General features: G+C 50.1%; 4 protein-coding genes and 1 pseudogene across 6 annotated transcripts; 1 reads left to right on the top strand and 4 right to left on the bottom strand.

Moving 5' to 3' along the window:
- Window positions 1-13,932: 13,932 nt before the first annotated feature.
- C12H1orf127 (chromosome 12 C1orf127 homolog) lies at window positions 13,933-38,408 on the bottom strand. Its single transcript, XM_030912825.1, has 11 exons — window positions 38,295-38,408; window positions 34,390-34,514; window positions 32,172-32,315; window positions 25,908-25,946; window positions 24,810-24,947; window positions 24,219-24,303; window positions 22,513-22,709; window positions 21,548-21,671; window positions 17,143-17,333; window positions 15,176-16,376; window positions 13,933-14,205 (listed from the first exon to the last, which is right to left on the bottom strand). The coding sequence occupies exons 1-10, from the start codon at window positions 38,365-38,367 to the stop codon at window positions 15,183-15,185; spliced, it is 2,310 nt and encodes a 769-aa protein (XP_030768685.1). The 5' UTR covers window positions 38,368-38,408; the 3' UTR covers window positions 13,933-14,205; window positions 15,176-15,182.
- Window positions 38,409-65,654: 27,246 nt separating this feature from the next.
- On the bottom strand, window positions 65,655-66,480 carry LOC104654367 (annotated as a pseudogene).
- A 22,731-nt stretch (window positions 66,481-89,211) lies between these two features.
- TARDBP (TAR DNA binding protein) lies at window positions 89,212-101,283 on the top strand. The gene is made up of 6 exons (XM_010353527.2): window positions 89,212-89,310; window positions 90,269-90,517; window positions 94,017-94,180; window positions 95,539-95,679; window positions 97,544-97,714; window positions 99,221-101,283. Exons 2-6 carry the CDS (start codon window positions 90,280-90,282, stop codon window positions 99,749-99,751), a joined length of 1,245 nt encoding a protein of 414 aa, XP_010351829.1. The 5' UTR covers window positions 89,212-89,310; window positions 90,269-90,279; the 3' UTR covers window positions 99,752-101,283.
- Window positions 101,284-103,092: 1,809 nt separating this feature from the next.
- MASP2 (mannan binding lectin serine peptidase 2) lies at window positions 103,093-124,545 on the bottom strand. 3 transcript variants are annotated; one of them, XM_010353525.2, is made up of 11 exons: window positions 124,500-124,545; window positions 124,188-124,416; window positions 123,853-124,030; window positions 122,700-122,831; window positions 120,608-120,804; window positions 120,144-120,291; window positions 115,159-115,277; window positions 111,961-112,039; window positions 108,408-108,542; window positions 107,836-107,910; window positions 103,093-104,762 (listed from the first exon to the last, which is right to left on the bottom strand). In XM_010353525.2, the coding sequence occupies exons 1-11, from the start codon at window positions 124,502-124,504 to the stop codon at window positions 103,999-104,001; spliced, it is 2,061 nt and encodes a 686-aa protein (XP_010351827.1). In that variant the 5' UTR covers window positions 124,505-124,545; the 3' UTR covers window positions 103,093-103,998. The 3 variants fall into 3 exon arrangements, with proteins under 3 accessions (XP_010351827.1, XP_030798526.1, XP_010351828.1); XM_030942666.1 differs by lacking the exons at window positions 103,093-104,762; window positions 107,836-107,910; window positions 108,408-108,542; window positions 111,961-112,039 and having other exon boundaries at window positions 115,231-115,272; XM_010353526.1 differs by lacking the exons at window positions 103,093-104,762; window positions 107,836-107,910; window positions 108,408-108,542; ... (2 more) ...; window positions 120,144-120,291; window positions 120,608-120,804 and adding an exon at window positions 122,061-122,216.
- Window positions 124,546-133,779: 9,234 nt separating this feature from the next.
- Window positions 133,780-139,374, bottom strand: SRM (spermidine synthase). The gene is made up of 8 exons (XM_030913736.1): window positions 139,100-139,374; window positions 138,549-138,669; window positions 138,125-138,217; window positions 136,079-136,232; window positions 135,459-135,542; window positions 135,225-135,370; window positions 134,153-134,275; window positions 133,780-134,076 (listed from the first exon to the last, which is right to left on the bottom strand). The coding sequence occupies exons 1-8, from the start codon at window positions 139,264-139,266 to the stop codon at window positions 134,056-134,058; spliced, it is 909 nt and encodes a 302-aa protein (XP_030769596.1). The 5' UTR covers window positions 139,267-139,374; the 3' UTR covers window positions 133,780-134,055.
- Between the last annotated feature and the right edge of the window lie 835 nt (window positions 139,375-140,209).

Raw genomic sequence — 140,209 nt, 5'->3', positions numbered from 1 at the left:
GCTACCGTCTCTGGGGGCCCCCAACCCCTGCCCAGTTGTGGAAACAGCCCCAACCCCTTCACTCAGCCTTCAGCAAATCCTGCTCAGTGGGATCCCCGACAGCCCCATTCAGACATGGGAGACTGGTGCTCAGGAGCCGCAGGTGGCTGTCTAGATTGAAAGGCTCTGTCAGGGGTGGGTCCCAAGTGTCCCCCTGCAGTCTTGAAGATGCTTGGGGTCTATCGAGGCTCTGGAGGGTCCTGGCCTCACCGTGAATGTGATGGATCATCTCGCTGCCCCAAGATGTGCCCCCAGACCTTTCCTCTGGCTGTTCCCGTGGCTTGGGGGCCTGTGCTTTCATAGCGCCACCCACAGCCTGCCAACTCCCGCCCAGACCTCCAGGAACCCTGCTGTCCCCTAGGCCTGGTTCCCCTCACCTTCTGGAGTGGGTTCTCCTGTGCATCAGGCACTGTGTTGGGCTCCCTGCTCCCCACCCCCACCTCCCACCAACCCTCCCTGGGAGGTCCTTGGTAACCAGGAGTGAACCAGAGGCTCTGTCTGTGCTGAGAGCACAGAAGCAAGATGGAAGTTCTGTTTATCTGGAGGGCGCTTCTCTTCAAAGCCACTTTCAAAGGCCCCAGGGCCTCAGGGACAGAGCTGGGATAGGGTAGGGTAAGGGTGGGTGTGTCAGGGAGCAAAGAGATGATGGGTGGCAGGCGAGGCCGGGAGACTAAGCCCAGAGAGGAGGGACACCAGGCGCGGCCCAGGCGGACCCAGAGAAACCATTTGGAGGGAAAGTCACAGAGTCCCTCCGCTCTCTCCAGGCGGTGGCAGCTTGGGACCTGCTGCTGGGAATGCGGCTCTCTCTCTGGGGCAGGACACTGCCTTCAGCCCTCCCAAGTGCAGCTGTCAGGACAAGGTGCCATGTGATGGACAGCATTTGTCCCGAATTATTACTAATCATTAACAGGTTGCACACACTGTGCGCAAAGCTCTGCTCCGCCTGAGTCGAGTGTGTTAACTCCCTTCGTCCCCACAGAAGCCCAAGAGGGAGCTGCTTCCATAATATTGATAATTATTATCATCCCCATTTCACAGATGAGAAAACTGAGGCATAAATAGGTTAAGTAACTCTCCTAAGGTCAAACAACCAGGAAGCAGTGAAGCCAGGATGTGGACCCAGGAGCCACTTACCACTCCCCGCCCTACTGTACAGAGGCCTTGGGGTCCCCCAGAATGCAGGGGTCTCTGATTCCACCACTACCTCTCCTTCCTAGACTGGACCAGACTCTGGACTGGGAGCTCCTCGAGGGCAGCAATGGGGACAGGTTTCACCTGTGTCTCCTCAGTAGCCAGGACTAGGCCTTCATTCATGCATGCATGCATGCATTCATATATGCATTCATTCATTCATTCATTCATTCATTCATTCATTCATGATTTTTATGAGCAGCAAAAAGCACCTGGGAGCCATGTGCCAAAACCCCTCTGAGCCTCAAGACCCCTCATCCGCAAAATGGGAATATTGCTAGGCGCGGTAGCTCAAGCCTGTAATCCCAGCACTTTGGGAGGCTAAGGTGGGTGGATCCTCTGAGGTCAGGAGTTCGAGTCCAGCCTGGCCAACATGGTGAAACCCCATCTCTACTAAAAATACAAATATTAGCTGGGCGTGGGATGTGCGCCTATAATCCCAGCTTCCAGGGAGGCTGGAACAGGAGAATTGTTTGAACTCGGGAGGCGGAGGTTGCAGTGAGCTGAGATGGCGCCACTGCACTCCAGCCTGGGCGACAGAGCAAGACTCCGTCTTGAAAAAATCAAAAAGAACAAAACGGGAATATTGTCTAGAACAAAGCAGTCCAACAGAAATAAAACAAACAGCCAGGCACAGTGGCTCATGCCTGTAATCCCAGCAGTTTGGGAGGCTGAGGCGGGCGGATCATCTGAGGTCAGGAGTTCGAGACCAGCCTGACCAAGATGGAGAAACCCCAACTCTACTAAAAATACAAAATTAGCTAGGCATGGTGGTGCATGCCTGTAATCCCAGCTACTCAGGAGGCTGAGGCAGGAGAATTGCTTGAACCCAGGAGGCAGAGGTTACAGTGAGCCGAGATTGTGCCATTGCATTCCAGCCTGGGAGACAGAGCAAAACTCCACCTCAAAAAAAAAAAAAAAAAAAAGTAAGAAGTACCAAGTGAAATTAATTTTAACAACGTGGTTTTTTTTTCTTAAGCCAGTAGCTCCAGAATATTATCCTGTCAGCCCGTAGTCAGGGGTAAAATGATGCGTGAGATATTTCACATTCCTTTGCTTGCACCAAAGCTGAGCAATCTTGTGCATCTTTTACTTGTAGGGTATTCAGACATGGGAGACCGGTGCTCAGGAGCCACAGGTGGCCATTGTCCTGGACAGTACAGTTCTAGATTGGAAGGTTCTGTCAGGGTTGAATAGACCCCCAGCTTCCAGAGCGTGCACAGGTGAGGGGTCCCAGCCCCCTTTCTCTCAGCCTGGCAGAGCCTCCCCTTTCCTTCCTTGCCAGCCCTGCCCAGCCTCTCGCACACAGCCAGAAGTCGGGCCCCTCTGGAGTGCTCCTGGAACCAGGACTGAGGCCTGCTGGTTTCCGGGGAAGGAGGAGGAGAAGAGAAAGAGCAGGCTGGGCGGTGAGGAGGGAGCTGCTGCCTGGCACGGGGACAGGGTTTGTTTGCACCTCTTTGAAGCCGGGAGATGAAAGCGGGACCCACATGGGCTGCATGGACTGCCTTTGATTCTCTCCTCCCTGGGCCCCACGCAGCTGCAGCCGGGCCAAGCCCAGCCCTACACTGCCCCAGGGGGAGCAGAAGAGGCCCTACGCTGAGGGTGTTGCTCCCCTGGGTGGCTTGGGGTAAGTGGACAAGGCATCCTCAGCCCTGGGGGATGGCCCTCCCACAGACCCTACCCTAACGGGACAGCCACAGCCTCCCTCAGGAGGAGCCAGCAGGTGCGCTGTGCAGAACCTGCGGCCCCAAACCTCTCCTCTGCCAACACTCGGATGCCCGCCCTAGTGGCCAGCCCTGAAGGACAAACACAATAAGAGCATGGAGGCTGAGAATCGGGTGGATCTCTCACCCTCTCCAAGCTCTTTCTTCAGTATTCGTTGAGGGCCTACTGTGAGCCGGCACTATTCTAGATGCCCTCCCACTGTGTGTCACAGAGCAGATGGAATGAAATGACTGTGTAAAATGCTCAACACTGCAGCCAGGTGCGGTGGCTCATGCCTGTAATCCCAGCAGTTTGGGAGGCCGAGATGGGTAGATCACTTGAAGCCAGGAGTTCGAGATCAGCCTGGCCAGCATGGTGAAAACCCGTCTCTACTAAAGATACAAAAATTGGACGGGCGTGGTAGCGCACGCCTGTAGTCCCAGCTACTTGGAAGGCTGAGCAAGAGAATCACCTGAACCAGGGAGGTGGAGGTTGCAGTGAGCCGAGATCGCACCACTGCACTCCAGCCTGGGTGACCGAGTGAGACTCTGCCTCAAAAAAATAAAATAAAAATAGGCCAGGCACTGTGGCTCATGCCTGTAATCCCAGCACTTTGGGAGATTGGGGCGGGCGGATCACGAGGTCAGGAGATCGAGACCATCCTGGCTAACACGGTGAAACCCCGTCTCTACTAAAAAATAGAAAAAATTAGCCGGGCGTGGTGGCGGGCGCCTGTAGTCCCAGCTACTCAGAAGGCTGAGGCAGAAGAACAGTGTGAACCCAGGAGGCGGAGCTTGCAGTGAGCCGAGATGGCGCCACTGCACTCCAGCCTGGGCAACAGAAAAGGACTCTGTCTCAAAAAAAATAATTTTAAAAAGTTAATAAAATAAAATAAAATAAAAATACTTAGCACTGGGTCCGGCACATAGCAAGCGCGCAGTGCGTTTAACCAGCCTCCCCGTCATCATCGTCATCACTACTGCATTCTCCAAGGTCTCTTAACTGCCCCCAGGCTCTGAAGGGAGAGAACCAGCGGCTAGAACAGTGCCCATCCCTAGGTCCTGTCCCTCCGTGTTCTGGCCTGACATCAGCGCAGCTTTCGCACTGGTGGAAGCCAGACCACTTCACTCTGTGGCCAGAGAACAGCAGCTCAGATCCGAGGCGTCATGCTCCAGAGACCCTCTGGCCATTATAGAGGTAAAGCCCCTCAAGCAGCTGGGGTCTCCAGGTAGCAGCAAAGCTCTGGGGCCAGCAGGGGTCAAGGCCTCTGCTTTACCAGGGGGGTGGCCTCTGCGATACTGGACCCCCCATCATTTCAGGCAGCATGGATCCAGTGTCCTAGGCCCTCCCCACTATCCAAACAGCCTCTGGAGCCCCCCAGTCACTCCACCTCTGTGGGCAGGGACAGCCACCTTTGTCTTCTTCCTTCTTCCAGCAGGGCGTGGACTGTGCTGCTGGTCACAGCATCCTCCCACACAAGGCTTGCTCTGTTCCCAGGCAGCGCAGGGACAGAGGGCAGCGGGGCCCGTGAGCCCCTCTGGGCATGCACCTTTACTCCTGATTCTCCCTCCCTGGACCTCCTGCTGCCTCCCGTGGGTAGGGGAGGAGAAATGGTGAAACCAGGCTGGTGACAAGGAGCACAGTGGACAAGAACCAAGCCCTGAGGGCTTGCAAATGACCGCTGGGTTTGCAGGCCTGGCTGAGGCGGGCTCTTTCCAGGTGTGTCTCTGACCCTTGCATTGCTCTTTCCAGGCTGGCATGGTCATCCCCATTTCACAGATGAGGAGACCGAGGCTCAAAGCCATGGAGACGTTTGTCCATGATCACACTCTTAGGAGTTAGTGCAGCCAGGATCTGATCCCAGGTCTGACTGATTCCAAGTTTGTGTTCTTTCCACCCAACCGCACTGCCAGGGAATTCAGCCCCTCTCCTTGGTGTGCTCACACAGCCCCAGGCAGCTCCTCTAAGGTCTGAAACTTGCGGCCAAGAGGCCAGCCCTGAAAATGACTCGTGAGAGATCCAATCCTGGCCTTGGAGGCAGAACAGCCAGGCAGGACTCTCACCAACTCCATGGCCTTGGACGGGCCACCTCACCTCCTGACCTTCGTCTTCTCTGCCAGGGAAGGGGCATGGAGGCAGGATTTCCAGAAGCATGCGAGGCTGGCACAATGATCTTCACTTTTTCAAATGCTGTAATAGTTTTAAATTTGTTTTATTGTGTATTAGAGCAGATAGATGTAACTAGTGTGTCAAATTCACAATTTCAGGGACATTTTTGCTTAGGTACTATCTATGTAAGTAAAAGAAGTGCATCAATTTAAGGGAAAATACTAAGTAAATGAAAAGCTGGGTGGTTGGAGGATATGGCTCACAGTGTGGAGGAAGATCAACACGCTGGTGTCTCAGCAGCAGAAACCAGAAGACCTGCATTGACCAGATCAGAGCTCAGGTGGGAAGGGGCTGGAAAGGAGTGCCCTGGCCCCCCTGGCCCCATGGACAGGAGAGAGGGACTCAGGGAGGCAGGAAGGCAAAGCCCAGGAGAGGAGAGGGAGAGAGCCGAGTAGACGCATCTAACCAGGGGCCCCGCACAGAGCCTGGAAGCCACATTGCTGCCTCCCGCCCTGGGCCGCCCTGTCCGCAGCTGGCTGATGTAAAACACACATGTTTTGACTGAAGCCGCTCTCCCCCCACCTCCTGAAAAACGCCAACATTAAAGGGAGCGTAGCTTTGTAAAACTGAAACTGTAAAACGCTTCTGAAACCCAGCCTGGGGGATTAAAGAAACCACATGAAAAGGGACTTGGGACGACCTGGACGTTGACTTCCTGTTCAGAAGTTCGTTCAACATGTGCCTCCCACCCGGGCCCATGGCGTGTATGAAGGAGGGTGGGGGAGGAGGAGAGAAGAGGAAGACCAGGACCAGTGGGGGCTGGTGGGTGCCTCAGGGGGCTCCGGAAACCCAGAGCATGGCTAAAGTCTGAGGCCTGCAACCCCATGCCACCGCCTTCCTAGGCCTCTGACCTCCAGGGGCTCTGGGGGAAAGGGTTGATGCTGATCTTGGCCTTGGGACCCTGCCCTGTAGTAACAGAGGGGTCAAGAGCAAAAGACCGTAGGCACCCAACGCCCCACCTCCCTGCCTCTGCCAGTCTCCTGTGCTGTTCCCAGCACGGTCCTCCCTGGACCTGGGCACTCAGAGATGTGGAATTCGCTTGGACCCCAGCTCAGCCTCCCACCCAATGGTGGTTAAGAACCTTCCCCAGCCAGGCACAGGAGCAACTGTGGGTTCAAATCCCAGCTCTGCCATTTCTTAGCTGTGGGTCCACCCAGAAATCCTAAAACACTCACCCCATACGGCTATTCAGGGGAATGTGCTCAGCAGGGTGCCTGGCACATAGTAAGGGCTCCAGGAACAGCAGCCACCTTCAACCAGCAACCACCCACCTTCTCCCCACGGGGAGGTCAGAGCATGTAGTGTGTGTGGGCAAGGATGCTAGGGCCGGATGGTGCAGCCAGCACCCTGTGCTGTGATGAGGGGGACGAGGCAGTTCCTCCTCTGCCCTCTGACGACTGGGTCTGAGTTTCCCCCCTGGTCCCCTCCTTGCTATGTGGCCTTGGCCAAGTCACCTCTCCTCTCTGGGCTCAGGGCCTGCATCCTGGGAAAAAGAGGACTGGGTCGAAGTTTCCCTCCAGTTCAGATGTTCTAGTTTGGGGCCAAAGGACAAAAAGAAAGGAGGAAGCCTGTCTGTCCCCTATGGCTGCAGGACCCCAGCAGGTGTAATAAGTGATTTCTGGCACTGCGGCTGAAGACGGGGCCCGCTGTCCAGGGCTGTGGCCAGGGGAAGCCCTGTCTATGGACACTCACACTCCCTGGATCTTGCACAGGTCACACAAACACAGACACCCACCCATCACCCACACACACCACAGGCCACTGGGTGGCCACCACCCCCCGGCTTCATCACAGCCCTCCCTCTGCTACATAAACTCCCCATGCCCTCCAGTGTCCCCCGCAATCACTTGCCTAATATTAGGATATTAAAAAATATGGCAAGATTTTAAGAGACTTATTAAAATGCAATTAGCAGCGTGTACGACTTAAGCAGAGAGATTATTTTTAAAAATGACTTGATTGTGCGGAATACCACGCACCTTCCCGAGGCCGTAAACCTGCCAATCACACACCTTCTCAAACGAGGAGGTTTCCTTGCTTTCTCTTTGTCCTTCAGGCTTTTCTCCTGTCCCCCTCCCCCCAGTGACCACTAAGGCTATGGTCCCCAGCCCACAAAAGCCACCCACCCACCCACGAACACAGAGACCCCTCCAGAGGCCCCTCAGAAGGAAGCCAAGGGTTAATGAAATCCAAAGCAAAGCCTGGAGAAGCTTTGAGAAAGCAGCCACGGGGTGGGCAAGGGGATGGAGAAGCCCCCTCCTACTTACTGCCACCCCCATGATCATTTGGATCCAGGCAGAGGCTGCCACCAAGGTAAGAATGACAAACTGTCCATGCCATGAAGCGACAAGGGGTTGGAAGGGCTGAAGGGAGGAGGAAGAGGTCCCAGGGAGGGGGGTCCTTCTGACCTCCTCCGAGGGCTGAGCCTCAGGGACCCCGGTTTCGCAGCCCCCGGCAGCGCCCGCCAGACAGGCTGGAACGGTGGGTTATGCTGCCCCCTGCTGCTCACTCACTGAACTGCAGCTCTGCTCCCAGGACCTGGTGTAGGAGCGAAGGCATTGGCATGGTCCCAGGGCCAGCCCTTCTCCAGCTAGGTGGCCCACGAGGCCCCCTGGGGTCTTCCACAGTGCTAACCTGAAGAGAACCATGTATCTGGAAGTGGGGGGAACTTCTCTCTGGCCGCCACCTCCCACGCAGCCCCACCCCTGGCTGGAGGAGTTTATCAAATAACTTGCTACTTCCTGGCATGAGGCTCCCCCTGGCACTTTTATTCCAACCATAAAAAGGCTATTTCATTGAGAAATAAAGTCCCATCTCCCTGACGTGTAACTCCTTTCAGAGCTCTTACTCAACTGCCAGGCGAAATTTATGTTTCCTGGATGTTCGTGCCTAAGATTGCAACTGGGAACCAGGGAGAGGGGCTGGAAGCGGGGATGCCTCTCTGGCGGGGGAACATGCGGTCTAAGAAGCCGCGGAAACCCAGTGTCCGAGAGAACCCTCCCCTTGGAATGAGGAGGCCGGGGTTTTGGCCCTCGTGCCACCATCCGATAGTTATGACCTTGGGCGGGCCCTGAGCCTCAGTTTCTTCCTCTGTAAAATGGGAAAAACAATTATTTTCTCCCTGGAAGGGATGCTGCTGGGCACAATGAACAGATGGAGGTGGCAAGTACTTGGGCGGTGTATGAGAGTCAAGTGTTGGATTGTTATGGAGGCTGTGACATTCTCTAATTTAGGGAGTATGCCTTGCAGATTCTCTCATGCAGCACTTCTCAGCTTACACAGTGGGGCATCAGAACCCCCTGGATGACTTCAGTCCTGCAGACTGCAGAGCCCCACCCCTGAATTCCGGCTCTGTAGGTCTGGAGTGGGGCCTGATAATTTGCATTTCTCTAACAAGCGTGAGATCGGGGTGTGGGGGTGGGAAGGGCTGCTGTTCCGGGGACGCTACTTTGAGAACCACTGTTCTGAGGGCTTTTCGATCTGGGATGTGGAACAGCTCAGCCTGACTGTTGGGAAAGGAACCGGGGGCAGGTAGAAGGTCATCTGTGGAGCAGGTGACAGGTGGGCTCTGGCTGCCTGCATGGGAATGAACTTCTGTCCATATCGTCCCATCTTGTCCTCCCATCTGGCTTGGCTTAATGTCTCTGGCAGCCCCCAGCCCCAGACACCAGACCTGTGAGCAGCAGAGGTGTCGAGCCGTGGGCCGGGGCTGGGCTGGGCTGGAGATAATGGACCCTCAGAAGAAAGAGGTTCTCCCCTGGCTGCATGAGAGACTCTGAACGTCCTATCTGCATGGGATGGCCCGGGTGTCCTCCTGGATCAGAGGTTGCTGGGCCATTCACTCCGGTTTCCAAACAGCCCAACAACAAAACTGAGGCTCAGAAGGTGAACTGACTAGCTCAAGGCCACATGGCTTGGGGGAACAGATCTGGTTTCCAGACCTCCGGAAGACACTTCCCAACCACACTGCCTCTCTGGTTACACAGTAATTGGGAGGATTACTAAATAGAAACTACAGTTCCAGCTTAAGTAACATTCAAACACCCAACCGAAGGGCTGGACACAGTAGTTCACGCCTTCTAGCACATTAGGAGGCTGAGGTGGGAGGAGCCCAGGAGCTGGAGACCAGCTTGGGCAGCAGAGCAAGACCTTGTGTCTACAAAAAAACACTTTTTAAAGCTAGCCAGGTGTGGTGGAGCATGTCTGTGCTCCCAGCTACTAGGGAGGCTGAGGTGGGAAAATCACATGACTCCAGAAGGTGGAGGCTACAGTGAGCTATGATTGCACCACTGCACTCCAGCCTGGGCAACAGAGCAGGATCTTACCTCAAAAACAAAAACAAATACTCAACAGAGACTTGCAGCGAGGACTGAAAGAGTATGTTGTGATGTAAAGTCTGCTGAGGGAAGCATTGAACATTTGGCGGCCGGGCGAGATGGCTCGTGCCTAGAATCCCAACATCTTAGGAGGCTGAGGTGGGAGGATCACCTGAGGTCAGGAGTTCAAGACCAGCCTGGCCAACATGGTGAAAACCCATCTGTATTAACAATACAAAAATTAGCCAGGTGTGGTGATGTGCGCCTGTAGTCCCACCTACTCAGGACGCTGCAGCAGGAGAATCGCTTGAACCCAAGAAGGGGATTGCAGTGAGCCGAGATTGTGCCATGGCACTCCAGCCTGGGCAGCAGAGTGAGACTCCTTCTAAAAAACAAACAAAAAAACTAGGAATTCAGGACCTTCAACCAGGGAAAAACAATGAGCCTGGATGCTGAAGGGCGTGAAAGGCTTTGTGCTCAAGAAGGAAAGCCCAAAAGAGAAATTGGACCAGCTCCAGCTGCTCCGTGTAGCAGGAGAAAAGTACAATAAATGCAGCATAGACTTTGGACTTCATGCGGAGTCGTGGGGGGGGATAAAAGATGAGAATCCAAGCTGCTGAGGGCGGGGAACCACCGAGTGATGTCTAAGCACCTGGAGCAGCCCAGGCTGTCCAAGATCTCCCAGCAGCTGCTGACCCCGGGGGAAAGAGCTGCTCCCTGCCAGAATTTCACTGATCACAGACGTGTCAGCCATAAACAAATGACTGCAAGACCTGGGAGGTCTCAACGGGAAAACTGGCAGAGGCAACACCCGTGCATGTCCCAGGATCAGGCATGGGTGCCTGCCAGGTCTGCCTTGGTCACAGAAATGGGGTTGTCCCATCTGGAGGGAGAATGGGAACCTTCCGGAGAACCCCAAGCACTTTCTAATTAAGCACGACTGCTCCGCTTTTGAGCGGGTGCAGAGCGAAGCTGGGGGAAGGAAGAGAAGTAAAGTGGTTTGTTCCAGCTGCACGGAGCGCTGAGCTGGGAAGAGTGCCCAGAACAGTTAATGCCCAGACCCTCTCAGCCTTGCAAATCGCCGCCCGCCTGGGGGGTGAAGAGCCATTTATGCCAGGTAAAGGCTGGTGATTTCATTAACTCCCTTCCCTCTGTCTTGTCTCCAAGGGCACAGGGTGGTTGTTAAACACAGGAGGACTTGGTAAAGGGTTAGCTCTGGTTTACAGGACTTTCTCGCACATGGGTGCCCCTGCTCTACCCTGTCCCAAAGCTGGGGGGCTCTACAGGGATAGAGAAGGGGCCGGGGTGGATGGAGGTGGATGGAGGTGGATGGAGGTGGAGGGGAGGAGGCAAAGAGAGACAGAGACTGTTTCCTGGGAGACACACCACGGCCAGTGTTGAGATAAAAGATGCGACGTGGGCGGATCACAAGGTCAGGAGTTTGAGACCAGCCTGGCCAACAGTACAGAAGCCCCGTCTGTACTGAAAATACAAAAATTAGCCAGGCATGGTGGTGTGAGCCTGTAATCCCAGCTATGCGGGAGGCAGGAGAATCAATTGAACCTGGGAGGCGGAGGTTGCAGTGGGCTGAGATCAAGCTACTGCACTCCAGCCTGGGCGACAGGGAGAGACTCTGTCTCGAAAATAAGTAAATTAATAATAATAATAATAATAATAACAAGATGCGTCATGTCTCCAGTGTCACCAGGCAGCCACCTCCCCTGCGTCATCTGGATGCAGGTGTGGGAGTGGCACAAGCCCTCAAAGAGGAGACCCTTTGTGTCACCTTTCCTTTCAGTGGGGCTGCTGCTCTGCCCATGATGCCCACTCTCCAGCCAGCCTTCTCAAGCATCTACTCAAGGCTACTGCTTTGCTCAAAGGCCCCTGTTGGACCAAAGGCCCCTGTTGGACAGCCCATCAAGGCCAAAATAAAATCTGGGCTCCTGATGGGGTCTGCAAACCCTGGAGGCCCATCCCCCCTGCACTCTCCTGCTCACACCACCAGCTTCCATGGCCTTCTCTCCGTCCTCTGCCTGGACGCCACTCCCAGCTCTTTCTGCGGTTGCCTCCTTACCTCCTTGGGGAGGTCGCCCGACATTCCCACCCAAAGCAGCTGGAAACCCGAGTTGCCTGTTTGCTCCTCTTCGGAGCAGGAAGCATTGTCCGAAATTGTTTTGTGTCTGCTCCTCTTCGGAGCGGGAAGCATTGTCCGGAATTGTTTTGTGTCTGCTCCTCTTCGGAGCGGGAAGCATTGTCCGGAATTGTTTTGTGTCTGCTCCTCTTCGGAGCGGGAAGCATTGTCCGGAATTGTTTGTGTCTGCTCCTCTTCGGAGCGGGAAGCATTGTCCGAATTTGTTTTGTGTCTGCTCCTCTTCGGAGCGGGAAGCATTGTCCGGAATTGTTTGTGTCTGCTCCTCTTCGGAGCGGGAAGCATTGTCCGGAATTGTTTTGTGTCTGCTCCTCTTCGGAGCGGGAAGCATTGTCCGGAATTGTTTTGTGTCTGCTCCTCTTCGGAGCGGGAAGCATTGTCCGGAATTGTTTTGTGTCTGCTCCTCTTCGGAGCGGGAAGCATTGGTCCCGGAATTGTTTGTGTCTGCTCCTCTTCGGAGCGGGAAGCATTGTCCGGAATTGTTTTGTGTCTGCTCCTCTTCGGAGCGGGAAGCATTGTCCGGAATTGTTTTGTGTCTGCTCCTCTTCGGAGCGGGAAGCATTGTCCGGAATTGTTTGTGTCTGCTCCTCTTCGGAGCGGGAAGCATTGTCCGGAATTGTTTTGTGTCTGCTCCTCTTCGGAGCGGGAAGCATTGTCCGGAATTGTTTTGTGTCTGCTCCTCTTCGGAGCGGGAAGCATTGTCCGGAATTGTTTTGTGTCTGCTCCTCTTCGGAGCGGGAAGCATTGTCCGGAATTGTTTTGTGTCTGCTCCTCTTCGGAGCGGGAAGCATTGTCCGGAATTGTTTTGTGTCTGCTCCTCTTCGGAGCGGGAAGCATTGTCCGGAATTGTTTTGTGTCTGCTCCTCTTCGGAGCGGGAAGCATTGTCCGGAATTGTTTTGTGTCTGCTCCTCTTCGGAGCGGGAAGCATTGTCCGGAATTGTTTTGTGTCTGCTCCTCTTCGGAGCGGGAAGCATTGTCCGGAATTGTTTTGTGTCTGCTCCTCTTCGGAGCGGGAAGCATTGTCCGGAATTGTTTTGTGTCTGCTCCTCTTCGGAGCGGGAAGCATTGTCCGGAATTGTTTTGTGTCTGCTCCTCTTCGGAGCGGGAAGCATTGTCCGGAATTGTTTTGTGTCTGCTCCTCTTCGGAGCGGGAAGCATTGTCCGGAATTGTTTTGTGTCTGCTCCTCTTCGGAGCGGGAAGCATTGTCCGGAATTGTTTTGTGTCTGCTCCTCTTCGGAGCGGGAAGCATTGTCCGGAATTGTTTTGTGTCTGCTCCTCTTCGGAGCGGGAAGCATTGTCCGGAATTGTTTTGTGTCTGCTCCTCTTCGGAGCGGGAAGCATTGTCCGGAATTGTTTTGTGTCTGCTCCTCTTCGGAGCGGGAAGCATTGTCCGGAATTGTTTTGTGTCTGCTCCTCTTCGGAGCGGGAAGCATTGTCCGGAATTGTTTTGTGTCTGCTCCTCTTCGGAGCGGGAAGCATTGTCCGGAATTGTTTTGTGTCTGCTCCTCTTCGGAGCGGGAAGCATTGTCCGGAATTGTTTTGTGTCTGCTCCTCTTCGGAGCGGGAAGCATTGTCCGGAATTGTTTTGTGTCTGCTCCTCTTCGGAGCGGGAAGCATTGTCCGGAATTGTTTTGTGTCTGTTATTGTTGTCCAATTCCCTTCTCACGCACACTCTAGAACTTTCCTTCGCACACCGGGGATTTCATTCAATTCACCGAAGCCTCCCCGGGGCTGGAACAGTGCCTGGCACCACCGAGGAGGTGCTCCATAAACCTTTGTTGAGTGGTGGAGTCCCAGACACACACTGTGAGAAGGCGACTGGGAGGCTAGGGCGCTCCCGCATGAGCCTATGGCATCAGTGCTGGGCTCTAACCACTGACCCCACCAGCCTTTGGAGATCATCGGCCTCCAGCCATGGGCTCCTGTGGGCCTCCTCCGGCTCAGGCCACCCAGCCCAGTGTCCAGGGTGGTGGCCAGAGACTCAGGCCTCCTCCCACTGGCTTTCCCTCTAGGTGTCAGGCTTCCCCAGGCATGGGGGCCGCCATCCCAGGGCAGCAGCTGCCCGCAGGGGAACCGCCTGGTAGGGCTAGTGGGGGCTGGCCTTGAAGTCACGGCTCCGATTCGAGAAGGGAAATCATCTGAGCTTTTAAAAAATTAAATGGAGTCAGTAATTTGATTTCAGAGAGAAGCTGAAAACCTCGTAATGGCAGGAGCAGCTCAATCTCGTGGTGAAAAGGAAAAGCCTTAAATGGGGCTATTAAGCTTTTGCCTGGGACGGATCTGCCCAGAGAGGGAGGAGGAGGGTGCGCAGAGGGGGGAGAAGTCTTCTTCGAGGTGGGGACCGTTTATCAGCCAAGACAACCCTGATTACTTATTTATTTATTTCTTGTTCCGGGCGGGCGTTGCCAACGGTCTCCTCTTCTTGGCTGCATTTCAAATCCCACTTCCAGTGATGGGTCGGCCTGGAGGTGGGCGTCTGGGGGGCCACCCTCCCAGGGAAGCACCGAGTGAGTGCTCTTCCAGCCAGAACACTGTCCCCAGCCACAGATGGGCATCGAAGCCAGGGAGCCTGGGGGCAACTGGGTCACTGAGGGTCACCGGGGCCGTCCTAGCCAGCAGGGTACCAGCTGCTGCCCTGGAATCCAGAGGAAAGAAGTGATGAGTAATGAAAACAAAGCAGTGACATCCCATTATCCTCCCCTGGAGTCCTTTAGAGACCTGGGGTCATGGCACCCCAAGGCCTGGGGAGGGGGTAAACACCAAGAGTTTGTATCACCATCACCAGCAACCCCCAGAGATGTCTGAACCATGGCTCAGGCCCGCCATGCTTTCCTGGGCCTGCAAGCATCCCCTCTGCCTGGGCTGGGAGGTAGATGGTGAAATGATCACCATAAGAATGGCTCTCGAGTTCTGGGCGTGCTGGGTGTCATGCTCCGTGAGGAGGATGGTGATGGTGTAAGATTGCCGCAAGAACGGCTCGAGTTCTGAGCGCATTGGGTGTCGTCCGGCTCCACGCCAAATGCTCTATGTTCGTTTCCCACCCAACCCTCAATGGCCCCATCGGAAGGAACTATTACCATCCCCATTTGACCCATCAGGAAACTGAGGCTCAGAGAGGTGAGTGCCTTGCCAAGGTGACACAGCCAAAGAACAGAGGAACTGGGACTTGAACCCTAGCTCCTAGCAGGCCTGGCTACAGAGCCTGCGCCTTACCCTGATGCTTCCCCACCTCTGACAGCAGAGCAAGCCCAGAAATGCAGCTGGCAGGGCCAGGGAGAGATGGGGGGACACTGTCCTGCACTCAGCTCCTCTTCCCTCAGGGAGGTCCACGCAGGCAGATGGCCTGCCACTTCACCACTCCCTCTGGGTTCCATGGCAGCAGCTGGTACCTTGCTGGCTTGGATGGCCCTGGTGACTCTCAGTGACCCAGTGCCCCTGGACTCCCTGGCCTAGATGCCCAGCTGTGGCTGAGCACAGCGATGATCTGGGCCGAAAGAGCACTGGGCTTCCCTGGAAAGACGGCCCCCAGCCCCCACCTCCAGGCTGACCCATCGCTACCTCCCACCCTTTGCACTCCACCTCCCCAGGGTGCACCCAGGACTCACCCTGGAGTCACCATGGAGACTCAGCGTGGGGCCTCTCAGGAAGCCCCTCCACACTGTCCTGAAGCTCAGGAGGCCTGTGGCTTTCAGCACTGGGGGCCAAGGTGGGCCCTGTCAGCTCCTGCTGGGGTGAGGCCCCCCGGCCAGCCGGGAAGGGGTGTTCAAGCTCCACCAGGCTGGGTAGCAACTGTCCTGTGGGAGCCCACGGGCTCAGGGTTTGCATGGACAGAGGGTTGGATGCATGTGCAGCCCCCAATTCCTCCTGGCCCACAGAGCCAGGGGTACTCTCCAGGTATAGGGCCTGGTCTGACCCTCCTACAGATGAGGTTTTGGGTGTCAGAAGAGCTGCCGGGCGAATGAGTTCTGCTGGCAGAGGTTCCATAGGAAGAACTGCCAAGGGCACTGCCGGCCTCACCCTGGGCATCCCAGTGAGTTCGGGTTCTGAGACCCCGGCACAGGCACTGGGGTTTGGCTGCCTCACGCTTGGGGTGGAGAATGTGGCATCCCTCCCCAGCAGGGTGGAGAGTCCCGGCCCCTCCATGTCCTCGCTTGGCTCTGAGGATGAAAGGTCCACGCATCCCCTGGCCCCCTCCCTGGGGAAACCAGGCCCAGTCTGGCTCGGCCTCTCCACCTCTATTCCAGAGGATGTTTCCTGGGACTCTCGGGGAGAATGGTGAGAAACCAGTGCCTCTGCCGCCAGCTTGGCCCACCAGGGCCTCGTCAGTGGCTGGAGCTCCTCGCTGGCTTGGCCAGGCTCCCCCAAGACGGGCTCAGGTGCAGCCATATCCCCCCTTGACAGCCCTCTCAGCAGGAGGGGACTTCCTGGAGACTGGGCGGGGTCCTGCTCAGGCCTCACAGTTCCTAGACCTTCAGTCAGGGTGACAGATGGTCCCGAGACCAGGAGCGATTCAGACTGTTCAGGCCTCAGGGCTGGCGGTGGAGAAGAGGAGGCGTCTGAGGACACAGGCAGGGTCAGAGTCGGGTGCACTGGCAAGACTGGAGGTGGCTGCCAGGGACTAGCCTGGACACCCTCTACAGGCTCCGAGGGGAGCGTGACAGGAGGCGTGGGGTGTCCAGGGAACCCCACTTCCCCTGGGGGAGCCTGGAGACCTCGCTGAGCTTGCATCACTCTGGGGAAAATGGAGGCAGATGTCTGGCCTCTCCTCGCTGGTTTGGCTGTTTGCAGCAACGGTCCACGTCCCTTCTTCATCAAGAGAGAAGTGGAGACAGAAAAAGCATCAGAAACAAGAACACATGGGCTCCGGCTGCCCTGAGAATCTCAGCCCAAAGATGGGTTCGAGGAACCGGGTGCGGTGGCTCACGTCTATAATCCCAACACAATAGGAGGCCAACGCAGGTGGATCACTTGAGGCCAGGAGTTCCAGACCGGCCTGGCCAATATGGTAAAACCCCATCTCTACTAAAAATACAAAATTAGCCAGGCGTGGTGGCACGCACCTGTAATCCCAGCTACTCAGGAAGCTGAGGCAGGAGGATCGCCTGAATCTGGGAGGTGAAGGCTGCAGTAAGCCAAGATCATGCCACTGCACTCCAGCCTGGATGACAGAGCGAGACTCCATCTCAAAAAAAAAGAAGAGCTGGAGGAAGCTGTGACCTCTGGGTCTCCAGTCCTCTGGTGTGCCTCAGTTTCCCTCCCTCCGTTTGTGTGCATAGCTGCTGACACCCCCACTGCCTCCTTTGGCTGTGTCTCAGGACACTGGGAGGTTGCTGTGATCCAGGCTGACAGATGAAGGGGGCTGCCCTTAGGTGGGAGCTCTTGGGGGCCCAGCTTTCTCTGGGAAATATTCTGAATTGGAGGAGGTGACATGGTTGGGGATCACAGTGGGGCTCTCTTTGGAAGAACGGTGGTGAAAGAGAAGGGCCTCAGGCCCAGCTGGGTCTACCGATACCTCATGGGGACCCGACTTTTTGGAGGAAACTGTGGGCAGGGGATGTAGCCATAGACTTGCCTTGGCCAGCGCATCAGAAGGCTGGTGCGGGAGGTCCCAAGAAAGCCATTCCTGGGCAGCTGGTCCTGCAGCCCACACCTGGGAGGAAGCAGCAGATGGCGCTCTTGCTGGAAGGGTCTCCAGTCCTGGGGATGGCGGGGAGGGAGTGACCCTCCGTGTAGCAGCTGAGGCAGGTGACTCTGTTTCTGAACCTTCCAGAGGGAAGACAGAGGTCAGCCTTCCTCCTAAGGAAGCAAAATCCTCCCAACGGCCTGCTGAAGGGACCGTGAGCGACCCGTCTTCCACAGGTGGGGAATGGAAGCTTGGGGAGGTCAGATGCAGGCCCTGGGCTGGGAAATGTCCATTTGCTGAATTTCACAGTCCTCCCACCTGGAGTCCTTTTTGAGACTATGTGGACATCAAGATACCTTTTTTTTTTTTTTTTTTTGAGATGGAGTCTCACTCTGTGGCCCAGGCTGGAGTGCAGTGGTGCAGTCTCGGCTCACTGCAACCTCCACCTCCTGGGTTCAAGTGATTCTCGCTTCAGCCTCCCGAGTAGCTGGGATTACAGGTGTGCACCACCACGTCCAACTAATTTTTTTGTATTTTGAGTAGAGTTGGGGTTTCACCATGTTAGCCAGGCTGGTCTCAAACTCCTGACCTCAAATGATTGGCCCACCTTGGCCTGTTAAAGTGCTAGGATTACAGGAGTAAGCCACCATGCCCGGCCCATTTTTTTTAAATTAAATCACAGAAATTCAGATTTCTGCAAGGGGCACCTGGTCCTGACTCCCTATCTTAGCTTCAGTGCCACCAGCTGGTTTCATCTTTGAGCCATTTCCTATTTTGAGGTCAAATACATTGGCCCAGCCTCAGAAACCACAGAGAACCGGAGAGTGCTCCCTGCCCGACCACCTTTCAGGTTAGACTCAGCCCAGGCAGCGTAGGCATTCCAGGCCGATCACGCTTTGTCAAATGCGGGAGAGGAGGTACAGTGCAGGGTGTTCAGCAGGCCCCCTGGCCTCCACCCACCAGATGCCGGTAGGATCCCCCGAGTCACGACAACCAAAAATGTCTCCAGATGTTGCTAAGTGTCTCCTGAGAGGCAAAAATCGCCCGCAGTTGAGAACTGCTGGGTTCGCGCTCGCAAATTCTGGCCCGGGGGTCAAATACAGCCCTTGGACATGTTTGACTCGGCCTGCAGGGTGTTTGAACTGTTTTTTAAATTAACCAACAACATTTTAAAAGCAGGAGTTCTTATATAACCAGGTTCTCGTGGAAAACCAGATTTGGCTACATGGACCTGCCTCCCTGCAAGGTAGGATCAGCTCCAGCCAAGCAAGGCTGCTCTACTTAGAGGGACCTGGTGGCTGCAGGTTCCCAGGAGTCTCCACCACTCCCAGCCACCTCCCACACTGAGTTTTGCTGCCTTATCCTCCCACGCCCAGGCCCTGGGTGTTCTTATCCTCCCCACTCTCCCACCGCTGACATTCCCTTCCCCACCCCTAGAGGCATTTCCATCCGTGAACCCAACTTTAAAATGTAAAAATAGGCTGGGCACAGTGGTTCACACCTATAATCCCAGCACTTTGGGAGGCCAAGGCAGGAGGATCACTTGAGTCCAGGAGTTTAAGAACTGCCTGGGCAACACGCATGATCCCATCTCTATAAAAATATTTAAGGCCAGGCACAGTGCCCCACGCCTGTAACCCCAGCAGTTTGGCAGGCCAAGGCGGCCGAATCACCTGAGGTCAGGAGTTCAAGACCAGCCTGACCAACATGGTGAAATCTCGTCTCTACTAAAAATACAAAGATTAGCCAGGCGTGGTGGCAGGCACTTGTAATCCCAGCTACTCGGGAAGCTGAAGCAGGAGAATCGCTTGAACCTGGGAGGCGGAGGTTGCAGTGAGCCAAGATTGTGTCATTGCACTCCAGCCTGGGCAACAAGAGACTCTGTCTCGGAAAAAAAAAAAAAAAAAAAAATTTAAAAACTAGCTTGGTATGGTATCTTGTACCTATAATCCCAGCTACTTGGGAGGCTGAAAAAGGAGGATCCCTTAAACCCAGGAGCTCAATGTTATGATGAGCTTTGATTGCACTATTGTACTCCACTTGGCAATAGAACAACACCGTCTCTTATAAAAAAAAAAAATATATATATATATATATATATATATGCGCACACACACATACACACACATATGAAAACAGCTATATCTAAACCATATCTAAACCATCTCCTAGATTTCTCCAGACCACTTAAATAATCAGGATTTGTCCTATAGGTTCTAATCACTTTTGGGGTCAGGGACGAGGAAGATTTTTTAAAAATCTCTACCCACGGGGAGTTTAGGCAATTCCAGCATATATTAATAGTCCAACACATTAGTCCACATATTTACAAAAGAAAAATGTTATCTGTGTAAAATATTTTTTTTAATTCCTGGTGAAAATTCAAGCCAACAAGCATTTATGAAGTGCTTACCGAGGGCAAGGCGGCAAGATAAGGCCCGTCAAGAATAAGAAGCCGAACAGGGCACAGCCCCTGATCTCAGGAATTCATACTAGAGGGAGAGACAGGAGCGTGCACCAATAACTATAATAAGAATAGAAAGACCTCGAAGCTGCAGGGAAGCTGCAGGGGAGGTGCAGGGGAGGTGTGCTGGGAACCGGGGAGGGGAGAGATTCATTCTGGTTGCTGATGTTAAATTAACAAAATGAGGAAGAGAACATTCTTCCCCGTGTAAATCTTTCCAGAGAGGCCAAAAAAACTCTTCCTAAAATGTTTCTATTGCTGTTGCTGATCTATTTTTGTGCTGTATTCCGTATCTTCCTATCAAGGACCTGCCCTCTCATCAAAACCCAGGATAAAGATCATTTACTCTCTGACATCTCTCCTGAGTCCACCTGCCCTCATAAGTCTCTGGGAATTTCTTTTTTGTTTTTTTTTTTGTTTTGTTTTGTTTTTGTTTCTGTTTTTGAGACGAGTCTCACTCTGTTGCCCAGGCTGGAATGCAGTGGCACAATCTCAGCTCACTGCAACCTCCACCTCCCAGGTGCAAGCGATTCTCCTGCCTCAGCCTCCCAAGTAGCTGAGATTACAGATGTGCACCACCATGTCCAGCTAATTTTTGTATTTTTAGGAGAGACAGAGTTTTGCCATGTTGGCCAGGCTGGTCTCAAACTCCTGGCCTCAAGTGATCCTCCCACCTTTGCCTCCCAAAGTGCTGGGATTACAGGCGTGAGCCACTGCGTCCGGCCTTTCTCTGGGCATTTCTTATCTCCCCTTCCAGACTGAACGCTGCTTGAGAGCAAGAACCGAATCCAGCAGCCTCTGCTCCCACCTAAGCCTTGCATGGGGCCGCATACACCGCGACTGCTTAGTGAATATCTGTTGGATAAAGTTCTAGCCCTCCCTTTCCAAGATTAATGTCATCACTGCAGCGAACTGTAAAATAAAAACAGCCAAAATGTGTAAAAATTTTCAAGAAACATTTCCATTTTTAGCAGACTGTCAGAACTCACCCCCCATCCCGCCTTTTTCTTTGTTTCTAATTCTGAATTTGGGGCTAGCTGTGGTAGGCAGTCCCCCTTTTAATCTTTAAATATAGTTCTGAACATAATTACATTTTTGTGCAGCACTGAAACATCAGATCCTCGTGACAGGCAAACTTGCACTATTAACATCTGAGTTAAATCTCCTTCGCGTCTGTCTTTGATTGAGGACAGTTAGGAAGTAAAAGATGAAAGTGATCGACATCGTTTGTGAATTATGTGCATTTCCTTGTGCTGTATTTCAATGGGTTTTGCTCCTGGTGGTTTTGCATGTGTGAATACCAGGTTGTCCGTTAGCAGAGCTTTCTCCAAAAACCCCATCCCAGCATCCTGGCATGAAGACATACACCAAGTTTAAAAGAAGGTTCCTCTTGAGCTGAGAAACAAGTTGCATCGTGTCGTGCTCTTTGCCAAGGACGCTGATCTGTCTACCAAGTGACCTGAGGAACTGGAGCCCACACAGAGAGAGTGGATAAATGGAAATAGCTCCTCTTGCTGTTTCAATCCTCAAAACAGGTACTGGTATGCCTATTTTCCAGATGGGAAAACTGAGGCTCAACATGGTTAGGTAACTCATTGAGGTTGTGCAGTTCGTTAGGAAAGGGATGCACCCCCATCTGCCTCCCCTGTCCCCTCCCTGGCAGACTTCAGGGCCAGGAACCACATCACCACTCAGTTCTCATGACACTGTTATTCTCCTGCCAGTTCCAGCCAGTATGTCTGACACCTCACTTACCTTGTAGGTGTGGGACCTGTGCGGTCCAGGGAGTGAAACATTGTCACAGAAGAAAGAACCCCAGGGCCAAGGAAAGAGGGTTTGTGCAGTGTATACCTGTTACCAGCAGTCACACCTTCATGGTGCCTCACTCACCCACACACTGGAAGAAGCTCTCCACCGTCCAGAGGACTGGGGCAGCCATCTCAGCAAATTGCAGGCTCAGGTCTACCCTATAGAAAGCTTGTGTTCCCGGGGTTCCTCCGACTTCTTGGCATCGCTGTGAGGCCACAAGAAATTCGTTTTACGTTGGCTGGGCACAGTGGCTCATGCCTGTAATCCCAGCACTTTGGGAGGCTGAGGCAGGCAGATCACGAGGTCAGGAGATCAAGACCATCTGGCTAACACAGTGAAACCCCGTCTCTACTAAAAATACAAAAAATTAGCTGGGCGTGGTGGCAGGTGCCTGTAGCCCCAGTTACTCGGGAGGCTGAAGCAGGAGAATCACTTGAATCCAGGAGGAGGAGGTTACAGTGAGCCGAGATCATGCCGCTGCACTCCAGCCTGGGTGACAGAGCGAGACTCCATCAAGAGAGAGAGACAGAGAGAGGGAAAGAAAGAAATTAGTTGCACGTGGCAGGGGGCATCCCATGCCCTGTGGCTGTCCCCTGATGGGGCTACCTTGGTAAGAGTATGGGCCTGAGGGGCATACATGGTGAAGTCCACTTTCAGCCAGTGCCACAGATCTACCCTCCATGTTTCTTTCTTTCTTTTTTACTTTTATTTTTTGAGACAGGGTCTCACTCCCATTGCCTAGGCAGGAGTGCAATGGCACAATCACAGCTCATTGCAGCCTCAACCCACTAAGCTCAAGCAATGCTCCCACCTCATTTTTTAATTTTTTTGTAGCAATGGGGTATCACTATGTTTCCCAGGCCAGTTTTGAACTCCTGGACTCAAGTGACCCTCCTGCCTCGGCTTCCTAAAGTGCTGGGATTACAGGCATGAGCCACTGTGACCAGCCTACCCTTCACGTTTCTGACCACACATGGCATTGGTGAACAAAGAAGAAGGGCCTCGGGAAGAGAAGGGGCAAGACAGAGATGCCACCGGATATTCACCTGGACCTGGAGCACCCCGGCCACCGGGATGCTGACCACAACAAAGTCCTTGTTCTCAGTCACCATAAAGATGTTGGACTGTTGGACTCGGAGGAATCTGAGGCTCAGGGTTTCCTCAATGTAGGAACCTCTTTTGACTAGACCCAGTCTCTGCTTGGGGATGTGAACTAAGACCTCCGACTCTGGCTGGAATGACACTGGAATGGGAAGGACACAGGACACAGAAAAAGACACACTTTGCAGGCTCGTGGACAAATGAAGTGGTGGTGGGCCTTCGCCTGGGGCCACACCTGTGGCCAGCACAGCACACTTCCCCAGTCAGTGACAGCAAGTTACTTGGTGTCCCGGTATCACTGCCTGGGCTGAAACTTAGCTGCACAGATGAAGAAGAGAAGAAAAAAAGACCATCCCCAAATACCTGACAGACCTTGCCACTCTGGAAAGGCCCGTCTGCATCCTGATGGAAGCAGATGCCATCAGGGAAGCTACAGAAATGGCTCTACTGAGACCATCTTCAGCTTCGGTGACCTAGTCCAGTGCCCCTTCCATTTCCAAAGCAGCTCTTAAGTAATACAGCTCCTAGGCCGGGCACGGTGGTTCACACCTGTAATCTCAGCACTTTGGGAGGCCAAGGTGGGTGGATTACCTGAGGTCAGGATTTCAAGAACAGCCTGGCCTACGTGGTGAAACCCCATCTCTACTAAAAACACAAAAAATTAGCTGGGCGTGCTGGTAGAAGCCTGTAATCGCAGCTACTTGGGAGGCTGAGGCAGGAGAATCGCTTGAACCCTGGAGGTAGAGGTTGCAATGAGCCGAGATCGTGCCACTGCACTCCCGCCTGGGCAACAAGAGTGAAACTCCATCTCAAAAAAAAAGAAAGAAATACAGCTCCTATCAGTTGTTTACACTTTAGCAAGAATTTCACTGTGTCAGGCTCTCGGGGGTACATTTTAAGCCAGTTCTGCAGCTGCTAATGGAAGCGTCTGCCTTTACATAAAGGGATTTGAAACATTGTGAACAGGGAAAGAGATGTTTTGGGGCTCATCACGGTCACTGCCAATACCTGAAAATCCCCAGAGCCCTGGTCCCGAAGCTCAGTCCATGATAAAATTCTATACAAATGGAAAGTCTAAACCACCTCTAATCTACCCACACAGGATGAAGCCTTTGATCCACCTAACGTTGCACACCAAGTTCTTTGAATTTAAATTCCCTGGAGGTAGGAAGTGGTCTTCCAGATTCCAGACCTCTTTATATGACATAAGACCCAGGGCAGTGGTGTCACTCCAGGCTGAACAAAACAGTTATCACATACGTGGCCTAGATCAGCAGTCCCCACTACCCTCAGATCACGGAGCCCTGGAGGGTCTGACCAGGCTGCACGCTCTCTCCCGTCTCTGTTCTCAGAGCCCCTGGGGCCAGCTTGGGTGCTCCCAAGAGTCTGCAGACCCCAAGTTTGCAGGTCTGTAGTAGATGATTTTACTTTTCATTCACCCCACATCCCACCTCTACTCCACACATCTTCCAGCAAAAGCAAACTTCTTTTTGTCCCAAGCATTTCAGAAATGCATAGCCAAGGTTGAGACTGAGGAGAGGAGAAGTGGGATGAGACAGAGGGGATTAAGGTGCCCAGAGGAGGGAAAAAACAGAGACGAGAATGTGATGAAGTCGGAAAGGTGGACATTAGGGGCACTCCTGGGTCTTACCCGGTGGGCAAGCAGCTTCTAAAGAATAGGCATGGTGACCGCTCACCAACCATAGTGGCAGGAGCTCAGCAGAGGTGTTCAGCACCTGGGGAGGGAGGAAGGTCCCCACTGAGGTCTCCAAAACTGCTCCTTCCAGACGCAAACTCCCACTACAGGGGCCCCCCTCCCACCTTCGAACTAGTCTCTGAACTAAAGCCCCAAGTGTTGAAAGCCTAGGTCAGGGACTATTGCGCCGATGCAACCAGGAACTATTATTTAGCTGAGATATTTTTAGCAGGAAGCGAGCTCAGAGCAAATGTCATGTGAGCCGTCTTCTCTTACACGGCAACTTTGGGCTATTTAAAGAGATGGTAATTACGCTCCTGCCACCATGATCAGGACGAGCTGAGTGCATGATTGCAGGAGCCCCTCATCTGCAGAGCGGAGCACTTCACGCTAATGGGGACCAATTTTCGAAGGCGCCTGCCTAAATCTGTCCAGTCTCACAGGTGGACATCTGACTTGTCACTGGAGGGGTGGCAACCTGTTCTTCTGGGTGCTATGCCCCAGAGGCCCCCCACCGCCTGGCAGGGCCTGCTGCCCACCACTGACCTCCCACCTCTGAAGAAGTCCTTGTCTCGGGCTTTGGACGGTGACAGTGGTGGCATTGATGTCCACATACAGTCCCATCAGGCTGGCGTCTTCAAGAGAAGCCACCAGCTCCCCTCGAAGGGACAGCAGCCATGGAGTCTGGAGAAACAGGACACGTTCACAAACCATGTGGCCAGGGAGGCATGGTCACTAGGAGTCATGGAGAAGGGACACTTGAGGGGTTACCTAGGAAGGTAACAGGGTCACGGGGAGGATGGGCTAGGCCAGGAGGCAGGACGGCAGGCCGCTCGGGGAGGAGTGTCAACCAGATGCTAGCACGCTCATACTTTAGGGGAGGAGGTCCCTTGCAGGGGTGCTTGGCACACAGTAGGTGTACAACGCAGCTGAAAGAACGAACACACAGTTACCCCTAACAGCAATGCCAACCAGTCAGCCCCTGTGCCACCCTGGCTGGGCACAACTGGAGTCCTGTCCTTGGCTCTGTTCGCCACCCTTTAGTGGGACATGGGAATGAAGGCCTTGAATATAGGTGAGGGCCAGATGCGGGGAGAGGGGTAGGGAAGGGTCCCTAGCTCCCATCTCAGGAAGACTGGCAGGAGGACATCAGGAAGACTTGGGGAGGTCAAGCTCACTGACCCCAAATACTCAAAGGGATGTGAAATGGAGAAGAGGGACTGGCTCCTTCCGGAAGGCTTCGGGAAACACTGCAGGGACCAGCAGAAGGAAAATTTGGGAAGCACTTGTGCAACGTGGAAAAAGCTCCTTACAAAGGAACAAGCTCCCTGTCACTGGAGACTTGGCAGAGAGAATCTTAGCACGGGAAGGACCTTAGAGTCTTCCAACCCAGCCTCCCACCCAAAGCTGAGGTCCCCTCTTCCAGGTTCTTCTCAGATGGCCTCAGGCCTCTGCCTGGAGGGCACCAGCGGGAGCTTCAAACTTCGGCTGGCAAGACCTGGTCCCTGAAGAGTCCATACCATCCACTACACTCTCCGGAGGACAAGCAAACTCAAAAGCTGCGTCCGAGCATTCTGAGCACCCACCAGGCCTGGCAGAAACTTCCAGAGAGTTGTTCCTGCTACTCCAATGGGGCCCACTTACCTGTCTATTGTCGCTCCGCAGGGGCAGGGGCCGGGAGACCTGCAGAGACAAAGAGGAAGCAATGTCTCCTGCAAGCAGTGAGCAAAGGTGAGCAAACACCCCTGCCTGTGCCCATCAGCGCCGGCAATTACCCCAGCAGGAGGCGGGTGAGAGAGCTGTGCCGCCGGCTTGTTTGCTCATTAAGACAAGAAAATCATTTATGTTCTGGGACTCAAGTGTCAACAGATGCAGGGAAATGTCGCTGCCTCAGCTGCCACCCTGGGCCTGGCCAAGGGGGCAGCTGGGGTCCTGGGCGCAGCTGGTGAGGCCAAGAGCGGGTGTGCATGGGGCCAACGCTGCTCAGAGCCCGCTTCCATGGGGGCTGTTTCCTAGGCCTCTTGTCTTGTTTTTTCCCCTAGATCCCAATTTCTTCCTCGCCCTTTTTCTTTCCACTTTGGATCCAACTAGCAGAAGTAGAGAATGAGGGCTTCTACAGGCCCAGAGAGTACACCTGTGCCCCCCAGTGGCACCATTCTTAGAGGGTCCAACCATCCCGGTTCCCCAGGACTGGGGAGGTTCCCCTGATGTGGGGTTTTCAGTGCTAAAACTGAGACAGGCAAACCAAGACAGTGGTTTCTCGTACCACGCCTGAGTCTCACGGCCATTGCGTAGGGTGGCACCATTCTCCCGTTTCACAGACCAGAGCCCAAGGTGATGGCGTGGGCAAGGGACCTTCCCCAAAACCCCTCTGCAGCCAGTGCCACCCCACCCAGGTGCTCTCTCAAGTCTCTCTACTTTCTCCGACTGCCCCTTTGCCTTTGCGTCAGACTTGGCCAGGGAGGTTGTGGCACTGGACAGAGTCACAGACCAGCAGAGGGTCCCTCAGAGATCATCAGACCCCCTCTCCTACCCAATACAGAATGGGGAGACTGGGGCCAGAGCAGACTGATTCATCTCGACAGCTCCCCAACTCAAGGCTACCCACCTCTTCTCCCCAGGGACAGACAGGGGCTTCCAGAAGCAGAAAGGAGTGGGTGGGGCCAGGAAGAGGCCCCCCACCACCATGCAGCCTCCCCAGTTGCCTAGGTCAGCTGTTCCTTGGCCCCAGAGAGCCCATGTCGGCAGCAGGCTCAGGCGGCCCACAGGGAGCCCCTTGGGTGAGCCCTGTGATGGCCTTGCTTTTAGGGGATGCTGTCTTCCCTTGGGGAGCAAAGCAGAAGAAATGGAGAAGATGTCCACAAGGTCTGGCAGGAGAATGAAGAGGATGCAGCAATTCCCCGACACCACCCAAAGTTGCACCACGGTGCCCCAGCCCATCACCCCTGCTGAACCGGAGGAAGGCGGAGGCCCCCAGAGGCCAGACTGTAAGAAGGAGGGAAGCAATTCTGCTAAACGAAGGAAGGGAAGGCCAAGCACAGTGGTTCATGCCTGGAATCCCAGCACTTTGGGAGGCTGAGGTGGGTGGATCACCTGAGCTCAGGAGTTCGAGACCAGCCTGAGCAACATGGTGAAACCCCATCTTGACTAAAAATACAAAAAGAAAGAAGAAAGAAAGAAAGAAAGAAGAAAGAAAGAAAGAAAGAAGAAGAAAGAAAGAAAGAAGAAAGAAATAGAGAGAGGAGAGAGAAAGAAAGAAAGAAGAAGATAAGAAGAGAAAGAAAGAAGAAAGAAGAAAGAGAAAGAAAGAAAGAAAGAAAGAAAGAAAGAAAGAAAGAAAAAAGGAACGACAACGTTTAAGAACGAAGAAGAAAAGAAGAAAGAAAGAAAGAAAGAGAAAGAGAGAAAGAAAGATAAATTAGCCAGGAGTGGTGGCGGACACCTGTAGTCCCAGCTACTCAGGACGCTGAGGCACGAGGTTCACTTGAACCCAGGAGGCAGAAGTTGCAGTAAGCTGAGATTGTCCCATTCACTCCAACCTGGGCGACTCTGGCCAGAATGAGACACTGTCTCCAAAAAAAAATTACAAAAAGGAAGAAGGGTAAATGTGACAAGTGCACAGCCAAAATGCACCGTGTCCTTTAAGTCGCCATGAGGAGGCTATATTTAGGGCCCGTGGACATTCTGCAGGAGCTCGGGCAGCCTTCACTGGGAGTAATCGCTAATCACTGCATTGAGTTTACGGGTGCCCCTGGGCACACTTAACCCAGGGCAATGAATAGTTATTGCGCGGCCTCCCGCTCGGGGCCTGTGGGCACACTTAAGCAAGCTCGCAGATCACTGTGAGCAGGGCACGGCTCGGGTACACCCTTGGGCACCCTGTGCCATCAGCGGGGAGAGGCAGAGTATTAAATATCTATGTGCCCTGTGCCCACAGCTGCATTTAGCCAAGGGCAAGGCCAGTGAAACGGCTTTAATTAAAACTTAATGCAAGTTCAAGGTGCAGCCACGGAAGTGGCGGCTGCAGAAGTCACCAGGAATGAATCAGTCAATTCGATGAGGTTCTCAGATGGGGGAAGGGGTTGGAGGGGAGGCGGGGGCAGCAGAAACCCGCCTCTGTTCCTCGTGTTCTGCCCACCTCTGTGCAGCTCTGTTCAGGGATGCAGAGCACCCCTCCCCCGACCCGCTCCCACACCTCGGTCAGTGAAGGATGCCAGGGACTGGGGCATTGGGGCATCTGGGCTTCAAGGGCAGGACGATGGAGACCAAGCGGGCGCTCCGGTCGGGAGTCGCCCCGGTCGGGAGTCGTTTCTGCTTTTCTCAGCGATTCGCCCCAGTGTCGGGTGATGCCGGCAACACCGTCCCCCTGGCGGCGGCTTCCAGAATCACAGGCCCAGTGCAGAGGGAGCAGTGACCAGCCCCGGGATGTCAAACAGGTGCCCTGGCAGCCCTGCTTGGGGATCCCGGGGTGGGGCCCCACAATTCTTAGGTGTACCAACACCAGCTTTGGTGTGGCCACTCTGAGCCCTTAGTAAAGGCAGGTGGGCAGAGGAAGACCCCCCCGCTCAGTCCCTTCTCCTTCAGGTGAAGAACCAAAGCAGCTTTAGAGTCCAACACGGCAGTGAGCCGGGCTGAGCGGAGATGAGCCCAGGTCTTCTGAGCTGGGCTGGTGCAGGGGCCCTTCCCACCACAGCACACTCATTTTTGAAGCTCAGATCAGATAAGAAGAAAGCGATAAGCTCTTCCTGGGGCAAGTCACGCCTTGGTCATATCTGTTCCCTCAGCACCAGCACAGGGCTGGGCATACAATAGATGCTCAATAAATGTTTGTTGGGGCCAGGCGCGGCAGCTCACGCCTGTAATCCTAGCATTTGGGGAGGCCAAGGCAGGTGGATCGGTTGAGGTCAGGAGTTCGAGACCAACCTGGACAACATGGTGAAACCCCATCTCTACTAAAAATACAAAAAAATCAACCGGGCGTGGTGGCGCATGCCTGTGATTCCATGAGAATCGCTTGAACTGAGGAGGCAGAGGTTACAGTGAGCCAAGATCACACCACTGTACACCAGCCTGGGCAACAGAGCGAGACTCTGTCTCAAAATAAATAAATAAATAAATGCTTGCTTGTTGGATAAATGGTGTTTGTCATCAGCAGCCTTTTCACTCCAACCTCCTCCTCTCAGTTCTGACTTCCTCTCCTTTCTCTTCCTCCTTCCTTCCTCTTCCTCCTCACAGGCAGAAGATGCCCAACCAAATCCCTCAAGCCAAATCTAGCACTTTATTTGAGCTGCGCAGTGCCTACAAAGTTAAAGTGACTTGGCCGGGCGCAGTGGCTCACACCCGTAATCCTTCCACTTTGGGAGGCCGAGGTGGGTGGATCACTTGAGGTCAGGAGTTCTAGACCAGCCTGGCCAACATGGTGAAACGCCGTCTCTACCAAAAATATAAAAACTTAGGCTGGGTGCGGTGGCTCATGCCTGTAATCCCAGCACTTTGGGAGGCCAAGGTGGGTGGATCACAAGGTCAGGAAATCGAGACCGTCCTGGCTAACACAGTGAAACCCCATCTCTACCAAAAATACAAAAAATTAGACAGGCGTGGTGGCGGGTGCCTGTAGTCCCAGCTACTTGGGAGGCTGAGGCAGGAGAACGGCGTGAACCCAGGAGGCAGAGCTCGCAGTGAGCCGAGATTGCGCCACTGCACTCCAGCCTGGGTGACAGAGCGAGACTCCGTCTCAAAGAAAAAAAAAAATTAGCCGAGTATGGTGATGCATGCCTGTAATTCCAGCTACTCGTGAGGCTGAGGCAGGAAAATCACTTGAACCCTGGAGGCGAAAGTTGCAGTGAGCCAAGATCATGCCACTGCACTCCAGCCTGGGTGACAGAAGGAGAGTCCATCTCAAAAAAAAAAAAAAAAAAAAAAAAGGCCGGGCGCGGTGGCGCAAGCCTGTTAATCCTAGCACTTTGGGAGGCCGAGACAGGCGGATCACAAGGTCAGGAGATTGAGACCATCCTGGCTAACCCAGTGAAACCCCGTCTCTACTAAAAAAAAAAATCCAAAAAACTAGCCGGGCGAGGTGGCGGGCGCCTGTAGTCCCAGCTACTCAGGAGGCTGAGGCAGGAGAATGGCGTGAACCTGAAAGGTGGAGCTTGCAGTGAGCTGAGATCCGGCCACTGCACTCCAGTTTGGGCAATAGCGAGAGACTCCGTCTCAAAAAATAAACAAAAAAAACTGAACTTTTTTAAATGAGAGGATTTCACATACAATTATAGACTTCTAGTTTATCTTGAAATGTTGGAAAATCTGGCAAAATGGGGCTGGAGTGGAGTCCAGCCTCAGCTCCCTCAGTAGGGGGCCAGGACCGCAGGTTGTGCCTGTTCCAGCATGCCCCAGCCCCTACCATGTGGCCTGGCTCAAAGCCCAGCTCTGTTGCTACCAGCTGGCAAGTCTCCTAATCTCTCTCTGCTTAGTTCTCTCACCTGCAGAATGGGGATCAATATAGAACCAACTACACAGAATCACTGTGAAGGTGAGATGAGTTAATATTTGCAAAGTGAGTAGAATGGTGCCCAGCACAGAATGAGCCATATATAAGTGTTTGCTGGGCCAGGCGTCGTGGCCCACGCCTATAATCCCAGGGCTTTGAGAGGCCAAGGTGAGAGGATCGCTTGAAGCCAGGAGTTTGAGACCAGCCTGGGCAACACAGTGAGTCTCCATCTCTACAAAAAAATTTAAACATTAGCTGGGCATGGTGTTATATGCCTATAGTCCCAGCTACTCGGGAGGCTGAAGTGGGAGGATCCCTTAAGCTCAGGAGGTCAAGGCTGCAGTGAGTCTGCATGACAGAGCAAGATCCTGTCTCTTTAAAAAAACAGGCTGGGCGCAGTGGCTCACACCTGTAATCCCAGCACTTTGGGAGGCTGGGGCGTGTGGATCATTTGAGGTCAGGAGTTTGAGACCAGCCTGGCCAACATGGTGAAACTCCGTCTCTACTAAAAATACAAAATTTGTTAGGCATGGTGGCAGACACCTGTAATTCCAGCTACTTGGGAGGCTGAGGCAGGAGAATCGCTTGAACCTGGGAGGCAGAGGTTGCAGAGAGCCAAGATCACACCATTGCGCTCCAGCCTGGGCAACAGAGCGAGACTCCATCTCAAAAAAAAACAAACAAAAAACAACAACAACAACAACAACAACAACAAAAACACAGCTGATTAAATGAAGGAATGAGTAAAAGTCTTTACTGCCTCCTCTTCAGTCCAGCATGCTCATTTCTGTGGCGGGTTTGGTCCCTATAGATGTTTGGGTTTCTAGCCCTCCCCACTCCCATCCAAATCTTGTTTAGCTTACAGAGGTGTCCCGCTGATGAGAGCTAGAGAGAAACTTGAATTCAAGGAGCGCACACAGCCATGAAAGAGCTCACAATTGGATCTGGGGCTCAACCTTTCTTCCCTGATGCTTAAAAGGTAGACATTGCACCTGATCGTACCTGGGGTCTATAACTCTTTGACATTACCCAGGTCCAAAAAAAAAACATTCAAACTAGCCAATTTTTTCAATCCAGAGAGAAAGGATACAAAGATGCAATTTTGCAGCTTTGGTGAAACCCAAGTGACCCCCTGAGCCAGCCAAGATGGGAAATCCAGAACCCGAGGTCAGACAGCTTTAATCTCCCCCTCCCCTCCCATCTCACCCCTCCTTGCTCAGAACCAAACCCAGGAGACTTAGCACCCAGCCAGTACCCAGGGATGTCTAGAAGAACGATGCCATACTGCATCTGCAGCTACCACCAGTCTCTCTGGGCCACATTCTGCAGTGCAGGGGCCAGGACCACCTGCCTTGGCCTTTAGAGAGATGCCCAGCCTGGGAGGCCCCTCTGCCACCTTCCAGACCCTCTGAACCCATTACCTGGATGAACATGGGCCCACAGTGGACGCTTTCCTGGCCCAGTCTTGACCTTAGCATTGGACACTTCATTATGTATCGATCACTCCGCTCCAACCTTGTCACCCCTTTCTGAAATATTCTGATTTCCAGCCTGTAATTTGCTTTCTGGAAGTAGGGCAAAATTCATGTGTGCAAATGAGAGAGGAAAATACAGTTAGTAGGCTGCAATTATAGGTCAGTCCCTGTTCACAGCAAATAGGATACCATGAACCTGCTAGAAGGTGGGCTTGTGGAAGAGGGATGGGAAATGAAACCAGGGTCGACAGCAACTCGGAGCCTGGGTCTGGCTCTGGAAGCTCAGCCCCTACCAAGGAAGCCCTCCAGGCCAGGGAACATTTGTGGGTTTTGGGAAGGTCAAACCTAGTCAGACAGAATAAGAACTTGCATCCCAATGTCCCTTGATAGTTGACAAACACACTTTATCTCCTTTGATGCCCACCAATGTCTCATAAGGTTGGGCTGTTTTTTGTTTTTGAGACAGAGTCTCACTCAGTCACCTAGGCTGGAGTGGAGTGGTGTGATCTCCACTCACTGCAACCTCCACCTCCCAGGTTCAAGCGATTCTCATGCCTCAGCCTCCCAAGTAGCTGGAATGACAGGCATACGCCATCATGCCCATCTAATTTTTCTATTTTTAGTAGAGACAGGGTTTCACCATGTTGGCCAGGCTGGTCTCGAACTCCTGGCCTCAAGTGATCCGCTCATCTTGGCCTCCCAAAGTGCTGGGATTACAGGCGTGAGCCACCAAGCCCGGCCAAGGCTGGGCTTACGAGACAAAAAATTCTCATTTTACAGATGAGGCAGTTGAGGCTTAGAGAAGGTAAATGACTAAGCCAAAGGCATGTGGCCATTGCTGAGACTAGACGCGAGAGCTGGTCTAGCTCATTCCAGTACAAGGCAGACTTCAAAGATGTCAAACCAATGGGTCCCTCCACCCCTCCCAGACTGCCCTCATTCAGCCACACAAGAAGAACCCAAGTCTAAGCTTTGCGGTGGGGCCTGAGAAGGGCGGGTATTGACGGGGCTGTCAGAGAAGGGTGACCACAGAGAGGAAGAGAAAGAGGAGGAGCAGGGTAGTTCCCAAAATTCCTTCCCCCACTCCAGACCACCGACCCACTCGGGAAAAACTCTGGGCTGGGTCAAGGAAGGGAGCACAAAGAAATGGAAAGGGGAAGTGGAGGTGAGGAGAAGACAAGAAAAAAAAAACTGTGAGCCAATCTGTGGGGCTGGTCGTCCCCTTGCAGGACCCCTGGCGTGAAATTTAAGTAACAAGAATCCTGGCACTGAGGCTCATTCCCACCATCTCAACACATTGGGACACCGAGGTGGGAGGATGGCTTGAGCCTGGGAATTCCAGACCAGCCTGGGCAACATGGTGAAACCCCATCTTCTACAAAAAGTACAAAAATTATCTGGGCATAGCGGTGCATGCCTGTAGTCCCAGCTACTCTGGGGGCCGAGGTGGGTGGATCACTTGAGGTCAGAAGCTCAAGACCAGCCTGGCCAACAGGGTGAAACCCCGTCTTTACCAAGTAGTCCCAGCTACTTGGGAGGCTGAGGCAGGGGAATCACTCGAACCTGGGAGGTGGAAATTGCAGTGAGCCGAGATTGTACCACTGCACTCCAGCCTGGGCAAGAGAGCGAGGCTCCGTCTCAAAAAACAGAAAGGAAAAAAAATACAAAAATATCTTACTTCTGTAAGTTTTAGAATCACGTGGTCTCGTGAGCCCATAACCGGCCTGTGCAAGTAAGGGCTGTCAGTCAGCCTTTGCAACTCCTCAGCACCATTTATTCACTTCGTTAAGCACTTACTGAGTACCTACTGTGTGCCAGGCCCTGAGGCAAGCCTGTGGGTGTGACTGCCTCACCCCAGAGACTCCAGGTCCAGCAGGAGATGGTGTGTCAGTGAGCACATTGTGAGTCAGTGTTGGCAATGACAGAAGCAAGTCCACTGCACAGAGAAGGGGGGATTCTCAGGAGGACTGCCTGGACGAGGCAGCATCTGAGTTGGGCGGCCTTTTAATATATATGCCCATAAACTCCATGAAGGCAGAGATTTCTGGTCTCCCTCAGCTCAGTTTCTACAGAGGAATAATGGTGCAGTGTCTCCTTACTTGACATCTGAGCTCAGGCTTAGCTCCTTAAATCTCCCTTAAAAAAAAAAATTTCCCAAACCCACCTCTTTCTGCACAAAGCAGGCCGAGTATTGAACTTGAAAAAAGAAGTCACCATCTGAAGCCGGATGCAGGAAGTAGCCACATTTAGCAAGAGAAGAATCCAGGTGGTTAGGGGCCCTCCAGGTGCCTAGAATGAGAAAGGGACAGAAACGTGGGCTGAGCCTGTGAAGGTGGCTTCTCTGGCAGGGTCAGAAATATCAGACTCGCAGGTAGAAACTGCTCTGCCTGGAAGCTTCTTACCTGGTGGGGATAAAAATAGCAGTAATTTTTAAAAGTCTGAAAAGGCATATACCAACAGGAAAGCCCGATGGTTCTTCAATCAAGGTGTATCCAGAATCCGACCCCGTCTCCCCACACGAATCCTCAGCTTGTGTCACTGCTGCTGCCTCCTCCCATGTCCCCCAGCTTCCTCCTTTGCCCCTGTTGTGAATATTCCATGCAGTAGCCCGCAGGATCCTGTTCAAAATGTAGGCAGATTGTGTCTCTCCTCTGCTCAGACCTCCTCACTGCCAGCCAGGTGTGGTGGCTCACACCTGTAATCCCAGCACTTTGGGAGGCTGAGGTGGGAGGATCACCTGAGCTCAGGAGTTTGAGACCAGCCTGGCCAACATGGCGAAACCCCATCTCTACTAAAATTACAAAAATTAGTCAGGTGTGGTGGCACACGCCTGTAATTCCAGCTACTTGGGAGGTTGAGGCATGAGAATGACTTGAACCTGGAAGGCGGAGGCTGCAGTGAGCCAAGATTGTGCCACTGCACTCCAGCCTAGGTGATGGAGTGAGACACTGTCCCAGAAAAAAAAAAAAAACAAAAAATAAAAAACTCCATTGAGTAAAAAAACAAAACCCGTGAAAGCCTCACGTGACTTGCCCTCAGCTCTCCGACCCTTCTTCCCACTTCTCTTCCCCTCCCTCCCTCTGCTCCAACCACACCAGACCCACTGCTATTTCTCAATCATCCCAGGCCCACTCCTGCCTCAGGGCCTTTGCACTGGCTGTGCCCTCTGCCTGGAACTCTCTTCTGCCAGATATGCGCATGGCTGACTCCCCTACCTCCTTTCAGTCCTTGTGCAAATGTCGCCTTCTCCAGGAAGCCCACCGTAACTACCCAGTTAACACTCCCCCATCCTGCCTCCTTCACCCTTTTCTGCACACTCATTGTCTTCTAACCGACAATCTTACTGGCTTATTTGTTATGTTTATTGTTTATTGCCGTCTAGTCAAATGTCAGCTCCGGCTGGCTCATGCCTGTAATCCCAGCACTTTGGGAGGCCGAGGCGGGCGGATCATGAGGTCAGGAGATCAAGACCATCCTGGCTAACACGGTGAAACCCTGTCTCTACTAAAAATACAAAAAATTAGCCAGGCGTGGTGGCGGGCACCTGTAGTCCCAGCTACTCGGGAGGCTGAGACAGGAGAATGGCATGAACCCAGGAGGTGAAGCTTGCAGTGAGCCGAGATCGTGGCACTGCACTCCAACCTGGGCAACAGAGCGAGACTCCATCTCAAAAAAAAAAAAAGTCAGCTCCATGTGGCTACGGGTATTTGTCTGTTTTGTTCATTGCTGCATCTTTAGTGCCTCAAGTTATTTCTGGCACACAGAAGGTTCTCAATAAATAGTTGTTGAATGAGGCTGGGCACGGTAGCTCACACCTGTAATCGCTGCACTTTGGGAGGCCAAGGTGAGTGGATCACTTGAGGCCAGGAGTTCAAGACCAGTCTGGCCAAAATGGTGAAACCCTGTCTCTACTAAAAATACAAAAAAATTAGCTGGGAGTGGTGGCAGGCACCTGTAGTCTCAGCTACTCGGGAGGCTGAGGCAGGAGAATCACTTGAACCTAGGTGGCAGAGGTTGCAGTGAGCCAAGGTCACACCACTGCACTCCAGCCTGGGCAACAAAGTGAGACTCTGTCTCAAAAAAATAAATAAATAGAAATAAAAATACAAAAATTCGTTTGGCACAGTGGGGGCCACCTGTAGTCCCAGCTACTCCAGAGGCTGAAGCAGAAGAATTGCTTGAACCCGGGGGACAGAGGTTGCAGTGAGCTGAGACTGCATCACTGCACTCCAGCCTGGGCAACAAAGTGAGACTCCGTCTCAAAAAATAAATAAATAGATAAGTAGTTGTTGAATGAGTGAAAAATAAAGGGGGCTATCTCTGGGTAGAGGGATTATAAGCAGTTTTGATTATCTCCTTTGGATTGCCTCTAGTTTCTGTAATTATCTTGTATTGCTTTTGTCATGATTATTTTTAAAGCATTTTTAAATCTCACAGTTTCACTTTCAAACGCTTGACTCGATTGTGCATTTGACGGGAGATGAATACGCTATTCCAGAAAACAGGTCTGGCAGCCTTTCTACGTGGGATTCTCTGGTGACATGCTTTCCTTTCAAAAGCACGCAGCTTCCACCGCTATCTTTAGCAAGAGATCAAGGCCGTGCCTCTGGCGGAGGAAGGCTGTGAAAGGTAGCTCGCTGGGGAAATAAAGTGTCTGAGCTGGATGTGCAAATTGACCTGGATCGTTTTAGTTTTGCATTCACGTTTGCACTTTGTAAATATTTGCCTGGCACCCTGCTGCTCACACCTGCTTGCTGTCCCCTCAAGTTTATGGAAGGCAGCAGGCACCATCATTTCTCCATCCCCACCTGGCGCTGCCGCGCGAAATGAAAACTCTCCCTCAAAAGCTACAGGTGGCTCTGACAGCGCCTAAAACTAATGGCCTGTGGCTGGCCGCTGTGACTAATTCTCTGATTATTGGCTTTATGATTTTACGCTTAAAACTTCTTTATAATAACACACAGAAATGTTTAATGGGCTCTATCCAGAGCCATAAAAATTACTTATTGAACAAGCGTTTTAAAACTATTAATCTATTGTTTTCCATTAATAATGGCTCTCCAAAGAACAGGCGACAGCTTAATGTATCCACAGCTTTTCTCCTGGAAAAGTGGCCTTTTAATACACAAATGTCTCTCCCAAGGCCTCCTGGGCTGGCTGGCCAATGGCTGGCCAATGGGTGGTTGGCCCTCCCCGGGCAGATTTAGGCCCTACCGGTCCCAGAAGGTGCTTTAGGAATTTCCAGAATGAGCAGGGTCTCTGGGAGGTTTTCCTAGACTTCGGGAGAGATTGGAAAGCCTCCCTCCTCAATATCTATTATTCTGTGCAAAAGAGAGGAGGAACCTGGGGCCTCGCTTTGCAGCCACTGAGATGGAGAGCATGGAGGGAAGCAAGCTGTTTGCTCCTCTCGCTACTCGTGTTCCTTCCAGAAGGTTCCAGGTACCCTGATGCCATCCAACACTTTCCTACTTCTTCTGTTGGAAAGCTCATGGCAGAAAGGTTTCTGGAAGTGACACTATGCCCTTGTTTTTTGCTATTTTAGGTGCGCTCTTCCCCCACCAAGCACGTGATGGCCTCCCATTTTGTGTGAGAATCACCCCTTTAGTCTCACTTCCACTTTTGCAGAGTGATTTCGATTTTGGAGCATATCGGCACCAGATGGGCGCTTCTTCCAGGGCTTTGGGCCACTTGTTCATTCAACAAATATTTATTGGGACTCTTCTAAGCACAAGGCAGTGTTCTGGATTCTGAAGACGCAGCTGTAAACAAAAAGCACGTAGGCCGTGCCCTCACAGCGCAGCCTTCTGTTGGGAAGAGGGGTGTAGATCACAAGCTTGGGAACAACGGCAGGAGATCATCTTACTAGTGAGGAGTGCCAGGATTATGACTGGGGTGGGCGTGGACGACTTTAGAGAGCCTAGAAGGGCTGCAGGGGGAGGTGGCCTTTGAGCAGAGATTTGAATGATGCCCAGGAACCTGCAAGAGCCATGGGGGAGGAGCACTGCAGGCAGGGGAAGGCAACACAAAAGCCCCAGCAAAGACCCCGCCCAGCCACCAACTGCCTCTTACCTGGCAAGTGCAAGGTCCTGGCCAGCCACAGCCTCAGCCCCTCCACGTGGCTCCTCGGGATCCACAGGGTCATGTAGTCTGAGAAACACTCGACTGTGTCTGTCCAACAAGAAGATGCTTCTGAGAAGGAAGGAAGGAAGGGAGGGAGGGAGAGAGGGGGAGGGTGGAGGGACTGGGGGAGGGACGGAGGGACTGGGGAAGGGAGAGGGGAGGGAGGGAGGGAGGAAGGAAGGAAGGAAGGAAGGGAGGGAGGGAGGGAGGGAAGGAAGAAAGGAAGGAAGGAAGGAAGGGAAGGAAGGAAGGAAGAGAGGGAGGGAGGGAGGGAAGGAAGGAAGGAAAGAAGGGGGAAGGAAGAAGGAAGGAAGGAAGGAAGGAAGGAAGGAAGGAAGGGAGGGAGGGAGGGAGGGAGGGAGGGAGGGAGGGAGGGAGGAAGGAAAGAAGGGGGAAGGAAGAAGGAAGGAAGGAAGGAAGGAAGGAAGGAAGGAAGGAAGGAAGGAAGGAAGGAGGGAGGGAGGGAGGGAGGGAGGGAGGGAGGGAAGGAAAGAGCTCCCCTCAGCCTGGCTTCAATGGAATAGTCAGGAAAGGGCATGTAAGGGTCGTACTGTCCTAACAGAGTGACCTTTTACTCCATACAGAGGTCACAGTTCACAGAATGTCCAAGGAAGAAGAACCTGTTGGGGAGGTCCTCAAATTCCAGCCTGCAGGCTGGGCACGGTGGCTCACACCTGTAATCCCAACACTTTGGGAGACCGAGGTGGGTGGATGGATCAGTTGAGGCCAGGAGTTCAAGACCAGCCTAGCCAACACAGTGAAACTCCATCTCTAGTAAAAAATATAAAAATTAGCTGAGCGTGGTGGCACATGCCTGTAATCGCAGCTACTCAGGAGGCTGAGGCAGGAGAATCGCTTGAACCTGGGAGACAGAGGTTGCAGTGAGCCGAGATCATGACACTGCACTCCAGCCTGGGTGACAGAGCGAAACTCTTGACTCAAAAAAAAAAAAAAAAAAAAGAAAGCAAAAAAAGCATTCCAGCATGCCTACAAGTAACTTGGGCACTTGTTAAAATACAGATTCATAGGTCTAAGGCGGGGTCTGAGATTCAACAGTTCTACCAAATTCCCAAGTGACGGCTGCTGGTCCAGGGACAACACTTTGAGTAGCGAAGTCTTGGAGGTCATTAAATCTAAACTTCGTTCTATAGGGGGAGACAGGGAGCAATGTGACTTCATGGTACATGTGTGAGTACTCGCCAGCATGGTGGATCACACCTGTAATCCCAGCACTTTGGGAGGCTGAGGTGAGCAGATCGCTTAAGCTCAGAAGTTTGAGACCAGCCTGGGCAACAGTAAGAAAAAAAATTCGTTTAAATTAGCGGAGCACAGTGGTGCACAGTAGTGCACGCCTCAGCTACTCGGGAGGCTGAGGTGGGAGGACTGTGAGCCCAAGAGGCAGAGGCTGCAGTGAGTTCAGCCTGGGTGACACAGTGAGACCCTGTCTCAAAAAAAAAAAAAAAAAGATCATAGGCACTGGTGTCAGTAGGCATCTGGGTTTGAATTCCACCTCTGTTGTGTGTGTGTGTGTGTGTGTGTGTGTGTGTGTGTGTGTGTACACCTGTTGCTTCGTTTCAGTTTATTTCTGTGAATTAATTGTATGATAATGATGGTGATGACAGTAATAATGGTGATGGTAGTAGTGGGATGATACTGATGGTGATTGTGGTGGTGATGACAGTGGTGGTGATGATGGTGTTAATGGTGATGATCATAGTGATGGTGGTGATGGTGGTGATCATGATGGTGATGGTGATAATCATGGTAGTGATGGTCATAGTGATGATGGTGCTGGTAATGGTGGTGATGGTGGTGATGATGGTGGTGATGGTGGTGATGATGGTGGTGGTGGTGGTGATGATGGTGGTGATGATGGTGATGGTAGTGATGATGGTGGTGATGGTAGTGATGGTGGTAATAAAGATGGTGATGGTGATAATCATGGTAGTGATGGTCATAGTGATGATGGTGCTGGTAATGGTGGTGATGGTGGTGATGATGGTGGTGATGGTGGTGATGATGGTGGTGATGGTGGTGATGATGGTGGTGATGATGGTGATGGTAGTAATGATGGTGGTGATGGTAGTGATGGTGGTAATAAAGATGGTGATGGTGATAATCATGGTAGTGATGGTCATAGTGATGATGGTGCTGGTAATGGTGGTGATGGTGGTGATGATGGTGGTGATGGTGGTGATGATGGTGGTGATGGTGGTGATGGTAGTGATGATGGTGGTGATGGTAGTGATAGTGGTAATAAAGATGGTGATGGTGATAATCATGGTAGTGATGGTCATAGTGATGATGGTGCTGGTGATGGTGGTGATGATGATGGTGATGGTGATGATAGTAATGATGGTGGTGATGGTGGTGGTGATGGTGATGATAGTAATGATGGTGGTGATGGTGGTAATAATTATGGTGATGGTGATAATCATGGTAGTGATGGTCATAGTGATGATGGTGCTGGTGATGGTGGTAATCATGGTGGTGGTGATGGTGGTAATAGTGATGTGATGATGGTGATTATGGTATTGATGGTGGTAGTGATGACAGTGGTGTTGGTGCTAGTGACAGTGATGATGGCAATAATAGTGATGGTGATTATGGTGGTGGTGGTGATGGTGGTGGTGATGTGGTGGTGGTGCTGGTGATGATGGTGATGGTAATGGTGGCGATGGTGGTGATGATGGCAGTGATGGGACTTCACAGGGTAGATGTGAGACTTTAATGAGTTAATGCATATAAAGGTCTTTACAGGGTGATCACTGCAGAGCACATGCCTAAAGGTGACAGCTCTTATAATAATAATAATTACTGTAATCCAGAGATGAAAGGACTTATCCAGGTACAGAGCAGCAGGACCAGTGGCGCAAACTCCCCGCCATCGTTTTCCAGGCCATTACAGAGCCAGACAGAGTATTAGAGAAATTGATAAATGTTAGAATACACATGGCGCTGAATCAATAACGAACCCAATGTTGTGTTCCTCTGTGGTTATGAGATGTATATCTGACTCCTACAGGCCTCAGGGCTTCATTGTGGACACAGCCTCCCACTGTCTAGGAGAGCTGGTGGAGAAACTGGGAGGTCTCCCCTGAATCTGCTTGACATGGATATGGGATACTCACGTGCACTTTAAAAAAAATACGGGCCGGGCGCATATTACTCACATACAGGCGTATTACTCACGCCTGTAATCCCAGCACTTTGGGAGGCCGAGGCCGGTGGATCACCTGAGGTCAGGAGTCCAAGACAAGGCTGGCCAACATGGTGAAACCCAATCTCTACTAAAAATACAAACATTAGCCGGGTGTGGTGGTAGGCGCCTGTAATCCCAGCTGCTTGGGAGGCTGAGGCAGGGGAATCGCTTGAACCTGGGAGGCAGAGGTTGCAGTGAGCCAAGATCGCGCCACTGCACTCCAGCCTAGGTGACAGAGTGAGACTCAATAAATAAATAAATAAATAAATAAATAAATAAATAAAACAAATAGGCCCCAGGTAGAAATTTGTTTACAAGTCACTTGACTCATAAAAGTAGAGTAAGGGTGGCCAGGCGCGGTGGCTCATGCCTGTAATCCCAGCACTTTGAGAGGCCAAGGTGGCGGATCACCTGAGGTCAGGAGTTCGAGACCAGCCTAGCCAACATGGTGAAACCCTGTCTCTACTAAAAATACAAAACTTAGCCAGGCATGGTGGCGTGTACCTGTAATCCCAGCTACTCAGGAGGCTGAGGCCAGAGAATCGCTGGAACCCAGGAGGCAGAGGCTGCAGTGAGCGAGATAGCACCACTATACTCCAGCTTAGGTGACAGAGCAAGACTCCATATCAAAAAAAAAAAAAAAATGTAGCCAGGCGCGGTGGCTCAAGCCTGTAATCCCAGCACTTTGGGAGGCCGAGACGGGCAGATCACGAGGTCAGGAGATTGAGACCATCCTGGCTAACCCGGTGAAACCCCGTCTCTACTGAAAAAAAAAAATACAAAAACACTAGCCGGGCGAGGTGGCGGCGCCTGTAGTCCCAGCTACTCAGGAGGCTGAGGCAGGAGAATGGCGGGAGTCCGGGAGGCGGAGCTTGCAGTGAGCCAAGATCTGGCCTGGGCGACAGAGCGAGACTCCGTCTCAAAAAAAAAAAAAAAAAAAAAAAATGTAGAGTAGGGGCAAACTGGCTCAGCCATGGAATTCTGCAGCTCTGCTGACCGCTCCAGGCAGAGAGCACAGCCTGTGCCCAGACCAGAGGGGAGAGGCAGTGTGCAGTGTCATGGTCATCCCTGACCCCGGCCTCTGCCCATCCCACCCTGGTCCATTCTCAACATGGCAGCCACGAGGGATCTTAAAATGGAAATGAGATCATGTCAGCCTCTTCTCAGAACCTTCAGTGACTGCCCACTACCCTTGGAATAAAATCCAAACACTTCCACAATCCATGTGGCCCTGAGCCAAGCTGGTCTTTTCTCCACCTCAGGGCCTCTGCACATACTGTTCCCTCTGCCTGAAACACCATTCCCTGCTCTTCATGTGGCTGGCTCTTCTTCATCTGCAGGTCTAAAATTAAATGTCACCTCCTCTGGGAGGTCCTCCCTGACCACCCCCACCCATTCTCTACCCTGGTCCTGTGTCTCTTTCCTTCCTGACTTGAATCACTGTTGGGAATTATGTTATCTAGTAGTTCATGAGATTTCTGTATACTTCTCCTACTCGAGTGAGGATAGGTGGAGATCAGGTTGTCTCCCACTGAGGCAAAGAGAAGCTCAGGAAGGGGAGGGGCTGTGTCTGCCTTGTTGACGACTCTATCCCCAGGGTCCTCCCATGGACCAGTGCCTATTGGCCAGCAACTGCTCAGTATCTGCCCAGCAAAGGGCTATGGCTGGAGCCTGGCCTGCCCTGAAGCTGGAGAATAAGAGAAGCCGTGACCCAGAGATTTGTCGTTTTCCCTTCTCCCCCTTGACACAAACTACAAGCTCCAGGAAAAGGCATAAGTTGTGTGTAACTTGTTCACCACGGCACCCCCAATACCTTGCCCTGTGCATGGCACCCACAGAGGCCTCTGCTAAATACGGGTTAAGCACGTTTTCATCCCAAGTACTCCAGTACAGAAAATTGGAGTTTTCTGTAATCACACAAGAACAATAGTATTAAGTGAGATTGTTCATCCACAGGAAGTGGAATCTTGTTGGATGTAACCTATTTTCCCCCAATAGAGCCCTGCCCAGAGCTGATAGAGAGCTTAAGTTATTATATACTCCAAGCTGGGTGCAGTGGTGCACGTCTGTAGACTCAGCTGCTCTGGAGGATGAGGCAGCAGGATCGCCTTTACCCAGCAATTTGATGTTTTACTGTGCAATGATCATGCCCGTGAATGCCACTGCACTCCAGCCTGGGCAACATAGCAAGACCCTGTCTCTGAAATACACACACACACACACACACTCTAGACATGAATTATTCTACAACTGCAGAAATGGGAATATGAAATAATATTATCTCCTGGGCTAATTTGTCTCTCAACTTAGACATTTAAGCCACCAGGAAGAACACAAGGCACTGGGCTCTGGAGTTGGATGATCAAGGCTTAGACCCTGGATCGAGCTATGTAACCTGGGGCAAGTCATTTAATCTCTCCAAGACCCCATTTCTTCTTCTGCAAAATGTGCACATGTGCAATAAATAATTAACCTGGGCCCAAAGAATTGACCCTTTGCCCCTCGTGGGTCAAAGCACCTGGGAAATAAATTATTATTATTATTTTTTTTTTGAGGCGGAGTCTCGCTCTGTCACCCGGGCTGGAGTGCAGTGGCCGGATCTCAGCTCACTGCAAGCTCCGCCTCCCGGATTTACACCATTCTCCTGCCTCAGTCTCCCGAGTAGCTGGGACTACAGGCGGCCGCCACCTCGCCCGGCTAGTTTTTGTATTTTTAGTAGAGACGAGGTTTCACCGTGTTAGCCATAAATTCTAAGCCCTTGGAATGTTTTGCCTGTTAAGAGTGTCTCTGTGGCCGGGTGCGGTGGCTCAAGCCTGTAATCCCAGCACTTTGGGAGGCCGAGGCAGGCGGATCACGAAGTCAGGAGATCCAGACCATCCTGGCTAACACGGTGAAACCCCGTCTCTACTAAAAATACAAAAAAAAGAAATTAGCCGGGCGTGGTGGCGGGCGCCTGTAGTCCCAGCTACTCCGGAGGCTGAGGCGGGAGAATGGCGTGAACCTGGGAAGCGGAGCTTGCAGTGAGCAGAGATTGCGCCACTGGGGGCGACAGAGCGAGACTCCATCTCAAAAAAAAAAAAAAAAAAAAAAAAGAGTGTCTTTGTGGCTGGGTGCCGTGGCTCATGCCTGTAATCCCAGCACTTTGGGAGGCAGAAGTGGGCAGATCACTTGAGATCAGGAGTTCAAGACCAGCCTGGCCAACATGGTGAAACCCTGTCTCTACTAAAAATACAAAAATTAGCCAGGCGTGGTTGCAAGTGCCTGTAATCCCAGCTACTCGGGAGGCTGAGGCAGGAGAATCGCCTGAACCTGGGAGGTGGAGGCTGCAGTGAGCTGAGATCACGCCACTGCACTCCAGCCTGGACAGCAGAGCAAGACTCTGTCTCAAAAAATTAAAAATAAAATAAAAATTAGAAAAAGACTAAAGTCAGTCACGCGGGTAGTCAGCCATGGCTATGCAACTGACCTCCAGTAAAACCTCTGGATAGGAAGGCTCAGGAGCTCTTCTCAGGTCGGCATATTCTGTATGTACTGTCACTCATGCTGCTGAGAGAAGCTGGCCCTGTCTGTACAACCCCACGGGGAAAGGGCACCCAGAAGTAGTGGCAGTGGCTGCTGCCATCACACTGGCTGCAGCAGGGAGGTGTGGCTGGGGCTGAACACTCCAGGGAGCCAGTGGGAGCCCCACCCCTTCTGAGGCTGGGAGCTCCTTGGGTGCCTCCACAGAATCCCAAACTGCAGCTGCTGACCCAGGCCTCCTGCTCTGTGGAGCAGGTGGGAGCCCCAACCTCCTGGGCAGGGCTACAGCTGCCCAAACTGCAGCTGTGGATCGGAGCCTCCCTGTGCTCTTGGGGGAGGGCTAGGAGCAGGCAGGATCTGCCTTCCCGGGTGCAGCTGCGGCTGCCCTCCCAGGTGCCGGATCTGGGTGTCTCTGCAGCCTGCACCCTCGGGGACCCCAGGAAAGACCCCCCACCAAGTCTCTGCAGGCTCAGGGCGTGTCTTCTCCTGCAGCGTGGTCTCTCTCCACTCCAGGGACCTGCTCAGATCTCTTAGAGGGGTTGGGGCCAAGCCTGTGGGCCATGAACGGCAGTGGGAGGCCGATTGATTGCTGGGTAGAAGGGGACAGGTCCCCAGTAAAGCCCCACCTGCGGGCCAGGGAGGGCCTGAAGGCTGCGGGCTGGGCTGCCAGTCCCTCAGACTGGAGTAGGGACTCGTGGGGCCTCTTTCCGGCTGGCCCATGGCTGCCCGTGGACCAATCAGCACACACTTCCTCCCCTCTGAGGTCCATAAAAGCACAGGGTGCAGCAAAAGCCAGGCAGAAGACCGCCAGAGGAAGACAAGGCCACAGAGACGATGGGATGAGTTGAGTACCCTCTCTGCTGAGAACAGAGAGAGTGGGACGACCAGTGAGCAGAGAGAAGCTAACCGCTCTGCTGAGAACTGCAGAGATCTGCAGAGACGTCCGAATGGCTTGCCTGCGGAGAGGAGCCACCCTCTCCAGGGCCTCCTTTCTGCTGAGAGCTGAACACTCGGTGGGAAGACCTGCCTACGGAGAGGAGCTAGCCACTCCTTTGAGCTGTTCTAACACTAAATAAAACTCTTCCCCTTCTTCATCCTTCACTTGTCTGCATTCCTCATTCTTCCTGGACGCAGGACAAGAACTCCAAAAACTCAGGCAAAGGTGCCATGGCCATAGAGGTTTCCCACCAGAAAAATCAACACCCCAGAGATCCCATAACAGAAGCTTGTCCCTGGGTCTCTCCTGTACTGCACTCTATACACCTCTTCCCTTGGCTGATTTTAACCCACGGCATTTAACCACGAGTATCACAGCTTTTCTGAGCTCTATGGGTCCTCTGGTAAATTATCAAACCTGAAGGTGGTATTGGGCACCCTTGAACTTGGAGTTGCTGTCAATAGTGAAGGTAGTGTTGGAGACTCCTGAACCTTGTAGCACAAAAATAGCCTCTCTCTCACTGATATCAAGAAGGTGAAATGAGGGCCGAGCACAGTGGCTCACACCTGTATTCCCAGGCATTTTGGGAAGCCAAGGCGGGCAGATCACCAGAGGTCAGGAGTTCAAGATCAGCCTGGCCAACATGATGAAACTCTGTCTGTACTAAAAATACAAAAATTAGTTGGCTGTGCTGGTATGCACCTGTAGTCCCAGCCACTTGGGAGGCTGAGGCAGGAGAATCACTTGAACCTGGGAGGCAGAGGTTGCAGTGAGCTGAGATCACACCACTGCACTCTAGCCTGGGGGACAGAGTGAGACTCTGTCTGAGGGAAAAAAAAAAAAAAGGGAGATGAAATGGGATGATGGCATATGAAACCCTCAGCACAGGGCCAAGCCCAGAGTAAGTGCTTAGCAAAAACGTGTTACACCCACAGTGTCAACTGTTTGCAGGGTGGCTAAGTGCAGGGGCTCTGCAGGGTGAAATCCTGGCTCTGCTACTCATTGCTATGGGACCTTAGACAAGTCACTCACTCCTCTGGACTTCACATCATCATCTAAAAGTCTTGTTAGAATGAGTTAATTAATAGACACAAATTCCCCAAGACAGGCCCGGCACACCACACACGCTCTCTGTCCTGGTTTTTATTACTGAAACAGGCACTGAGCTCTGAGTCAGAGGACGCCAGGCCCAGCTCTAAGTCTGGCCCCAGCCAGCCACATGAGCTCCAGCACTTGGCCTGCAGGAATGCCACTTCCTTCTTGAGAGAATGACAGCCCGAAATTCATGCTTTGGTGAAGGCTTTGGAAGGCTTTCTCGCTTCCAAAGTTGCCCAGTGTCACCCAGCAGGTTGGTTCTCAGTCTGCTCGTTGGGGAAATGCCCAAAGCCTGATGCCAACCATAAAAGTGTGAGTGATTTACCTGTTAAAACTTCCGGTGCAGAGTTTGGCTTGTCCCTCTCTGACCTGAAGGAGAGGCTCCATGGGAACACCGTGGGCTGAACACAGGCAAGACAGACGGCCCTGAGGGAGAGGAGGGAAGTGTGTGGGGAGATGCACCACCCGGCCGCTGCCTCATCTACCTTCACTCACTCAGTTTCTTTTGAGTGCCTACTATGCGCAACGGCCAAGACACAAAAAACCAACCATAAGTAAAGAAATAGAAGAACAAAATAATCTCAGATAGTAATCAGGCTCAGAAGAAAATGAAACAGAGTGGTGAAATACAGAGAGCCTGAGAGGACCTCTGATGAGGCCAGTGTGAAAAGATCATTCTCAAAAAAGCCAACATATGTTTTAGGCCGGGTGCGATGGCTCACACCTGTAATCCCAACACTTTGGGAGGCTGAGGCAGTGGCGGATAGCTTGAGCCCAGGAGTTCAAGATCAGCCTAGGCAACAAGGTGAAACTGTCTCTACTAAAAATATAAAACATTAGCCGGGCATGGCGGCCATGCCTGTAGTCCCAGCTACTCAGGAGGCTGAGGTGGGAGGATCACCTCTGCCTGGGAAGTCGAGGCTATAGTGAGGAGTGATTGCACCACTGTACTCCAGCCTGGGTGACTGGAGTGAGACCTTGTCTCAAAAAAAAATACATATATATATAATATATATAATTTATATAATAAAATATAATTTATATAATAAAATATATAAATATAAATAATATATTTTTATATATATATATATATATTTTGAGACGAAGTCTCACTCTTATCCTCCAAGCTGGAGTACAATGGCGCAATCTCGCTCACTACAACCTCTGCTTCCCAGGTTCAAGTGATTCTCCTGCCTCAGCCTCCCGAGTAGCTGGGATTATAGGCGTCTGCCACCATGCCCGGCTAATTTTTGTATTTTTAATAGAGACAGGGCTTCACCATGTTGGCCGGATTTGTCTTGAACTCCTGACCTCAGGTGACCCGCCTGCCTCAGCCTCCCAAAGTGCTGGGATTACAGGTGTGAGCCACCATGCCTGACCTCAGAAAGATTTTAAATGATGAATCTCATGCCTATAATCCCAGCTGTAGCTGTAATATCAGTTACTCAGGAGGCTGAGGCAGGAGAATTGCTTGAGCCCAGTAGGCGGAGATTGCAATGAGCTGAGATCACACCACTGCACTCCAGCCTGGGTGACAGAGTGAGACTCCCTCTCCAATAAATAAATAAATAAATAAAATGATGAATCTGTATTAAAGATTTTATTAACCCATTATTAGTGAGGGAACCAGGCAGAGGTTACAACCAGTTCAAAGGAGAAGAAAGAAGAGATACCTTTCTAGATGAGGAATGTTCAAATGAATTTGCAAATAGACACCAAACTGGCTTCTTCCACAGTGGGGAAGGGAAGCCAATGCAACCTCCCCTGAGGAAATTTATTTGCATGTCCATAGGCAGGAACTGGTTGCATTGCCATAGGTTCTCTGCGACTTAGAGCACTATAAAATAGCACAAAAGTGATCAAAGGCTGGAGTTAGACAGCAGGAAGCCTCTTCAAACAATGCTTAGTTTTCCATTGAAGACATCAGTAACCTTTAAAAATAATCTTTTTGTTTATTCCAAATTTCTATTTTTGCCGGGCACTGTGGCTCACACCTGTAATCCAGCACTTTGGGAGGCCGAGGCTGGCGGATCACCTGAGGTCAGGAGTTCAAAACCAACCTGGTCAACATGGCGAAACCTCATCTGTACTAAAAATACAAAAATTAGCTGGGCATGAGGGCACATGCCTGTAATCCCAGCTACTTAAGAGGCTGAGGCAGGAGAATTGCTTGAACCCGAGAGGCGGAGGTTGCAGTGAGCTGAGATCGCGCCACTGCACTCCAGCCTGGGTAACAAGAACAAAATTCCACAGTAAAAAAAAAAAATAGCCACCATGCCTGGCTAATTTTTTAGTATTTTTTTGTAGAGACGGCGTTTCACCATGTTGCCCAGGCTAGTCTCAAACTTCTGAGCTCAAGCGATCCACCCACCTCGGTCTCCCAAAGTGCTGGGATTACAGGAGTGAGCCACTGCACCGAGCCCCCAAATTTCTTTATGTCAGGTAAAACATCACTAAGAGGTGACATTTGAACCAAGATGGTATGTATGTCACGGAGTCCCGCTGGGCATGGTGGCTTATGCCTATAATCCCAACACTTTGGGAGACTGAGGCAGGAGGATCACTTGAGCCCAGGAGTTTGAGACCAGCCTGGGCAACACAGCAAGACTCGATGTCTACAAAAAATTTTTAAAATTAACCTGGCGTGGTGGCATGCGCTTGTGGTCCCAGTTACTCAGGAGGCTGAGGTGGGAGGATTGCTCACACCTGGGAGGTCTAGGCTGTGAGCAATGGTCATGCCAATGCACTCCAGCCTGGGTGACAAAGCGAGACCCTGTCTCAAAAAAAAAAAAAAAAAAAAGAGTCCCACGCAAAGACCTGGGGAAGGGCATTTCCCAGCAGAGGAAATAGTGCACAGGTGCAAAGAGTCAGAAATGAATTTGGTGTGTGTGTGTTTAAGGCCTCAAAAGAAGGTCAGTGGAACTAGAGCCAGTGACAGAGGTGCTGCTGGTGGGCAAAAAGGAGAGGGGCAGGCAGGAGCCACGGCCAGGGGTGCAGGCTGGGGTTTTACCGTAAAAAATGATGGGAAGTCCTGGAGAACTCTAAGCAGGGGAGGGAAAGGATCTCGCTTTTTTTTCTTTTTTAAGACTGAGTCTCTCGCTCTGTCACCCAGGCTGGAGTGCAGTGGCACAGTCTCAGCTCACTGCAATCTCTGCTTCTCAGGTTTAAATGATTCTCGTGCCTCAACCTCCTGAGTAGCTGGGATTACAGGCGTGTGCCACCACGCGCCTGGCTAATTTTTGTATTTTTAGTAGAGTCGGGGGTTTCACCATGTTGGCCATGGCTGGTCTTGAACTCCTGGCCTCAAGTGATCCGCCCACCTCAGCCTCTCAAAATGCTGGGATTACAGGTGTGAGCCACTGCGCCTAGGGCAAGGATCTCACATTTTAAAAGACTCTTTGGGCAGCTGAGACTCTAGTTATTTAAAATGACTACAGGCAAGAACTTAAACTTCCCACAAAGAAGCTTTCCTTAGAGGAGCTCAGGAAATAATCCTGAAGCCAGAAGCTGGAAAGAAAGAATGACAGGGAGAGATTGGCACAATATGGAGCATTGAGAAAGCTTCTGCCTCTGGGAGGGAGTGAGGTTGGTTCAACCACTCTTGGGAACTGGTAGAATCTACTAAAACTGAACATTCCTCCACCCTTCGACCCAGCACTTCCGCCCCAACGGCAAGGTGAGCATAAGTGCATCAGAGGATACGTGTAAGACTGTTCATAGCGGTGCTATTATTTCCTGTAACCTGGAAACCACCCAAATGCCTAGTTGTGGTAGAATGGACCCATTGTGGTCTATTACTCCAATGGAATACTGAACTGCAATGAAAAGAAATAAACTACTATTGGATGGGCACAATGGCTCATGCCTGTAATCCCAGCAGTTTAGGAGGCTGAGGTGGGCAGATCACTTGAGGTCAGGGGTTTGAGACCAGCCTGGCCAACATGGCGAAACCCTATCTCTACTAAAAATAGAAAATTAGCCTGGTGTGGTGGTGCATGCCTGTAATCCGAGCTACTCGGGAGGCTGAGGCAGGAGAATCACTTGAACCTGGGAGGTGGAGGTTGTGGTGAGCTGTGATGTAGCCATTACACTCCAGCCTGGGCAACAAGGGCAAAACTCCGAGAGAGGGAGGGAGGGAGAGAGAGAGAGAAAGAGAGAGAGAGAGAGAGAGAGAGAGAGAGAGAGAGAGAGAGAGAGAGAGAGAGAGAGAGAGAAGGAAAAGAAAGGAAGGAAAGGAAGGAAAGGAAGGAAGGAAGGAAGGAAAGGAAGGAGGGAGGGAGGGAAGGAGGGAAGGAGGGAAGGAAGGAAGGAAGGAAGGAAGGAAGGAAGGAAGGAAGGAAGGAAGGAAGGAAGGAAGGAAGGGAAGTTAAAGTTAAAAAAAAATGTGAAAAGGCAGGAATGGGTGCCGCATTTCCTTCTAGGGCTGCCCTCATTGAGCCATTCGATTCCTGGGTGGGCAGAGGGCCAGGGCCTCAGGCCCAGCCCAGGGAGGCCAAATGCCAGGGCTCACGGTTTCCCCAGAGTGGGTTGGCAAAGAATGACAGGACTGGTTCCCCAGCCTGGAATCTAAGCTGAGCTTGCAGCCTTCGAGCTGGGAGGAGTTTGCAGCTGTCTGGCTGCCCCGCTTCATTCACTGAATGCAGAAGCGCCTGTGGCGAGCCTCTCTCATGAATAGCCGGGTACCCGCCCTGGGCTCTGCTGCCTGGACACTAAGCCCGATGCGGGATTCCTCTCCCAGCAGCAGGGAGGCGCTGTTATTACTTGATTAATTTGCAAAACAAAAACCTGGCTGGGGCAATTGAAGGAAGGTTCTCCCAGGGTGAGTAAATCTGAGACAGGACCAGAAGAATAAACTTGGGGAAGAGGAAAGTGGCTGACTCTGGTGTTGAGCCCCGGCCTTGCCAGGGACCCCGACTCTGCTGTTACGCAGGGAATGCTGCCTGGAATCAACCCGGTGGCAGGTGGGGGATAGACGGCTCTCCCCTCCGTCTGATGCCTGCTCCTGTTCTCCTCCTTGGGAATCAACTGGGAGAAAGACATGGGTGTGGGTTTTTCCCCCTTACTTCTGAGTCCAGCTGGGGCAGACTGGGGAGACATGACGCTGCATCCCCCAAGCCTGAGCCCCCTCATGAGGCATCCAAGAGAAGGCAATGGGTCCCCAGGACAGGGCCCGGACTTCCCCCTTGCTCCCCCGGCCCCACAAAGCCCCACTCAGCTTCTCCACCGCCTTCATTGTCTACAGACTTCAACCTCACAAAATGCCAAACAAAAGCCCTGCAGTCCATGGCCCAAAGGCCACAAGCCAGCTATTGTGACATTCAAGCTGGCCAGGGAGGCTTCACTTCCCACTCTCAGGACGTTTTTTAAAGTATTTCTTAAAAATGCATCTCAGCTGGGGAAGGGAGGTAGCAATTCTGTTGCCAAGGAAAATGAGATTTTGGCCAGGCGCAGTGGCTCATGCCTGTTATCCCAACACTTTGGGAGGCCGAGACAGGAGGATGGATTGAACCCAGGAGTTCAAGACCAGCCTGGGCAACACAGTAAGACCCTGTCTCCACAAAAATAAAATTTAAAAATTAGCCAAGTGTGGTGGCGCATGCCTGGGAGGCTAAAGTGGAATGATCTCTTGAGCCCAGGAGTTACAGATAACAGTGAACTATGATTACGCCACTGCACTCCAGCCTGAGCAACAGAGCAAGACCCTATCTCAGGAAGAAAGAGAGAGAGGGAGAGAAAGAGAGAAAGAGAAAAGAAAGGACGGAAAGGAAAGGAAAGGAAAGGAAAGGAAAGGAAAGGAAAGGAAAGGAAAGGAAAGGAAAGGAAAGGAAAGGAAAGGAAAGGAAAATGAAATTTTCTCCTAATCCTTACATCGAATAGCTAGCGACCATGACTCCTATCATTTGAAAACTCCTTGAAATCAAGCATCTCTTGGTCAGCTTGACCCCTAATTTGTTTGGTTTTAAGGCCCCTCTAGAACAAGGAAGTCGTGTTCTGTTTTCTCCCAACCTTCGGTAAATCCTTCCCAAGATGGAATGACTGGAATTCCAGAACCAGGGATGACCGGAGCATGAGAAAGGTGGGAGTGACTGTGGCCAGACCTCGCCTGAGAAGGCCAGCCCTTCCCAAGGCATCCATGCCCCGGGCCCCTTGCCCACTTGGCCCCTCTTCCCTCTCAGATTCAAGGCTTCTGATTCTAGTGGAAGATAATTGGCTTCTTCAAGGAGTGTGGGCACACTAAGCATGCCACTGGCTTCTCCCAATTCCTGAATAAGGGCCACTTACCAGGCAACTGCCGGGGACCCCCACATCCTCAGGCCCAGCAGCTGTCTCCTGCCCTGGGAGAATTTAATCTGAAGCAGCCCCAAGCACCTAAAGGAAAGGTTGGCCCCTCCTCTTCCCCTCCAGTGCAGGTCTCAGGGGTCACTCAGGTGCCAGAAAACACAGGTGGGTGTCAACACTCTCAGCTCCTCCCCATCCCTCCGCATGGGTGAGATGAATTGCTTTAGCTGTGGGAGCTCAAAATAAGAATGCTGATCAGAAGGCTGAAGATGAATTGTTCTACTGAGGCTGGAGCGCAGACCCTCAGCCTCAGCTCCTAGGAGAAGCCTGTCTCTGTGCCCAAGGAAGGAAAAAAGCTGAGAAACTGAGTTTCACCGGAGGAGCAGTCATGCTGTCTTGACAGGGCTTCCCAGAATCCTGCTCCAGGCCCCTCCTGGCAGAGTTCAAAAGGAGCTGAGGGGCCAGGCATGGTGGCTCATGCCTGCAACCCCAACACTTTGGGAGGCAGAGGTGGGCAGATCACTCGAGGTCAGGAGTTCGAAACAAGCCAGGGGAACATGGCAAGACCTTGTCTCTACAAAAAATTTAAAAACTAGCTGGGCATGGTGGCACACACCTGTGGTCCTAGCTACTCAGGAGGCTGAGGTGGGAGGATTGCTTGAGCCCAGGAGGTTGAGGCTACAGTGAGCCGTGATTGTGCTACTGTACTCCAGCCTGGGCAACAGAACAAGACCCTGTCTCAAAAAAAAAAAAAAAAAAAAAAAGGACCGGGCACAGTGGCTCATGCCCGTAATCCCAGTGCTTTGGGAGGCCGAGGCAAGCGGATCACCTGATGTCAAGACTTGGAGACCAGCCTGGCCAACATGGTGAAACCTCATCTCTACTAAAACTACAAAACTAGCCAGGTGTGGGGGTGCATGCCTGTAATCCCAACTACTTGGGAAGCTGAGGCAGGAGAATTGCTTGAACCCGGGAGGCGGAAGTTGCAGTGAGCCAAGATTGCACCATTGTAATGCAGCCTGGTTGACAAGAGCAAAACTCCATCTCAAAAAAAAAAAAAAAAAAAAAAAAAAAAGACCAGGCGTGGTGACCCACACCTGTAATCCCAGCACTTTGGGAGGCCAAACTGGGCAGATCACTAGGTCAGGAGTTTGAGACCAGCCTGGCCAACATGGTGAAACCCTGTCTCTACTAAAACTACAAAAATTACCTGGGTTTGATGGCGGGTGCCTGTAATCCCAGCTATTCGGGAGGCTGAGGTAGGAGAATCACTTGAACCCAGAAGGTGGAGGTTGCAGAGAGCTGAGATTGCACCATTGCACTCCTGCCTGGGCGATAGAATAAGACTCCATCTCAAAAAACAACAACAAAAACAAAACAAAACAAAACAAAAAAACGGAAGAGGAGATTAGGGCACGGACACATACGGAGGAATGACCATGGGAGGATACAGGGAGAAGACAGCCAGCTGTGAGCCAGAGAGAGGCCTCCGGAGAAACCAGCCCTGCCTGCACCTTGATCTCAGACTCCTCGCCTCTAGAACTGTGTAGAAAACAATTGGTGTGTAAGCCCCAAATCTGTGGTACTCTGTCATGGCAGCCCTCGCAAACAAATACCCCTGCAAAATGAGGATTTAGGACTAATACCTTTTGCAAGTGAAAAAAAAAAAAAAAGTCTTGAGTTTAACTATTCCATTTTATCTGCGTGTATCCCTTTCTCCCCCTGCCCCAAATACTTGCCATTATTGAAAGTCGAGGAAGCTAGGCACAGTGGCTCATGCCTGTAATCCCAACACTTTGAGAGGCTGAGGCCAGCGGATCACCTGAGGTCAGGAGTTGGAGACCAGCCTGGCCAATGTGGTGAAACCCCATCTCTACTAAAAATACAAAAATTAGCGGAGTGTGGTGGCGGGTGCCTGTAATTCCAGCTACTTGGGAGGCTGAGGCAAGAAAATCACTTGAACCCAGGAGGAAGAGGTTGCAGTGAGCCAAGATGGCATCACTGCCTTCCAGCTTGGGTGATGAACGAAATGCCATCTCAAAAAAAAAAAAAAAAAAAAAAACCCAGGTCAGGCGCGGTGGCTCAACCCTGTAATCCCAGCACTTTGGGAGGCCGAGACGGGTGGATCACAAGGTCAGGAGATCGAGACCATCCTGGCTAACACGGTGAAACCCCGTCTCTACTAAAAAATACAAAAAACTAGCCAGGCGAGGTGGCGGGCGCCTGTAGTCCCAGCTACTCGGGAGGCTGAGGCAGGAGAATGGCATAAACCCGGGAGGCGGAGCTTGCAGTGAGCTGAGATCCGGCCACTGCACTCCAGCCTGGGCGACAGAGCGAGACTCCATCTCAAAAAAAAAAAAAAAAAACTCCAGAAACTAATTATCTCCCAGGTTTAGAGGCCAGAAGTCCAAAATCCAGGTGTCAGCAGGGCCACGATCTCTCTAAAGACCCCAGGGGAGGGTCGTTCTCTGCCTCTTCCTGGCTTCTAGTGGCTGGTGGTGGTCCTGGGTGTCCTGGGCTTGTGGCTGCATCATTCCTATCTCTGCCTCCATCACCAGCACATGGTGTTCTCCCTGAGTGTCTCTGTCCACATTTTTCTCTTTTATTTATTTATTTGTTTATTTATTTATTATTTATTTATTTATTTATTGAGACAGAGTCTCACTCTGTCACCCAGGCTGGAGTGCAGGGGCTCTAAGTGCTGGGATTACAGGCATGAGTCACCAAGCCAGGACCAAATTTTCCTCTTCTTATAAAGACCCTAATCACTGGATTAGGGGTCAGCCTAATCCAGTATGAACTCACCTAACTTGATTGCATCAAGCAAAGACCCTGTTTCCAAATAAGGTCACATTCTCACATATCTGGGATTTGGCTTTTTTTTTTTTCTTTGAGACAGGGTCCTACTCTGTCACCCAGGCATGAGTGCAATGGTGCAATCATGGTTCACTGCAGCCTCGACCTCCTGGGTTCAAGCAATCCTCCTGTTTCAGCCTCCCGAGTAACTGAGAATACAGGCACACACCATCATGCTTGGATGATTTTTAAATTTTTTTTAGAGACAAAAGAGACCAGAGGGGCCAGGCATGGTGGCTCATGCCTGTAATCCCAGCACATTGGGAGGCTGAGGTGGGCAGATCATTTGAGGTCAGGAGTTTGAGGCCAGCCTGGCCAACAGGGTGAAACCCCATCTCTACTAAAAATACAAAAATTAGTCAGGCATCATGGCGCATATCTCCAATTCTAGCTACTCGGGAGGCTGAGGCACAAGAATCGCTTGAACCCAAGAGGCAGAGGTTGCAGTGAGTTGAGATCACACCACTGCACTCCAGCCTGGGAGACAGAGCAAGATCCTGTCTCAAAAAACAAACAAACAAGAGAGAGAGACCTGAGGTCTCTGAGATGGGTTCTGTACAAAAGACACCACTATGTTGTCCAGGTTGGTCTCAAACTCCTCGGCTCAAGTGATTCTCCTGTCTCAGCCTTCCAAAGTGCTGAGATTACAGGTGTGAACCACTGCACCTGGCCTGTTTCTTTTTTTTTTTTTTTTTTTTTTTGCGACAGAGTTTCACTCTTTCACCCAGGCTGGAGTGCAGTGGCACGATCTCTGCTCACTGCAAGATCTGCCTCCTGGGTTCAAGCAATTATCTGTCTCAGCCTCCCGAGCAGCTGGGATTACAGGCGCCCGCTACCACGCCCACCTAATTTTTTGTATTTTTAGTAGAGATGGGGTTTCACCATCTTGGCCAGGCTGATCTTAAACTCCTGACCTCGTGATCCACCCACCTCGGCCTCCCAAAGTGCTGGGATTACAGGCGTAAGCCACCGCGCCCGGCCCTGTTTCTCTTTTTAACTCCTCTTTTTGACCAACTTTTCCTTTAATCCCAAATTGCTCGGGATTTATCATGAGCCGCCTGAGAAGACATGGAGTTGGAAGTGGAGACCCAGTGTGGTGCATGGAAGCTGGTTGTCGCCAGGGTCTGTTCACGCTCAGGTGAAAGGTCCTCATCACACCAAACAGAAGCAGGCAGGAGCAAAACACACAGCTGGTGAAACCCTCACAGGCCCTGGAGGAGGCCCGGATGCCCTGGCCCACTTCATAAGGCCTCAAACAGGAACGTCAAAGCCAGGGCAAACATCACTGGTACACAGCTCACTCAGAGAACTGCAAGGACCACCCCGGAGTTATTGTTTAAATCTTAAAAAGAGAAGAAGAAACAGGAATTGAAAAACAGGTTTTCTTTCCTATTCTGATACCCTAAACCCCATTCCTCCTACACACACGCGCACACACCTATAAACATAGTCACAGACATCTCTACACACACACCCTGAAACCCACCTACACACACAACCCTATACAAAACTCTTAGCATATGTCCCACACACTCCTAGAAACGCACGCACACACACGCCCGCACACACACACACACACACATGCAGTAGGGACTCCTGTCTTAGATATTTTTAGAGGAAGCAATTTCATTGCAGTCTTTCCAGTGGAGCTCAAATTTCATTTCTCTATTTGGGAAAATCACATTTTCAAAATCTTTTTTTTTTTTTTTTTTTTTTTGAGACGGAGTCTTGCTCTGTCGCCCAGGCTGGAGAGCAGTGGAGTGATCTTGGCTCACTGCAACCTCTGCCTCCCGGGTTTAAGTAATTCTCCTGCCTCAGCCTCCTGAGTAGCTGGGACCACAGGCGCACATCACCACGCCTAGCTCATTTTTGTGTGTGTTTTTAGTGGAGACGGTGTTCAACCGTGTCAGCCAGGATGGTCTCAACCTCCTGAACTCGTGATTCGCCTGCCTCAGCCTCCCAAAGTGCTGGAATTACAGGCGTGAGCCACCGTGCCTGGCAAAGAATAGCTTTTATGCAACAGTTGGAAGCCGCGAGAATTGGCCAAGTCAGCCCCGGCATGGTTTTCCCCATGGTTTTCTTTGTTTTTGTTTTGTTTTGTTTTGTTTTTTGAGACGGAGTCTCGCTCTGTCGCCCAGGCTGGAGTGCAGGGGCTGGATCTCAGCTCACTGTAAGCTCCGCCTCCGGGGTTTACGCCATTCTCCTGCCTCAGCCTCCCAAGTGGCTGGGACTATAGGCACCCGCCACCTCGCCCAGCTAATTTTTTGTATTTTTTAGTAGACGGGGTTTCACTGTGTTAGCCAGGATGGTCTCGATCTCCTGACCTCGTGATCCGCCCTTCTCGGCCTCCCAAAGTGCTGGAATTACAGGCTTGAGCCATTGCGCCCGGCTTCCCCATGGTTTTCTTATTAACACCTTCCTTCTCTTGCAAATACCCACTGAGCTGGTTTTTCAAAAGCAGAAACCACTGACCCACTCACTGGTCTCCTTTGATACTTAGAGGTTAATGATTAATAAAAATATACATATTGATTCCAATTGCCAAGCTTCCCAGGTCTTTTCAGTATGTCCGTATCGGTGAGATCTGGCACCATTACTTACCACTTTTATGAGGAGGAAACCAATATTTAAACAAACCATTACCGGGCTTGCTGAAGTTCCTCCTGATCAGTCAGTTACAAAACACACAAAACAATTAGACACTTCTTTGCCTGAGAGGCAGAAGGTGAATGGGCAATGCACCCCGATGATGAAACACGGTCTTTTTTGCTTGGTTAGAATCATGAGACCGGGAGCGGTGTCTCATCCCTGTGATCCCAGCACTTTGGGAGGCCAGGGCGGGTGGATCACCCGAGATCAGGAGTTTGAGACTGGCCTGGCCAACATGGAGAAAACCCACCTCTACTAAAAATACAAAAATTAGCCAGACGTGGGGGTGGGTGCCTGTAATTCCGCTACTCGGGAGGCTGAGGTGCAAGAATCACTTGAATCCAGGAGGCGGAGGTTGCATTGAGCCAAGATTGTGCCACTGCACTCCAGCCTGGGCGACAGAGCAAGAGACCCTGTCTAAAAAAAAAGAAAAAAAAAAAAAGCAACAGCATGATTCAGGCCGGGCATGGTGGCTCACACCTGTAATCCCAGCAGGATTTGTTGAGCCTAGTAGTTCAAGAGCAGCCTGGGCAATAAAGTGAGACCTCTGTCTCTACAAAACAAAATTTAAAAAACTCACCAAGCATAGAGTGCTAGGCTATGGTCCCAGCTATTGGAAAGGCTGACGTGGCTGAGGCAGGAGGATCACTTGATCCCAGGAGGTTGAGGCTGCAGTGAGCCATGATCATGCACTGCACTCCAGCCTGGGCAACAAAGCAAGATCCTGTCTCAAAAAATAAATAAATAAATAAACAATAAATAAACGGGCAGGGTGGCTGCAGTCCCAGCTACTTGGGAAGCTGAGGCGGGAGGATCGCTTGAGCCTGTGAGGTTGAGGTTACAGTGAGCCATGATCATACCACTGCAATCCAGCCTGGGCAACAGAGTGAAACCCTGTCAAAAAAAAAAAAAGAAAAGAGAGAAAGAGAGAGAGAGGGAGAGAGAGAGAGAAAGGAAGGGAGGGAGGGAGGAAGGAGGGAGGGAGGGAGGGAGGGAGCGAAGGAAGGAAGGAAGGAAGGAAGGAAGGAAGGAAGGAAGGAAGGAAGGAAGGAAAAATTTAATCCATTCTAGGAAGGAAGTTCCCTTCTCCTGGAATAGAATGAAAATCTTTGCCCATCCTTGCCCTGGAAGGAGAGGAGCCAGGTTTTCTGCTGCTAAGAACTGCTATTAATGGGCTGGCCTCCTCTGAGTCAGCAGGGTGCTGGGCGCCTGACTTGAGCATCTCATGCAGAAGTTCTTACCTGGGGTCCACCCTCAAAGGTACATGTACAGAATTCATGGGGTGCTTGAACTTGGATGAGGGGGTGGAAATTACATCTTTTTTTTTTTTTTTTTTTTTGAGATGGAGTCTTGCTCAGTCGCCCAGGCTGGAGTGCAGTGGTGTGATCTCAGCTCACTGCAAGCTCCGCCCCCCAGGTTCATGCCATTCTCCTGCCTCAGCCACCATGCCCGTCTAATTATTATTATTTTTTTTTTAGTAAAGACAGGGTTTCACCATGTTAGTCAGGATGGTCTCGATCTCCTGACTTCGTGATCCACCCGCCTCGGCCTCCCAAAGTGCTAGGATTACAGGAAATTGTATCTTTATTTTCAATAACTTCTACTTGAAATTTAGCATTTGTTTCCATTATGAACGTAGTCAACAAGTCATCACATTGTTATGACTCTACGACTCTGTCCCCAACAGAAATTCCAGATATTTTCCTATCACATGACAGTTGTTACAGAGATCTCCAGATATCCCCAGATATTTCTCACTACTTTTGAACTAAGGCACTGACCCAACCTGCTGCCATTTGATGTCAAAGAAAAAAGTGCTTACAGTCAGGTGTGGTGGCTCACACCTGTAATCCCAGCACTTTAGGAGGCCGAGGCAGGTGGATCACCTGAGGTCAGGAGTTCCAGATCAGCCTGGCCAACTTGGTGAAACCCTGTCTCTACTAAAAATACAAAAATTAGCTGGGCGTGGTGGCCCACGCCTGTAATCCCAGCTACTTGGGAGGCTGAGGCAAGAGAATCACTTGAACCCGGGAGGCGGAGGCTGCAGTGAGCAGAGATTGTGCCACTGCACTCTAGCCTAAGTGACGGAGTGAGCCTCTGTCTCAAAAAAATAAAAATGAATAAATAAATAAATAAACTGCTTGCATCACCTGCTGAAAAAATTAAAACAAAAATGAAAAGTGCTAGACCAGGCACGGTGGCTCACACCTGTAATCCCAATAGCCTGGATGACGGGAGAGAAACCTTGTCTCAAAAAATAAAAATAAAAAAGGGCTTGCATATGACATCATCAAAAATTTATTTAGTATTTTCATACCCGAGTTTTGATAATTTTTTTTCTGCACAAGCAGTTTTTGTGGATTTTTTTTTTTTTTTTTGAGACAAAGTTTCGCTCTTGTTGCCCAGGCTGGAATGCAATGACGTGATCTTGGCTTACCACAACCTCTGTCTCCCAGGTTCAAGTGATTCTCCTGCCTCAGACTCCCGAGTAGCTGGGATTACAGGCATGCACCACCACACCCAGCTAATTTTGTATTTTTAGTAGAAACAGGGTTTCTCTATGTTGGTCAGGCTGGTCTCAAACTCCCCGACCTCAGGTGATCTGCCCGCCTCGGCCTCCCAAAGTGCTGGGAGTACAGGCATGAGCCACCACATCCGACCTGTTTCTTTTGTTTTGTTTTTGAGACAAGGTCTTGCTCTGTCACCCAGGCCGGAGTGAAGTGATCCGATCTCGGTTCGTTGCAACCTTCACCTCCCAGGCTCAAGCGATCCTCCCTAAAGGGAGGATCTCTAAAGTAGCTAGAACTAAACTAACTAAAGTTAGCCTCTAAAGTAGCTAGAACTACAGGTGCACACACCACACCTGGCTAACTTTTGTAGAAATGGGGTTTCACCATGTTTCCCAGGCTGCTCTCAAACTCCTGAGCTCAAGTTATCCACCTGCCTCAATCTTCCAAAGCACTGAGATTACAGATGTGAGCCACCATGCCTGGCCTACAGGCACTTTTTAAAATTATTATTATTATTATTTATTTATTTATTTATTTTTTTTTTTTTTGAGACGGAGTCTAGCTCTGTCGCCCAGGCTGGAGTGCAGTGGTGCGATCTCGGCTCACTGCAAGCTCCGCCTCCCGGGTTTACGCCATTCTCCTGCCTCAGCCTCCCGAGTAGCTGGGACTACAGGCGCCCGCCATCTCGCCCGGCTAGTTTTTTGTATTTTTTAGTAGAGACGGGGTTTCACCATGTAGACCAGGATGGTCTCAATCTCCTGACCTCCTGATCCACCCGTCTCGGCCTCCCAAAGTGCTGGGATTACAGGCTTGAGCCACCGCGCCCGGCCAAAATTATTTTTAATTGTGGTAAAATACACACAACATAAAATTTACCATCTTAACCATTTTCAGTGTGGTGCTGAGTGGCATGAAGCACATTCACTTTCTTGCGCAACCCTCACCATCATCCATCTCCAGGACTTTTTCCATCTTACAAAACTGAAACACTGTCCCCAGTAAACAATAACTCCCCATTCCCTGCTCTCTCCAGCCCCTGGCAACCATCATTCTCCTCTCTGTTTCTAAGAATTTGTTTTTTTGAAACAGAAAAACTCTAGCCTGTCATGCAGCCTAGAGTGCAATAGCATGATCTTGGCTCACTGCAACCTCCGCCTCCTGGATTCAAGCGATTCTCCTGCTTCTGCCTCCCAAGGAGCTGGGATTACAAGCACGCATCACCATGCCCAGCTAATTTTTTTTTTTTTTTTTTTTTTTTTTGGTATTTTTAGGAGAGTCGGGGTTTTGCCATGTTGGCCAGGCTGGTCGCGAACTCCTGACCTCAGGTGATCCACCTCCCTTGGCCTCCCAAAATGCTGGGATTACAGGCATGAGCCACCGTGCACAGCCAGAATTTCCTTCTTTTTCAAGGCTCATCTTCCATTGTTTGTATACACCACATTGTATTTAGCCTTCCATCTATCAACGGACACTTGAGTTGGATATAATTGGTTTTCTTAGTAATCCCATGTATTTTATCCTATCATTTAAAACTTTTATTTTGAAAAAAGGTTCCTGGGCTTCACTAGCTCGTCAGAAGGGTCCTTGTGTAATACACAAAAGGTGAAGAACTCTGGTGAGATAGACTTTAGGAAATAGGCTCAGAGTTCAGGCACTTTTTTTTTTTTTGAGACGGAGTCTTGCTGTCGCCCAGGCTGGAGTGCAATGGCGCGATCTCAGCTCACTGCAACCGCCGCCTCGCACATTCAAGTCATTCTCGTGCCTCAGCCTCCTGAGTAGCTGGGATTACAGGCATATGCCACCACGCCTGGTTAATTTTTGTATTTTTAGTAGATACGGGGTTGCTCCATGTTGGCCAGGCTGGTCTGGAATTCCTGACCTCAGGTGATCTGCCCACCTCGACTTCCCAAAGTGCTGGGATTTCAGGCGTGAGCCACTGCACCCAGCCCAGAGTTCAGACACTTGCCCAGGGTCACCCAACTGGGATTCAAGCCTGACTCAGTCAGACTCAGAGCCCACTGAACGGTATGCTTTTCTTTTCACTGCAAATGATTTAGATTCTGGCTTCTACGGGCATTTGGTTTTTTTTTTCAGATGGGTCCTCCAGAAGCATTGTGAAGGGAATGAAGATACCTCACATCCCAACATGGAAACCCAGGGGATGGGCCAGTGCTTGCAGAGGAAGATCCAGCCCTCTCTCTACTCCCATTCCTTGGGCAGCTCCCACCATGTCTGGGTCTTCCCTCTGCCTCTGTTGAAGCCCCTAACGTGGACCCCAGGGCAACCGTGAGACCCAAAGGGACCCCTGAACACTAGAGGGTGGCAGCAGGACTCCCTTGTGCCCCCCCAACAATGTACGTGGGCCTGCAGATCTGGAACAGTGGGGAGCACGCGCCTCGGTATGCAACCCACCCCCATCTGTGAACATGTAACTAGCTCACTCTCACCAGACAGCTGTAAGAGACCAGGATTCCTAAACCCTGGATGGAGTCAGAGTGACGGTCACATACTTCACTCCCGAGAGAAACTTCTGGGCCTTGTAATTGCTCCAGTCTAGCAAAATGTCCCCCTGTACTGAGATCATTCATGGGTCATGGGAGACCCTCTGGAAAACATGGAAGCTCTCTGACATGACCATGTAATGATTCTTTTTCTCTTTCTCACGAGTGGAAATTGGTAAATAATAGTAGCTAATATTGACTAAGAACTTTTGACGTGCCAAACACATCAAAAAAACTTATTTATGGCCAGGTGCAGTGGCTCACACCTGTAATCCCAGCACTTTGGGAGGCCGAGGCGGGTGGATCATCTGAGGTCAGGAGTTCGAGACCAGCCTGACCAACACGGTGAAACCCCATCTCTACTAAAAATACACAAAAAAATTAGCCAGGCGTGGTGGCAGGTGCCTGTAGTCCCAGCTACTTGGGAGGCTGAGGCAGGAGAATCACTTGAACCCAGCAGGTGGAGGTTGCAGCAAGCCAAGATTCCACTGTATTCCAGCCTGGGCAACAAGAGTGAAATTCTGTCTCAAAATAAATAAATAAATAAATAAATAAATAAATAAATAAATAAATAAATAAATAAAATTATTTACGTATTTTTATTATTGTCTCTTTAATTTTTTATCAAAGGTCCCTGTATTAGTCCGCTTTCATGCTGCTAATAAAGATATACCCAAGACTGTGCAATTTACAAAATAAAGAGGTTTAATGGACTTACGGTTCCACGTGGCTGGGGAGGCCTCACAATCACGGTGGAAGGTGGAAGGTGAAAGGTGTGTCTCATATGGTGGCAGACAAGAGAAGAGAGCTTGTGCAGGGAAACTCCCCCTTTTAAAACCATCAGATCTCGTGAGACTTACTATCACGAGAACAGCATGGGAAGACCTGCCCCTATGATTCAATTACCTCCCACCAGGTCCCTCCCACAACATGTGGGAATTCAAGATGAGATTTGGGTGGGGACACAGCCAAACCATATCAGTCCCTTACTGGTCCTCCTTCCATGAGTGGCCGTGACCAGGGGAAAAGGGAGAGGGACCAGCTGGCAATAGGAGGGACCATCTCACAACATTCCATTCATACACAGACTAGTATCAAGTCACTACTGTGGCTAGGAGTTGGGAGCACGGGTAGTAGGGGTGTTGTTAAAAAAAAATACAGCCCCCTCCCCCAAACTGGGGTCCCTGGGGACACTTTAGTCTGCTTCAACACAAGAGGAAGCAGAAGATCAAAATCGGTTTGGGGCTGGATGCAGTGGCTCACGTCTACAATCCTAGCACATTGGGAGGTTGAAGTGGGAGGATCACTTCAGCCTAGGAGTTCAAGACCAGCCTGGGCAACAGAGAAAAACCCTGTCTCTACAAAAAGTATAAAAATTAGCCAGGTGTGGTGACACGTAGTCTCAGCTACTTCAGAGGCAGAGGTGGGAGGATTGCTTGAGGCTGGGAGGTCAAGGCTGCAGTGAGCTGTGGTTGCACCACTGCACTCCAGCCTGGGCAACAGAGTTAGATTCTGTCTCAAAATTAAACAACAACAACAACAAAAAAGTGGTTTGGGAAGACCAGAAACATCAGGGATGGAGGGAGGAAGAAAATCCAGGTGCTGGGAAGGCCCTGGGGTGGCAGGCTGTTTGGAAGGGATTGCCTTTCCTGTGCTGGGATCCCCCCTAGCACTTCAGGTTTGGCAGGAAGGGGGCAGCCTGCAACCCCCAAGGGCAGGTCTGGGGCTGCCAGATGTTCCAGGCATGGGGCTGGAGGGGACTCACAAAGGCATGCCCTCCAGGGAGATGACAGCGCCACTCCCAGCTTCTCTGCCTGGGTGCCACGGTCCCTGACCTCCTTGTAGCAGTTCACTGTTCATGCTTGATTCCTGTCGACTTCTTTTGTTTTGTGCTTTTTTTTTTTTTTTTTTTTTTTGAGATGGAGTCTCGTTCTGTTGCCCAGGTTGGAGTGCATTGGTGTGATTTCTGCTCACTGCAACCTCCGCCTTCTGGGTTTAAGCAATTCTCTTGCCTCAGCCTCCCGACTAGCTGGGATTACAGGCACATGCCACCACACCCAGCTAATTTTTGTATTTTTAGTAGAGATGGGGTTTCACCATGTTGGCCAGGCTGGTCTTGAAGTCCTGACCTCAAGTGATCCACCCGCCTTGGCCTCCCAAAGTGCTGGGATTACAGGTGTGAGCCACCAGGTCTGGCCCCTGTCAGCTTCTCAATGGCATCCTTAGAGCTGGCAGAGATCATTTTGCCCTTAAGGGGTGCAGACTCAGGGGCCCAGAAGATAAACACCAGGACCTCCTTGCTCTCCTTGGTTTCATGGGTTCCATCCCCTCAGAGGACATAGCAGCAGTCTTTGTCTGGCAGCATCTTGACAAAGGTGGTATAGGGGTCGTCAACGGTCCAACCCACGTCACCCACCAGGGTCTCCTTGCCCTCCTCCAGGGCGATGTTCTTCTCACCCTCACTCAGGCAGAAGAGCAGCACCATTTTCCTGTGCTTCTTCACCTCCTCTGGCGTTGAAGATTTGCCTACCATCATGTCAGTGAACACCTTGATGACACCATCAGAGATATCCACACCAGAGGCCATGTTTTCAGAAACGAAAAGGAGATAGCAGCCAGGTGCCATGGCTCACGTCTGTAATCCCAGGTTTGGAAGGCCAAGGCAGGAGGATCGCTTGAGCCCAGAAGTTTGAGATCAGTCCAGGCAATATGGCAAGACCTGGTCTCTACAAAAAATTTAAAAAAAAAAATTAGTCTGGCATGGTGGCATGCACCTGTAGGCCCAGCAACTTGGGAGGCTGAGAGGGAGGACTGCTTGAGTCCAGGAGATTGAGGCTGCAGTGAGCCATGTTCATGCCACTGCACTCCAGCCTGAGCAACAGAGTGAGCCTGTGTCTCAAAAACAACAGCCAAAAAAAAAAAAAAGAAAAGAAAACGAAGGCTGGGCATGGTGGCTCATGCCTGTAATCTCAGCACTTTAAACGAGGCAGAGGTGGGTGGATCACTTGAGATCAGGAGTTTGAGACCAGCCTGGCCAACATGGTGAAACCCCATCTCTACTAAAAATATAAAAATTAGCCTGGCGTGGTGGAACGTATTTGTAATCTCAGCTACTCAGGAGTCTGAGGCATAAGAATTGGTCGAACCTGGAAGGCTGAGGTTGCAGTGAGCCAAGATTGCACCACCGGACTCCAGCCTGCACAACAGAGTGAGACTTTGTGGGGAGGGGAGGGGTGGGGAGGGGAGGGGTGGGGAGGGGTGGGGAGGGGAGGGGTGGGGAGGGGAAGGAAAAGTAAAGGAGATGGCAAGGAGAGCCAGAGAAGAGGAGAGCTGCTGAGGCAGCTGCCAGGGTCTGACTGAACCAAGCACTTTCATTGTCCCCATAACCCTATGATATGAGGTCCGTACTCTTCCTACCCCCATTTTACAGAGGAGGAAATAGAGCCCTAGAGCTGTTAGTGATTTGGAAGAAGTCTCAAGTCCGGTGGGTGACTTGAACTTGGCCCCACGTGTTCTGGATGAGGCAAGTTACACCAAGACCTATGTGTCTCTTTTCTAGAACATATGCCTCAAGTTGCAGCAAAGGAGAGAGGCATGTATGGAAATGTCTGCAAACTTCTTTGTTAAAATGTTTTTTCACCTTGTTTAGAAAACATACTAGTTTGATTTAAAGAAGCAAATCAACAGTTAAGAGCTCAGATTCCAGAAATATTCAAACTCGGGAGATATCAGAGAAATGCAAATGAAAATGACATTATGAGAGAGAATTTTACACTCATCACAAAGGCAACAATTAGGAAGGTGGGAATGAGACGGGTGGAGGATTGGCCAGGCTGTGCAGACAGGCAGGAGAGCAAGGAGCTAAGAGCCCAGGTGCCGTAGCCAGTCTGGGGTGGAGCTCAAAGCCCATCCTGGCATTTCTGAGCTGGTTTCCTCACCTGAAAAATGGAGACAATATTATAAAATTGTTGTGAGGATTCAAACAACCATCAACATCAAGTGCTGGGAATGGTGTCTATGCTGAATAAGGGATCTGAACCCAGCGCCAGCCACTGTAAGCTCCCAGAGGACTTTTCCTGGCTCCTTTGCTATATCCTCAGTGCCTAGAATAACTGAGCACAGGGACAATCACCAGGGGAACCAGCAAGTAAATTATGGTGGAGTCATACTATTCACTATCCCATACACTGCAGCAGTTAGAAGCAATCACCTGGTGCCAGGGTTGGTGAACTTTTCCGTTAAAGAATAGATAGAATAAACTTTCCGTTAAAGAATAGATAGCACTTTGAGAGGCCGAGGCAGGCAGATCACCTGAGGTTAGGAGTTTTAGACCAGCCTGGCCCACATGATGAAACCCTGTCTCTACTAAAAATACAAAAATTAGGCCAGGTTGGCCGGGCGCGGTGGCTCAAGCCTGTAATCCCAGCACTTTGGGAGGCCGAGACGGGCGGATCATGAGGTCAGGAGATCGAGACCATCCTGGCTAATACGGTGAAACCCCGTCTCTACTAAAAAATACAAAAAACTAGCCGGGCGATGAGGCGGGCGCCTGTAGTCCCAGCTACTCGGGAGGCTGAGACAGGAGAATGGCGTGAACCCGGGAGGCGGAGCTTGCAGTGAGCTGAGATCCGGCCACTGCACTCCAGCCTGGGTGGCAGAGCAAGACTCCGTCTCAAAAAAAAAAAAAAAAAAAAAAATTAGGCCAGGCGCGGTGGCTCACACCTGTAACCCTAGCACTTTGGGAGGCCGAGGCGGGTGGATCATCTGAGGTCAGGAGTTCGAGACCAGCCTGGCCAACAAGGTGAAACCTCGTCTCTACTAAAAAATACAAAAATAAGCCGGGTGTGGTGGCACATGCCTGTAATCCCAGCTACTCAGGAGGCTGAGGAAGGAGAATCACTTGAACCTGGGAGGTGGAGGTTACAGTGAGCCGAGATTGTGCCACTGCACTCCAGCCTGCACCACGGGAGTGAGACTCCATCTCAAAAGGAAAAAAAAAAAAATTAGCCAGGTGTTGTCGGGGGGCGACTGTAGTCCCAACTACTCAGGAGGCTGAGGCATGAGAATCACTTGAACCTGGGAGGTGGAGGTTGCAGTGAGCCAAGAGTGTGCCACTGCATTCCAGCCTGGGTGACAGAGCGAGCGTCTGTTTCAAAAAAAAAAAAAAAAATAGACCAGGTGTGGTGGCTCACGCCTGTAATCCCAGCACTTCGGGAGGCCAAGCAAGGCGGGTGGATCTCTTGAGCTCACATGTTCCAGACCAGCCTGGGCAACAAGAAAACCTGCTGAAAACAGGAAGACCAGCCTGGGAAAACCCTGTCGCTACAAAAATTATAATAATTAGCCAAGTATGGTGGCGTACACCTGTAGTTTCAGCTACCTGGGAGGCTGAAGTGGGAGGATAACCTGAATCCGGAAAAGTCAAGGCTGCAGTGAGCTGTGATCACACCACTGCACTCCAGCCTGGGTAACAGAGGGAGACTCTGTCTCAGAAAAATAAATAAATAAAATAAAATGACCAATCTGCTTTAAAAAAAACAACAATTATTTTATTTTATTTATTATTTTTTCTTGAGATGGAGTCTCTCTCTGTTGCCAGGCTGCAGTGCAGTGCAACCTCTGACTCTCTGCAACCTCCAACTCCCTGGTTCAAGGTATCCTCCTGCCTCAGCCTCCCAAGTAGCTGGGATTACAGGCACGCGCCACCACGCCCAGCTAATTTTTGTGTTTTTAGTAGAGACGGGGTTTCACCATGTTGGCCAGGATAGTCTCAATCTCCTGACCTCGTGATCCGTCCGCCTCGGCCTCCTAAAGTGCTGGGATTGCAGGCGTGAGCCATGGAGCCCTGCCAGATAGTAAATATTTTAGGCTTTGCAGACCACAAAGGCACTGTTACAACCTTAGATGATATGCAAATGAGTGGGTGGGGCTGTTTTGAAACCTTTATGGACATTGAAATGTGAACTCCATGTTATTTTCTTTTTCTTTTTTTTTTTTTGAAACAGACTGTCTACTCTGTCGCCCAGGCTGGAGTGCAGTGGTGCAATCTTGGCTCACTGCAACCTCCATCTCCCGGATTCAAGCAATTCTTGTATCTCAGCCTCCTGAGTAGCTGGGATTATAGATGCACACCACCAGGCTCAGCTAATTTTCGTATTTTTAATAGAGACGGATTTTACCATTTTGGCCAAGCTGGTCTTGAATTCCTGGCTTCAAGTGATCCTACCACCTTGGCCTCCCAAAGTGCTGGGATTACAAGTGTGAGCCACCACGCCCAGGCTCCATGTCATTTTAATGTGTCACAAAATATGATTCTTCTTTTGATTTTTTACCCTAGTCATTTAAAAATTAGCTCGCTGACTGTACAGAAACTGCCATGCCCCAGATTTGGCCTATGGGCCATAGTCTGCTGAATCCTATTCTAGGGCTACAACCCAGAGAAATTTTTTTTTTTTTTTTTTTTTTTTTTTTTTTTTTTTTTTTTTTTTTTTCTGAGACAGCGTCTTGCTCTGTCTCCCAGGCTGAAATACAGTGACACTGTCAGAGCTCACCGAAGCCTTAACTTTCTGGGCTTAAGCAATGCTCCTACCTCAGCCTCCAAGGTAGCTGGGACTACAGGCTCACAACACTACATCTGGCTAATTTTTGTTTTGTTTTGTTTTGTTTCTTCAAGACAGAGGCTGTCACCCAGGCTGGAGTGCAGTGGCACAATCTCAGCTCACTGCAACCTCCACCTCCCCGGTTCAAGCAATTCTCGTGCCTCAGCCTCCCAAGTAGCTGGGATTACAGGTGTGTGCCACCATGTGCAGCTAATTCTCAGTAGAGTTGGGGTTTCGCCATGTTGGCCAGGCTGGTCTCGACTCCTGGCCTCAAGTGATCCACCTGTCTCAGCCTCCCAAAGTGCTAGGATTATAGGCATGAGCCACCACGCCCGGCCAATTTTTGTATTTTTAGTAGAGATGAGGTTTTGCTATGTTGCCCAGGCTGGCCTCCAACTCCTGAGGTCAAGCAATCATCCCACCTTGGCCTCCCAAAGTGCTGGGATTACAAGTGTGAGCCACTATGCCTGGCCAACAAATTCTTTTTTTTTTTTTTTTTTTTTTTTTTGGAGATGGAGTCTTGCTCTGTCACACGCCCGCCACCACGCCTGGCTAATTTTTTGTATTTTTAGTAGAGATGGGGTTTCATCATCTTGGCCAGGCTGGTCTTGAACTCCTGACCTCAGGTGATCCACCCTCCTCAGCCTCCCCGAGTGCTGGGATTACGGGGTTAAGTCACTGTGCCTGGCCAACACATTCTTAAAATACAACAAACAAAGCCGGTGATCATGGGCAGAATGAGGGTTAGAGATAATCATGCATCCTTGCTTTCCAGGGACAGATAGTTGACCCTAAGTTGTCCCAGTAATTAATAGCCTCTCCGTCACTCTCAAAAATCCCAGATTGAATTTGCTCCCTGGCCCCAGTTAAACCATCATTCTATTTATATAAATTAAACACATACGTTCCCTAGAGTATCCCCAACCTCTGGAGCACTGGTCAGCAATTTTCTTTTTTCTGTAAAGGGCCAGATGGTCAGTATTTTCGGCTTTGTGCCATACAATCTCTGCTGTAACTATTCAATTCTGCCAATGTGGCATGAAAGAAACCAGAGATGTACATAAAAAATGAGCGTGGGCCGGGTGCAGTGGCTCACGCCTGTAATCCCAGCACTTTGGGAGGCCAAGGCAGATGGATCATCTGAGGTCATGAGTTCGATACCAGCCTGGTCAACATGCAGAAACCCCATCTCTACTAAAAATACAAAAATTAGCCAGGCGTGATGGCGCATACCTGTAATCCCAGCTACTCCGGAGGCTGAGGAAGGAGAATCGCTTGAACCCAGGAGGCGGAGGTTGCAGTGAGCCGAGATCACACCACTGCACTCCAGCCTGGGCAACAGAGGGAGACTCCGTCTTGAAAAAAACAAACAAAAAAATGAGCGTGGCTGTACACCAGTAAAACTTAGACATGGATACTGACATTTGAATTTCATATAATTTTCCGGTGTCACAAAACAGTATTCTTTTGATTTTTTTTTTCCAGCCATTTAAAAATGTAAAAACTGGCCAGGTGCATTGGCTCTTGCCTGTAATCCCAACACCTTGGAAGGCCAAGGCAGGCAGATCACTTGAGGTCAGGAGTTGGAGACCAGCCTGGCAAACATGGTGAAACTCCGTCTCTACTAAAAATGCGAAAAAAAAAATTAGCCGGGCGTGGTGGCAGGCGCCTGTAGTCCCAGCTACTGGGGAAGCTGAGGCAGGAGAATCACTTGAACCCAAGAGGCGAAAGTTGCAGTAAGCTGAGATGGCACCATTGCACTCCAGCCTGGGCAACAGGGTGAAACTCTATCTCAAAAAAGAAAATATATATATATATATAAACCATTTTTAGCTTGTAGGTTGTATAAAATCTGTCAATGGGCTGTGGTTTGTTGCTCCCTGATGTAGAGTAACACCTGTCACCATGGTAGGTGCTGAATAAATGTCTGGTTATTGCTACACATGCAGATTTAAAGACAGATGAACACCCTAGTGAGGGCCTAGGAGGGGGAGGGGAGAGGGATTAGGGGTTGGGAGTAACTGGAGAAAATAATGAAATAGGTCAGGCATGGTGGCACATGCCTAGAATCCCAGCACTTTGGGAGGCCATGGCAGGAGGATCACTTGAGCCCAGGAGTTAGAGACCAGCCTGGGCAACACGGTGAAACCCTGTCTCTACAAAAAGTACAAAAATTAGCCGGGCATGGTGGTGCACGCCTGCAATCCCAGATACTTGGAAGGCTGAGGTGGGAGAATTGCCTGAATCCAGGAGGCGGAGTTTGCAGTGAGCTGAGATAGCGCCACTGCACTCCAACTTGGGTGACAGAGAAACTCTGTCTCAAAAACAAAAAGAAAATAATGAAATAAAATAAGCCAGGCTTTGCCCAGGCTGAGGACGGTGGTGGGCCATGAACTGAGGAGGGCGATAAACTCCACTCTGCTCCTGAGGCCCGAAAAGAAAAAAGAAAGTGAGAGCTCCAGGGAGAGAAAACCTACATGTTAATTTTTTTTTTTTTTTTTTTTTTTTAAGGCAGGGTCTTGAACTGTCATCCAGGCTGGAGGTGGCACAATCATGGCTCACTGCAGCCTTGACCTCCTGGGCAAACAATCTTCCTGCTTCAGCCTCCTGAGTAGCTTGGATCACAGGCAGATGCCACCACGCCAAGCTAATTTTTAAATTTTTTGTAGAGATGGAGGTCTTACTATATTGCCCAGATTGGTCTACAACTCCTGGGCTCAAGCGATCCTCCTACCTTGGCCTCCCAAAGTACTGGTATTACAGGTGTGAGGCACCACACCCAGCCTAGATTTGAAACTCAGACACTGCTCTCACTATCTGGTGACCTTGGGTAAGTTGAACTTCTAGAAGGTTCTTTGTAAAATAGGACTAAATGTGGTACCTACTTCATTGGCCTATTAGGGATTAAAGAAATCTATACAGATAATATGTTCAGAACAGTGTCTGGCATTTAGTAAGTGGTGTTACAATGTTGTGGTTGTTTTCTATAAAGAGCAGAGAGCAAATCGTCCCCTGGGTTCCAAATAAGGAGACTGATTAGAGGTGATTAGGAGTATGGGCTCTGGAACCAAGGACCTCAGCTTTGCCACAGACTGGCTATGTGACTCTGGCCAAGTTACTTGGCCTTTCTGTGCCTCAGTTTCCTCAGAGAAGGTCAATAGTAGTAGCACTTGGTAAATAGAGTTGAGGTAAGAATTAAATTAGCCAACTCTGAGCCTGGTATATAAATGCTCAAATAAATCATTATTTGACCAAAGTTATCACTTTGGTCGCACAATTTCTGCCCAAGGGGAAATAATAAAAGGAGTCAAAACAACATTCTCCTGTGAAATATTCCAACAGGTCCAAGGAGTTGGGCTACGGATTTTGGGCAAAGGGAATATAGCCTCTAATGTGAAAGGAAGACCCAAAAATGCCAGGCGCGGTGACCCACGCCTGTAATCTCAACACTTTGGGAGGCTGATGCAGATGGCTTACCTGAGTTCAGGAGTTTGAGACCAGCCTGGCCAACATGGTGAAACCCCGTCTCTACTAAAAACACAAAAATTAGCCAGGTTTGGTGGTGGGTGCCTGCAGTGCAGCTACTCAAGAGGCTGAGGCAGGAGAATCGCTTGAACCCGGTAGGCAAAGGTTGCAGTGAGCCGAGATCATGCCACTGCACTCAAGCCTGGGTGACAGAACAAGGTTACATATCAAAAAAAAAAAAAAAAGAATAAATAAATATAACAATAATAAAAATATTGAAAGTAAAATTGGGGAAATTTCACAGAAAGTAGAATTTTAAAAATTGTAACAACACAAGAGAAAAGATTTTCTTTTTTTTTTTTTTTTTTTTTTTTGAGATGGAGTCTTGCTGTGTCGCCCAGGCTGGAGTGCACTGGCCGGATCTCAGCTCACTGCAAGCTCCGCCTCCCGGGTTCACGCCATTCTCCCGCCTCAGCCTCCGAGTAGCTGGGACTACAGGCACCCGCCACCACGCCCGGCTAGTTTTTTGTATTTTTAGTAGAGACGGGGTTTCACCATGTTAGCCAGGATGGTCTTGATCTCCTGACCTCGTGATCCACCCGCCTCGGCCTCCCAAAGTGCTGGGATTACAGGCTTGAGCCACCGCGCCCGGCTGAAAAAAGATTTTCAAAAATGATGTATCATTGTAGAAAAGTCAATAGCTAACAAGAATTTCAGAAAGAGAACCAAGGAATCACCGGGGAAAAAGTTGTCAAAGAAATAATACAACAAACTTTCCCAGAATTGAAGGACAAAAATCTTTATAATGAAAAGATCACCATATGCCCAGAACAATGAATGAAAGAAGACCTTCAGGAAGACAAAGTCATCATCTTCAATTTCTTTTTTTTTTTTTTTTTTTTTTTTGAGACAGAGATTTGCTCTTGTTGCCCAGGCTGGAGTACAATGGCACAATCTCAGCTCACTGAGACCTCCACCTCCTGGGTTCAAGCGATTCTCCTGCCTCAGCCTCCCAAGTAGCTGGGATTACAGGTATGTGCCACCATGCCTGGCTAATTTTGTATTTTTAGTAGAGATGGGGTTTCACCATGTTGGTTAGGCTGGTCTCGAACTCCTGACCTCAGTTGATCCACCCACCTTAGCCTCCCAAAGTGCTGGTATTACAGGCGTGAGTCATCGAGCCGGGCTCTTTTTTTTTTTTTTTTTTTTTTTTAAGACTAGTCAAGTGCAGTAGTGAGAAAAGGGGAAAGAAAACAATAAGATGTTAGATCCGTAACTGATCAACTGAGATAACTCACTACCTTCAGACCAGCCCATCTTGAATTTCAGAAAATGGATGATACGGTAAGATCACAAAAGAGTCCAGAGAGAAAATGCAGATTACATGAATGACCAAGAATGCAATGGACTTCCTAACAGCAATAAGAGAAGCTAGGGGTCAGGAGAAAACTATCTTCTCAGTGTTGAGTATGAATGACTTTCAACCTAAAATTCTATACACAACTGGACTATCAATGACATGCAAATGGAATAAGACCATTTTCAGACATGTAAGGAAGTCCCCAGGATGACAACTGATACAATTTCCATCAAGCAATCTGGGAAAGGAGGCACGAAGACTCCAAGAAATAAAAAAATAAAAATTACAATCTATCTGGCTGGGCACAGTGGCTCTCGCCTGTAATCCCAGCACTTTGGGAGGCCAAGGTGGGTGGATCACTTGAGGTTAGGAGTTCAAGACCAGCCTGACCAACATGGTGAAACCCCGTCTCTACTAAAAAAGTACAAAATTAGTCAGGTGTGCATTGGGAGGCTGAGGCAGGAGAATCACTTGAACCTGGGAGGCAGAGGTTGCAGTGAGCCAAGATTGTGCCACTGCACTCCAGCCTGGGCAACAGAGCAAGACTCCATCTCAAAAAAAAAAAAATTACAAACTATCTGACAGATTTGACTATGAAAAAAACCTTATTCAAGACATTTAAACAGATTTTGGAGGGCATAAAATGATTATTTAGATGTTCAAAGAGAACAAAGCAAATCAATAAGCAAGGCACCGGGCACGGTGGCTCATGCCTGTAATCCCAGCACTTTGGGAGGCCGAGGCAGGCGGATCACCTGAGGTTGGGAGTTCGAGATCACCCTGACCAACATGGAGAAACCCCGTCCCTATTAAAAATACAAAATTAGGCCGGGCGCGGTGGCTCAAGCCTGTAATCCCAGCACTTTGGGAGGCCGAGGCGGGCGGATCACGAGGTCAGGAGATCGAGACCATCCTGGCTAACACGGTGAAACCCCATCTCTACTAAAAATACAAAAAACTAGCCGGGCGAGTTGGCGGGCGCCTGTAGTCCCAGCTACTTGGGAGGCTGAGGCAGGAGAATGGCGTAAACCCGGGAGGCGGAGCTTGCAGTGAGCTGAGATCCGGCCACTGCACTCCAGCCTGGGCGACAGAGCGAGACTCAGTCTCAAAAAAAAAAAAAAAATACAAAATTAGCCAGGTGTGGTGGCACATGCCCGTAATCCCAGCTGCTCAGGAGGCTGAGGCAGAATTACTTGAACCCAGCAGGTGGAGGCTGCAGTGAGTCGGAGATCACGCCATTGCACTCCAGCCTAGGCAACAAGAACAAAACTCCATCTCAAAAAAAAAAAAAAAAAAGGAAAGAAAAAGCAAGGCAATTATTAACTCCAGGAAAAAGTAAAGTTGCACAAGAAAAGATAAAACTTGTCTTGGTCATGAATGCAATTTATGTAGTCATAATAATGAAACCATTAAATGTGTATTTAACCAAAAATGATGATATTAGGTATCAGTATATATATATATATATATATATATTTTTTTTTTTTTTTTTTTTTTTTTTTGAGACAGAGTCTCGCTCTGTCGCCCAGGCTGGAGTGCAGTGTGGCCGGATCTCAGCTCACTGCAAGCTCCGCCTCCTGGGTTCCCCCTATTCTCCTGCCTCAGCCTCCCGAGTAGCTGGGACTACAGGCACCCGTCAGTCACCACACCCAGCTAGTTTTTTGTATTTTTTTTTTTTTAGTAGAGACAGGGTTTCACCGTGTTAGCCAGGATGGTCTCTATCTCCTGACCTCGTGATCCGCCCGTCTCGGCCTCCCAAAGTGCTGGGGTTACAGGCTCGAGCCACCACGCCCGGCCAGGTATCAGTATATTAAGAGGATGGAGGAAATGATAATGAAGTGTGAGCTAAAAAACCCTCATTAGACATAATAGGAAATCAATAGATACTTTCAAAATTGAATAAACCAAAATATTGCAGGATAAGGCCAGGCACAGTGGCTCATACCTGTAACCCCAACACTTTGGGAGGCCAAGGTTGAACCCAGGAGTTTGAGACCAGCCTGGGAAACATGGCAAAACCCTATCTCTAGCAAAAACACAAAAATTAGCCAGGCATGGTGGCGCACGTCTGTATTCCCAGCTATTGGGGAGGCTGAGGTGGGAGGATGGCTTGAGCCCGGGAGGCAGAGGTTGCAGGGAGCTGAGATCGAGACACTGCAGTCTAGCCTGGGTGACAGAGCAAGACACCATCTCAAAAAAATTTTAATTGCAGGATAAATTTATTATTTTAAAAGATGTAGGTATACCCATAAGAAACAACTAAAAGAATGGTTACTTCTGATAAGAGATATGGAAGGGGCTGGGGAGAACAAGAGACTGCAGTTTTTTTGTTATTTGTGTTTTTGTACTAACTGGTTTTTTACAAAAATGATTTTAAAAACCCAAGATCTAGAACAAATAAAGGAGGCATACCTTAATTTTGGCAGCTAGGATGCTTAAATTAAAAGGAAAGTAAATCATGATAAAATAAAAATATCTAACCTTAGTATCATATTAGTTTGTATTAGTTTACCTTTCAAAAGTGCTTGTGGGCCGGGTGCTGTGGCTCATGCTTGTAATCCCAGCACTTTGGGAGGTTGAGGAGGACAGATGGCTTGAGTTCATGAGTTTAGGATCAGGCTGGGAAACATGGCAAAACCCCATCTCTACCAGAAATACAAAATAAAAAAACCAAACAGCTGAGTGTGGTGGTTTGTGCCTGTAGTTCCAGCTACTAGGGAGGCTGAAGTAAGAGGATGGCTTGAGCCCATGAGGTGGAGGTAGTGGTGAGCCAAGATTGCGCCACTGCACTCCAGCCTGACCAATAGAGCCAGACCTTGTCTCAAAAAACAAGGCTGGCGCAGTGCTCATGCCTATAATCCCAGCACTTTGGGAGGCCAAGGCGGGTGGTTCACCTGAGGTCAGAAGTTCGAAACCAGCCTGACCAACATGGTGAAACCCCATCTCTACTAAAAATACAAAAATTAGCTGGGTGTGGTGGCGCATGCCTGTAATCCCAGCTACTTGGGAAGCTGAGGCAGGATAATTGCTTGAACCTGGGAGGCCGAGGTTGCAGTGAGCTGAGATCACACCATTGCACTCCAGCCTAGGCGACAAGAGTGAAACTCCATCTCAAAAAAATAAACAAACAAAAAAATGCTTCTGACAACAACCTAATGCCCAGATTCTGATTTCTTTTCTTTTTTTTTTTTTTTGAGAAGGAGTCTCGCTCTGTCACCCAGGCTGGAGTGCAGTGGCCAGATCTCAGCTCACTGCAAACTCCGCCTCCCGGGTTTACGCCATTCTCCTGCCTCAGCCTCTTTACGCCATTCTCCTGCCTCAGCCTCCCGAGTAGCTGGGACTACAGGCACCCACCACCTCGCCCGGCTAGTTTTTTGTATTTTTTTAGTAGAGACGGGGTTTCACCGTGTTAGCCAGGATGGTCTCGATCTCCTGACCTCGTGATCCGCCCGCCTCGGCCTCCCAAAGTGCTGGGATTACAGGCTTGAGCCACCGCGCCCGGCCCAGATTCTGATTTCTAAATCGTTTTTCCCACTATAAGAAACCAGAGATTGGCAGGGCACAATGGCTCACACCTGTAATCCCAGAACCTTGGGAGGCCAAGGTGGGCAGATCATGAGATCAGGAATTCGAGACCAGCCTGGCCAACATGGTGAAACCCTGTCTCTACTAAAAATACAAAAATTAGCCAGGTGTGGTGTCATGCACCTGTAATTCCAGCTATTCAGGAGGCTGAGGCAGGAGAATTACCTGAACCTGGGAGGCAGAGGCTGCAGTGAGCTGAGATCAAGCCATTGCACTCCGGCCTGGGTGACAGAGCAAGACTTCATTAAAAAAAAAAAAAAATAGATCCTTTGAGGAATGGCTGATTCCAGGGATACAGCAGGGAAAATATAAGACAAGCCTGGTACATCTTGTTGGGCCAGAAGGCAAGAACATGCTCAAAGGCTAATAGAGACACATGCAATGGACTTAGAGTAAGTTTAAAGGGTTTCCACAGAGCCTGAGTCAAATAATTTGATCATTAGAAACATTAATGACTATAACCTATTTTGAAACATTAAATAAATAAAAATGCAAGAGTTCATAGTGACTATTTTATTAACATTATTATTATTATTTTATTTATTTATTTTTTTTTGAGACAGGGTCTCACTCTGCCTCCTAGGCTGGAGTGCAGTGGCACAATCTTGGCTCACTGACTGCAACCTTCCCCTCCTGGCTCAACTGATTCTCCCACCTCAGCCTTCCAAGTAGCTGGGACTACAGGTGTGTACCACCACATCTGGCTAATTTTTAAATTTTTTGTAGAGATGGGGTCTCCCTATGTTGTGCAGGCTGGTCTTGAACTCCTGGGCTCTAGCAATCCACCTGCCTCAGCTTCCAAAGTGCTAGGATTATAGGCATCAGCCACTGCACCCAGCCATGACTATTTTTAAACAAGAAAAAAATACGATTTATTTGTCACTATTGGAGGTGATTATTGTGGTCAATCTATCCTGAATATTAATTAAGCAGTTAGAAGGTACTGTGGTTCATTTCCAGCTGATGAAGGAAAATTCTTTACAAAAGAATGTAGAAGTACCGGCGAGGAGTTGACTCATGCTAGTAATCCCAGCACTTTGGGAGGCCAAGGCAGGAGGATTGCTTAGAGTCAAGAACATGAGACCAGCCTGGGCAACACAGGAAGACCCCGTCTCTACAAAAAATTTTAAAAATAAAAAAAATAGCCGGGCGCGGTGGCTCAAGCCTGTAATCCCAGCACTTTGGGCGGCCGAGACGGGCGGATCACGAGGTCAGGAGATCGAGACCATCCTGGTTGACACGGCGAAACCCTGTCTCTACTAAGAAATACAAAAAATCTAGCCGGGCAAGGTGGCAGGCGCCTGTAGTCCCAGCTACTCAGGAGGCTGAGGCAGGAGAATGGCATAAACCCGGGAGGCGGAGCTTGCAGTGAGCTGAGATCCGGCCACTGCACTCCAGCCTGGGTGACAGAGCGAGACTCCGTCTCAAAAAAAAAAATTAAAAATAAAAATAAAAATAAAAAAAATGAGCCAGATATGGTGGTGCACTTGTAGCCCCAGCTACTCTGGAGGATGAGGCAGGAGGATCGCTTGAGCCCAGGAGGTCAAGGCTATGGTAAGCCATGATCACACCACTGCACTCCAGGGTGACAGAGTTAGACCCTATCCTTAAAAAAAATAAAATAAAATAAAATAAAATAAAATAAATAAAAATAAAAATAAAAACAGACCGGGTGTGGTGGCTCACCCCTGTAATCCCAAAACTTTGGGAGGCCAAGGCAGGTGGATCACAAGGTCAGGAGTCTGAGACCAGCCTGGCCAAGATGGTGCAACCCCGTCTCTACTAAAAATACAAAAATTAGCTGGGTGCAGTGGCAGGCACCTGTAGTCCCAGCTATTCGGGAGGCTGAGGCAGGAGAATCACTTGAACCCAGGAGGCGGAGGTTTCCGTGAGCCGAGATCGTGCCACTGCACTCTAGCCTGGGCAACAGAGCAAGACTCTGTCTCAAAAATAAATAAATAAATAAATAAATAAATAAATAAATAAATAAATAAAATAAAACATAAAAGCAAATAAAACTTGCCATTTTGTAACCCCCAAGGAAATAACAGAGTCAGGCAAGGATCATCAGTGGATGCTAAACCATTAGGTGAAAGGTTGCAGGGAAATGGGATGTTTGCCCTGTGCCAATGTATCATCTAGAGATAACTTGAATTTTGCAAAGGGGGGAAATACATCTTTTCCACGGAGAGATCTGGTGGTCACAGTCTTAACTGAGAGATCAAATTGAGCATCACTAAAAGTGAGACGACCAGACATTATGTGGCCCTTGATGAGGAGCACTGGGATATTCAAAGTTTTGCCCACAAAGTGTTGTGGCCATTGCGTTTAACCTGGATGTGTTCGTGTCTTTAGATCTAACTTCCAATATGCAGGAAAAATAGGGAATAGAGGACTGTGCTGAGTAATACCACAAGGAAGCAACCAGGTGAATTCAGAAGGTGCAACATTCTACAAACTACCTGACCAGAGCTCTTCCAAAAGTCAATATCTTGTATGGGGAGACTATTCTAGATTTTTTTTTTTTTTTTTGAGATGGAGTCTCGCTCTGTCGCCCAGGCTGGAGTGCAGTGGCCAGATCTCAGCTCACTGCAAGCTCCGCCTTGCAGTTTACGCCATTCTCCTGCCTCAGCCTCCCGAGTAGCTGGGACTACAGGCGCCCACCACCTCGCCCAGCTAGTTTTTTGTATTTTTTAGTAGAGACGGGGTTTCACCGTGTTAGCCAGGATGGTCTCAATCTCCTGACCTCGTGATCCGCCCGTCTCGGCCTCCCAAAGTGCTGGGATTACAGGCTTGAGCCACCGCGCCCAGCCCTAGATTTTAAAAAGATTAATGAGGCCAGGTGCGGTGGCTCACGCCTGTAATCCCAGCACTTTGGGAGGCCAAGGTGGGTGGATCACCTGAGGTCAGGAGCTCAAGATCAGCCTCAACTCCATCTCTACTAAAAATACAAAATTAGCCGGGCGTGGTGGTGCATGCCTGTAATCCCAGCTACTCGGGAGGCTGACGCAGGAGAATTGCTTGAACCTGGGAGGCGGAGGTTGCAGTAAGCCAAGATCATGCCATTGCACTCCAGCCTGGGCAACAAGAGCGAAACTCTGTCTCAAAAAAAAAAAAAAAAAGTAAAAAGATTAATGAGACATACTAAGCAAATGTAATGCATGAAACTTAATTGGATCTTATTTTAAGAAAATAGAGGCTGAAGGCTGGGCGCGGTGGCTCACGCCCGTAATCCCAGCACTTTGGAAGGCCTAGAGGTAGGCGGATCCATGAGGTCAGGAGATGGAGACCATCCTGGCTAACACGGTAAAACCTTGTCTCTACTAAAAATACAAAAAAACTAGCCGGGCGTGGTGGCGGGCGCTTGTAGTCCCAGCTACTCGGGAGGCTGAGGCAGGAGAATGGGGTGAACCCGGGAGGCGGAGCTTGCAGTGAGCCGAGATCGAGCCACTGCACTCCAGCCTGGGCGACAGAGCAAGACTCTGTCTCAAAAAAAAAAAAAAATAAAATAAAATAAAAAAGAAAATAGAGGCTGGGCACAGGGACTCACACCTATAATCCCAGCACTTTTGGAGGCCAAGGCGGGCCGATCACTTGACCCCAGGAGTTTGAGACCAGCCTGGGCAACATGGTGAAACTTCATCTCTACAAAAAATACAAACAAACAAAACAAAATAGCCGATGCAGTGATGTGCACCTGTAGTCCCAGTTATCCAGGAGCTGAGGTGGGAGGATCATCTGAGTCCAGGAGGTCGAGTCTGCAGTGAGCCAGGATTGTGTCACTGCACTCCAGCCTGGGTGACAGAGTGAGACCTTGTTTCAAAAAAAAAAAAAAAAAAAGAAAAGAAAAAGAAAATAGCAATACAAGACATTTGGGGGGAACAATTGTAGAAATTTGAATGTGGACCAGATATTAGATAGTAGTAGGAAATAACTATTCATTTTCTCCTATGATTATCATTGTGGTTATGTAGGACAATGTTCTTGTTCTTAGGAGAAGCAGGATGAAGGATTCAGGAGTGAAATGTTGTGATGTCTGCAATTTACTTTTCTTTTTGGGGGGTAGTGGGGGAAAATGGGGTATCACTCTGTTGCCCAGGCTGGAGTGCAAAAGTGCAATCTTGGCTCACTACAACCTCTACCTCTTGGGCTCAAACAATCCTCCTACCACAGCCTCCTGAGTAGCTGAAACTACAGGTGCGTGCCACCAGACCTGGCTAATTTTTGTATTTTTTGTAGAGACAGGGTCTTGTTATGTTGTCCAGGCTGGTCTCCAACCGCAGTCCACCCACCTCAGCCTCTCAAAGTGCTAGGATTACAGGCGTGAGCCACAGTGCCCTGCAAATTTACTTTTCTTTCTTTCTTTCTTTTTTTTTTTTTGAAATGGAGTCTTGCTCTGTCACCCAGACTGGAATGCAGTGGTACCATCTTGGCTCACTACAACCTCTACCTCACGGGTTCAAGTGATTCTCCTGCCACAGCCCCCGAGTAGTTGGGATTACGGGTGCCTACCACTGCGTATGCCCAGCTAATTTTTGTATTATTAGTAGAGACAGGGTTTCGCCATATTGGCCAGGTTGGTCTTGAACACCTGACCTCAGGGGATCCCTCCGCCTCAGCCTTCCAAAATGGTGGGATTACAGGCATGAGCCACTGCGCCCGGCCCAAATTTGCTTTCAAATAATCCAGCAAAAAGAAAAAATAAAATAGAGAAACAGCTAGGTACATACATACAACAAACACGGCAAAATATTAACAGTTGTTACACTTAAGTGGTGGTTATGCTGCTGTTTGTTGTACCATGGCTTCAATGTTTCCATAAGTCTCAAATTTTTCAAAATAGAAAGTTAAATAATGGTTGAAGAAATAATGGAATTAGAAAATCACCATTCTGTAACAATTGTAGTAATAACTAATTAGGCAAGATTCATCAGTCTGCCAGGTACAGTGGCTCATGCCTATAATCCCAATACTTTGGGAGACTGAGGCAGGCAGATCACCTGAAGTCAGGAGTTTGAGACCAGCCTGGCCAACATGGTGAAACCCCATCTTTACCAAAAATATAAAAAGTAGCCGGGCGTGGTGGTGCACACCTGTAATTCCAGCTACTCGGGAGGCTGAGGCAGAAGAATCGCTTGAACCCGGGAGGCGGAGGTTGCAGTAAGCCGAGATCATGCCACTGCACTCCAGCCTGGGAGATAGAGCGAGAGGTCTACCTCAAAAATAAATAAATACATAAATAAAAGATTCATCAATGGGTCCTAAAACCACTGGGTGAAAATTTGAAGACAAACAGGATATTTACATAGTCCCAGTATATTTATACACAAATTATTAGTCGTAAAAGGGGGAAAATGGTAATTTTACAGTGAAGACTACCAACAAACCCCACTTTAAGCAGGGATCAAGGTTAGCATCACGGGTCATGGGACCAACAGACCTCGTGTGCCCCCTGCCGTGATACACAAAGACATCGCATCGCTTCAGAGATCTTCTGTCCAAACACTTATAACCTGAGTCAAATCATGAGGAAACATCGGACAACCCCAAATTGAGGGACATTCCAAAAGCAATGCAAGCCTGAACTCTTCAAAAGTGCCAGTGTCATGAAAGACAAAGAAAGGCTGAGAAAGTGTTCTAGATTGAAGGAGATGAAACTGCCACAATGATGGAATACAATGTTCCTGGATTGGATCCTAGATCAGAGAGAAAAATTACTCAAACGACATGTTTTGTTTTTGTTTTTGTTTTGTTTTGAGACAGGGTCTCACTCTGTCACCCAGGCTGGAGTGCAGTGACGTGATCACTGCTCACTGCAGCCTCGACCTCCCCAGGCTCAGGTGATTCTCCCACCTTAGCCGCCCAAGGAGCTGGGACTACAGGCGTGCACTACCATGCCTGGCTAATTATTATTATTATTATTTTTTTTTATAGAGATGGGGTTTCACCATGTTGCCCAGGCTAGGCCTGTAACTCCTGGGCTCAAGGGATCCGCTCACCCACCTCAGCCTCCTAAAGTGCTAGGATTACAGGTGTGAGCCACCGTCCCCAGCCCTAAAGTTACTTTTATTTAAATATCTTTATTGGCTGGGTGGTGGTGTGTGCCTATAATTCTAGCATGTGGGAAGGCCAAGGAGGGAGGATCACTTGAAGCAAGGAGTTCATAACCAGCCTAGACAACATAATGAGACCCTGTCTTTACCAAAAAAAAATTTAATTAGCCAGAAGTGGTGGTGCACACCTACATAAATAAATAAATAGGGCGCGGTGGCTCAAGCCTGTAATCCCAGCACTTTGGGAGGCAGAGACGGGCGGATCACGAGGTCAGGAGATCGAGACCATCCTGGCTAACACGGTGAAACCCCATCTCTACTAAAAAATACAAAAAACTAGCCGGGCGAGGTAGCGGGCGCCTGTAGTCCCAGCTACTCGGGAGGCTGAGGCAGGAGAATGGCATAAACCCGGGAGGCGGAGCTTGCAGTGAGCTGAGATCCGGCCACTGCACTCCAGCCTGGGCGACAAAGCGAGACTCCGTCTCAAAATAAATAAATAAATAAATAAATAAATAAATAATATATATATATACACACACACACACATATATATATAATTATTGCCCTGGTATTTCTTTCAGTTTTTTGTTTGTTTGTTTGTTTGTTTTTTGAGACAGAGTTTCATTCTTGTTGCCCAGGCTGGAGTGCAATGGTGCGATCTTGGCTCACTGCAACCTCTGCCTCCCGGGTTCAAGCGATTCTCCTGCCTCAGCCTCCCAAGTAGCTGGGATTACAGGTGTCTGTCACAATGCCCTGCTAATTATTCATATTTTTAGTAGAGATGGGGTTTGACCATGTTGGCCTTGAACTCCTGACCTCAGGTGATCCACCCACCTCAGCCTCCCAAAGTGCTGGGATTACAGGCGTGAGCCACCGCGCCCCCCCAGCCTTCTTTCAGTTTCCAGGAATGTTGTAGAGCTTCGTCCTGTTCACCTCATGGAGCTGATGAGCTGGGAGAATTCAAGGGAGGTGATGGAAGGGGAGAAGGTAAGTCCCCAAGTGACCCAGTTGAAAACTGGGCCTGGACCAGGCACAGTGGCTCACGCCTGTAATCCCAGCACTTTGGAAGGCTGAGGTGGGAGGATCGCTTGAGGTCAGGAGTTCGAGACCAGCCTGGCCAACATGGTGAAACCTTGTCTCTACGAAAAATACAAAAATTAGCCAGGTGTGGTGGTGCACACCTGTAGTCACAGCTACTTGGGAGGCTGAGGCAGGAAAACAGCTTGAACCCGGGAGGCAGAGGTTGCAGTGAGCAGAGATTGTACCATTGGATTCCGCCTGGGCAACACAGCAAGACTGTCTTGAAAAAAAAAAAAAGTTGCATTTCAAACAACTTTTGACAATCAGTGCTGTAAAGCTGAATCCCAGAGGTAACTGAGACAGGAGCAGGAGGATCTATGGTCCAGCCTCCCTCTGGCCCTATAATTCTCTTCCTGATTGAGTTACTTACATTCTTCGAGAGAGTTTTTGCTTGTCCTCCCAACTCGCCTGAAAACTTCTAGGGAGAAGGGCCAGCCTTTGGGGTTGTGTTCCTGTGTGACCTATCCCTAGGAGATTCTGCACACCCGGTTCTGCCCACTTGCAGCCAGCGTCCAGGACTCCACAACACTACCTGCAATAATTACCTCGGTCTCAGTCTTGTTGCAGAAAGTGGCCAGTGTGGTGGACATAGTGCAGAGGTTTAGGTTCTGACCAACCTGGGATAGCAATTTATGGGCTAGGTGACATCCTTGAGCAACTGTATGACCTCAGGCCTGTCATATGGTCTCTGAGCCTCAGGTTTTTCTTCTGTAAAATGGGAGTGATAAAACCAACTTCTCTGATGGGTATGGTGGCTCATGCCTGTAATCCCAGCACTTTGGGAGGCTGAGGCAGGTGGATCGCTTGAGCTCACGAGTTGGAGGTCAGCCTGGGCAACATGTCAAGACCCCGTCGCTACAAAAAATACAAAAAATTGGCTGAGTGTGGTGGTGTGCACCTGTGGTCCAAGCTACTTGGCAGGCTAAGGTGAGAGGATCCTTTGAGCCCTGGAGTTGGAGGTTGCAGTGAGCCGAGGTCACGGCACTGCACTCTAGCCTGGGTGTCAGAGTAAGACCCCATCTTAAATAAATAAATACTTTGTGTAAACATTTGTAACTGTAATTCATTGAATGTGATACATGTATATACAAAGAAACATAAATAGTTGTCAATTAAATTATGACACATCATCATCAACTGGAACTGGAACTGAAATCACATACTAACTTTAGAAATGTGAAACAAATTTCGGGTATGGTGGCACTTTGGGAGGCCGAGGTGGGCAGATCACCTGCGGTCAGGAGTTTGACACCAGCCTGGCCAACACGGGTTAAAAATACAAAAATTAGCCGGGCATGGCGGTACATGCCTGTAGTCCCAGCTACTCCAGGAGGCTGAGGCAGGAGAATCCCTTGAACCGGGGAGGCAGAGGTTGCAGTAACCTGAGATTGTGCCACTGCACTCCAGCTTGGGCAATAGAGCGAGTCTGAAAAAAAAAGAAAGGAAAGGGAAAGGGAAAGGGAAAAGGAAAAGGAAGGAAAGGAAAGGGAAAAGGAAAGGGAAAGGGAAAGGGAAAAGGAAAGGGAAAGGGAAAGGGAAAAGGAAAAGGAAAAGGAAAGGAAAAGAGGAGGGGAGGGGAGGGAAGGGAAGGAGGGAAGGAAAGGAAAGAAAGGAAAGAAAAGATAGAAAAGGGCTGGGCGCGGTGGCTCAAGCCTGTAATCCCAGCACTTTGGGAGGCCGAGATGGGCGGGTCACGAGGTCAGGAGATCGAGACCGTCCTGGCTAACACGGTGAAACCTCGTCTCTACTAAAATAATACAAAAAAACTATCCGGGCGAGGTGGCGGGCGCCTGTAGTCCCAGCTAATCGGGAAGCTGAGGCGGGAGAATGGCGTAAACCCGGGAGGCGGAGCTTGCAGTGAGCTGAGATCCGGCCACTGCACTCCAGCCTGGGCGACAGAGCAAGACTCCCGTCTCAAAAAAAAAAAGAAAAAAAAAAAAGAAAAGAAAGGTGGCTCGTGCCTGTAATCCCAGCATTTTGGGAGGGCGAGGCGAGCAGATCACTTGAGGCCATGAGTTTGAGATCAGCCTGGCCAACATGGCCAAACACTGTCTCTACTAAAAATAACAAAAATTAGCCGGGCATGGTGTCTTCACACGCCTATAATCCCAGCTATCCCTTGAACCTGGAGGTGGAGGTGGCAGTGAGCTGCACATTGCAACACTGCACTCCAGCCTGGGGGACAAGAGCGAGACTCCGTTTCAAAAAAAAAAGAAACAAAAAGTGTGCCTTAAAATAGATGAAGTACTGTATTATTATTATTATTAGAGGGCTGGAGCAGAACAAGTTAGCATTTTGTGCCTCGAGATTCAAATCCCAGGTCTACCATTTATTCCTTGGGTGACTTTTTTTTTTTGGCGGGGGGGAGGACAGAGTCTCACCCTGTCGTCCAGACTGGAGTGAGGTGGCACGAACTTGGCTCACCGCTACTTTCGCCTACCGGGTTCAAGCAATTCTCCTGCCTCAGCCTCCCGACTAGCTGGGATTACAGGCGCGCGCTACTACCGCCCGGCTAATCCTTGAGTGACTTTAAGCAAGATACTTGATCTCTCTGTGCCTCAGTTTCCTCACCCGCAGAATGAATATCAATAGTTCCTGCTACACCAAGCTGTATGGGTTATTATTAAATATGTGAATACTCAGAAAGTACCTGGTACAAAGTAGCGCTATTACTGCTATTATTTAGAACAAAGTTATTGTTTCCAGGTTTGGAGGTGGGCTGGCGGAGGGAGGAGAGGACGCACCGGTCCGCCTTTCAGAAAAGAGATCCAGGCTTTACCCTGCCTCCCAAGTGGACTGGGCCCGGCATCCCGAGCCCCGCCCCCTCCACGCCCCGCCCCGCTCTTGCTGGCCGAGACTCTGCGCTACTCTCGCGCTCTTTGAAAGTGCGCGAGCTCCGACCGAGACCTGGGCCGGCGGTTGGTCGGCCGAAACCATCTGCTACCTTACATGGGGGGAGGTCAGCGCCTATACAGCCACACTTTTTGCCATCTTCAGCTTTTCAGGCCTAGGTTCTGGTTTTATTTTAGCTTTCAGAGCTTCTCTGTAGGCTCGAATTTCCAAGAGGCAGCCCGAGTCCCTGGAGAGAGGGTCATCGTGGCTCTCCTCGGAGCCTTCCACCTCTGGACGGGCAACCGGTGGGAGAGGACGCCGGTGGGCGGAGGGAAGGAGGCGGCCCTAGCGCCATTTTGTGGGAGCGAAGCGGTCGCTGGGCTGCGCTTGGGTCCGTCGCTGCCTCGGTGTCCCTGTCGGGCTTCCCAGCAGCGGCCTAGTGGGTGAGTCGCGGAGCCTTCTCACTGAGGATGCCGTAGGTGCTTCGGCTCCCGCACTGGGGCTGCCCGAGGCGGACGCAGCGGCTTCGGCCCCTGCCCCGGGATGTGAGTCGTGAGACCGGGCCTAGTTCTGCCCGAGCGGGCTCGCGCGGGAGCGTCGTTGGGTCCGGGCACAGGGAGGCCGCTGGTGCCGAAACGGGGAGCCGGGCCCGTGGTGCCGCGCAGGCTGAGGCGGAGGTTGGCCCCGGACCCGGACAGTGCCGGAGCCTTCGGTACTTTGTACCCCGAGGGACGCTGCCAGCTCGGGCCTGGTGCTCCTGCGCCCCACCCCGGGCCGCGCTGAGAAACTCCTCCCTCGGCTGGCACGCGCGGGCTTCTGGGAAGCGGCGGCCAGCTCCTCCAGGACCTGTCGCCGCGGGCCTTGAGGCTCGGGCTCACAGAGCTCCCGGAAGCTCCAAAATGAGGAACAGAGAAGAACTTTTCTCCTGTTCTTTACACCTGATTCACTGCCCATATTCAGTCTTCAGGTTCAGCTGATGGATCGCTTGCTTAGGAAAATCGACTTGGACCGTCACGCCCATGCCTCAGCCAGTTAGGCTCTTCCCCTACCTTCAGGATTACTTAACGACTTCCACGATGGTCATAAAATAGCTACTGTTTATTGTTCCCTTGCATACCCCAGCTTGTAACCAGCAAGCCACGTTGGACTCAGTTTCAGTACCTGACGCATCATAAGCCTTCAGGGAAAGTTTTTTGAATGAATGAACTGGCGAGGCATCAGATTCTGACAGGAAATCACTACCCTTACCTTCACCTCGTCATTTTTCAGAGATAACCAATGCATGTAGGAATCCAGACAATTTTTCTGGAAGTCAGAACACTAACATGGTTTGGGTATTATCGTTATAAGGAAACAGTTACTGTGACGTCAGTGTTCATTCATATCTCTTTTCCCTTTAAGAAAAGTGAAAGATGTCTGAATATATTCGGGTAACCGAAGATGAGAACGATGAGCCCATTGAAATACCATCGGAAGACGATGGGACGGTGCTGCTGTCCACAGTCACAGCCCAGTTTCCAGGGGCGTGTGGGCTTCGCTACAGGAATCCAGTGTCTCAATGTATGAGAGGTGTCCGACTGGTAGAAGGAATTCTGCATGCCCCCGATGCTGGCTGGGGAAATCTGGTGTATGTTGTCAACTATCCGAAAGGTTTGTTACTATTTGGTTTTGTAATCATGCTGAAGTGTGGTCGGGTGTGTGTCTCATCCATGGATCTTAGCCTCGTTTCCTGGCAGAATGTCTCCTGTAACTTAAGTATTTCCTTGAACTTCACTATTAGACAAGTTTGGAAGACCATGAGTCTAAATTTATGGAAACTGGGGATTATAGATCATTTTAAAAGAGAAAGCGATGTATTTAAAAAATATCTGAATAAGCTTTGCCAAGTTGATGCCAAATTTAAGGAATTACTAATGATGTGTTGCGCTTTTGCGCTTCTATGAGTGTTGTAAATAGATTCTTCTGAAGTGCTCCAGTATTTGGATTTGATCATTGTCCTTTTGGTCTTACATCATTCATTTGGCACATGTGACTTCATTTCTTCCCTTAAATGAACAAACAGTTGCAGTAGCCAAATCTTGAATTAGTGTAGTTCCAGTTACAATTTCGAGGTTCTGGTCTTATCCTTCTCGCTGCCTCTTATCACTGATGTTCTAAATCTAAGAAAAGGAAGCATGGGCCGGGCGCGGTGGCTCAAGCCTGTAATCCCAGCACTTTGGGAGGCCGAGACGGGTGGATCACAAGGTCAGGAGATCGAGACCATCCTGGCTAATACGGTGAAACCCCGTCTCTACTAAAGAATACAAAAAACTAGCCGGGCGACGAGGCGGGCACCTGTAGTCCTAGCTACTTGGGAGGCGGAGGCAGGAGAATGGCGTGAACCTGGGAGGCGGAGCTTGCAGTGAGCTGAGATCCGGCCACTGCACTCCAGCCTGTGCGACCGAGCCAGACTCCGTCTCAAAAAAAAAAAAAAAAGAAAGCATGAAGTTTAAGAAGTGTGCCAAAGAAATAGCTAATTTTCGCATTTTGAAGTAGTGTACTGTTAATAGTCGATCTGTGTGTTGCTTTTGTTATAACTTGGTATTGCAACAAAGTCTATGAAATTTGGTCAGTATGCAAGACACTCTTTTACATGTGTAGAAAAACTTTAGGGCCAGGCACAGTGGCTCACGTCTGTAATCCCAGCACTTTGGGAGGCCGAGGCGGGTGGATCACCTGAGGTCAGAGTTTGAGACCAGCCTGGCCAACATGATGAAACTCCATCTCTATTAAAAACACAAAAAATTAGCTGGATGTGGTGGGTGCCTGTAATCCTAGCTACTCCGGAGGTTGAGGCAGGAGAATCGCTTGAACCGGGAGGTGGAGGTGGCAGTGAATAGAGATTATGCCATTGCACTCCAGCCTGAGCAACAAAAGCGAAACTCCGTCTCAAAACAAAAAGAAAAAAAACGAAAACAAAAATTAGCTGGGCGTGGTGGCGGGCGCCTTGTAGTCCCAGCTACTCTGGAGGCTGAGACAGGAGAATCGCTTAAACCTGGGAGGCAGAGATTACAATGAGATGAGATTGCGCCACTGCACTCCAGCCTGGGTGACAGAGCAAGACTTCGGCTCAAAAAAAAAAAAAATAATAATTAATAATGTAGGCCGGGCGCAGTGGCTCAAGCCTGTAATCCCAGCACTTTGGGAGGCAGAGATGGGCGGATCACAAGGTCAGGAGATCGAGACCATCCTGGCTAACCCAGTGAAACCCCGTCTCTACTAAAAAATACAAAAAACTAGCTGGGCGAGGTGGCGGGCGCTTGTAGTCCCAGCTACTCGGGAGGCTGAGGCAGGAGAATGGCGTAAACCCAGGAGGCGGAGCTTGCAGTGAGCTGAGATCCGGCCACTGCACTCCAGCCTGGGTGACAGAGCGAGACTCGTCTCAAAAAAAAATAATAATAATAATAATGTAAACTGGGGATTTTTAGTATGCTGTTTCTTCAGCCATTGGGTATAGATTAATATTTACCCAAATTTAAAATGTCAGGCTGGGTACAGTGGCTCACACCTGTAATTCCAGCACTTTGGGAGGCTGAGGTGAGCAGATCACCTGAGGTCCGAAGTTCAAGACCAGCCTGGCCAACGTGGTGAAACCCCGTCTCTACTAAAAATACAAAACTTAGACAGGCGCGGTGGTTTGCACCTGTAGTCTCAGTTACTGGGGAGGCTGAGGCAGGAGAATTGCTTGAACCCGGGAGGTAGAGGTTGCAGCAAGCTGAGATGGTGCCACTGCTCTCCAGCCTGGGCAGCAGAGCGAGATACTGTCTCAAAAAAAAAGAAAAAAATGTCATTTAATTTATCTCACCAGGCCGGATACAGTGGCTCACACCTGTAATCCCAGCTACTCAGGAGGCAGGAGAACCCCTTAATCACTTGAACCCAGGAGGCAGAGGTTGCAGCGAGGGGAGATTGCACCACTGCACTCCAGCCTGGGTGACAGAATGAGAATCCGTCTCAAAAAAAAAAAAATTATCTCCCTTTCTCTTCTAAATAACCTAAGGTTAAGGTTATGTAGGGGTTTTTAGTTGTTGTTGTTTGTTTTTTGAGATGGAGTCTTGCTCTGTCACCCAGGCTGGAGTGCAGTGGCGCGATCTTGGCTCACTGCAACCTCCACCTCTGGGGTTCAAGCAGTTATCTGCTTCAGCCTCCTGAGTAACTGGGATTACAGGCGCCTGCCACCACACCCGGCTAATTTTTGTATTTTTATCTATCTATTTATTTATTTTATTTTATTTTATTTTGAGACAAAGTCTCGCCCAGGCTGGAGTGCAGTGGCACAATCTTGGGTCACTGCAACCTCTGCCTCTTGGGTTCAAGCAATTCTCCTGCCTCAGCCTCCCAAGTAACTGGGATTACAGGCGCCTGCCACCGAGCCCAGCTAATTTTTTTGTGTGTTTTTAGCATAGATGGAGTTTCACCATCTTAGCCAGGCTGGTCTTGAACTCCTGACCTTGTGATCCACCCGCCTCAGCCTCCCAAAATGCTGGGATTACAGGTGTGAACCACCACGCCCAGCCAGTTATGTTTTTTTAAGTAAGCCAAACTTTTGGTTTCTTTCTCTTTTTTGAAATTAGAGATAGGGGCTATTGCTCTGTTGCCTAGGCATATTGTAGTGGCTGTTCATAGACACCCTGCAACCTCAAACTCCTGGACTCTAAGGCATCCTTCCTCCTCAGCCTCCTGAGTTGTTGGAACTTACAGGCATACACACCACTGTGCCTGGTTTTCCGTTTTATTGCAAAAGCTGTGTATTTGTTGAATGTTTAGGAAAGATAAAAGTTAAATCTACATCAGGAGATACAAGTTGCTGATACTTAAAGTCAAAGTGAAGTAGAATTATTTTTGTTTTGATAAACATTTTGAGGGAGAGAGATTGTAATCTGGAAGTACTACAAAAAACAAAATTGGAAATCACTGAATTTCACCAGAAAAGCCCCTCAGACACTAAACTTAAGCCTTTATTCTGTCCTCTAGAGCAAAAATCACTTGCCAAGTTTTCAGTGTCTTACTCTTTTTAAAGAGTCTTCTTTTTGCTTCTCATTTCTAGATGTAGGAGGTAGTGTTTTTAAAGAAGTGCTAAGTCTAAAAGGTTTCTGCTCATTTTATTTAGATAACAAAAGAAAAATGGATGAGACAGATGCTTCATCAGCAGTGAAAGTGAAAAGAGCAGTCCAGAAAACATCCGATTTAATAGTGTTGGGTCTCCCATGGAAAACAACTGAACAGGACCTGAAAGAGTATTTTAGTACCTTTGGAGAAGTTCTTATGGTGCAGGTAAACTTCGATTGCATCAAACAGGTTTTCTTTACAGTGAATGAGCATCTAGCATTTATTTATTGGTATACATAGAGATGGGGTCTCACTATGTTGCCTGTGCTCTGGTGTCGAACTTCTGGGCTCAAACTGTCCTCCCGCCTCAACTCCAGTGTGCTGAGCTACGATGCCTTAGCCACATTCTTGTTACTTTTTTTTTTTTTTTTTTTGGAGACCAAGTCTCACTTTGCTGTCCAGGCTGGAGTGCAGTGGCACTATCTTGGCTCACTGCAAACCTCCACCTCCCGGGTTTAAGCGATTTCTCCTGTCTCAGCCTCCTGTATCTGAGATTACAGGCGCACATCATCATGCCTGGCTAATTTTGTATTTTTTAGTAGAGACAGGGTTTCACCAGTTGGCCAGGCTGTTCTTGAACTCCTGACCTCAGGTGATCCACCCACCTTGGCCTCCCAGTGCTGAGATTACAGGTGTGAGCCACCAGTGCCCAGCCATATTCTTGTTATTTTAATGGCACTGTACTTCCTGTTACACAGATGATACTTCAATATTTGTTGTATTTATACATATATCATGACTCTATATTATTGCCTTCAGTATTGTAAAATCCTATTGTTGCATGAAGGCTTAAGGGAATTAGGTGATAATAGCTTTTTATCTTTGAATTCATTCTAAGACATTCTGTTAAAATCCTGTTGGGGTGACTCATGCCTGTAATCCCAGCATTTTGGTAGGCTGAGGTGGGAGGATTGCTTGAGGCCAGGAGTTCAAAACCACCTTGGCCAACATAATCCAGACTCAGTTTCTTTTTTTTTCTTTTCTTTTCTTTTCTTTTTGGAGACAGGGTCTGGCTCTGTCAGTCAGGCTCTAGAGTGCAGTGGTGCAGTTTAGGCTTGCTGCAACCTCCGCCTCCTGCATTCAAGCTATTCTTGTGCCTCAGCCTGTCAAGTAGCTGGGACTGCAGGCGCATGCCACTACACCTGGCTAATTTTTGTGTTTTTTGTAGAGATAGGGTTTCACTGTGTTGCCCAGGCTGGTCTTTAACTCCTGTGCTCAAGTTATCCACCCTCCTCAGCCTCCCAAAGCACTGGGAATACAGGTGTGAGCCACAACGCCCGGCCCCATCTTTCTTTTTTTTAAGAACTCAAAAACATTTCTGTTGTATAAATGAGTTTTGCTCTATTGTTAACACGGTATGGATTCAATATTAACCTCCTTGTTTTTACTCTGAAGACTAACTTGGTTTAAGTTTTAAACAACTGCATCCAGTTGAAACCATTCAAATTGTTTTTAAGGAACTATGATTTGGGCATGGAGTGTGTATGTGTACTTTTAGAGTAAACTTAAATCATCCTTTCTAGGTCAAGAAAGATCTTAAGACTGGTCATTCAAAGGGCTTTGGCTTTGTTCGTTTTACGGAATATGAAACACAGGTGAAAGTAATGTCACAGCGACATATGATAGATGGACGATGGTGTGACTGTAAACTTCCTAATTCTAAGGTACTTGGGTCTGTGCTTTGGGATTTTTTGCTGACAAACTTCCTTAGAAGATTGTAAGATAAAATGTAAACACACTTAGAAAAGATAGTGGTAGGGTGTGTTCGTGAAATCCTTTTGTCTTGTTGAAGTGTTTGGCCCTTAATGCATGTTGAATATTTTATGCTTGTTTGAAATATTTAGTTTATTACTTCTCCAAACGAAAGCTTTGTTCATTTTGTTCTTCCTTTTCTTTTTGTTATGCATGGAAAAGAGGAAAGATTGTTTTTCAACAGTTTCTTACATAGTTATATGTTAAAACATAAAGACAATCAGAATACATACATTAATCTCGTTATAACGACCTAACTTTTTCCAAGCAAACAAATAACATTTGCTTATTTGGAACATCATCATCTTTGCCAGGAGATTGCGCATGTATTGATTTTCTCAAATCCAAATACAGTCATGCGTCACATGGCAAAGTTCATCAGTCAGCAGCAGACCACATGTACAGCAGTGGTCCCATAAGATTATAACACTGTTTTTACGGTACCCTTTCTATGTTTAGATACACAGATACTTACCATCATGTTACAGTCAGTTACCTACAGTGTTGAGTACAGTAACTTGGAAGTTTGTGGCCTGGGAGCAATAGGCTATACCATCTAGCTTAGGTGTGGGGTAGGCTGTGCTATCTGGGTTTATATATTTGCACAACCACGATTTTTGGTTTGTTTGTTGTTTGTTTGTTTGTTTGAGACAAGAGTCTTACTTTGTCGTCCAGGCTGGAGTACAGTGGTGCGATCTCAGCTCACTGCAAGCTCCACCTTCTGGGTTCACACCATCCTCCTGCCTCAGCCTACTGAGTAGCTGGGACTACAGGCGCCCACCAACACGCTTGGCTGATTTTTTGTATTTTTAGTAGAGATGGGGTTTCACCATGTTAGCCAGGATGGTCTTGATCTTCTGACCTCATGATCTGCCCAGCCACTGCGCCTGTCCTTTTTTTTTTTTTTTTTTTTTTTGAGACAGAATTTTGCTCTTGTTGCCCAAGCTGGAGTGCAGTGGTGTGCTCTCCGGTCACTGCAATCTCCGCCTCCCAGGTTCCAGCAATTCTCCTGCCTCAACTTCCTGAGCTTCTGGGATTACAGGCCTGCACCACTATGCCTGGCTAATTTTGTATTTTTAGTAGAGATGGAGTTTCTCCATGTTGGTCACGCTCATTTCGAACTCCTGACCTCAGGTGATCCACCTGCCTTGGCCTCCCAAAGTGTGGGGATTACAGGCGTGAGCCACTGCGCCCGGCCTTTTTTTTTTTTTTCTTTTAAGACGGAGTTTTACTCTTGTTGCTCAGTCTAGAGTGTAAAGGCGCAATCTTGGCTCACTGCAACCTCCATCTCCTGGATTCAAGTGATTCTCCTGCCTCAGCCTCCCAAGATGCTGGGATTGCAGGCACCTGCAACCACACCCAGCTAATTTTTGTATTAGTAGAGCTGGAGTTTCACCATGTTGACCAGGCTGGTCTTGAACTCCTGACCTCAGGTGATCCACCCGCCTCGGCCTCTCAAAGTGCTGAGACTACAGGCGTTCACCACCACACCTGGCCACAATGATGAAATTGTGTAATGGCTCATGACGTATTTCTCAGAACATATGTCCATCTTTATGTGATGCATGACTCTGTACTTTTGTAACTTAAAACGTTACTCTTCACTGAAGCCTTATAAGAAAAAAATGCTGATGCAAAAAATTAAGGGTATGTCTACTTTTTAATGATTTACTGCTATCCAAGGCAGAATGATTTTGTTATATCCCTTACCTTAATGCTTTTTTCATTGTTCATAACATATTTCTGAGTGTTTTTTCTTCCTTTTGATTTGATCAGCAAAGCCAAGATGAGCCTTTGAGAAGCAGAAAAGTGTTTGTGGGGCGCTGTACAGAGGACATGACTGAGGATGAGCTGCGGGAGTTCTTCTCTCAGTACGGGGATGTGATGGATGTCTTCATCCCCAAGCCGTTCAGGGCCTTTGCCTTTGTTACATTTGCAGATGATCAGGTATTTTTCTCCTTAACGTGTATGTCCCGACCAGGCGTGGTGGCTCATGCTTGTAATCCCGGCACTTTGGGAGGCTGAGGTGGGCGGATCATGAGGTCAGGAGATCAAGACCATCCTGGCCGACATGGTGAAATCCCGTCTCTATTAAAATACAAAAAAAAAAAAATTTAGCTGGGTATGGTGGTGCACGCCTGTCGTCCCAGCTACTCTGGAGCCTGAGGTAGGGGAATCACTTGAACCCAGGAGGCGGAGGTGGCAGTGAGCTGAGATCATGCCACTGCACTCCAGCCTGGTGACAGAGCAAGACTGTCTCAAAAAAAAAAAAATAATAATATGTCCCAGGGAATTAGGTACTTTGTCTTGAACATTTCCCATCCAGCTAATTGCTAGTCTTAGCTGAGTTTGTGATCCCTGTATCTGATAACCCAAATGTAATATTTTTAAGAAATCTAAAAGGAAATAACCTTTAGATAGTTTTCAGTATGTGGCATTTGGGAATGTTACATACCATTTTGTGTTGTTGTTTTTTTTTTTTTTTGAGACAGTTTCGCTCTTGTTGCGCAGACTGGAGTGCAGTGGCGCGTTCTCTGTTCACTGCAACCTCCACCTAACGGGTTCAAGCAGTTCTCCTGCCTCAGCCTCCCAAGTAGCTGGGATTACAGCCACCTGCCACCACGCCCCGCTAATTTATCTGTATTTTTAGTAGAGACAGGGTTTCACCATGTTGGCCAGGCTGGTCTCAAACTCCTGACCTCAGGTGATCCACCCACCTCAGGCTCCCTCCCAAAGTGCTGAGATTACAGGTGTGAGCCACCACACCTGGCCATTTTTTTGTGTCTTTAGTAGAGATGGGGTTTCACTGTTTTGGTCTGGCTGGTCCTGCACTCTTGACCTCAGGTGATCCACCCGCCTCAGCCTCCCAAAGTGCTGGGATTACAGGCGTGAGCCACCACTCCCACTCCTGGCCTTTTTTTTTTTTTTTTTTTTTTTTGAGACAGGGTCTCACTGTGTTGCCCAGGCTGGTGGAACATAGTGGTGTAATCAAAGCTCGCTACACCCTAGAACTCCTGGGCTCAGCCTCCAGGGGAGGATCCTCCAGCTGCAGCCTCCTAAGTAGCTAGGACAGGTACATGCCACTATGCCCAGCTAATGTGGCATTTTGTGGGGTTTTTTTGATAGAGGTGGGGTCTCCCTGTGTCGTCCAGGCTGCCAGGCTAGTCTTCAACTCTTAGCCTCACACAGTCCTCCCACCTTGGCCTCCCAAAGCGCTAGGATTATAGGCATGAGCCACCATGTCCAGCCTATGTCTTTTGAAAATCGACGGAAATATCACTGCTGCTATTAAAACTAAAAGCTGTATTGGGGGTTTAAATGAAATGAACATTCATTAATTATTTTTCCTCTGGCTTTAGATAAATTAATGCTTGTAACCTAAGTTTTGTTGCTACTTTAAATGTATGAATCAATGGTTTAATCTTTTTTGTTTACATCCCTTATTTCTTATAGATTGCGCAGTCTCTTTGTGGAGAGGACTTGATCATTAAAGGAATCAGCGTTCATATATCCAATGCCGAACCTAAGCACAATAGCAATAGACAGTTAGAAAGAAGTGGAAGATTTGGTGGTAATCCAGGTGGCTTTGGGAATCAGGGTGGATTTGGTAATAGCAGAGGGGGTGGAGCTGGTTTGGGAAACAATCAAGGTAGTAATATGGGTGGTGGGATGAACTTTGGTGCATTCAGCATTAATCCAGCCATGATGGCTGCTGCCCAGGCAGCACTACAGAGCAGTTGGGGTATGATGGGCATGTTAGCCAGCCAGCAGAACCAGTCAGGCCCATCGGGTAATAACCAAAGCCAAGGCAACATGCAGAGGGAGCCAAACCAGGCCTTCGGTTCTGGAAATAACTCTTACAGTGGTTCTAATTCTGGTGCAGCAATTGGTTGGGGATCAGCATCAAATGCAGGGTCGGGCAGTGGTTTTAATGGAGGCTTTGGCTCAAGCATGGATTCTAAGTCTTCTGGCTGGGGAATGTAGGCAGTGGGGTTGTGGTTGGTTGGTATAGAATGGTGGGAATTCAAATTTTTCTAAACTCATGGTAAGTATATTGTAAAATAGGTATGTACTAAGAATTTTCAAAATTGGTTTGTTCAGTGTGGAGTATATTCAGCAGTATTTTTGACATTTTTCTTTAGAAAAAGGAAGAGCTAAAGGAATTTTATAAGTTTTGTTACATGAAAGGTTGAAATACTGAGTGGTTGAAAGTGAACTGCTGTTTGCCTGATTGGTAAACCAACACACTACAATTGATATTAAAAGGTTTCTCCTGTAATATTTTATCCCTGGACTTGTCAAGTGAATTCTTTGCATGTTCAAAATGGAAACCATTGATTAGAACTACATTCTTTACCCCTTGTTTTAATTTGAACCCCACCATATGGATTTTTTTCCTTAAGAAAATCTCCTTTTAGGAGATCATGATGTCACAGTGTTTGGTTCTTTTGTTTTGTTTTTTAACACTTGTCTCCCCTCATATACAAAAGTACAATATGAAGCCTTCATTTAATCTCTGCAGTTCATCTCATTTCAAATGTTTATGGAAGAAGCACTTCATTGAAAGTAGTGCTGTAAATATTCTGCCATAGGAATACTTCTGTCTACATGCTTTCTCATTCAAGAATTCGTCATCACGCATCACAGGCCGCGTCTTTGACGGTGGGTGTCCCATTTTTATCCGCTACTCTTTATTTCATGGAGTCGTATCAACGCTATGAACGCAAGGCTGTGATATGGAACCAGAAGGCTGTTTGAACTTTTGAAACCTTGTGTGGGATTGATGGTGGTGCCGAGGCATGAAAGGCTAGTATGAGCGAGAAAAGGAGAGAGCGCGTGCAGAGACTTGGTGGTGCATAATGGATATTTTTTAACTTGGCGAGATGTGTCTCTCAATCCTGTGGCTTTGGTGAGAGAGTGTGCAGAGAGCAATGATAGCAAATAATGTACGAATGTTTTTTGCATTCAAAGGACATCCACATCTGTTGGAAGACTTTAAGTGAGTTTTTGTTCTTAGATAACCCACATTAGTTGAATGTGTTAAGTGAAATGATACTTGTACTCCCCCTACCCCTTTGTCAACTGCTGTGAATGCTGTATGGTGTGTGTTCTCTTCTGTTACTGATATGTAAGTGTGGCAATGTGAACTGAAGCTGATGGGCTGAGAACATGGACTGAGCTTGTGGTGTGCTTTGCAGGAGGACTTGAAGCAGAGTTCACCAGTGAGCTCAGGTGTCTCAAAGAAGGGTGGAAGTTCTCATGTCTGTTAGCTACCCATAAGAATGCTGTTTGCTGCAGTTCTGTGTCCTGTGCTTGGATGCTTTTTATAAGAGTTGTCATTGTTGGAAATTCTTAAATAAAACTGATTTAAATAATATGTGTCTTTGTTTTGCAGCCCTGAATGCAAAGAATTCATAGCAGTTAATTCCCCTTTTTTGACCCTTTTGAGATGGAACTTTCATAAAGTTTCTTGGCAGTAGTTTATTTTGCTTCAAATAAACTTATTTGAAAAGTTGTCTCAAGTCAAATGGATTCATCACCTGTCATGCATTGACACCTGATACCCAGACTTAATTGGTATTTGTTCTTGCATTGGCCAAAGTGAAAAGTGTTTTGTTTTTGTTTTTGTTTTTTGTTTTTTTTTTTTCTTTTGAAATCTAGTTTTGAATAAGTCTGGGTGACCGCACCTAAAATGGTAAGCAGTACCCTCCGGCTTTTTCTTAGTGCCTCTGTGCATTTGGGTGATGTTCTGTTTACATGGCCTGTATAAATTTCCATTGGGAAATCATTCCTTCTAAAAAGATTATTTGGGAGAGTGGGCAAAATGTTGATTATTTTCTAATGCTTTGTAGCAAAGCATATCAATTGAAAAGGGAATATCAGTACCTTCCTAGTTTGGGATTTGAAAAGTGGAATTAATTGCAATAGGGATAAAGTAGAAGAAACCACAAATTATCTTGTGCCTGAAATCCATTAAGAGGCCTGATAGCTTTAAGAATTAGGGTGGGTTGTCTGTCTGGAAGTGTTAAGTGGAATGGGCTTCGTCCTCCAGGAGGTGGGGGAATGTGGTAACATTGAATAAAGTTGAATAAAATCGCTTACAAAACTCAGACTCTCACAATGCATTGTTAAGTATGTAAAAGCAATAACATTGATTCTCTGTTGTACTTTTTTGTAACTAATTCTGTGAGAGTCGAGCTCATTTTCTAGTTGGAAGAATGCGACATTTGTTGTGTTAGTAGTTATTGCCCTTACCTAATTAGATTATGATAAATAGGTTTGTCATTTTGCAAGTTACATGTTTTAAACATTTATAAATGAAGTCATCCTTTAGACTTGTAATCGCCACATTGTTTCATTATTTGGTTTCCTCTGTAAAGGGATCTTGAGTTGTTTTAATTTTTTTTTTATCTGCATCTAAATCTGCATGATTTCCAAACCCTGTACCATCTGAATTTTGCATTTTAGCACTTGCACTATTACTCAGCAGCAGTAACATGGTAACACTTAAAATGGTACTCGGGGACCTCCAAAGACTAAACTGACAAGCCTTCAAGAAGCCCAGGGGTAAGTTAACTTGTCGACGGCATGGTTTAATCCCTTCTTTACACTTGTGTAAATTTCAGTTACTGGTCTTAGAAGGCTTTCAATGTTGAGTAGCCTTTTATTAACATGTTTATGGTACTGCATAGATACGGGTATTTATTTTACCCTAAAAAGATTTTGAAGTTTAGAAGTACTTAAACTATTTGGCAAAGATTTGTTTTTAAAAATCTATTTGGTCATCTAAATGCATTCATTCTAAAAAATTTTTTGAACCAGCTAAATAAAATTTTTTTTTGACACCACAGTTTAGTGTCTGGAGTCTTACTGGAAAAACATGATTTCTTTTTATATGTGATATACAGATGCTGGAAAGTTACCTTTAAAAATTGAGCGTAAAGAAAGAAAATAAAAATTGAGTCTGAAGAAGTTGTACTTTATACTTTATATGCACCAGAGAAATGAGGCCAAGACTCACAGTAAACTTTTACATGGAATGTTAACTGTTAGACTAAAAAACTTGAATGTTAGCTGTTAAAACCTTTTAGGAAGGAATAGCCAGCTAAAATCAAATGAGATTTTTAAGGTTAAATCAGCACTTAAGTTTTGTCCTTAGTAGGAAAAGGTAGGAACTACTCCATAATCCAAGAGAGAATGTGTAATAGTAAGAATGAGTTCGTTGTTGAGTACGAGCAAAGTAGCTCCTAACTGTGTATTAGTGTTCTGTACTTGACTCAACTATTGTGTGATCTGTGCTCTTGTTAGGCATCACTGTGCCAAGTATTTCATGTTCATTGTAAAGGGGAAAAAATCACAGATTTATCTATAACGTCACCACTTATTTCTAATGCCATTTTTCATCTTGTGGAAATGCCATCTTTTGATTCAGTCTTCTGAATTTGAACATTATTCAGGTTATTTCCAATTGCTGGGAATATCCTTACTGCTAAAATAAATTCTTAGCATTGAAATTGCTAAGTCGAAGGTTATGCATGCTTTTTAAGGGCTTTTGAAATGTATTGCCAGTCTGGCCTGCCACTCTCCCTGAACATGCCTGGTCTTGCTTAAAATGTATTGCCAAATAGTCCTTTGGGCAGTTTATGTTGTCTTTAACAATATGAAATAGTACTACTATTCACGTTCCTTTTGTTTGACAATTTGATAAGTGAATAATTGTATCCCACCATTTTGTGGTATTGGTTTTTTACATGGAAATTTTAGTCAGTACCTGGGCTGAAGTATCGTGTTTCCAGCCTACCTACCCAAAAAGATGCAAGGTTATCCTTGAATCAGTACTGCTATAATATATAAAGCACTTCCAGAGATCAATAAGAACAAGTTTAAAAACAGTCAAAGACCATGGACAGGCAGTTTACAGAAATGCCAACGGCCAGTATGGAAAGAGACTGGCCTTTTAAAGTAACGAAATATAATTTGAGCAATGACATTACATTGGGTTGGCAAAGGTTCTATCACTCGTGGCTTATGTCCCCTTGAGTCGGTGGGTAAGGTTGGAATTAAACTGGTAAGTGGAGAAATGACAGCAGTCTCACCTGGAGTCTGTTTTTTGGGTGGAGCAACAACTGCCATGTTCATAGTAATGATTAATGCTTCTCAGGTCACGCTGCCAAGGTCTTCACAGGCATTTCTAAAAATGAGGAATCCTTGACTGACTGCAGACACGCGAATTAAAAATTACTAATTATGTTCTTGATCCAGGGAATATAGTTAATGACTTTTGTGTAGACTCCATACTGACCTGCTTCCCCACAATTCATGGAACCCCAGGACACTATTCCTCCCACAAACCACCTCTGTGTTTCATTATCTAGAAACACCAGTGCCCCTCCGCTGTCACCTCTGCAGCTGTCCTTGCCCCCACTTTCTAAGCCAGCGCAAAGCATGTTAGCAGTTATACTTCCCCCTGGATAGGGTGGCTTTTCATATGCAGCAGTACATTTTTGATGGTCAACAATTGGTATGTCGACATACATTAGATTTCTAGCAAGAAAGCCTCTTTGGGTTAATCCCCATCCAGATGCAGTTCCAATGTCATCTGTCCTCATAAAGGATTCAGCTTCTTTTCTTGGCAGACAAATAGGTGTGATGTTGCTATTGATTACAACTTTGTTATTCAATTTAATCAGTGCTATGTCATTGTCAAAGCCAGCATCATGAGTATAACCTTCATGTATAAAAACAGCTTCAGCCCAGGCTTGTGTATAATGAGGTGATAGTCTCTTCAGGGCGCCCATTCGAATGTCCAAGGAGGATGCATCATGTTTTTGCTCATATACGGCATGAGCAGCTGTTAGGACCCAGTTGTCATATAAAAGTGCACCTGCTGCTGTGCTTCCACCTAATATCAGGACTTGCCAAGGAAAATCACCAGGTTTTGCCTTTTGCCCTCCATATATACGCCCTCCTGTTGTACGCGCTGATAGTCCACAAACTGAGGGAAAAAAGCAGATAGGCAGAGAGCCTTTGTAAAAATGTCAGTCGTGTTTTTCTTAAATTATGACCACTTTCAAGTATATATTCGATGTCAACCAAAAATTACATGAATTGGTGGGTGACCACCTATACAGGCAAGTGAGGCTATTTTAAAACATCACAGTTCAAACACCTGATAAAACCTTTTGGTATTTCTTAGCTCCTCAGAAAACGAGATTAGTGAAAACTGACTTTCAGAAGTTATTTTGTTTTGCTAAAATAATTTGGTCTATAAGATTGGAAAGGCAGGGCGTGGTGGCTCATGCCTGTAATCCCAGCACTTTGGGAGGCCAAGGCAGGCGAATGACGAGGTCAGGAGATCGAGACCATCCTAGCTAACATGGTGAAACCCCATCTCTACTAAAAGTACAGAAAGGGAGCCGGGTGTGGTGGTGGATGCCTGTAGTCCCAGCTACGTGGGAGGCTGAGGCAGGAGAATGGCGGGAACCCGGGAGGCGGAGCTTGCAGTGAGTTGAGATCGTGCCACTGCACTACAGGCTGGGCGACAGAGCAAGACTGTCTCAAAAAAAAAAAAAAAAAAAAAAAAAAGATGGAGAAAATTGGCTGGGTGCAGTGTCACACCTGTAATCCCAGCACTTAGGAAGGCTGAGGTGGGTGGATCACCTGGGGTCAGGAGTTTGAGACAAGCCTGGCCAACATGGTGAGATGCTGTCTCTACTACATATACAAAAATTAGCCGGGCGTGGAGGTGGCACGTGTAATCCCAGCTATTCGGGAGGCTGAGGTAGTAGAATTTCTTGAACCTGGGAGGCAGAGGTTGCAGTGAGCCAAGTCACACCACTGCACTCTAGCCTGGGCTACAAGAGCAAAACTCCATCTCAAAAAAAAAAAAATTAGGAAAATTAACAGGGCAAGCAGGCATTGTCTGAGCAGATGGACTGGATGATGTGCATAGAAATTAGAAGGACACAACCTTTCACTGTTTGTTTTCCTACTTGTAAAATGGGTATTTATGTAATCCTAGGAAAGCAGGAACTAAAGTCAGTATCAGGATTTGCAAAATTACTTTTACCTTTGAACATACAAATGTTTTAGACATTAGAATGTTGCAGTTGTGGCTAGGACCCTGCAGGTTCCAGAATTATATTTTTGGTCTAGTTGATTCTTCCAAACTAAGTTTTCTATCTTTATTGCAAATTAAATACAGCCATTAATGTAGCATATGTTTCCTGCTGTGGTAGTGCACTTGCATTAAAACCTACAGACTGGGCCAGGCACGGTGGCTCACACCTGTAATCCTAGCACTTTGGGAGACTGAGGCGGGTGGATCATGAGGTCAGGAGATCGAGACCATCCTGGCTAACACAGTGAAACCCCGTCTCTACAAAAATACAAAAAAAGTAGCCGGGAGTGGCGGCACGTGCCTGTAGTCCCCGCTACTGGGGAGGCTGAGGCAGAATGGCGTGAACCCGGGAGGCGGAGCTTGCAGTGAGCCGAGATCGCGCCTCTGCACTCCAGCCTGGGTGACAGAGCGACTCCGTCTAAAAAAAAAAAACTGAGCCAAATAACACAAGGGTAATTAATATGTTATTATCTTTCTGATTTTTTTTTTTTTTTTTTTTGAGACGAGTCTCTGTCACCCAGGCTGGAGTGCGATGGCACAATCTCGGCTCACTGCAAGCTCTGCCTCCCGAGTTCACGCCATTCTCCTGCCTCAGTCTCCCGAGTAGCTGGGACTACAGGTGCCCGCCACCACACCCAGCTAATTTTTTGTATTTTTAACAGAGACGGGGTTTCACCGTGTTAGCCAGACTGGTCTCGATCTCCTGACCTCATGATCCTCCTGCCTCAGCCTCCCAAAGTGCTTTTTTTTTTTTTTTTTTTTTTTCTCCTGAGATGGAGTGTCACTCTATTGCCCAGGCTGGAGTGCAGTGGCAAGATCTTGGCTCACTGCAAGCTCCATCTCCCGGGTTCACGCCATTCTCCTGCCTCAGTCTCCCAAGTAGCTGGGACTACAGGTGTCCGCCACCGTGCCTGGCTAATTTTTTTTTTAAGTAGAGACGGGGTTTCACCATGTTGGCCAGGATGGTCTCGATCTCCTGACCTCCTGATCCACCCACCTCAGCCTCCCAAAGTGCTGGGATTACAGGTGTGAGCCACTGCGCCGGGCCCCAATTTGTTTTTTTTAATAATTCTACAGAGGGGGAGGTTGCAGTGAGCCAAGATTGCACCACTGCACTCCAACCTGGCGACAGAGCGAGACTCCCTCTCAAAAAAAAAAAAAAAAAAAAAAAAATCATTCTACTCAACTATTATCTTTGGAGCCAATTCTGGTTTAAAAAAATAAAGTGCTATTAAAAGGCAGATTGCATTGATGTTAAAAGACTAGATGTTGAAAACAATTGCTTGAGGAAATTATTAGCTTTGGGTTTTAATAGCATTTTAACATAGTAACTCAACAGAATAACTCGTATTTATAAATGTATAAATTGTTCAAGATAATTTTTTAAATCTTTTTTTTTTTTTTTTTTTTTTGATACGGAATTTCACTACTGTTGCCCAGGCTGGCGTATAAGGGTGCGATCTCAGCTCATTGCAACCTCCACCTCCCGGGTTCAAGCGATTCTCCTGCTTCAGCCTCTCAAGTAGCTGGGATTACAGGCATGTACCACTATGCCCAGCTAATTTTGTATTTTTAGTAGAGACGGGATTTCTCCATGCTGGTCAGGCTGGTCTCAAACTCCCAGCCTCAGGTGACCCACCTGCCTTGGCCTCCCAAAGTGCTGGGATTACAGGCATGAGCCACACCTGGCCTAAAAATCATTTAATTTTTTATGCTTGCCTAGTTATAAGGTCAAAAATAATCAAATGACTGATGCAGTCAGCACCTAACAACCTCTGTATATGGAAAGGGGGTAATGAGAACATATTATTTGGAAATAAGAACTTAGCCTAAGAGCCAAGTGCTGAAGTTAAATTTCTGCCTACCACCGCTAAAGCTCTCCTTACTGCCTCCTACCCAGTTCTACTTTGCATCAATTTCCAATCTCTTGTGTAAATGTGTCCATTACCAGGCTCACAGACTGGCAGTGATCTTTCTCCTTTGGAGCTCGTCCAGAATCCATCAGCCTCACATACATATTTACCTGCAAATCATTGGAAAAGCAAAAATGTTTAACTGCATGTATAAGATGGTTGTCATTTGCTTGAATACTCCCTTGAAAAATGTTGATTCTTGAGCATCTGTGGGAAATAGAGGTGTCTGAAGAACCATTTTACATGATTTCATAAATAGGAGGTCTCTGCATTACCATGTTTGCTTGCAAAGTGGAAACCTTTTAGATGTGTAACTTGAATATGTATCAAGATCTCAAGTGCTTAATGATAAAGTTTTGACTTGTTAAATTAAACCATTTGGAATATATTGTGTGTTTGTAGTAGTCATTTACTAGATCTGTTTTCAGATTTTTGCAAATTGACATTAAAGTCACTTTAGCTATAATATTTCACTTAGCGGATGGGAGAAGTGACTTTTAATCTTTTGTCTAGCCTTAGCCAAAAATGTTGGTTAAAGTTTATTTTCAGACCATGGGGGCTTAAGTTCCAAGTATTGCCCACCCCCATCTTTGAACAATATGCCTACCATCATTCACTTTCATTGTGTAGAAGGTCTCTTCACAGCTGTACTGAATCACAGCTTTGTAGGTGGTCACTTCAGGACCTGTAATGTACTCCACTCGGCCACTGGGTAGATCATCAGGAGGGCCACAGTCAACAACTAAGAAAGAAGCGTGGGAGGGAGGAATCCATTGATCATTTCAATGCTAACTTTCCAAAGGTCTGGAGAAGTACCTTTGGGAGGCCGAGGCGGGCAAATCCCTTGAGCTCAGGAGTTTGAGACCAGCCTGGGCAACATGGCAAGACCCCCTCTCTACAAAAGATTAAAAAGTCGATCATGGTGGCACGTGCCTCTTGTCCCAATTATTGGGAGGCTGAGGGGGAAGGTAACTAAATGGCTGAACTGAAGGGGAGTGGTCCATGCGGAGGAAGAGGTGTGCTGCCTTTCCTGGAGAAAGAGAATTTGAAACCACCAGAGCTCCCTTAGCACCCTCACGTCAAATATAAGAAAGGTCTGCAGCAGAACAGCACGCAACATGGCACAGGCTGGTTCAATGTAAAAGGTTGCAATTCACAAGGCAGTAAGGGTAGAAAAGGACACGACAGTAAGATTGGAGGAGCCAGGCTTGGTGGTTCAGACCTGTAATCAGCATTTTGGGAGGCCAAGGTGGGAAGGTCACTTGAGACCAGGAGTTCAAGACCAGCCTGGGCAACAGCAAAACCCTATCTACAAAAGGTAAATTGGTTGGGCTTGGTGGTATGGTCTCAGCTACTCTGGAGGCTGAAGCAGGAGGATCACTTGAGCCTGGGAGGATGAGGTTGTAGTGAGCTATGATCATACCACTGCACTACAGCCTGGGTGATTGATAGAGACCTTGCCTCCAAAACAAAAAATCCAGCTTATTCTGATACCTTTAATAAATTGAAGTATTTAGAAAGACTTGGAAGTCTTTCTAAAGCTCACTGGGCATGGTGGCTCATACCTGTAATCCCAGCACTTAGAGAGGCCAGGGCAGCCTGGGCAACATAGTGAGTCCCCATCTCTAGCAAAAATTTAAAAGGAGCTGGATATGTGGCACGTGCCTATAGTCCAAGCTACTCAGGAGGCTGAGACAGGAGGATCACTTGAGCCCAGGAGTTTGAGGGTGTGTCATATGAGCTATGATTGAGCCACTGCACTCCAGCCTGGGTGACAGGGCAAGACCCTGTCTCCAAGAAAAAAATACATGATTTTTAGTTACAAAATGGTAATGTACATCATTATCCCAGTTTGGGGTGTGTGTATTACCACATAAAATCACCCCCCTTTCTACATACAGTAGTATATACTTGCTCACACGTGTGAATTGTGTGTAATTGGAGGGACACATGCCAAAAGAGTAACAATTAGGCCAGGCCCGGTGGCTCACACCTGTAATCTCAGCACTTTGGGAGGCCAAGGTGGGTGGATCACTTGAGATTAGGAGTTAGAGACAAGCCTGGGCAACATGGTGAAACCCCGCCTCTATGAAAATTAAAAAATTAAGGCCGGGCACGGTGGCTCAAGCCTGTAATCCCAGCACTTTGGGAGGCCGAGATGGGCGGATCACGAGGTCAGGAGATCGAGACCATCCTGGCTAACACAGTGAAACCCCGTCTCTACTAAAAAATACAAAAAAACTATCCGGGCGAGGTGGCGGGCGCCTGTAGTCCCAGCTACTCGGGAGGCTGAGGCAGGAGAATGGCGTAAACCCGGGAGGCGGAGCTTGCAGTGAGCTGAGATCCGGCCACTGCACTCCAGCCTGGGCCACAGAGCGAGACTCCGTCTCAAAATAAATAAATAAATAAATAAATAAACAAACATAAACAAAGTAATGATTATACCTGCATATGGTGGCATTATGGGCATTAAGATGTTCATAATTTTCTGTATTTTCTTTTTTTTTTTTTTTTTTTTTGTATTTTTTAGTAGAGACGGGGTTTCACCGTGTTCGCCAGGATGGTCTCGATCTCCTGACCTCGTGATCTGCCTGTCTCGGCCTCCCAAAGTGTTGGGATTACAGGCTTGAGCCACCGCACCCGGCCAATTTTCTGTATTTTCTATCTTTCATCTTCTACCATGAGTATTGTTATTTTTATACTTAGAAAACTATTGTCAGGCCAGGCACTGTGGCTCATGCCTGTAATCCTAGTTCTTTGGGGAGGCCGAGGCAGACGGATTGCCTGAGCTCAGGAGTTCAAACCAGCTTGGGCAACATGGTGAAACCCTGTCTCTACTAAAATACAAAAAATTATCCAGGTGTGGCGGCGTGTGCCTGTAATTCCAGCTACTTAGGAAGCTGAGGCAGGAGAATTGCTTGAACCCAGGAGGTGGAGGTTGCAGTGAGCCAAGATTGCACTACTGCACCCCAGCCTGGGCTACAGAGCAAGACTCCGTCTCCAAACAAAAAAATATTGTCAAAGAACACACTTTGGGAGCCTGCGGCAGGTGGATCACTTGAGGTCAGGAGTTCGAGACCAGCCTGGCCAACATGGTGAAACCTCGTCTCTACCAAAAAAATATAAAAATTTGCGGGGTGTGGTGGCATGTGCCTGTAATCCTAGCTACTCAGGAGGCTGAGGCACGAGAATCTTTTGAACCTGGGAGGCAGAGGTTGCAATGAGCTGAGATTGCCACTGCACTCCAGCCTGGGTGACAGAGTGAGACTCCGTCTCAAACACACACACACAGACGCACTCACACTTTGGGAGGCCGAGGTGGGCAGATCACCTGAGGTCAGGAGTTCAAGATCAGCCTGGCCAACATGGTGAAACCCCCATCTCCACCAAAAAAATATAAAAATTAGCCCGGCATAGTGGCATGTGCTGATAGTGCCTCCGAGCTCCTGGGGAGCCTGACGTGGGAGAATCGCTTGAACCCAGGAGGCAGAGATTGCATGATCTGAGATCACACCATTGTACTCCAACCTGGTCAACAGAATGAGAACCTGTCTCAGAAAAAAAAAAAAAAGAAAACAACAACAACTTGTCAAAGAACATACTTTTCTAAAGCATATCCCTTCCCTAGTAGGTTGGTTGTTTTAACCTCTAAGAGTGCACTGAGAGATGGGAGAAAAGAAGCAAATTTGAAATTCAAGCGCTGATAAATGGATCATTAAAAAACCAAGGATCCAGGCACAGTGGCTCACGCCTGTAATCTTGGCACTTTGGGAGGCCGAGACGGGCGGATCACTTGAGGTCAGGAGTTCGAGACCAGCCTGGGCAACATGGTAAAACTCTGTCTCTACAAACAGTACAAAAATTAGCCAGGCATGGTGTCAGGTACCTGTAGTCCCAGCTACTCAGGAGGTTGAGGCAGGAGGATTGCTTAAGCCTGGGAGACAGAAGTTGCAGTGAGCCAAGATCACACCACTGCACTCTAGTCTGGGCAACAGAGCAAGACCCTATCTCAAAAAAAAAAAAAAAAAAAGAAGAAGAAGAAGATGAAAAGAAGAGAAAAAAAAGAAACAGAAAACCAGAGAAGCAATAGAAGCAGCAACAGTTAGCAGCAGAGGGAGTTCCGGGCGGTTACGGGGATTGTAGTCACCACATGACCGTACTGCTGCACGAGGGCATTGGCCGGTCCCAAGATCCATCTTTCTGACAAACTGCGGTAAATGATTTCAGGGGCAAGTGACCCTGAAGAAGAATTCAGAATATATTAATTTCCTTGTTTATATCATAAAATCACTCCCCAAAGCTGTGGTCTCACAGTAGTTCCTATTCTAGTGTTTTACGAGGTACTCCCAAAGCGGGTGGCATCGCACATGACCAGTATCTGCATGTGCTGGGGTTTAGGGGACCTGGCACACGGACACACTGCCCCACCGCCTCAGTGCACATCTATGCCACCTAGGTTATGTATTTCATTGTTCAACAGGTATTGGCATTTTATGAATCGGATGGAAACTTTGCAGCAATTTATGATTCTTTTGTTTGTTTGTTTTTCACTGTAATACAAAAACATATCAGATCTTAGCTGGGTGTGGTGGCTCATGCCGGTAATCCCAGCACACCTGGAGACCAAGGCAGGTGGATCACTTGAGGCCAGGAGTTCAGGACCAGCCTGGCCACCATGGTGAAACCTTGTCTCTACTAAAAAATACAAAAATTTAGCGTGGCGTGGTGGCGTACACCTGTAATCCCACCTCCTCAGGAGGTTGAGGCAGGAGAATTGCTTGAATGTGTGAGGCGGGGGTTGCAGTGAGCTGATATTGCAACACTGCACTCCAGCCTGGGCGACAGAGTGAGACCCTGTCTCAAATCGTCATCATCATCATATCTCAACATTTCTGCATCTGATGTTCCACCGTTTCTTTATATAAAGTGACAGAGGGCCAGGCGCAGTGGTTCACGCCTGTGATCCCAGCACATTAGGAGGCCAACCAAGGTGGGAGGACTGCTTGAGCTCAGAAGTTCAAGACCAGCCTGGGCAACATAGTGAGACCCCCCCCCCACCTCTACAAAAAAGACAAAACTTAGCCGGGCATGTTGATGCTCGCCTGTAGTCCCAAGTACTTGGGAGGCTGGGGTGAGCGATTGCTTGAACCTGAGAGGTCAAGGCTGTGGTGAGCCATGATATCGCACCACTGCCCTCCAACCTGCGTGACAAAGTGAGACCCTGTCCAAAAAGAAAAAAAAAAAACAGAGGGCTGTGGTGACAAGTTTGAAAAAGCAGGTGTGATAAGACTTGCAAGTATATCTGTGTATCTGTCTAGCCTGTGGCCATTCGCTGGAGGAGGGCTATAAGAATTCTTTTGTGAGTCTCATCTGTGTGCTGTCCACCAGCTTTCACTGCCAGTGTCATTCACAGGGAAACATTTTTCGACTTGCTGAGATAATGTTTTTCTAAAATCAAACATTAAAAGAAGATGGCTCTGGCAGAAACCCTGTGCTTCAAAGGATTTCAGGACTTTTTGTGTTAAGTCAGAAACTAAAGAGGTTTGTGGTCCGAGGAGCTGTGGAAAAGAGCCTACTCAAGAAGTTTGCAAGGTGGGAAAAGTGTCTCACTTTTTTTTTTTTTTGACCCTCCACAGGACTGTGGATTGCATAGCTAGTTATCATTCCAATGTTATTACTTCTTACCACTGGGATTCAGTGACAATTTTGAAGAACATAAAGAGGACGTGCTAATTTCTTACCTGTGCCGCTAAAGCAACATGCTAAGCATTTTTTGAAATTATACTCCTCCCTTAACAGTGATCACTATTTATAACTTTGCAGAATACACTATTTCCCGGGCCTGTCTACTTTTTTGTGGGCCGAGAAGTTGTTTCATGGACAGGTCATTTGACCAGGGGGAGGACTTTAATTTGATGCAAGGCAGGTCACATGGAACAGGATAGCAAACTCATCTTTCTGTCGTTCCAGCCACTTTACGAAGAGCTGCTGTCGTGTGTGACCAACAGAAAAGTTGCCCATTTTATTTTATTTTATGCATTTTTTTGAGACAGAGTCTTGCTCTGTCGCCCAGGCTGGAGTGCAGTGGTGCAATCTCAGCTGACTGCAACCTGCGCCTCCCAGGCTCAAGCGATTCTCCTGCCTCGGCCACCTGGGTAGCTGGGATTACAGGCACCAGCCACCTAATAATTTTTGTATTTTTAGTAGAGACGGGGCTACTACCCCATCTAATTTTTGTATTTTTACTACTACTTCTTCTTCTTCTTCTTCTTCTTCTTCTTCTTCTTCTTCTTATTATTATTATTATTATTATTATCTGAGATGGGGTCTCGCTCTATTGCCCAGTCTGGAGTGCAGTGGCGTGATCTCGGCTCACTGCAAGCTCTGCCTCCCAGGTTCACGCCATTCTCCTATCTCAGCCTCCCAAGTAGCTAGGACTACAGGCACCCACTACCACGCCCGGCTAATTTTTTGTGTGTGTATTTTTAGTAGAGATGGGGTTTCACCATGTTGGCCAGGATAGTCTCGATCTCCTGACCTCGTGATGTGCCCGTCTCGGCCTCCCAAAGTGCTGGGATTACAGGCGTGAGCCACCACGCCGGCCTAATTTTTGTATTTTTAGTAGAGATGAGGTTTCACCACGTTGGCCAGGCTGGTCTCGAACTCCTGGCCTCAAGTGATCTGCCTGCTTCAGCCTCCCAAAGTGCTGGGAATACAGGTGTGAGCCCCTGTGCCTAGCCAAATTGCCTATTTTCATCACCAGCTTTCCAAAGTAGCTTTAAAACAAAGGGCTCGCTTACGTAAATTTAAAGTTATGTTTAAAGAAAAAAGAAAGAGGCCAGGCGAGGTGGCTCACGCCTGTAATCCCAGCACTTTGGGAGGCCGAGACGGGCACATCACGAGGTCAGGAGATCGAGACCATCCTGGTTAGCACGGTGAAAGCCTGTCTCTACTAAAAATACAAAAAATTAGCCAGGCGTGGCGGCGGGCGCCTGTAATCCCAGCTACTCGGGAGGCTGAGGCAGGAGAATGGCATTAACCCGGGAGGCAGAGCTTGCAGTGAGCCGAGATCGGGCCACTGCACTCCAGCCTGGGCGACAGAGCAAGACTCCGTCTCAAAAAAAAAGAAAAAAAAGAAAAGAAAAGAAAGGGCAGAATTCCCAGAATCAAATTTTCCATAGCCATCCTTTTTGTCCTCTGCAAACTTATTTCTTGGCTTTTTATCATTTAAAGATAGAAGAAATCATGCTGACACACGATTTTCCCACTTTCCTTTCACATATCTGCAGATAGAAATATGTTCACATTTCAAAGCGATCGTGATTGATCGTGGTGTACTTAGTCTTGTTTTAACTCACTTGCAGAAGCTCATAGCCAGTCTCGCAAAAGATGGAGAAGCTGTCTTTCAGGATGTATTTGGCTTGCACAGGTGAAACGTGGCCATTAGGTGGCGCCATCGGATAAGGGCAAGGCTGCGCTGCGCAGAGGAAACCAGGCTTATTGGTTTTGATGAGGTCTATAGCACCCAAGTCCGAATCGAGCTGTCTGAAATTCTTAGTTTATAAAGGAAATACTCAACATGTAAAGAGAGCTTGCCATTCGTGGGGTAGGGTTCTTGAGATTTAACACCAAAGGCAAGATTAAACTCTCAGGTGCTTTTGCAAATTAAGGTTTCTTGTTTTCCCTGGGACTGAGCCAAAGGTATGTGAGAAAGCCGGGTATGTGGGAAAATGGGGCAGTCCCCATAAATAGAATGTCTGCTGTGTGCCAGGAACTTCAGAGCCACGCTGGAAACCGAGACAGAGTGTAACTTTGAGGAAGAGAGCTCGGGGGAGGCTTTGGGACCTGCATGGGATGGAGCTGGGTTTAAATCATAACTCTCCATTTCCCAGTGGTTATGTGTAACCTCTCGGAACCTCAGTTTCTTCATCTGCAAGATGGGGAGCGGGTGATGATGATAATAGTTGCTCCAGGGCTGTTGTGAAGATCAAATACAAAGCACCTAGGCTACTGCTTGGTGGAGCTGTAATTCACCCTCACAGCCGCCCCTCATGAGCGCCTATCCAAGTGCTCAACCCACCAGGACACTGCATTCCACTCTGGCCCCCAAACCCTGGCCTCCACTCACCCCAAGGCTTCTGTGCTCCCCAGCTGCCCCTTAAAACCCACCGGTCAGTTTCTGAGTCCTCTCCTCCCTCCGGCACCTGTTAGGGCCCAATGGTCTCTGCCAAGCTGCGGGGGCAGCTGGGTGCACCTGAGTGCCCCTGACCCAGCCTGTGGCCTGGGGCAGCTCTCAGTCCCATGCAGGTCCCAAAGTCTCCCCTTGAGGAATCAATCTCCAGGGATAGCCTTGGTGGACCTGTGGGACCCCAGGGCTTCTAGCACTTGAGTGTCTGTCACGAGGAAGAGGTGGTGGCAGTTCTGGCAGGGCCTCAGAGGGCAGAGCCAGGGCCAGTAGGGGTGGTCCTGAGAGGTAGAGTGTGTAGATCTGGCTGCATACTCCTCAAGTTGTGGCTCTGGTGCAACCCTCCATGGTCAGAACTCCTTTTTCCCCTGCCCCAACTCATACCCACCCCTCACCTTCTATAGCTCCACACCCTGAAGACTGAAGCCTCCGGGGGGCTTTTGCGCATGCTCTTCTGCCACCTAGAACACTGTCCAATACCCACTTATCCTTTAAATTCAATCTTGGCCTTTCCTATTCCAGGATCGCTTCCTAGCTCCTAGCCCCTGTCTGGTGCGGTCCTCCTTTGGACTCTCACATCGTCCAGTGCCTGGCTCTAGGCTGTGCTTGCCACAGGGTTCTGGTTATGTTTCTGTGACTGTTCCCTCACTGGACTGAGCAGAGGCTGCTGGAACTGTGGCTTCCACGTTACATATCCCTGGTACACATCCATAGGATGGAATGATGGTGAATGGAAGGATGGTGGATGGATGGATGAACAGATTGGTGGATAGGATTGGTAGGCAGAAGGATGGGTGGATGGATAGATGGCTGGCTGGATAGAAAGATAAGTAAGGTAGAAGAATGGATGAATGGATAGATGAATGACTGAAAGGATGGATGAAAGGATGAATGGATGGATGAGTGGGATTGGTAGGTAGAAAGATGGGTGGATCGATAGATGAATGACTGGCTGGATGAATGGATGGATGGATGCATGGATGGATATATGGGTGGGTGGATGGATGGATGGATGAATGGATGCATGGATGGATGGATGAATACGATTGGTAAGTAGAAGGATGGGTGGGTGGATAGATGGATAGCTGGAAGGATGGATGGATGGATAGATAAAAAGATGTGTGGGTAGAAGGATGGGTGGATGGTTGGATGAATAGAAGAATGGATAGATAGAAGGATGGGTGGATGGAAGGATAGGTGGGTGGGTGGGTAGGTAGATGGATAGAAGGATGGATGGATGGATGGATGGATGGATGGATGGATGGATGGATGGGTGGATGGATGGATGGATGGATGGATAGATGGATAGGATGGGTGGGTAGGTGAATGGCTGGAAGAATGGGTGGATGGGTAAATGGATGGGTGGGTGGATGGATGGATGGATGGATAGGATTGGTAAGCAGAAGAATGGGTAGGTGGATAGATGGACAGCTGTAAAGATGGATGGATGGATACACAGAAGGATGTGTAGGTGGAAGGATGGGTGGATGGCTGGATGAATAGAGGGATGGCTAGAAGAATGGGTGGATGGAAGGATGAGTGGGTGGGTGGGTAGATGTATAGAAGGATGGATTGATGGGGCTGGGCTCGGTGGTTCACGTCTGTAATCCCAGCACTTTGGGAGGCCAAGGCAGGCAGATCATGAGGTCAAGAGATCAAGAGCATCCTGGCCAACATGGTGAAACCCTGCCTCTACTAAAAATACAAAAATTAGCTAGGCACGGTGGCGCATGCCTGTAATCCCAGCTACTCTGGAGGCTGAGGCAGGAGAATCGCTTGTATCCAGGAGGCAGAGGTTGCAGTGAGCTGAGATTGTGCCACTGCACTCCAGCCTGGCAACAGAGCGAGACTCTGTCAAAAAAAAAAGAAGAAGAAGGATGGATGGATAGGATGGGTGGATGAATGGCTGGAAGAATGGGTAGATGGATGAATGGATGGGTGGGTGGATGGATGGATAGGATTGGTAGGGAGAATAATGGGTGGGTGGATAGATGGACAGCTGGAAGGATGGATGGGTGGATGGGTGGATGGGTGGATGGATGGATGGATGTGTAGATGAATAGAAGAATGGGTGGATAGAAGAATGAGTGGGTGGGTGGATAAAGGATGGATGGATAGAAAGATGGGTAGGTAGAATGAGTGGACAGATGGATGGCTGGGAGAATGGGTGGGTGGGTGGATGGATGGATGGATGGATGGATGGATGGATGGATGGATAGATGGGTAGGTCGGTAGAAGAATGGGTGCATTGATAGGATTGGTAAGCAGAAGGATGGGTGGGTAGATAGATAGCTGGAAAGATGGATGGATGAATGAATGGATAGATAGAAGGATGTGCAGGTAGAAGGATGGGTGGATGGGTAGATGAATATAAGGATGGGTGGGTGGAAGGATGGGTGGGTAGATGGATGGGTGGGTAGATGGATGGATAGAAGGAAGGAAGGAAGGAAGGATGCATGGATGGATGGATGAATATGTTGGTAGAAGGAAGGGTAGATGGGTAGATGAATAGGATGGGTGGATAGAAGGATGGGTGGGTGGAAGGATGGATGGGTGAGTAGATGGATAGAAGGATGGACGGATGGATGGATAAATGGAAGGATGGGTAGGCAGAAGGATGACAGATGGATAGATAGATGTCTGGGAAAATTGTCAGATGGATGAATGGATGGATGAGTGGATGGACGGAGGGATGGATGGATGGGATTGGTAGGTAGAAGGATGGGTGGGTGGATAGATAGAAGGATGTGTAGATAGATGAATGGGTGGATGGATGGATGAATAGAAGGATGAATGGAGAGAAGAATAAGTGGGTGGGTGGACGGACGGATGGTGGATGGATGGACGGATAGATGGATGGATGGAATGATGGGTAGGTAAAAGGATGAGCGGATGGACAGATGGCTGGAAGTATGGGTGGGTGGGTGGGTGGGTGGATGGATGGATGGATGGATGGATGGATGATGGATGGATAGATGAATGGATGGATGGATAGATAGATAGGTGGGTGGATGGGTAGATAAATAGAAGGATGGGTGGATAGAGGATGAGTGGGTGGAAGAATGGGTGGGTGGGTGGGTGGATGGATGGAAGAATGGATGGATGGATGGATGGATGAATGGATGGATGGATGGATAGAAGGATGTGTAGGTAGAAGGATGGGTGGATGGGTAGATGAGTAGAAGGACGAATTGACAGAAGGATAGGTGGGTGGAAGGATGGGTGGATGGGTGGATGACAGAAGGATGGATGGATGGATGGATGGATGGATATAAGGATGAGTGGATGGATAGATGGATAGGTGGAAGAATTGGTGGATAGATGAATGGATGGATGGGTGCATGGATGGATAAGTAGGTAGAACAATGGGTGGATGGATAGATGGATGGCTGGAAGGATGAGTGGAAGGGTGGATGGATAAGAATGGTAGGTAAAAGGATGGGTGGGTGGATGTATGGATAGCTGGAAGGATGGATGGATGCATGGATACATGGATGGAAGGATGGATGGATGGGTGGACAAAAGGATGGGTGTATGTATGGATGGATAGAAGGATGAGTGGATAGTAGGATGGGTGGATGGTGGATGAATAGAAGAATGGGTAGGTAAAAGGATAGGTGGGTAGAAGGATAGGTGGATGAATAGATGGATAGCTGGAAGGATGAATGGATTGATGACAGAAGAACGGATAGGTAGAAGGATGAGTGAATGGACAGATGGATTGGATGGATGAATGGATGAATGGATGAAGGATGTGTAGGTAGAAGGATGGCTGAATAGAAGGATGGATGGATAGGATGGGTAGGTAGAAGAATGGGTGGATGGTTGTGTGGACAAAAGGATGGATGGGTGGGTGGATTGATGGATGGTTGGAAGGATGAGTGGACAGAAGGATGGGTGGGTAAATGGATGAGTGGATGGGTGAATGGGTGGTTGGAAGGATGAGTGGTGGAAGGATGGATGGGTGGCTGGCTGGAGGGAGGGACAACCGATGCTTCCCCTTAGAGGACCTGCTGCCTCATACCTCAGACACCACGAAACCTGGTGTCCCTTCCTAGTCCTGGCCCAGAAGGAGCCCCACACTCTACAGCTCCTTGACACTCCAGGAGAGAGGGCAGCTCTGTGCTTTCAGCCAGGATCTGAGATCCACTTGCTCACCTGTGCTCGTGTAGTGGATCTTCCAGCCTGTATGGTCTCCTGACTCATCTGTGACAAAGGTGATGGTCACCGTGTTGCTTTTTGTTTCAATCCTGCGGGGCAATGTCTTCCCACAGAATGGGCCATGTTCTTCACTGTCTGTTTGAATCTGAGAAAGACGCTCGTGAAAGCAGGGGCGCGGCTGCCTGGGTCTGGCCTGGGCCAGAGGGAAGCAGCCCACCTCCTCAGCAGTTCAGGGAGAGCCAATGAGGCCACCCCAGGCCACAGATCGGGGTGCCCCTCCCCGCTCTCCCTCCCACGCTTGTACTCAGAAGGCCCCAGCTTTGGACCCCCATAGCACCTGGAGAGGTGGGGGGTCGCTGAAGGTGACGGGAACATGGTGGGGGCCGTGCTGCAGGAAGTAGGGGGTGCAGCTGGGCTGAGGGGGAGGATCTGGGACAAGATGATGGCCCCAGGAGCCAGACCTTGAGAGAGTCGTAGGGACACAGGGTTTCAGGGTGCGTCTCCACATCAAAGGACTCCACAAAGTCCAGAATGACGCTGAACCCCTCCTCCAGGCGGATGCTGTAAGTGCAACTGGAGAGTTTGGGGTATGGCTGTGGGTATTCAGGGCTGCTGAGCTCCCCAGATCGCTGGGTGAAGACCTGGCCGGAGCACAGGGCTGGAAGGAGGGAAGGCGGGGGAGTGACTTGGTGTGCCCTCCATCAGCCCTCGCACCAACAGCAGGGTGGGTGCCTTGGGGAGCAGGAAACTGGGACAGGGATGTGGCTGGGACATCTGCATCCCTGGGTTGGGCTGGGCCCTGCAGACGGCCAGCCCCTGAGGCCTAGCCAGAAACCAAACGACCCACCCGATGGCTGAGGGGCCGCTTAGAGAAGGGGTTTCTCTTGCTTTGAGGCTTTAGCCTCATGGAGTGCATGGGCCCTCACTCACACCTCCAAAGAGTGTGGTGGTGTCCTGGGCCAGAGTTACAACCCCAGGATGGGGGCTAGAGCTTTGAGTTCCACCAGTCTCTGCCGGGGTGCAGGGCAGGGGTGGATGGACACACAGGAAGGAGGAAGAAGGGACACTCTCCTTGGTCCCTGGGAATTCGGGAAAAGAGAGGGGCGTCCCCTGGAGCCTAAGGGCCCCTTTGGCTCTCCCCCAAATTCCCCTACAGCCACCCCAGCGATTCCAAAGTTTATTCATCAGGGGTCTCCTACCCGAACCCAGCCAAGACCAGCCAGCCCCCTGGGTTCCTGGGGGAACCGTCCGGAAGAAGGGTCTCTCATCACCCCCTTCCGCCAGGTCTGGCCCCTGCCCTGGGGGCAGCTCCTGGAAGTTCAAGGCAACAGTGATCATGACTGAGTCTGGTGCGCTCCTTCCTCGCTGGAACAGCTGATGCTGCTGCCACAGGCAGGGCATCGGGCTGGGCTCCATCCCTCAAGGAAGGCTTGGTCCCCATCCCATACCACCACCCCACCTCCAGCTGCAGTGGGGGGTATTCGAGTTGTGAGGCCTTTAGGAAGTGGGGAGCCCCAACATTACCTGCCTTCTTCCACATGGCCGTGCCCTATGGGGCAGTGGGAATCACCCCTGGATTTGGGGGGACCAGATTGCTCCCTCCATGAATACTTCCCAGGGTGTCTCCTCTGTGGGTCAGGCTCCTCCAGGCTAGACCCAGGAGGTGGTTCACGATTACTCTGGGCTCAGCCTCTGGGGGACCTGGGCGCGAGCGAGGCCCTGCCACTATCTGGGTCTCAGTGCCTCATCTTCAAAACCGGGGGTGAAAGTAAGCCCTTCTGGCCAAGGAGCCTGTGGCCCCATGGAGGAGGCTCCCACAGACCTGGGGTTCATGAGGCTGTGAGGAGGGATGGCAGAGAGGAGCACACCCCGCCACCTCCAGACCCTCCCACCCCAGAGACACGCAGCAGCAGGTGGGGTGGAGCCAGGTTTATTATTGGGTCTGTGGTGGGTGAACAAGAGTTGGGGCACAGCCATCTCAGCCCGACCTGGAGCTGAGGCCAGCAGGCTGGCTCTGGCTTCTGACCTGCTGGGCAGGCCGGAGCTCCAGGGGAGGCTAGAGGCTCTGCTCTGGAAGAGAGATCAGAGAGACAAGGAGAGACACCGAGAGGGAGAAACCAAGCGTGGGGAGGCAGCGTCAGCACCAGCAGGTGGGGCTGCCCATGCCCCAGAGCACTGGCCGGTTCCACGGTGCAGGGATGGGGTCCCAAGGAACCAGGGCTAGATCCCCCCGACTCTCCCACCCCAGGAGCTGGCAACGGCTGCCCCGGCGGGAAGTGGCTACATGAGGGGTTCCCAGAACCCAGGTGGGGCCAGGTACACGGCAAGGTGTTAGAATTAGCCTCAGTTGGTGGGGGAGGGTGGCAGTGGGAATGAGCCTGGCTGCTGGGAGGTGAAGCAGGGCTGAGAAGCGGAGCTGCAGGCGGGAGGGCCTAGAAGCACCCAGTGTTCAGGGCCCGGGCCTTCTGCACCCCTGGGCAAAGCAGCAATGGCCCTGAGGAGCCCCATGTATCCCAGGACAGGGTGCGCTGGGGCCCAGGCAGACTCCCTCACCTGAGCAGGTGCGCTTGTTACGGTGCAGGACGTAGCCTACATGGCAGGAGCAGTAGAAACCACCCAGGTGGTTGTGGCAGTGGTGGTCGCAGGCCGGCGCCTCTCCCGGGGCCACCTGGCACTCGTCAATGTCTGGCGGGGGAAAGGCAGGGCCAGGCAGGCTGTCAGGAGGGAGAGGCAGGATCCAGCCTGGCCTCCTCCCAGGAGACCCATGACCTCAGAGTGGACCTCAGAGGAGGCCTCATCCTGTCTAGGGTGGGGAACTGGTGCCGGGCCAATCACCTTCAGGCCTAGGGTCGCTGCAAGCTCCTGGCAGCACTGGGAGAAAGATGCAAACATCACCTCTGTTAAACCAGAGGGAGTTTCAGTGTCCGGCCCAAGGCCACCCAGCTAATGACGAAGTCAATCAAACCCAGGGGGCGGGGCTACAGCGCCAAACCCTTGCAGCCCCTTCCTAAGGAGCAGAGAAATTGAGCCACTTGCCTGAGGTCACATAGTTGGTCTCTGCAGGGACTGAGATCTGAAATCAAACATCCTGGCAGCGCTCCCGCTGGCAGGGCCCCACTTTGTCAGCTGTAAATGGGGTCCTCAGCCCCTGCATCATTTTCGTTTTTTGCTTTTTGAGACGGAGTCTCGCTCTGTCGCCAAGGCTGGAGTGCAGTGGCACGATCTCAGTTCACCGCAGCCTCCGCCTCGCGGGTTCAAACAATTCTCCTGCCTCAGCCTCCCTAGTAGCTGGGATTCCAGATGCATGCCACCATGCCTAGCTAATTTTTGTAGTTTTAGTGGAAATGGAGTTTCACCATGTTGCCCTGGCTGGTCTTGAACTCCTGACCTCAAGTGATCAGCCAGCCTCGGCCTCCTAAAGTGCTTTAATTACAGGCATGAGCCCCCGCACCCGGCCAGTCCCTCTGTCACTTGAAGCGATGCTGTCCTCAGGTCCCTGGCTCAGAGCTGGCGCTCAGCCCATGTGAATGGAGGTCACTGTCACGGCTGTTTTGGTCTTTGCATTGCAGATGGTGTCAGGCCAGAGGGCCCTCCCCTGCCCTGGGGGAGGTGGGGAAACTGAAGGCAGGGCTGCCTGGCCTAAGACAGAGTTACCCCTACAGTCAGCTGCACAGACTGAGATGTCGCAGGTCCCCTCTTGGCTCACCCTCGGCTGCGTAGAAGGCCTCGAACCCTGTGAACGGCTTCTCGTTGGAGTAGTCGGAGCGGAAGGTAATGTCCAGGCTGGAGCCCGGCGAGTAGAAGGTGTCGTTGCCAGGGGCCCGCTCCGTGTCTGTGCTCTCATGCCCACACAGCGTGGCCAGCACCTTGGCCCCCGAGCTCAGCTGTGGGGTCAGGTGTCACAGGGAGGGAAGGCAAGACCCAGGCCTGATCTCCCTCCTGGCCAAGCCTGGCCCCTGCTCCCAGGTCTCCCTGAACCCTGGCTACTCCTTGGAGACCCCCTGATCCTGAGAGACCCCAGCCCTCCCGTCCTGACGGCACCTTGACAAAGTCGTACTCGCAGAGGTGGGAGAGCTCCAGGTCAAAGTGGGTGAAGTAGAGGCGCAGGCGGTAACCGGGGGGTGCGGTCAGGGTCCAACGCCTCTCCTGGTCATTGGCGTACTCCCCTGGAAAGCCAGGGGATGCCAGGCGCCCAAACACAGGTTCAGGCCACTTCGGGCCCGAGGGGGTGGCCACCGAGCCACACAGCAGGCCCAGGAGGGTCAGCAGCCTGCGGGCAGGGCAGGGGTGGTGAGGGCCCAGGCCTGTGCTCCCGCCCCACACCCTGCAGGGAGTCTGTGGGCGCCCACCTACCTCATGGTGTACCCGTCCAGCGGGCCTGGGCTGGTCTGCAGCCCTACACTGGTCTCACCTTTGATCTGTTTGTCCAGTGACCTGCCCCTGCCCCCAGCCTCCCTGACTCTGGGATTCTGGGAATCACCTCTATGACTCCAGCCTGCTCAGAGTCCCAGGCAGGGAGGACAGGCTGCTCCGGGAGCCAGGAGCTGGACCTGGGCAACAACAGCCTGGAAACAAATCCTGGCTCTGCCCCCTCCCCTCTTTTTTTTTGGATCCTGTTCTGTTGCCCAGGCTTGAGTGCAGTGCTGCAATCATAGCTCACTGCAGCCTCTGCTTCTCGGGTTCAAGCAATCCTCCCACCTCGGCCTCCCAAGTGGCTGGGACTGCAGGTATGCAACGCCATGCTCAGCTCATTTTACTCCTTCTAGGAATGTATCTAAGTTTCTGCTGGGGTGAGGGGATGGGGAATGGGGATTGGCTAGGTGGTGGTGGTGGTGTTTTCTTTTTTGTTGTTGTTGTTGAGACGGAGTCTCGCTCTGTCGCCCAGGCTGGAGTGCAGTGGCCAGATCTCAGCTCACGGCAAGCTCCGCCTCCCGGGTTTACGCCATTCTCCTGCTTCAGCTTCCTGAGTAGCTGGGACTACAGGCATCCGCCACCTCGCCCGGCTAGTTTTTTGTATTTTTTAGTAGAGATGGGGTTTCACCAGTTTAGCCAGGATGGTCTCGATCTCCTGACCTCGTGATCCGCCCGTCTCGGCCTCTTAAAGTGTTGGGATTACAGGCTTGAGCCACCGAGCCTGGCCAGTGTTTTCTTTTCTTAGAGACGGGGTCCCACTGTGTCACCCAGGCTGGAGTGCAGTGGTGTGATCTCACAGTTCACAGCAGCTTCGACCTCCTTGGCTCTAGCAATCCTCCTGCCATCAGCCTCCCAGGTAGTTGGGACCACAGGCACACGCCACCATGTCCGGCTAATTTTTTTATTTTATTTTATTTTATTTTATTTTATTTTATTTTGAGACGGAGTCTCGCTCTGTCACCCAGGCTGGAGTGCAGTGGCCGGATCTCAGCTCACTGCAAGCTCCGCCTCCCGGGTTCACGCCATTCTGCTGCCTCAGCCTCCCAAGTAGCTGGGACTACAGGCGCCCGCCACCTCGCCCGGCTAGGTTTTTGTATTTTTTTAGTAGAGACGGGGTTTCACCGTGTTAGCCAGGATGGTCTCGATCTCCTGACCTCGTGATCCACCCGTCTCGGCCTCCCAAAGTGCTGGGATTACAGGCTTGAGCCACCGCGCCCGGCCTATCTTATTTTATTTTTTATGAGACAGAGTCTCATTCTGTCACCCAGGCTGAAGTGCAGTGGCACAATCTTGGCTCACTGCAACCTCTGCCTCCTGGGTTCAAGTGATTCTCCTGCCTCAGCCTCCTGAGTGGCTGGGACTACAGGCGTGCACCACTACGCCTGGCTAAGTTTTGTATTATTATTATTATTTTTTTTTAGACGGAGTCTTGCTCTGTTGCCCAGGCTGGAGTACAGTGGCACAATCTCGGCTCACTGCAAGCTCCACCTCCCGGGTTCATGCCATTCTCCTGCCTCAGACTCCCCAGTTGCTGGGACTACAGGTGCCCGCTACCACGCCCAGCTAATTTGTTGTATTTTTTTTTTTTTTTTTTTTTGAGACGGAGTCTCGCTCTGGCGCCCAGGCTGGAGTGCAGTGGCCGGATCTCAGCTCACTGCAAGCTCCGCCTCCCGGGTTCCCGCCATTCTCCTGCCTCAGCCTCCCGAGTAGCTGGGACTACAGGCGCCTGCCAGGTCGCCCGGCTAGTTTTTTTTTGTATTTTTAGTAGAGACGGGGTTTCACCATGTTAGCCAGGATGGTCTCGATCTCCTGACCTCGTGATCCGCCCGTCTCGGCCTCCCAAAGTGCTGGGATTACAGGCTTGAGCCACCGCGCCCGGCCTGTTGTATTTTTAATAGAGATGGGGTTTCACCATGTTAGCCAGGATGGTCTCGATATCTCCCGACCTTGTGATTCACCTGCCTCGGCCTCCCAAAGTGCTGGGACCACAGGCGTGAGCCACTGTGCCTGGCCTAAGTTTTGTATTTTTAGTGCAGACAGGTTTCACCATGTTGGCCAGGCTGACCTTGAACTTCTGATCTCAAGTGATCTGCCCACCTTGGCCTCCCAAAGTGCTGGGATTACAGGCATGAGCCACCACACCCAACTTTCATGTTTTTATTTTTTGTAGAGAGGTCTTGCTGTTGAAATGGGAAGTTTTGCTGTTGCTCAAGCTGGCCAATTGCTTTCTTTCTTTTTTTTTTGGAGACAGAGTTTTGCTCTGTCGCCGAGACTGGAGCGCAATGGCACCATCTCGGCTCATGGCAACCTCCGTCCCCCCAGGTTCAAGCGATTCTCCTGCCTCAGCCTCCCAAGTAGCTGGGATTACAGGCAAGCACCACCATGCCTGGCTAATTTTGTATTTTTAGTAGAGATGGGGGTTTCTCCATGTTGGTCAGGCTGGTCTCGAACTTCCGCCCTCAGGTGATCTGCCTGCCTCGGCCTCCCAAAGTGCTGGGATTACAGCTGTGAGCCACTGTGCCCAACCTCAGGCTGGCTAATTTCTTAAACCCTGCTGGAAGGACCTGGTGCCACCAATTCCTGATTCCACTGCAGGATTAGAAGTTGCTTTTGGCCAGGCTTGGTGGCTCATGCCAGTAATCTCAGCACTTTGGGAGGCCAAGGTACCCGGGTGGATCCCGAGGTTGGGAGTTTGAGACCAGCCTGACCAACATGGTAAAATCCCGTCTCTACTAAAAATATAAAAATCATCTGGGTGTGGCAGCGCGCACTTATAATCCCAGCTACTTGGGAGGCTGAGGCAGGAGAATTGCTTGAGCCCGGGAGGCAGAGGTTGCCATGATCCGAGATTGCACCACTGCACTCCAGCCTGGATGACAGAGTGAGACTCCATCTCAAAAAAAAAAATAAATAAATAAGTTGCTTTCCAGTTATTTCACACCTGTTTATCTGTTCTTCCAGCTTCCAGAACTTTGAGGCTGCTGCTTCCTCTTCCACACTCTATCCTCATGGATTCATGTCTTTCCTTTTTTGAATCCCCTTTGTTTTTGTTTTTGTTTTTTGTAGCGATGTGGGGGGGGGGGGGGTCTCCCTGTATTGCCCAGGCTGGTCTCGAACTCCTGAGCCAAAGCGATCCACCCGCCTCAGCCTCACAAAGTGCTGGGATTACAGGTGTGAGCCACCAAACCTCCGTCTCCCAGATTCAAGCAATTCTCCTGCCTTAGCCTCCTGAGTAGCTGGGATTATAGGCATGCGCCACCATGCCCGGCTAATTTTGTATTTTTAGTAGAGATAGGGGTTTTCCATGTTGGTCAGGCTGGTCTCGAACTCCCAGCCTCAGGTGATCCATCTGCCTCAGCCTCCCAAAGTGCTGGGATTACAGGTGTAAGCCACCATGCCTAGCCTATTTTCTTTTAGAGACTGGGACTCTGGCTGGGTGTAGTGACTCCTGCCTGTAATCCCAGGAGGCTGGGAGGCTGAGGCAGGTGGGTTGCCTGAGACCAGGAGTTCAAGACCAGCCTGGGTAACATAGCAAGACCTTGTCTCTAAAAAAAAATTTTTTTTTTTTAATTAGCCAGGCACGGTGGCATGCACCTTTAGTCCCAGCTACTCGGCAGGCTGAGGTGGGAGGATCGCTTGAACCCAGGAGGTCTCAAGGTTGCAGAGAGCCATGTTCATGCCATTGAACTCCAGCCTGGGTGACAGAGTAAGATTTTGTCTCAAAAAATACATACATAGTAATAATAATAATGCAAGAAAATTTCCCAGAACTGAAGAATGTGATACTGATCAAAAGTGTGCCCCAAGTGCCCAGAAAAGGAGATAAAAACATTAATACACCTTTACATATATTTAAAAACACTGGAGAGAAGAATTATGTTCTACAAAGAGAAAGAGAAAAATCAAGCAGCAAATCGCATTCCAAAGATCAGAAAAAAGAATTATTTTGCAGTTCAACCTCATCTCTACTAAAAATACAAAAATTAGCTGGGCGTGGTGGTGCATGCTTGTAATCCCAGCTACCTGGAAGGCTGAGGCAGGAGAATCTCTTGAATGTGGGAGGCTGCAATGAGCCGAGATCGCGCCACTGCACTCCAGCCTAGGACAGAGTGAGCCTCCGTCTCAAAAAAAAAAAAAAAAAAATAGAGTCTCGCTCTGTCCCAGGCTGGAGTGCAGCGGTTCGATCTCAGCTCATTGCAGCGTCCACCTCCTGGGTTCAAGTGATTCTCCTGCCTCAGCCTCCCGGGTAGCTGGGATTACAGGCATGTGTCAACATGCCCGGCTAATTTTTGTATTTTTAGTAGAGACGGGGTTTCACCATGTTGCCCAGGCTGGTCTTGAACTCCTGACCTTGTGATCCGCCAGCCTCAGCCTCCTAAAGTGTTGGGATTGCAGGTGTGAGCCACTGTGCCCAGCCACGACTCCGTCTTAAAAAAAGAAAAGAAAAAGAAAGAAAGAAACTACACCTGTCTTGTGACTGCTCATTAATCTTACCAAGGTGGTGGTTCAGCCCCGGAACAGGGAAGAGGGTGGTTTTAGGGAGGAACTAGTATTATTCTTGTTTCTTTTTTTTTTTTTTTTTTTTTTTTTTGAGACGGAGTCTCGCTCTGTCACCCAGGCTGGAGTGCAGTGGCCGGATCTCAGCTCACTGCAAGCTCCGCCTCCCGGGTTTACGCCATTCTCCTGCCTCAGCCTCCCCAGTAGCTGGGACTACAGGCGCCCGCCACCCTTGCCTGGCTAGTTTTTTGTATTTTTTAGTAGAGACGGGGTTTCACCGTGTTAGCCAGGATGGTCTCGATCTCCTGACCTTGTGATCCGCCCGTCTCGGCCTCCCAAAGTGCTAGGATTACAGGCTTGAGCCACCGCGCCCGGCATTCTTGTTTCAAGTTGAACTCTAAATTCCTTCCCCGGTCAGCTGGGCCTACGCCCAGGAATGAGCAGGGTCAGCTTGGAGGTCAGGAACAGGATGGGGTCAGTTATGTCATAATTTTGAAGGGTGGTTTCAACAGGAAGACATAAGGTCCAAGAGATGCCATTCACTAAGGGACTCCATTGGGGGTGGTGAGAAGGCTCTGGACAGCTTCTCCAGAAAGGGGACAATGACAACGCACCTGTTGAGTCCGAGGAGCATTTAGAGAATTAGTGAACATTTTGGGGCTAAATTAGTGATAAATGTATTGAAAACTAAGTAACGAGAAACAAACAAAAAAAGAACCTCCAGGGAAAACAAGAAGTTGTGTAGGAGATAAAATGTTATCATAAGGCCAGATGCAGTGGCTCACACCTGTAATCCCAGCACTTTGGCTTTTTTTTTTTTTTTTTTTTTTTGAGACGGAGTTTTGCTCTTGTTGCCCAGGCTGGAGTGCAGTGGTGTGATCTCAGCTCACGGCAACCTCCGCCTCCCAGGTTCAAGTAATTCTCCTGCCTAAGCCTCCCTAGTAGCTGGGATTACAGGCATGCACCACCACACCTAGCTAATTTTGTATTTATAGTAGAGACGGGGTTTCTCCATGTTGGTCAGGCTGGTCTCAAACTCTCAACACTGTGCCCAGCCTTAATCCTAGCACTTTAGGAGGCTGAGTCGGGTGGATCACTTGAGGTCAGGAGTTTGAGACCAGTATGGCTAATATGGTGAAATCTCGACTCTACTAAAAATACAAAAATTAGCTGGACGTGGAGGCACGTGCCTATAATCCCAGCTACTCCACCTCCTGGGTTCAAGCAATTATCTTGCCTCAGCCTCCCGAATAGCTGGGATTACAGGCGCCCGCCACCACACCCAGCTAATGTTTGTATTTTTAGCAGAGATCAGGTTTCACCATATTGGCCAGGCTGGTCTTGAACTCCTGACCTCAGGTGATCTGCCCGCCTCAGCCTCCCAAAGTGTTGTGATTACAGTCGCGAGCCACCGTGCCCTGACTAGCTCAAGCAATTCTTAAAGAAAAGCCTGGTCGGGCATGGTGCTACCTGACTTTCAGTTACATGGAGGTGGGCCAGAGTGCAACACGGGGTTTCACCGTGTTAGGCAGGATGGTCTCGATCTCCTGACCTCGTGATCCGCCCGTCTCAGCCTCCCAAAGTGCTGGGATTACAGGGAGCAGAGTTTTTAAGGATAACTTGGTGAGTGGGGGAAGCCGGTGAGCCAGGAGTGCTGTTGGTCAGGGATGAAATCACAGAGAGTCAGAGCTGTCTTGCACCGAGTCCGTTTCTGGGTCGGGGTCACAGGATCAGATGAGCCAGTTTATCCATCTGGGTGGGGCCATGAAGTGCAGGGTCTGCAAAATACCTCAAGGACTGATTTTAGGAGCAGTTTAGGGAGGGTTGGAATCTTATAGCCTCCAGCTGCATGACTCTAAACCATAATTTCTAATCTTGTGGCTAATGTTAATCCTACAAAGACAATCTAGTCCCCAGGCAAGAACATCTGCTTTGAGAAAGGGCTGTGACCAGTCTTTGTTTAAACTATAAACTTAGTTTCTCCCAAAGTTGGTTCAGCCTACACCCAAGAATGAACAAGGACAGCCTGGCGGTTAGAAGCAAGATGATGGAGTTGGTTAAGACAGGTCTCCTTCACTGTCTGAGTCATAATTTGGCAAAGGTAGTTTCACAACCTCTGCTTCCTGGGTTTAAACAATTCCCCAGCCTCAGTCTCATGAGTGGCTGGCGATATCAACGCGCGCCACCACACCCGGCTAATATTTGTGTTTTTAGTAGAGACGAGGTTTTGCGACGTTGGCTTCCCAACATGCCTGGCCTCAAGTGATCTGTGCACCTCGGCCTCCCAAAGTGCTGGGATTATAGGCGTGAGCCACCAAACCCGGGCTGCGCTCATCGTTCATGAATTTGTAGAGCTTTATCTCCAGACTTCTCCTGATCCTTTCCTGGCGGTCACTGGGTGGGGTGTAAGTCCCAACCCTCTAGTCTTTAGGTGTTACCAGCCCCACCCTGAAGCTCCCTGGGGGCTCTACCCTAAATCACTGCGTTAGCATAAACTCGGGAGTTCTCTGATGGAGCATATAATGAATGACAAGACACTCCTACCGATCAGGAATTTCCAAAGGTGTTAGGGGCTCCGTGGCAGGAAGTGGGGACAAACACCAAATCAATTTCTTTTTCTACTACAGAAGATAAACACCAAAATAATTAGCTCCTAGAGGGAAAGAGGCCGCGGGAGGAGGATTGTGATTTTTCTTCTGACAAGCCACAGGGACCCATGAATCCTTAAGCCAGGGGCCTGGTTCATTTTAATAAATCAAATTTTGAAAAGTCTAGATAGGATTGATGTTATTCCCCATGCCACACTGGGCCCGTTTGTGGCCCAAAGATTTCTGGGACATTGGGGGACCTAGGTGGTGTCCTCATCAAGGCTGCTTGTTTCAGTAATTATCCTGGGCTGCATCGCACCCACCCGGTCGTGGGGCTCAGGCTTGCCCCCATCCATGGCACATGCACCTTCGAGGCGGGCAGGTGTGTGTATAGACTTGACTATAGGCTGGGGAGGCAGAGGATCCACGCTGCTGGCAACTTCATCTTCCTGCTGCTGCTTCCCAGATCTCCTGCTTCCCAGATGGCCCCGGCTGTTTCCACAACCTGGTCCACCCTCCCTCCTCTCTCCTCGCCCTGATAGGTGGTCCTGATGGGCCAGTGCAGAGCGCTGGCACTGGTTGAGTGCTGTGTCGCACGTGCTTCTCACCAAAGCTTCCTAATGGATGGTGTGCTCCCCCTCTGACATCGGGGTAACAGGCAGAGGGTCTGCATGGCTGCAGGTCACAGAGCTAAGGGAAGCAGAGTTGAGATCTGGACCAAGGTCTGATTCCAGAGCCCGTGGGGAAAGGCCCTCTCACCCAGGGAGTCATGGGATCGTCCCTCTAAGGGGGCAGCATTCCTGCCTGGATCTTGGCCAGGGAGTAGATGTCAGAGAGACCATCCATGCCAGGACATCCAGAGTGCCTGGCCTGAGATGCAGGAGGCCCTGGGGTGAGCAGGGTGGAGTGGCCTCAGACAGTAGCTGCTGATTGGCTGTGTGTCCTTAGGCACATCGGCCTTGCCTCTCTGTGCAGCAGGAACAGTACCTTGCAGGCAGGTGGTTGTGAAGATTAGATGAGAGTGCCTGGTCCACCCAGCTGCAGCCTGGCCTGTTAGGCTCCAGAAGTAGCCCCTGCCAACCCACCTGACCGCCAGCTGCTCCTCTCGGGCCTTCCCTGGGACTGTGAAGGCCCGGGGCAGACGCCAGCTCCCCAGACTGATTTGAAGGGTCAGGGCGGCCTGGAATAGTTAGCCTGAGGTCAGATCTGCTGATGGGCCAAAGGTCTGAAAGGTGCTGCCTGGTGAGCTCACAGGGGTGGGGAGTGGCTGGCGGGTGGAGCCTGGAGGGCTGTGACTGGCCTGAGGCCAGAGTTTATGGCGAAACTGAATCCCCCTTATTCTGACTGTCCCGGAAAACATTCCCGGGTCAGTCAGGGCTCCGAGGTGGCTGCCTCAGCTGGGAGTGGGGCCTCCCACCCTGATTCATCCTGTGGCCCAGCCCCTGCCCAGGGTGGGGAAAGGGGTTGGCAACTCAGGCCCATGCCCATGCAAGGAGCGTTCTTTTTCTGTCCTCTTCCCACCACCGTTACGTCCTGGAAGGCGGGAGTTCAGCACCTTGGAGAGGGGACAGCCCCTGTCCTCACAGTCCCTGGTGCGGGCGCCCACATCTGCTTTCTCAATTTGTCCACACAGGAGGTGGGGCATGGTGGGAATTTGAACCCAAGTCTGAATAGAGTGGGGTCAGGGCACAGTCACTGGGCCAGTGTTAAGCTCCTGATGTGCTTAAAAAGGCCCAAAAAACTAGCCCTGCCACCCCTTCCTGTATTTGCCCTGGAGTACCTGGATGGGACCTGACTTACACCTGAGTGGCCTCAATTCTGAGGTGGCTCCCGGGCAGCCCCACCCTGACCTCACTCACCGCACTGCCTTGGGGGGCTGTCACCAGTGGTCTTGTGAAGGGTTTGGTAAAGGGACAGCTACGTCAGCTTCCCAGGACAGTTCTGGGTCCCACATGATGACTGCGGTGACCCTCTGTGCCCCAGGCTATCCACAAGGGCCCACCTGCAGCCCCAGGCCTGCAGCAGACCTTTGGGGATCAGACAGCAAGGCCCCTGCAGACCCTCACCCCAGAAGCACCCAATGAATGTGGCCCTGCCTAGGCCCAGCCAAGGTCAGGAGACACAGAACTCCAATCTTTGCTATAAATACACGTGTTTGGTGAGTGAGGGGCAACAGAAGGCAGAGAGATGGCGCTGTACACAGCTGGTATAGGCTTGGAGGTGGAACGCCAGAGAGACAGACACACAGACAGTCCGCCTAGCAGGGCAGGCCGGGCAGCATTCTGGGGCTTGTAACACTTGGTTGGTGGGCGAGAGCCGGGAGGAGGTCTGGCCCAGGGCTGGAGGGGCCGAGGCACCCTGCAGGCTCCAAGGTCCGAGGTCCTGGGTGGCATCCGCGGTGGTGCCTGGGCTCAGCTCACATCATTCAGGGCCTGGAGGGACACGAGGCCAGTCAGGAGGGTGCTCTGCGTCCCTGGGTCCCCCCACCCAGCCACGCAGGCCACCCACCTTGCGGGCAAACTCGGGCAGCACGAAGGCGGCGCGGTGCACGTCGGAGTTGTAGTACTTGAGCTGCATCTGTGCCACCTGCTGCTGCGTCAGCGGCTGCACCGGCTCCTGGAAGTTGGTGCTCTGGGGACCGGGACGGGGCACATCAGGGGGGGCACTTTGCTTATTTTTTCTTGAGACAGAGTCTCACTCTGTTGCCCACGCTGGAGTGCAGTGGCGTCATCTCGGCTCGCTGCAACATCTGCCTCCCGGGTTCAAGTGATTCTCCTGCCTCAGCCTCAGGTATACGCCACCACACCCAGCTAATTTTGTTTTTTTGTTTTTTTTTTGTATTTTGAGTAGAGATGGGGTTTCTCCATGTTGGTCAGGCTGGTCTTGAACTCCTGACCTCAAGTAATCTGCCCGCCTCAGTCTCCCAAAGTGCTGGGATTCCAGGCGTGAGACAATGCGCCCGGCCTGGGGAGAGAAGTGCTGGGATTCCAGGCGTGAGACAATGCGCCCGGCCTGGGGAGGGAAGTGCTGGGATTCCAGGCGTGAGACAATGCGCCCGGCCTGGGGAGGGAAGTGCTGGGATTCCAGGCGTGAGACAATGCGCCCGGCCTGGGGAGGGAAGTGCTGGGATTCCAGGCGTGAGACAATGCGCCCGGCCTGGGGAGGGAAGTGCTGGGATTCCAGGCGTGAGACAATGCGCCCGGCCTGGGGAGGGCTCTTTTTTTTTTTTTTTTTTTGGGACGGAGCCTTTCTCTGTCACCCAGGCTGGAGTGCAGTGGTGTGATCTTGGCTGACTGCAAGCTCCGCCTCCCGGGTTCACGCCATTCTCCTGCCTCAGCCTCCCCAGCAGCTGGGACAACTGACAAACGCCGCCGTGTCCAGCTAATTTTTTTGTATTTTTAGTAGAGATGGGGTTTCACCATGTTAGCCAGGATGGTCTCCATCTCCTGACCTCCTGATCCACCCGCCTCGGCCTCCCAAAGTGCTGGGATTACAGGCGTGAGCCACTGCGCCTGGCAGGGGGAGGGCTATTTATGCCCACCTTCCCCCTGACCCCCACCACTGGGCACCCCCATCTCACCGGGTTCTTGCTGCACAGCATGAAGCCGATCTGGCCGCTGGGGTAGGTGGGGATGGTGCAGTAGGCGTAGGCCACCACGGGGAACAGGGACTGGCAGAACTGCCGCATCTCCTTGATGAGGTCCAGGTGCAGCCACTGGCACTCGCCTGGGGGCCCCAAAACATCAGCATCTGGTAAGGCCTGCCCTGCCCCGCCCCACCTGCCCCGCCCCACTGCTCCAGGCCTGTGGCTCACCCTGGCAGCAGAGGACACCATCTTCCTTGAGGGCCGTCTTCATAAGCTGGTAATAGGACTCCTTGAAGAGACTTTCGGCGGGGCCTGGGGAAGGATGGAGGGAGACACACTGAACACAGTCTGGCTGAGACCTCCAGGGCCACTGTTACCCCGCTACACAGACCCACACAGCTGTCAGGTGGCCAGAGCCAGGATCTGAGCCCAGGTCTGTGGGTGACAGGCTCCACACCTGAGTCCCATTCTTGGGGGAGTCTCATTGGCACCACAGCAGAGGAACCTCTACCCCAGGTGTTGGTCCAAGACTAGAACCTGCCCCCACTCCAATGCTGACCAGTCCAGAGCAGAGGGGAGGCTGAAGAGGACACGCGGGCCTCAGTGTCCCAATGCCAGATCCCCACTCTCCTTGGGGCCCAGCTTGTGAACTCAGGGCAGTGGCCTGCGTCCTGCCTACTGTCCTGAGCCATGTTTCAGAGGGCAGGTAACAACTGAGAAGGGAAAAGTACAGCTCTAGTTCAGAGGATGGGAGGCTGCTCTATCCTCTACTCTGAAGGCCTGGGGGAGGCTGACCTCCAGACCAGCAGCTGCCAGAAAACCCTGGGGCCCGCCCATCCGCTGCTTACCCATAGGGTCTGAGGAGTCAGTGATGATCACATCGAAGGCATCCTGATTCTGCTTCATGAACTCAAAACCGTCACCCACATGCAGGGTCAGCTTCGAGCTCAAGTAGCCAATGGCCATGCCTGGCAGGAACTTCTTGGAGACTTGGATGACATCCTGGAGGGGATGGGAGGGACCAGACTGGGCCAAGGGGCTGGGGGACCTGGAGCCAGACACAGCCACGTGGGACTCTCCAAGTGCCTCACAGGCAAGTGGCCTTGGCCAACCCCTGCCTTTTCTTTTTTTTTTGAGACAGGGTCTCACTCTGTGGCCTAGGCTGGAGTACAGTGGCATGGATCATGGCTCACTGCACCTTCAGCCTCCAGGGCTCAGGTGATCCTCCCACCTCAGCCTCCTGAGTAGCTGGGACTTCGAGTGTGTTCCATCATACTCGGCTACTTTTTAAATTTTTGGTAGAGATGGAGTCTCCCTATGTTGCCTCGAACTCCTAGGCTCGAGGGATCCTCCCACCTCGGCCTCTGAAAAGCGCTAGGATTACAGTTGTGAGCCTCCACAGTCAGCCCCTTTTGGGAACCTGTTTATTATGTGTAAAGCGAGAACTCTGGTACCTCTGTTTCTCCTTGAGAGCCGGCTCTTGCCTGTGGCTTGAGCTCCTCTCTCCCATCCCTACCCCCTCCTTCCAGACCAAATCACCCTGTCTGAGTGGCTTTCCTGTCCCTTCCTGTTTTATTTATTTATCTATTTTTTTTCTTTTTTGAGATGGAGTCTCGCTGTGTCACCCAGGCTGGAGTGCAGTGGCGCAATCTCGGCTCACTGTAAGCTCCGCCTCCCAGGTTCACGCCATTCTCCTGCCTTGGCCTCCCGAGTAGCACGGATTACAGGCGTCTGCCACCACGCCTGGCTAATTTTTTGTACTTTTAGTAGAGATGGGGTTTCACCGTGTTAGCCAGGATGGTCTCGGATCTCCTGCCCTGGTGATCGACCCACCTCAGCCTCCCAAAGTGCTGGGATTACAGGCGTGAGCCACCACGCCCGGCCAATATTTATTTTTTCGAGACAGAGTCTTGCTTTGCTGCCCAGGCTGGAATGCAGTGGCACGACCTCAGCTCACTGCAACCTCCTGCCTCAGCCTCCCAAGTAGTTGGAATTACAGGTGCATGCCACCAAGTCCCGCCAGTTTTTTTTTTTTTTTTTTTTTTTTGTACTTTTAGTAGAGACGAGGGTTTCATCATGTTGGCCAGGCTGGTCTCAAACTCCTGACTTTGTGATCCGCCCACCTCAGCCTCCCAAAGTGCTGGGAGGCGTGAGCCACCATGTCTGGCCATTTGATGTCTCCTTTAACTAGGACATCAGCTCCTAGGGGGCAGGGACTGATCTGTCTACCACTGTCCCCGTACCCGGGCAACACCTGGCACGTAACATGATTTTAGTGAGCAGCTACTGAGCGTAAGGGGTAATATACTAATAGTTGAGCTGTCTCTGGGCCCTGCCGGGGGATGAGATTAAAAATCAGCTTAGTCGACTGGGCGGGATGGCTCACGCCTGTAATCCGACTACTTTGGGAGGCCAAGGCTGGCAGATCACCTGAGGTCACGAGGTCCAAGACCAGCCTGACCAACATGGAGAAACCCCGTCTCTACTAAAAATATAAAATTAGCTGGGCATGGTAGCGCACGTCTGTAATCCCAGCTGCTTGGGAGGCTGAGGTGGAAGAATTACTTAAGCCTGGGAGGTGGAGGTTGTAGTGAGCCGAGATGGTGCCACTGCACTCCAGCCTGGACAACAAGAGCGAAACTCCGTCTCAGAAAAAAAAAAAAAAAAATCTGCTTAGTCTTACTAAGACCTCGCCACGCACGTGCCCTCACCACCTGCCAGGCCCTCTGCCATCTGGTTTTCCTACTGAACCCTCCCTGACCAGGTGTTTTCCAGATGGGGAAACAGGCCCTACCTGCCTTGCTCAGGGGTGTGCACCCATTTCAAGGGCACAGATGGCTGGCAGGAGAACCAGGACTCAAACCCCACCCAACTGGCTCTATGCCGGCACTCACCTCGTCTATCTCACACTGGACCACAGACTCCACGGAGGGGTGCTTCACCACCTCACGCAGGACACCTCCATCTCCGCCCCCGATGATCAGCACCTGGGAGGAGGGGGCAGTAAAGGCAGGGGCCCTGGCAGAACTGGGCGCCCCCAGGCCCCAGAAGCAGACCCCCTGGTCCCTCGGATCCACGGGCCTCATCATTTTCTACCCTCGGAAAATCTTTCGTGCTGGTGTCCCCTTTCCTGGAAGTTCCTTCCAGGGCTGCCCTAGGCTTCCGAGGCCGCGTCAGTGTCGGCCCCCACCCCTCTGCGGGACTCCCTGGCCTTGCTACCACTTCCTCTGACAACCGTGCAGGCAGCATCTGGGAAGAGTCCGGGGCACACCTGGGGCCGCCCCTCGTCCGGCACTGTTCCAGGGGACACTGGGGTACCTTTCGCGGGTTGGGATGGCTGCAGAGAGGCAGGTTGGCGATCATCTCCTGGTAGGAGAACTCGTCCCTCTCCGTGCACTGGATGACACCGTCCAACACCAGCACGTTGCCATAGGTCTTACTGCGGGCGGAGTGACAGTCAGGGACCTGGGTTCTCTGGGGTGCGGAAAACATACCCCAAGCCGCCCTGGGTGAGGAGGGTCTCCCCACCCCGCCTAGGGGTCCCAGGGGTGGTGGGCGATGGTGACATGTGGCGAGGAACGGCGGGCGGGCCGCAGGGTGGAGGCTGGGGTGGGACCCGGGGTCTACTTGGGCTCTGACGTATCCCGAGGCTGACACGTGGAGCTGGGCGCAGACTCCGGCTCCCCCGCCCAAGAGGCCAGCCCGCAGCCCCAGTCCCAGCCCAGCGAGGCGGGGTGAGGGGTGGCGAGGGAGCCAGGGCAGGACGGGGTCCGGCCGGCTTGGGTCCCGGCGTGGAGGGGGCCGTGAGGCGGGCAGCAGGCGGCCTGGGCTGAGCCGAGGGGGCCGGCGCCCGCGGGCAGCGGCGGTACCTGCGGAAGACTAGGATGTCCTGGTAGCGCGAGCGCCGGTGGTGGAGCAGCTGCTCCACCTGCAGCGACAGGGCCTGGCCGGGCCACAGACTGCAGGTCTCGCGGAACCAGCCCTCACGGATGGCGGCGGGGCCGGATGCAGCTGGGCCATCGGGGCCGGGCTCCATGGCGGGCAGGCGGGCGGGCGGCGCGGGGCGCGGGCCCGGGACTGCAGGCCGCGCGGAGCCGCAGCACAACGGGACCAGCTCCGCCCGCCGCCCGCGCCGCAACCTAACCCGGGCGCGGGGCGGGGCCTGCCGGCGGGGGCGGAGCCTGCGGTCTCCAATGGCAAAGTGGCCTCGCCGGACGCTCATTGGCCACCGGCACGCAGAGCGGCGCGGAGTGGCTGGGGGGCGCCGTCCGTCGGCGGCAGCAAGGTAGTGCGGCCCGCTCCAGGGGCCACGTGGGGCCCGGCCGGGGCCGGGCTGCCGGGCAGGGTTCCGGGGCGGGCTGGGCCGGCGGAAGGGGTCTGGGTCCTTCATCCGCCCCAACCAGCCGGGGCGGTGCACCACCGGCCTCTGCTCCCTTCTCGGGGTTGGGAAGCACCGAGGGCCGCTAGGGACTGCGGGACTCGGGCTTGGTGCGGAGTGCGAGAGCGCTGGGACGTGCGGGACTCGGGGGTCAGCCTTTGGGCTGGAGACACGGGAGCGGGCAGCTACAGTGGGTTACGTTGTTGCACGGAGCGAGTAGAACGTATCCCTCGCTGCGTCCAAAATCTGGTTCCTTGTTGGATTTGAACAGATTATGTGGCTCGTCGGGGCGAACTGAGGGTTTTTATTTACTTGGAAAGAATCATCACAGCCCGCGAATTAACAAGCTGGATTTAGCCATTTTCCCTTAGTTCCTCTGAGCCATGAGCCTATGGCTGTTGAATACGAGAGAAGTGCTTCTCTAAACGAGTTTCTAAATTTACCAAGTGTCCAGGAAGAGGCCCAGAACATACATATTCAGCACCAGAAAAGACTGACACGCAATTTTTCTTGACAAACTGGGTCTTGCTCCTTGAAGGGTGGGTGGGAATGTGCTTTCTGTTTTTATGAGAATGTCAAAGAACTTCTCAGAATCACATTA

This window comes from Rhinopithecus roxellana, chromosome 12, assembly GCF_007565055.1.
Source record: "Rhinopithecus roxellana isolate Shanxi Qingling chromosome 12, ASM756505v1, whole genome shotgun sequence".
NCBI classification, from domain to species: domain Eukaryota; kingdom Metazoa; phylum Chordata; class Mammalia; order Primates; family Cercopithecidae; genus Rhinopithecus; species Rhinopithecus roxellana.
This window is presented reverse-complemented; position numbering and strand designations above follow the sequence as displayed.

Coding starts and splice junctions, on each gene's coding strand:
- C12H1orf127 (XM_030912825.1), bottom strand. CDS start 38,367: ATGACCCTGTGGATCCCGAGGAGCCACGTGGAGGGGCTGAGGCTGTGG. Junction 34,515..38,294: donor CAGGACCTTGCACTTGCCAG/GTAAGAGGCAGT, acceptor TTCTCATTCTAG/GCACCTGGAGGGCCCCTAAC. Junction 25,947..32,171: donor GTGGGCCCATGTTCATCCAG/GTAATGGGTTCA, acceptor TTGTCTCTGCAG/GTCTCCCGGCCCCTGCCCCT.
- TARDBP (XM_010353527.2), top strand. CDS start 90,280: ATGTCTGAATATATTCGGGTAACCGAAGATGAGAACGATGAGCCCATT. Junction 94,181..95,538: donor GAGAAGTTCTTATGGTGCAG/GTAAACTTCGAT, acceptor CATCCTTTCTAG/GTCAAGAAAGATCTTAAGAC. Junction 97,715..99,220: donor TTACATTTGCAGATGATCAG/GTATTTTTCTCC, acceptor TATTTCTTATAG/ATTGCGCAGTCTCTTTGTGG.
- MASP2 (XM_010353525.2), bottom strand. Junction 122,832..123,852: donor GGCCTTCTACGCAGCCGAGG/GTGAGCCAAGAG, acceptor TTCCCCCGCCAG/ACATTGACGAGTGCCAGGTG. Junction 120,805..122,699: donor TAACAAGCGCACCTGCTCAG/GTGAGGGAGTCT, acceptor CCCTCCTTCCAG/CCCTGTGCTCCGGCCAGGTC.
- SRM (XM_030913736.1), bottom strand. CDS start 139,266: ATGGAGCCCGGCCCCGATGGCCCAGCTGCATCCGGCCCCGCCGCCATC. Junction 138,218..138,548: donor GCCATCCCAACCCGCGAAAG/GTACCCCAGTGT, acceptor CCCTCCTCCCAG/GTGCTGATCATCGGGGGCGG. Junction 134,077..134,152: donor TGCCCGAGTTTGCCCGCAAG/GTGGGTGGCCTG, acceptor GTGTCCCTCCAG/GCCCTGAATGATGTGAGCTG.